General features: G+C 40.8%; 1 protein-coding gene and 2 long non-coding RNA genes across 4 annotated transcripts; 1 reads left to right on the top strand and 2 right to left on the bottom strand.

Annotated features, from left to right (window-relative positions):
* Positions 1-5,998: 5,998 nt before the first annotated feature.
* Positions 5,999-48,040, bottom strand: LOC309872508. Its single transcript, XR_014315919.1, has 2 exons — positions 47,885-48,040; positions 5,999-6,233 (listed from the first exon to the last, which is right to left on the bottom strand). It is a non-coding gene; the product is annotated as an uncharacterized lncRNA (long non-coding RNA).
* PAPOLG (poly(A) polymerase gamma) lies at positions 47,443-77,040 on the top strand. 2 transcript variants are annotated; one of them, XM_082746714.1, is made up of 23 exons: positions 47,443-47,707; positions 50,563-50,724; positions 52,617-52,683; positions 56,353-56,434; positions 56,660-56,769; positions 57,796-57,849; positions 59,615-59,726; positions 61,883-61,972; positions 64,119-64,257; positions 65,091-65,163; positions 65,923-66,043; positions 66,359-66,443; positions 66,827-66,880; positions 68,796-68,915; positions 69,348-69,457; positions 71,625-71,746; positions 71,995-72,170; positions 72,541-72,629; positions 72,710-72,924; positions 73,449-73,514; positions 73,692-73,748; positions 75,611-75,705; positions 75,874-77,040. In XM_082746714.1, exons 1-23 carry the CDS (start codon positions 47,691-47,693, stop codon positions 76,106-76,108), a joined length of 2,451 nt encoding a protein of 816 aa, XP_082602840.1. In that variant the 5' UTR covers positions 47,443-47,690; the 3' UTR covers positions 76,109-77,040. The 2 variants fall into 2 exon arrangements, with proteins under 2 accessions (XP_082602840.1, XP_082602841.1); XM_082746715.1 differs by lacking the exon at positions 75,874-77,040 and having other exon boundaries at positions 75,611-75,845.
* Positions 77,041-102,409: 25,369 nt separating this feature from the next.
* Positions 102,410-125,495, bottom strand: LOC309872491. Its single transcript, XR_014315902.1, has 4 exons — positions 125,419-125,495; positions 107,915-108,006; positions 107,440-107,663; positions 102,410-105,101 (listed from the first exon to the last, which is right to left on the bottom strand). It is a non-coding gene; the product is annotated as an uncharacterized lncRNA (long non-coding RNA).
* Between the last annotated feature and the right edge of the window lie 1,436 nt (positions 125,496-126,931).

Below are 126,931 nucleotides of genomic sequence, written 5' to 3'. Positions count from 1 at the left end.
AGGGTCCTGGGATAGAGCCCCACATTGGTGTCTCTGCTCGGCAGTGAGCCTGCTTCCTCCTCTCTCTTCCTGCCTCTCTGCCTGCTTGTGATCTCTCTCTCTGTGTGTCAAATAAATAAATAAAATCTTTAAAAAAAAAAAAGAAAAGAAAGAAAGAAAGAAAGAAAAGAGTTTCCCCAGACAAACAGAAACTGAAAAAGCTTGTGACCACTAAACCAGCCCTGGAAGAAACATTAAAGGGGACTCTTTGAGTAGAAAGGAAAGACCAAACGCAAAAAAGACAAGAAAGAAACAGCGAAAATCTCCAGAAATAACAACAAAACAAATAATAAAATGGCACCAAATACATATCTACCAATAATTACCCTAAATGCAAATAGGCTAACAATATAATCAAGACATGAGGGGTCAGGAGGATTATAAAAAACCAAGACACATCTATATACTGCCTACAGGAGATTCATTTTAGAACTAAAGACATTTGCAAATTAAAGGGAGAGGGTAGAGAAACATTTATCCTACAAATGAGCTTTAAAGGAAAGCCAGAGTAGCAATACTTACATCAGACAAACTAGATTTTATTTTATTTTATTTTAAATATTTATTTATTTGAGAGGCAGAGAGAGACAATGAAAGAAAGAGAGTATGAGAGAAGAGAAGTCAGTGGGAGAAACAGACTTCTGCTGAGCAGGGAGCCTGATGTGGGACTCGATCCCGGGACTCCAGGATCATGACCTGAGCCAAAGGCAGTCGCTTAACCGACTGAACCACCCAGGTGCCCCGACAAACTAGATTTTAAACCAAGGAAAGTAACAAGAGATGAAGAAGTACACTCTTTCATAACAAAGGGGACCAGCCAACAAGAAGATCTAACAACTGTAAATATTTATGCCCCAACATGGGAGCACCTAAATATATAAAACAATTAATAACAAACATAAAGGACAAACATAACACAATAATAGCAGGAGACTTGAACAACCCACTCATAGCAATGGACATATCATCTAAGCAGAAGATTAATAGGAAACAAGGCCTTTAAATGACACATAGAACCAAATGGACTTAGCAGATATGTTTAGAACATTCCATCCTAGGGCGCCTGGGTGGCTCAGTGGGTTAAGCCGCTGCCTTCGGCTCAGGTCATGATCTCAGAGTCCTGGGATCGAGTCCCGCATCGGGCTCTCTGCTCAGCAGAGAGCCTGCTTCCCTCTCTCTCTCTCTCTCTGGCTGCCTCTCCGTCTACTTGTGATTTCTCTCTGTCAAATAAATAAATAAATAAATCTTAAAAAAAAAAAAAAAGAACATTCCATTCTAAAGCAGCAGAATACACATTCTTCTCAAGTGTACATGGGACATTCTCCAGAATAGATCACATACCAGGTCACAAATCAGGCCTCAACAAGTACAAACAGATTGAGATCATACCATGCATATTTTCTGACCACAAAGCTGTGATAAGTGACGTCAACCACAAGAGAAAAAGAAGTGGAAAGAACACAAATACATGGAGGTTAAACAACATGTTACTAAAGAATGAATGGGTCAACCAGAAAATCAGAAGTGATATAGAAACAATGAAAATGAAAACATGACTGTTCAAAACTTCTGGGATGCAGCAAAAGCAGTCACAAGAGGAAAGTATGTAGCAATACAGGCCTACCTCAAGAAGCAAGAAAAATCTCAAATAAACAACTTAACCTTACAACAAATAAAGCCTAATGCCAGCAGAAGGGAAACAATAAAGATGAGAGCAGAAGTAAATGATATAGAACAAACAAACAAAAACAGTAGAAGAGATCATTGAAACCAGGATTTAGTTCCTTGACAAAATTAATGAAATTAAAAGCCCCCTAATCAGACTTATCAAACAGAAAAGAGAAAGGAGCAAAATAAATAATGTCACAAATGGAAGAGGAGACATAACCAACACCACAGAAATACAAACAATTAGAATATTAAAAAAAAAAAAACCCATATGCCAGCAAATTGGACAACCTGGAAGAAATGCATCAGTTCCTGGAAACATATAAACTAACAAAACAGAAACAGGAAGAAATTGAAAGCTTGAACAGACTCATAGCCAGCAACAAAATGGAATCAATAATCAAAAATCTCCCAAGAAACAAATGTTCAGGTCCAGATATCTTCAAAGTAGAATTCTACCAAACATTTAAAGAAGAGTTAATACCGATTCTTCTTAAACTATTCCAAAAAATAAAAATGGAAGGAGAACTTCCAAACCCATTCTATGGCCCAGCATTACCCTGATTCTAAAACCTCACACAAGTTTCCGCTAAGAAGAGAACTGCAGGCCAATATCCATGATGAACACGGATGCAAAATTTTCAAGAAAATACTAGCAGATCGACTCCAGTAGTACATTAAAAGATTCATGCACCACAGTCGAGTGGGATTGATTCCTGGGATGCAAGGCTACTTCAATATTTGCAAATCAACCAACGTGAAATACTATATTGATAAAAGAAAGAGTAAGAGCTATATGATCCTCTCCATAGATACAAAAATAACATTTGACAAAGTTTAACATTCATTCTTTCTTTTAAAAAGATTTTATTTATTTATTTGACAGAGAGAGAGCACAAACAGGGGGAATGGTGGGTAGAGAGAGAGAGGGAGAAAAAGGCTTCTGACAGAGCAGGGACCCCAATGCAGGGCTCAGTCCCAGGACCCTGAGATCATGACCAAGCTGAAGGCAGACACCCAGGCATCCCTAACAACCATTCTTGATAAAAACCCTCAATGAAATAGAGTTTAGAGGGAACATACCTCAACATCAGAAAGGCTGTATACAAAAAATCATGGCTAATATCATCTTCAATGGGGAAAAACAGAGAGCTTTTCTTCTATAGTAAGGAACAAGACAGGCATATCCATTCTCACCATTACTATGTAACATAGTACCGGAATTTCTAGCCTCAGCAATCAGACAACCAGAAGAAATAAAAGGCATTCAAATCAGCAAGGGGAAGTCAAGCTTTCACTCTTTGCAGATGACATGATACTCTACATAGGAAACACAAAGACTCCAACAAAAAAATTCTAGAACTGATACATGAGTTCTGTAAAGTCACAGGATACAAAATCAATATACAGAAATCTGTTGCATTTCTATACACCAGTAATGAAGCAGCAGAAAGAGAAATAAAAAATTGAGCCCATTGACAATTACAACAAAACAATAAGATACCTAGAGATAAACCTAACCAAAGAGGTAAGAGATCTATGCTCTGAAAACTATAAAGCACTGATGAAAGAAATTGAAGATGACACAAAGACATGGAAAAAATCCTCTGCTTGTGCATTGAAAGAACAAACATTGCTAAAATGTCTATACTACCGAAAAAAATTCTACACATTTAATGCAATCCTTATCCAAATACCACCAACATTTTTCACAGAGCTAGAATGAGCAGGCCTAAAATTTGTATGGACCCACAAAAGATCTCAAATAGCCAAAACAACCTTCAAAAGGACAAGCAAAGCCAGAGGCATCACAATTCTGGACTGCAAGTTATATTACAAAGCTGCAGTGATCAAGACAGTATGGTAGTACACAAAAAACAGACAAATCAATGGAACAGAAGAGAAAACACAAAATGGACCCATAAGTCTATGATCAAGTAATCTTCAATAAAGTGGGAAAGAATATCCAGTGGAAAAAAGACAGTCTCTCCAACAAATGGTATTGGGAAAACTGGACAGCTCCGTGCAGAAGAATGAAACCGGACCACTTTCTTACACCACACTCAAAAATATAAAAGACCTAAATGTGAGGCAAAAAAACAATCAAAATCCTGGAGGAGAACACAGGTAGCAAACTCTTTGTCATCAACCATAGCAACTTCTTACTAGATGTGTCCCCTGTGGCAAAGAAGCAAAAACAAAACTGCACAATTGGAACTTCGTCAAGATAAAAAGCTTCTGCACAGTGAAGGAAACAACAAAATTAAAAGGCAGCCTTCAGAATGGGAGAAGATATTTGCAACTGACATATCTGATAAAGGGCTAGTATCCAAAATCTTTAAAGAACTTAGAAAACTCAACAACCCACAAAACAAATAATCCAGTTTAAAAAATGGGCAGAACACATGAATAGACATTTTTCCAAACAAGACATACAGATGGCTAGCAGAGGCATGAAAAGATGCCCAGCATCACTCGTCATCAGGAAAATACAAATCAAAACTACAATGAGATATTATCTCATGCCTGTCAGAATGGGTAAAATTAACAGCACAGGAAACAAGTGTTGGTAAGGATGTGGAGAATGGGGAACCCTCTTACATTATCGGTGGGAATGCAGACTGGTACAGCAACTCTGAAAAACAGTATGGAGTTCCTCAAAAAGTTAAAAATGGAACTACCCTATGACCCAGCAATTGCACTAATAGGTATTTACCCAAAGGATACAAAAATACTGATTTGAAGGGATACATACACTCTGATGTTTACAGCAGAATTAGCTACAATGGTCAAGCTATAGAAAGAGCACAAATGTTCATCGACTGATGAATGGATAAAAAAGATGTGGTATAAATACAACAGAACATTACTCAGCCATAAAAAAGAATGAAATCTTGCCATTTGCAATGATGTGGATGGAGGTAGAGACTATTACGCTAAATGAAATAAGTCAGTCAGAGAAAGACAAATACCATATGATTTCACCCATATGTGGAATTTAAAAAAACAAACAGATAAATGTAGGGAGAAGAAAAGAGAGAGGCAAACCAGAAAACAGACCCTTAACTTAGAGAACCAACTGAAGGTTACTGGGGAGGACATGAGCAAGGGGAAGTGTTAAGTGGGTGATGGGTATTAAGGAGGACACTTATGATGAGCACTAGGTGTCGAATATAAGTAATCACTAAATTCAGTTGAAATTAATATTATACTCCATGTTAACCAATTGGAACTTAAATTAAAAATTAAAAATAGTAAGTAAAAAAAATTTTTAAATAAAAAGTCCTCTTGTCAATTTATCTGTCACTGTCTCTCCTTGGCCTCCTTCTTTCCTGAACCGTTAAGAAACTGACACTATCTTGGGCCCTGTTCCGGGCCTCATTGTCTAGAATATTATTCAGAACTTTGCAGACGGCCAATCCCAGCATGCCTCACACTTTCTCATCCTTGGTCAAAATGAAAAGTCCTGTGTTTTCTCTCCTTTGACCCACTGGCCCACTCTTCCCTCCCCCAGGCATTACACTTTGCTCTGTTCCACAGTAAATGCGCTCCCCACTACCCCCATGAAGCCCCTTCATCCCTTTGCCCTGAAAGCTTGCTCTCCTGAAAGTGTTTACCCTGTATTTGCCTCTAGTGCAGGGTCTCATTCTCCAAGTCCCCATACTGCATACAGAACTGGCATTCACTCTGCTGCCAGTACCGCTCTCAAAGCATCACCTATCCTGTTTTTGCAATCTTGCTTCTCCACTGTCACCTATATAGAGACTTTAGGTTCTCATTTCCATCCAGTACCATCCCTGGTACTGCTCTGTGTGGCTTTAGCAGCCATGTAGATGATCAGTCCATTACCCTAACCCCTTCCTTCTGCTCACATCTGGGACATCCCATCAGACCTCAGATTTACCCTACTAATTGTCTCACTAGCTCACTCAGTACCCCCTCTCACATGTTTGTTCTTCACTCTAATTAAGATGCCCAGGGCACCTTGCCCATACAGCTCAGGCTTGTCACCTCTCTTCTTATCCAGCCTACATGCTCCACTATTACTTTTCCACCTTGCTATCTTTATTCACTAATGTTTCTTCCCCCCAACATTTTCCCTGGCCAGAAGTTCAATTGAATAAATCCAACTGTTCTTTTCTGCTCCTACACTAATCACTGCTATTGAAGGTATCAACAGCAAATATTTAGTGATAACAACTGTATTAGGTAATACCATTATTATCCACATATTACAAATTGGAAAAATAAAGCCCAGAGGGAATAAGTAAATTATCCTAGATCACATAGCTAGTAAGACAGACAATCTGCTTTAATCAAGTACCTTTGAAATATACAAAGTAAACATTGATAGAACTACAGGAAGAAATTGACAAGTTAATCATCAAAGTGTGAAATTTCAGCTCTCCAGATCATTGGCGGGTCAGGCATTCAAAAACCTAGCAAAGAGGGGCCCCTGGCTGGATCAGTCAGTACACCATGCAACTCTTGATCTCAGGGTTATAAGTTCAAGCCTCATGTTGGACCTAGAGCAAAACAAAACAAAACAACCTTAGTAAAGAAATACATGATGAGAATTAGGAAGTTTGAATTAGTGGACATATATGGAACCCTCTCTCTAAAAATTAGGACACATAGCATATTTTCAAAAACTGACAATAAGCTAGACCAGTGATTAACACTTTTTATCTCAGAACCTCTTTATACTCTTTTTTTCTTTTTGCATTTGGTAATCTACATTAAAAGACTTAAAAATGGGGAGGGGTTAAGATGGAGGCATAGGAGGAGGACTCTAGGCTCATCTTATCTATCCAACACAACTAGATAACTATCAAATCATCCTAAATACCCCAGAAATCAACCCTAGGACTAACAAAACAAACTGAGCAACTCACGGAAGAGAAGAGGTCACATTGAGGAAGGCAGGAAATGCATAAATGTGGTTTGGGGAAGAAACGGATTACAGGTACTGTGGAGGGGAGGAAGCCCAGGTCATAGAGGAAGGCGAGAGAGGAGCACACAGGAATATGCATAAGAAGAACACTTTCCGGGGCACCTGAGTGGCTCAGGTGTTAAGCATCTGCCTTTGGCTCAGGTCATGATCCCAGGGTCCTTGGGATCAAGCCCCACATTGGGCTTCTGCTCAATGGGAAGCCTGCTTCTCCCTCTCTCACTCTCCCTACTTGTGTTCCCTCTCTCACTGTGTCTCTCTCTATCAAATAAATAAATAAAATCATCATTTCTAAAACTTGATACTTACCAGAACTTGACTCTTTAGATTCTTAAGAAGAAGAAGAAGAAGAAGAAGAAGAAGAAGAAGAAGAAGAAGAAGAAGAAGAAGAAGAAGAAGAACACTTCCCAAAATCATTGGGAAAACAAGAGGGGCTGGTTTTCATGAGTTTGTGGAACCACCAGGTTTTAAAGGTTGGCAGATATCCTTGGCTAGGATAGAGCCCTACTCCTGGAGAGAAGGCAAGTAAACAACCCTGGGGTCGGGGGCAGATGGTGTAGAAACAGCAATCTGAAGAACAGTTGGGGCACATAGAAGGGAGATTACCCACTCTTCTTGGAGTCCATTCCTGAGAGACAGAGTACAGGGAAAAGCCTATCCAGGGGTGAAGGAGAGGGTGGGTGCCATTTTCCTCCCTCTCCCCTCAACATAGATGCAGAGCCACCTGTGGGAAGTAGTGCAGCACCAACACTGGTGCCTAACTTGCTTACACCAAGTCCCACACCGCTGGGCTCTGGGACCACTGCTTGCATCTGTCCCAGCATGGCAGGACCCTACCCCAGAAGACCAGCACAGGTGCCCACCACAGCCTGTCCCTAAAGCCTGGAGTTTTCAAAGCCAGCAGGTTTTGGTGTGATAGAGCCCAGAGGACTACACTGATCCTGAAGAGAATGCAGACAAACAACCCCGAGGCAAAGAGTGTGGAAACAGCCATCTGAGAAACTCCTGGGATGCACAGGGGGATGACTATTCACTTTTCTTGGAGTTCTTCCCTGAGAGGCAGCAAACACAGAGATGCCTCTCAGGGACAAAACAGCTGGCTGGTGCCACTTCCCTCCCCCACCCTTCTGCAAAGACAGAGAGACACCTGTAGTAAACAGTAAGGGCTGACACTGGCTGCCAGCCCACTTACACCCGGTCCCACATCCCTAAATTCTGCCGCTACTACCCTTCCCGGTCAAGTTTGCCTCATTCCCAGTGGGTGGTCCTACTACAAGAAGACCAGCAGAAATTGCTGCCCACACCCTGTCTCACAACCAGAGAGTTCTGCAGGGCCTTGGTCTGAGAGAAAGAGTATCAGGTCTTATTTAACAAGCAGACAAGAGCACACAGTAAAAGCTCTCCACATTCTGTCCAAGAATCAAATGCTGTCCACTGGAGGCAAGGAGAGCCTCTGCAGGTGACAGCACTGAGGGATAGAGCAGCCAAAACACAACAGTAGACCACATGCAACATGCACCAGACACACTCCCTGAAGTGCCAGGACTGAACACTATGACCTCTTCTTCATAAAGCCGTTACTCTTAGGAGCAGGAAACATAACAGACTCTTCTAACACACAAAAGAGGATAATATCACAGTGAAAAATTAGATAAATTCATGGCCAGAGATCTAAGTGAAACAAATATAAGTAACATGCTTGATGGAGAATTTAAAGCAACAATCATAAGGATACTAGATGGGCTTAAGAAAAGAATGAAAGACTTCAGGGAGGTCCTTAACAAAAACATAAAAGTGTTAAAAATGAATCAGTTGAAAATGAAAAATACAATAACTGAGATTTGAAACCAACTAGATGTAATGACCACAAGGATAAAAGAAGCAGAGGAATGAAAAAGTGGTATAGAAAACAAAATAATGGAAAATAATGACACTGAACAAAAGAGACAATTGTGGAATATGAGAATAGACTTGGAAAACTCAGTATCTCCATCAAACCTAATGGCCTTGTATCATAGGAGTCTCAGAAGAAGAGAGATAAAGGGGAGCAGAGGGTTATTTAAGGAAATTGTAGATTTTATTCCCTAATCTGGGGAAGGAAACAGACATCCAGAGCCAAGCGGCATGACAAACACCATCAAAATCAATAAAAGCAAGCCAACACCAACACCTAGTGTAGTAAAATTTGCAAAATAGAGTGATGAAGAAATAATTCTAAAAACAGCAAAACAGAAGAAGTCACTGACTTACAAGGAAGACCCATAAGGCTAGTTGCAGATTTCTCAACAAAACTTGACAAGCCAGAAGACAGGGGCAGGATATATTCAACATGCAGAATGGGGAAAATCTGCAGCCAAGAATACTCTATCTAGCAAGGCTATCATTCAGAATGGAAGGACAGATAAAGAGTTTTCCCAGACAAACAAAAACTGAAGGCACTTGTGACCACTAAACCAGCCCTGGAAGAAACATTAAAAGGAACTCTTTGAGTAGAAAGGAAAGACCAAAAGCAAAAAAGACAAGAAAGGAACAGCAAAAATCTCCAGAAATAACAACAAAGCAAATAATAAAATGGCACTAAATACATATCTATCAATAATTACCCTAAATGCAAATAGACTAACAATATAATCAAGACATGAAGGGTCAGGAGGATTTAAAAAACCAAGACACATCTATATGCTGCCTACAGGAGACTCATTTTAGAACTAAAGACACTTGCAAATTGAAGGGAGAGGGTGGAAAAACATTTATCCTGCAAATGGACATTAAAGGAAAGCCAGAGTAGCAATACTTACATCAGACAAACTAGATTTTAAACCAAGGAAAGTAACAAGAGATGAAGAAGTACACTCTTTCATAACAAAGGGGACCAGCCAACAAGAAGATCTAACAACTGTAAATATTTATGCCCCAATGTGGGAGCACCTAAATATATAAAACAATTAATAACAAACATAAAGGAACTCATTGATGATAATGCAATAATAGCAGGAGACTTGAACACCCCACTCATAGCAATGGACATATCATCTAAGCAGAAGATCAATAGGAAACAAGGCCTTTAAATGACACATAGAACCAAATGGACTTAGCAGATATGTTTAGAACATTCCATCCTAAAGCAGCAGAATACACATTCTTCTCAAGTGTACATGGGACATTCTCCAGAATAGATCACATACCAGGTCACAAATCAGGCCTCAACAAGTACAAACAGATTGAGATCATACCATGCATATTTTCTGACCACAAAGCTGTGATAAGTGACGTCAACCACAAGAGAAAAAGAAGTGGAAAGAACACAAATACATGGAGGTTAAACAACATGTTACTAAAGAATGAATGGGTCAACCAGAAAATCAGAAGTGATATAGAAACAATGAAAATGAAAACATGACTGTTCAAAACTTCTGGGATGCAGCAAAAGCAGTCACAAGAGGAAAGTATGTAGCAATACAGGCCTACCTCAAGAAGCAAGAAAAATCTCAAATAAACAACTTAACCTTACACGTAAAGGAGCTAGAAAAAGAACAACAAATAAAGCCTAATGCCAGCAGAAGGGAAACAATAAAGATGAGAGCAGAAGTAAATGATATAGAACAAACAAACAAACAAAAACAGTAGAAGAGATCATTGAAACCAGGATTTAGTTCCTTGACAAAATTAATGAAATTAAAAGCCCCCTAATCAGAGTTATCAAACAGAAAAGAGAAAGGAGCAAAATAAATAATGTCACAAATGGAAGAGGAGACATAACCAACACCACAGAAATACAAACAATTAGAATATTTAAAAAAAAAACCCATATGCCAGCAAATTGGACAACCTGGAAGAAATTCATCAGTTCCTGGAAACATATAAACATATAAACTAACAAAACAGAAACAGGAAGAAATTGAAAGCTTGAACAGACTCATAGCCAGCAACGAAATGGAATCAATAATCAAAAATCTCCCAAGAAACAAATATTCAGGTCCAGATATCTTCAAAGTAGAATTCTACCAAACATTTAAAGAAGAGTTAATACCGATTCTTCTTAAACTATTCCAAAAAATAAAAATGGAAGGAGAACTTCCAAACCCATTCTATGGCCCAGCATTACCCTGATTCTAAAACCTCACACAAGTTTCCACTAAAAGAAGAGAACTGCAGGCCAATATCCATGATGAACACGGATGCAAAAATTTCAAGAAAACACTAGCAGATCGACTCCAGTAGTACATTAAAAGATTCATGCACCACAGTCGAGTGGGATTGATTCCTGGGATGCAAGGCTGCTTCAATATTTGCAAATCAACCAACGTGAAATACTGTATTGATAAAAGAAAGGCTAAGAGCCATATGATCCTCTCCATAGATGCAGAAATAACATTTGACAAAGTTTAACATCCATTCTTGATAAAAACCCTCAATGAAGTAGAGTTAAGGGAACATACCTCAACATCAGAAAGGCTGTATACAAAAAAAAAAAAAAAAAAAAAAAAAAATCATGGCTAATATCATCTTCAATGGGGAGAAACAGAGAGCTTTTCTTCTACAGTAAGAAACAAGACAGGGATGTCCATTCTCACCATTACTATCTAACATAGTACTGAAAGTCCTAGCCTCAGCAATCAGACAAAAAGAAGAAATAAAAGGCATCCAAATCAGCAAGGAAGAAGTCAAGCTTTCAACTCTTTGCAGATGACATGATACTCTACATAGGAAACACAAAGACTCCACCAAAAAGTTCTAGAACTGATACATGAGTTCTACAAAGTCACAGGATACAAAATCAACATACAGAAATCTGTTGCATTTCTGTACACCAGTAATGAAGCAGCAGAAAGAGAAATTAAGGAATTGAGTCCATTGACAATTACAACAAAACAATAAGATACCTAGTGATAAACCTAACCAAAGAGCTAAAAGATCTGTGCTCTGAAAACTATAAGGCACTGATGAAAGAAATTAAAGATGACACAAAGACATGGAAAAACAATGCTCATGGACTAGAAGAACAAACATCATTAGAATGTCTCTACTACCCAAAGCAATCTACACATTAAGTGCAACCCCTATCCAAATATCTCCAGCATTTTCACAGAGCTAGAATGAGCAGGCCTACAATTCGTATGGACCCACAAAAGATCCCAAATAGCCAAAGCGACCTTCAAAAGACAAACAAAGCCAGAGACATCTCAATTCCGGGCTTCAAGTTTTACTGGTTTTATAAGTTTTATTTATATATTACAAAGCTGTAGTGATGAAGACAGTATGGTAGTGCACAAAAACAGACACATAGATCAGTGTAACTGGACAGAAAACCCAGAAATGGACCCACAGCTCTATGGTCAAGTAATCTTCAACAAAGCAGGAAAGAATATCCAGGGGAAAAAAAGACAGTCTCTCCAACAATTGGTGTTGGGAAAACTGGACAGCTCCATGCAGAAGAATAAAACTGGACCACTTTCTTACACCAAACACACACTACAAATTCAAAATGGATGAAAGACCTAAATGTGAGATAGGAGTCCTTCAAAATCCTAGAGGAGAGCATAGGCAACAACCTCTCTGACGTCTGCCCCAGCAACTTCTTACTTAGATGTGTCCTCTGAGGCAAGAGAAACAAAAGCAAAACTGCGCAATTGGAACTTCATCAAGACAAAAAGCTTTTGCCCAGTGAAGGAAACAATTAACAAAATTAAAAGGCCACCTTCAGAATGGGAGAAGATATTTGCAAATGACATATCTGATAAAGGGCTAGTATCCAAAAATCTATGAAGAACTTACAAAACTCAACACCCACAAAACAAATAATCAGTTTCAAAGTGGGCAGAAGACATTTTTCCAAACAAGGCATACAGATGGCTAACAGACACGTAAAAAGATGCTCCACTGGAATTTAAATAAATTTTTTTAAAAAAGAAGGTATAAAGGTTTAGTCTGTACTCTCAAATTTAATTCAATTTTTTGATAATCTATTTTATATTTTTTAAGTTTTCATTTGACATACAGTTAGTTAACATATAGTGTAACTCGAGTTTCAGGAGAATGATATAGTGATTCACACTTGCCTATGACACCCGGTGCTCATCATGACAAGGGCCCTCCTTAATCCCCACCACCTATTTCACCCATCCCCCCACTCACCTCCCCTCTAGTAACCATTAGTTTGCTCTCTATAGTTAAAGAGTCAGTTTCGTGGTTCTCTCTCTCTTCCCCTTCGTTCATTTGCTTTGTTTCTTAAATTTCACATATGAGTGAAATCATACAGCATTTGTCTTTCTCCAACTGACTTATTCCGCTTAGCATTATACTCTCTGGCTCCATCCACATCATTGCAAATGGCAAGATTTCATTCTTTTTATGACCGAGTAATAGTCCACTGTGTATGTATGCCACATCTTTATCCATTCATCAGTAGATGGATACTTGGGCTGTTTCTATAATGTGGCTATTGTATATATGACTGTATATATTGTGTAGATGACTGTAGATATTGGGGTACAGGTACCTCTTTGAATTAGTATATTTTTTCTTTGAGGACCCCTTTATACTCTTAAAAATTACTGAGAATTTCAAAGTGCTTTTGTTTAGGGAGGCTTTATTTATTTAGTTAAAATAATGGTAATAATCACATTGTATGTCAACATAAGTCACATTTCTATGAAAAATCATTTTTTGTAATTAGTGAGAATGACACTGTGTTACATTTTGGTAAATCTCTTGAACGTCTGGCTTAATAGAACACAGCTGGATTCTCACAGCAGCTTCGGCATCCCGTCTGTTGTGATAGGTTTTGTCAGCTGGTGATAAAAGCCACAGTCCATCCTCTCACATGAGAAAGAGAAAAGCAGTCCGTGGAGACCCGCCAGGCCTCGGTGTTACTGGTGACTGGCCTGGCACTCACAACTGGCCTCACCGGGCTCCTCCTGAGCTTAAACAATGTCTCGGGACATCTGCAGCACACAGGACTGCTCTATGACCATCACGGGCCAACACTAAAAAATGACTGTGAACTTGTCCAAGCCCAAGATGTGACCATTCTGGCTCCTTTGCCAATTATAGCCCTAGCATCACTCTAGCCCATCCTTCCGTGTTGATTTCCTGTGGCTACTGAGACAAAGCATCACAGATGCAGTGGTAGAAGCAACAGAAATTTATTCCCTCACAGTTCTGGAGACAGAAGTGAGAAATCAAGCTATCGGCAGGGCCACACTCCCTCTGAAGGCTCGAGGGGAGAAGTCTTCTTTGTGTCTGCCAGCTCCTGGTGACTCCAAGAGTTTCTTGGCCTGTGGTTATGTCAGCCCAGTGTCTGCCTCTGTCTTTCCATGGCCTTCTCCTCTGTGTCTGTCTCAAATCTCCCTCTGCCTCTCTATAAGGATACTTGTTATGAAGTGGGGGCGAGTATCCAGTCTGACCTCATTTGGAGATCTAAGTTAATTACATCTGCAAAGACCTTATTTTATTTTTTTTTAATAAGCTAATGTTTGCAGGTTCTTGGGTAGGGATGTGGACATATCTTTTGAGGGGTCACCATTCAACTCCCTACACTGTACCTAAGATTTATTAAGAATTATTCCTTCTTCCAGGGGTGCCTTGGTGGCTCAGTCGGTTGAGCATCTGACTTTGATTTCAGCTCAGGTCATGATCTCAGGGTCATGAGATTGAGCCCTGCATGGGGCTCTGTGCTCAGTAGGGATTCTGCCTGAGATTATCCCTCTCCCTCTCCTTTTGACCCTGTGTGCTCCCCCTGCTCCCCTTGCACTCTGTCTCACTCTCTCTCTCTCTTCCTCTCTAAAATAAATAAATCTTTTTCTTACAATTTTATTTATTTATTTGACACACAGAGAGAAAGCACAAGCAAGGGGAGTGGCAGAAGGAAAGGGAGAAGCAGACTTTGCTGAGCAGAGAGCCCAATGCGGGGCTTGATAAAAGGACCCTGGGATCATGACCTGAGCCGAAGGCAGACACTTAACTGACTGAGTAGCCCCGCTGCCCTAAAATAAATAAATCTTAAAAAAGGGGAAAAAAAAAGACTTATTCCCACTTCCTGACAGCATCCCATCTAGAATAAAGCTCTGCTTGTTTACTGACTTTCTTTCTTTCTTAAATTCAATTTAGTTAATATATACTATATTATTAGTTTAGGGATCGAATTTAGTGATTCATCAGTTGCATACAATACCCAGTGCTCATTATATCAAGTGCCCTTCTTAATGCCAATCACCCTGTTACCCCATCTTCCCACCCACCTCCCTGCCAGCAACCCTCAGTTTGTTTCCTAGAGTTAAGAGTCTCTTATGATTTGCCTTATTCTCTGTTTTCATCTTCTTTTATTTTCCTCTGCTTTCTTAAACCCTCCCCCAGAATCACCCAAGGCAAACCCAAGTCCCATGTCTTTTCTAACACCATCTTATCAAAATGCCAGACAGCTCCATAGGTTGTATGTTGTTCTTCCCGGCAATGAATAATAAACCCAACCTGTTCAATTACAGCTCTGTTCTTGGTGGTGTTTGGCTGGAAGGCATTGACACACAGATATGCAGTTAGAAAAGGGAAGTGTGTTTTAATAGCCTTTTCAAATCATGGTGGGTGTTCTTTTCTGATACTATCCTAAAATGCAACAAGTGATAATTTCTTAGAGATTGGTCAAATGTGCAAATCTGAAACCATCTCAGTTAGTTTTGCATACTCCATTACATTAAAATCCATCTGTCTATTTTGTGCTTTGAGTCAGTCTTTGCTCGTGCATAATTTGGAACATCATTTATTAATCATTTGGAAAATAATGGTTTACTGAGTTATACAGCTCTTCCAAATGTTAATAGATTTTATTATAAAATATATCTAAGGGTTTTGAAGGGGCAGGGGATGGGAGGTTGGGGGAACCAGGCGGTGGGTATTAGAGAGGGCACGGATTGCATGGAGCACTGGGTGTGGTGCAAAAACAATGAATACTGTTATGCTGAAAAGAAATTTTAAAAATTATTTCAAAAATATTTTTTTAATTTAATTTAATTTTTTTAAGAGTTTATTCATCTGAGGGAGAGCACCAAAGAAAGCATGAGCAGGGGGATGGGAGGGGCAGAGGGAAAAGGAGAAGCAGGCTCCCCGCTGAGCAGGGAGTCCAACATGGGGCTTGATCCCAGGACCCTGAGATCCTGACCTGAGTGTAAGGCACAGGCTGAACAGACTGGGTCACCCAGTCATCCCTATTCTCTATATATATTTTAAATGACACTTAATATCACCACGATATCATTAGAAAATGTGGGGGGGGGTTTGTATCTATGTATTAGGAATCTGTCAAGCTTACAGTAGCAGATACAAGATTTCCTAAATTTTAATTTTCTCTTTAAAGTTCAAATGTTACCACTGACAATTACTATCAGTTGTTTTCCTCAAAAAAGCAGGCTTCCTACAACCATTTTCAAGAAAGCGTTTGCCAAATACCCAACACTGAATAGCCAAGGTTGTTCGTCAGTTTTTCTCTGGGGTGGGGGGTTGCCTGGGGGGGAAAATATCCCATGGGGGAATAAAAAAGCTGATTCTGCTCTCAACTCAATCACACAAATGCTTTTTTATAGGACAGCAATCACACTTTGGAATGCAGCAAAAATACTCTATGTGTACTTTCCATTTTGTCAAATAGAATAATAAAAAGAGGGGCGCCTGGGTGGCTCAGTGGGTTAAGCCTCCACCTTCGGCTCATGTCATGATCTCTTTCTGCTCTTTCTGCTCAGCAGGGAGCCCGCGTCCCCACCCTCTCTCTGCCTGCCTCTCTGCCTACTTGGGATCTCTCTCTCTCTATCAAATAAATAAATAAAATCTTTTTTAAAAAAGAATAATAAAAATATGTGTTCTCAAGGTTCAAGACTTATTAAAACTATAATTTTTTACTGCTTCATCAAGAACACTTTAAAGTACATTTTTTCCCCTGCAAGTTTGTGGTGGTCAAGAATACAATGACTGGTACAGGAATCCACTGCCTGTATTCCTGGGGACATCAGCACTTATACCTACCAGAAGGGCAAATAGCAACATGAAGAGAAAACAAATAACATCGCAGTATTGTTATGAAAATAGTTTTGACTTCATAGATTTCCTAAAAGGGTCTTGGGAATCTCCAGGGATCTGCAGACTATACTTTGAGAACTGCTGAACTAGGATATAAAACAAGTCTCAAAAATTGGAAACAATTAAGACCTGGGACAGTCTACTATGGTGACTCAGTCAGTTAAGCGTCTGCCTTTGGCTCAGGTCATGATCCCAGGGTCCTGGGATAGAGCCCTACGTTGGGCTCTCTGCCTAGAGGGAGCCCATTTCTCTGTCTCCCTGCCGCTCCCCATGCTTGTACTCCCTCTCTCTCTGTCACATAAATAAATAAAATCTTAAATAATAATTTTTTAAAGATTTTTATTTATTTATTTGACAGGCAGAGGTCACAAATAGGCAGAGAGGCAGGCAGAGAGAGGAGGAAGCAGGCTCCCCACAGAGCAGATCCCAGGACTCTGGGATCATGACCTGAGCCAAAGGCAGAGGCTTTAACCCACTGAGCCACCAGATGCCCCAATAAATAAAATCTTAAAAAAAAAAAAAAAGAAAGAAATGATTGGAAGGGTCAATAAACCCAAAAGTTGATTGTTTGAAAAGCTAAAAACTTGCAATAAACTACAGAATGGAGGGGCAGCAAAGAATCTGTAAACTGACCAAGTATTTCAATTTTTCTTTTCTTTTTTTTTTTTTTAAGATTTTATTTATTTATTTGACAGAGAGAGAGATCACAAGCAGGCAGAGAGGCAGGCAGAGAGAGAGGAGGAAGCAGGCTCCCTGCTGAGCAGAGAGCCCGATGCAGGGCTCGATCCCAGGACTCTGAGATCATGACCTGAGCCAAAGGCAGCGGCTTAACCACTGAGCCACCCAGGCGCCACTCAATTTTTCTTATTTTAATTCTTTTGGACAAATATATTTCTTTTTTTTTAATATTTTATTTATTTATTTGACAGAGAGAGATCACAAGTAGGCAGAGAGGCAGGTAGAGAGAGAGGGGAAAGCAGGCTCCCTGCTGAGCAGAGATCCTGATGCGGGGCTCAATCCCATGACCCTGGGACCACGACCTGAGCCGAAGGCAGAGACTTTAACCCACTGAGCCACCCAGGCGCCCGACAAATATATTTCTTGATATCAGGATCTTGAAGAACTCTCTGCACCCCCATGTTCATTGCAGCATTATTCACAATAGCCAAGATATGGCTACAACCCATATATCCATTTATAGATGAATAGATAAAGAAAATGTGGTGTACATATGGTGGAATATAATTCAGTCATAGAAAAGGAAGGAAATCTTGCCATGTGGAACAACATGGATGAACTGCAGAATATTATGTTCAGTGAAATAAGCCCATCACAGAATGTCTGACACTGAATTATTCTACTTATACAAAGCCTCTAAAATAGTCAAACTTAGGGGTGCCTGGGTGGCTTAGTTGATCTCAGGGTCATGAGTTCAAGCCCCACATTGGGTTCCATGATGGGCATGGAGACTACTTAAAAAATAAAAAATAAATAATAAATAATAAATAAAATAGTCAAATTTTAAGAAGCAAATCGTCAAAAGGTGATTGCCAGGGGCTGGGAGGAGGGAGAAGTGGGGACTTGATGTTCAAGGATATAAACTTTAAGTTATGCAAGATGAGTAAGTTCTACAGACCTGCTGTATAATAGGGAGCCTAAACTTAACAATACTATATTGTGTACTTAAAAAACTGTGAAATGGGTAGAAATCATACTGTTCATACCACAAAAGAGGAGAAACATAAAGAAACTTTGGAGGTGATGGATATGTTTATTATCTTGATTATGGTAATGGTTTCATGGGTATATGCATGTGTCCAAACTCATCAAATTGCAGGTGTTAAATTTGCACGGGTTTTTTGTGTATCAATTATACCTCAGCAAAGTTGTTAATTAAAAGAATAAAAGGAATGAAATGGGCTATCACTACAAACCCTGTAGACATCTAAAGGATTATAAGGGAATACTTTTTAAAAAGAGAAAAAAAATCCCACAAAACCTTACACACCTAAATATGACAACTTAGAGGAAATGAACAAATTCCCTGAAATACACAAATTATCACAACTCACCCAATATAAACTAGATTGTTTTAATAACCCTATAACTATTAAGGAAATTGAATTTATAATTTTAAAATTCCCAAAAATGAAATCTCCAGGCCCAGATGGTTTCACTGGAGAATTCTACCAAACAAAGAGTTAATTTTGACTCTAGACAAACTCTTCCAAAAAGTAGAACATTTCTTAATTCATTTTATGGAGTTTGTGTTAACCTGGTACCAAAACCAGATAAAAATAATGCAAAAAAGAAAAGTGGAGCCAATATCTTTCATGAATATACATGTAGAAATCCTCAAAAAAATATTAACGAATCCAACCTAGCAATGTATAAAAAAAATTATACACTATAACCAAGTGGTTATTGCAGGTATGCAAAGCTGGTTCAATGGTTTTAAAACAATCAATGTAAAAAAAATAAATAAATAAATAAATAAAACAATCAATGTAATCTGCCATATCCATAAGCTAAACAATAAAAATTATGCAATCAGATTGATTGATGTAGAAAAATTCATTTGACAACATTTGATAACCATTTATGCTAAAAATAAGAATAGAGGGAAATTTCCCCAACTTTATATGTGAAGAGCGTCTGTTAAAAAATCTATGGGTAACATTATTCTTTATGGTAAAAGAATGACTGCTTGCCCTCTAAGATCAGGAACAAGGGAAGATATTCTTTGTCACCACTTTTATTAAGCATGGTACTACAGGTTTACAAATAATGGTTTGTCTTATGTTGACGTATCTTGGAAGTGATTAAATACTTAGTGTTGATGTCAAACGTTCATAGCTTGTCTGATACAGGGGAGCTGCAGGTAGTGGGTTAAGGTAGCCAAGGGTGAAGAACTTCCCACAAAGCCTATCTTCTCCCACAATTCAGCTGTTCCAAAAGAATGTGCCTGACGTGCAGCCTGCACATGTAGCACTTGAAAACCCACAGGACCCAAGAGGCCCAGGGAAGTGTCCAAACAAGTTAAAAGAGAGGGCAGCTATGACTTCCTGCCCCAGGCTAATGCAGCCATGAATGTTGCCGAATATCCAGTACTTCAAGGCAAATATTGTTTTCCAGATTTACTATTTTCTTAATGATATAATTTATAATATATGTCAAAGTTGAAATATTCTTGATACCTTAAATCATTTTTTAAAAGATTATTTATTTGAGAGAAAGTGCACGAGAAAGAGCATGAACAGGAGTGGGGGGCAGAAAGAGAGGGAGAAGCAGACTCCCCAGGGAGCAGAGAGTTTGATGACGGACTGGATCCAAGGACTCTGGGATCAAAATCTGAGTCAAAGGCAGATGCTTAACGACTGCGCCACCCAGGTGCCCCTAGATACCTCAAATCATTTTTTACACTAAGTTAAATTCAAATCAGATTCAGAAATTAATAAATAAGCCCCTTTGCTCTTTCAAGCTAGATAGTTCTTCCCAGAACATACTGCTGAAGAGATATAACAGGTCACCTGGTCCCTCCTTAACATCTCTGTGCCTCGGTTTCCCCACCTGTAAGGAGTGATCATAATGACTCCTATATTATAGGGACCTGGAAGGGATGAAAGCAATTCATTCAGGTGAAGCACTTAGAACACTGTTAGCACATAGTAGGCCTCCAAAAGTGCTTCCAGCCTCCTGCCCACACTTATTAGGGGGATTGGTCTTTCTGAAGGGTTTAGGAGAGACTGCTTTCTACCAATCCCATCCTCCAGCCAGAAATGATGAGCCAACACTGGTTGTTCATCACTGTTAACTAAAGGCTGATGAAAGGAGGGATCATAAGGCGAGGGAACCAGAGATCACCCACTGCCTGCCTGCAGCTGCACCCATCTGTGTTTGATTTGGTCTGATTTCCATCACCTGTCTGGTCTCCTAAAGCACTGGCATTTGTGATGTCTGACATTTTGCTAATTTTCTACATTATAGAATTCCCCATCATTTCACCCAAACAGCCACAGTTGAATGGCTGAGGGACAGCAGTCCTCTCAGAGGAAAAGGAATAAAAGAAAAATGTTAGCATTTGCCATCACTCTATGCCGAGTCACTTCTTTAAAGGTTTCATATGTGAAACCTCAAGACTAAGTGGAGGAGGAGTTGGGGGCAGTTCTTGGGATTTTCAAAGGAGCTTTGGGTTATCTGCTGTGCCAGTTTTTCTGTTTGCCCTCCTGGTCTGCGCTCCCCCCTCCTCACCATGCTCTGTGCCCAGGACTGCATCACCCTCTGGCTTCCAATTGGGTTCAACTAAACATGGGGTTCTGGGGGAGAAGATGGAAGAGCAGGAGAGCAAAGTCAGAGTGTTTATTTCCCAGCATGGTCACTTCAGAGGCCACTGCTCCTGCCAGGTAACCTTGTCCATACAGCTTTTTCTGTCTCTGGGTACCTGTAACTACTCCCTCCCAGGGCCTGGGAGTTGAAACAGAACCTGCCGGTACAAGGTCTCGTACTGGACAGTCCCTCGAGGCTTACCTGCACACAGTCAACACCCTGGAAAGTAGTTCCTGTGAAATAGTCAGGAATGTGTATGTTCGTCTCTGTCCCGTGTTCCTGATATATGGCTCCTAAAACCCTTGTAAGTGGGAGTGCTTGGAAAATCTTTTGTTGTAATACTTAGTTTTGGCCTGGGTTCCTGACCCAGAGCTCCTAAGACCTTTGTAATTTCCAGAAGGATAAGAGCGTCTAACACAGAGCTCCTATAGCTCCTGGAATTTCAGGGTGGTAGGAATGTCTTTGACTTGAGAGAGGCATTTTTGGATGGGTCTTATCACCAGAAAGACCCAGCCATGATTAGAAGCTTGGACCTTTCAGACCTTGTCTCCTCCATTCTCAGGAGAGGGGAAAGGGCCTGAATGTGGAGTCAATAACCAATCACGGCTACGTGATGAAGCCTCCATAAAAATCCCCAAAGTGTGGGATTCAGAGAACTTCTGGGTTGGTGAACATATCCATCGCCCAAGAGGGTAGCAAAGGACGACTCCCTGGGCACAGAAGATCCTGCGCTCAATTTCTTAATCTGGCTGCTCATTTGCTTCCTTTGAAATAGTCTTTCTGGTTAATCAGCAATAGTAAGTAAACTGTTTTCCTGGGTTCTTCGAGCTGCTCTAGCAAATTATTGAGCCTTAGGAGGGGGTTGTGGGAACCTCATTTGCAGCCAAGTTGGAGAGAAGCTGTGGGTAACCTGGGGACCTATTACTTTTGAATGGCATCTAAAGAGGGGGCACTCTTGGGGGACTGATCCCTTAAACTGAGAGGCCTGTGTTAATTCTGGTTAATGTCAGACTTAAATTGAGTTAAGGATACCCAGCTGGTGTCAGAGACTGACCAATGTGGGGAAAATCCACACACCTGGTGTCAAATGTTTGCGAGAGTAAAGAAAATACAGCGAATGAAAGACATTCCCTTATTAAATTTTTCTCAAATATCTTCCTTTGATAGTGCCATCTGTTTTTAGGCACTATACCTAGTGATACATATATATATATATATATATCTTCACCTTATTCATCTTTGACCTTACCCATGCATAAAGTATGATTCCTTGTGCCAAGGGTCAGGGTCAGTAAGGATGGTAGGTTCAAACCTCAGCCTGGAAACCTATCAAGTGTACAGAAAATATAACTTTTTCTACTTTTCTGTAACTCAACATAATTTCTATTTCAGCCCCAATCCTCCAAGGTTGCAAAAAACACAAGCTAAATCAGTTCAGGTTTCCCCCAGACCATAAAAGTACAATTAATAAGGGTAAGAATAGAACTACAAGCTAGGAATTTGGGAACCAAGAGGAGGGATGCCTAACACAACCTCAAAGGAGGAACAAAGGAGTGCCAGGGAACTTTCTTGAGAGTGCAATGTCTGCAATGAGACAAAATGATGAACAGATTTAGCCAGGCAAAGAAAGAAAATGGCATGCTAGGCATAGGACAAAGGCATAGGGGCAGGGAACTACAAGAAATTCAGTGTTGCTGGAGGATAAGGTCAACAGGGAGAGGTGACAGATTCAACAGTGACCAGATCTCAAGGGCTTTGTTACATCAGGTTAAGGAGCTTGAACTTTATTATGGGTCAGTAGTCCCGCAAGGTGGGGTGTGAACACCCCGGGGTTTGTACAAGATCATTCACTGGAATACAGGAAGAAATATGGAAACTTCAATATTTGCAAATCAACCAATGTGATATACATACTTATACATTCCCAAAATATAGGAACCATATGTTCCTCTCCATAGATGCAGAAATAACATTTGACAAAGTTTAACATCCATTCTTGATAAAAGCCCTCAATGGAGTAGAGTTAGAGGGAACATACCCCAACATCAGAAAGACCATATATGAAAAACCCACATCTAATATCATCCTCAATAGATAAAAACTGAGAGGTTTTCCTTTACACTCAGGAACAAGACAGGGATGTCCATTCTCACCATTACTATGTAACATACTACCGAAAGTCCTAGCCTCAGCAATCTGACAACCAAAAGAAATAAAAGGCATTCAAATCAGCAAGGAGAAGTCAAGCTTTCACTCCTTGCAGATGACATGATACTCTACATAGGAAACACAAAGCCTCCACCACAAAATTCTAGAACTGATACATGGTCTGTAAAGTCACAGGATACAAAATCAACATACAGAAATCTGTTGCATTTCTATACACCAGTAATGAAGCAGCAGAAGGAGAAATCAAAAAATTGAGCCCCTTGACAGTTGCAACAAAACAATAAGATACCTAGAGATAAACCTAACCAAAGAGGTAAGAGATCTGTGCTCTGAAAACTATAAAGCACTGATGAAAGAAATTGAAGATGACACAAAGACATGGAAAAAGCCCTCTGCTTGTAGATTGAAAGAACAAACACTGCTAAAATGTCTATACTACTGAAAAAAATCTACACATTTAATGCAATCCTTACCCAAATACCACCAACATTTTTCACAGAGCTAGAATGAGCAGGCCTAAAATTTGTATGGACCCACAAAAGATCCCAAATAGCCAAAACAACCTTCAAAAGGACAAGCAAAGCCAGAGGCATCACAATTCTGGACTGCAAGTTATATTACAAAGCTGTAGTGATCAAGACAGTATGGTAGTGCACAAAAAACAAATCAATGGAACATAAGAGAAAACCCAAAATGGACGCACAAGTCTATGGTCAAGTAGTCTTCAACAAAGTGGGAAAGAATATCCAGTGGAAAAAAGACAGTCTCTCCAACAAATGGTGTTGGGAAAACCGGACAGCTCCATGCAGAAGAATGAAACTGGACCACTTTTTAACACCACACATACACACAAATTCAAAATGGATGAAAGACCTAAATGTGAGACAGGAGACCTTCAAAATCCTAGAGGAGAGCACAGGCAACAACCTCTTTGACGTCTGCTGTAGCAACTTCTTACTAGATGTGTCCCCTGAGACAAGAGGAACAAAAGCAAAACTGTGCAATTGGGACTTCATCAAGACAAAAAGCTTTTGCACAGTGAGGAAAAAAATTAACAACATTAAAAGGCCACTTTCAGAATGGGAGAAGATATTTGCAATTGACATATCAATAAAGGGCTAGTATCCAAAAATCTATGAAGAGCTTACAAAACTAAACACCCACAAAACAAATAATCCAGTTTCAGGGGTGTCTGGGTGGCTCAGTGGGTTAAGCCTCTGCCTTCAGCTCAGGTCATGATCTCTGGGTCCTGGGATCGAGCCCCGTGCCAGGCTCTCTGCTCGGCAGGAAGCCTGCTTCCCCCTCTCTCTGCCTGCCTCTCTGCCTACTTGTGATCTCTGTCAAATAAATAAATAAATAAATCTTTAAAAACAAAACAACAACAACAAAAAACCCAAATAATCCAATTTCAAAGTGGGCAGAAGGCACGAATAGATATTTTTCCAAACAAAACATACAGATGACTAGCAGAGGCATGAAAAGATGCTCAACATCACTCATGATCAGGGAAATGCAAATCAAAACCACAATGAGATACCGCCTCACACCTGTCAGAATGGCTAAAATTAACAATACAAGAAATAACAAGTGTTGGCAAGGATGTGAAGACAGGTGAAACATCTTGCACTATTGGTAGGAATGCAAACTGGTGCAGCCACTTTGAAAAACAGTATGAAGTTTCCTCAGTAAGTTACAAAATAGAGCTACCCTATGACCCAACAATTGTACTGCTAGGTATTTATCTAAAGGATACACAAATACTGATTTGAAGGGATACATGCACCCCAATGTTTATAGCAGTACTATCAACAATAGCCAAATTATGGAAAGAGCGCAAATGTCCATTGACCAATGAATGGATAAAGATGGAAATATTATGCATCAAAAAGAATAAAATCTTGCTATTTCCAACAACATGGATGGAACTAGAGTGTTTTATGCTAAGTGAAATAAGTCAGTCAGAAAATACCATATACCAAATAGCATATGGTTTCACTCATAGGTGGCATTTAAGAAACAAAAGAGATGAACATATAGGAAGGGGAAAAAAGAGAGAGAGGAAACAAACCACAGGAGAGTCTTAATGATAGAATACAGTGAAGGTTGATGGAGGGAGGTGGGCAAGGAATGGGCTAAATGAGTGATGGGGATTAAGGAGGGCACTTGGGATGAGCACTGGGTGTTCTATGTAAGTGAGGAATCACTGAATTCTATTACTGAAAACATTACACTCTATATTAACTAATTAGAACTTAAATAAAAAATTTGAAGACAAGAATATATATATATACATATATATATGTAAAATAAAAAGCAAAACTTCTAGAGAAAAATGAAGTAGCCAAAAATATTGTGGACTCACTAAACAGACTTCCACCATTCTCCCTAGGTGAAGTAAAAAAATCTTTTGAGGTTTCCCAACCTGTACGTCCTAGGTATAAAATTTCTTCAAAAGCACAATGTACTGGAAAATCTTTTCCAGAATTTAATTTGCTGAGAACAGAAAGGGTAGTGCTTTTACTTTGGTGTTGTTTATGTAGGCATTTGGACATGTGGAAAAACATGGCATCTTTAAGTTTGACAGATCTGTGGAATAATAATGACTAAATTGGGGTGTCTGGTTGGCTCAGTCATTAAGTGTCTGCCTCTGGCTCAGGTCATGATCCCGGGGTCCTGGGACTGCTCAGCGGGAGGCCTGCTTCTCCTTCTCCCATTCCCCCTACTTGTGTTCCCTCTCTCGCTGTGTCTCCCCAAATAAATAAACAAAATATTTTTTTAAAACTGACTCTATCAACTCTCCTCCTTTCCTTGGTGGTTGAGATGATTACGGATCTCCTGAAAACTAATAGAACAGTTGGTCTGATTGATGAAACGCTAATAGTGTTTAGGTGTTGTGCAATTGTCACTGCATGGAACACACAAGATAAAGAATGATTAAGGAATCACAAACATTCAATGTTTCATTCCCATCCTTTAGCTATATATTCAATAAGGTAATTACAGTAAAGCATAATATAACAGGATAACTAGCGGAGGGTTAAACAATGGTGGGCCACCTCATCATTTTTCAGCTAAGAACAAGCTACTGAACACATAAGAGATTTAGATACTCTCTTTGACTTTGTATTAAAGATGCTCAGGTAAGATGGAATAGTAGCTGCTACCTGTTTTTAAGGCATTTGTACAAAAGAAAGCCTCGATGCCCTCCACAGAAAACAACAGCAACAAAGCAGAGCTTAGCAGCAGAGCAGATTGATAGCTGCTTCCAGAAAAAGTGCTTCATTTGCTGGGACCTGATGAAGAAATAACCAAACTGATGCACCTTATGAGTTCAGCTACAGCCTTTCTTCTTCAATACCTACTGCAGAGATCCTCATATCACTCTTCCAGGTAAGATACTGAAACTGGCATATGCACAATGACAACTGAAACACAGGTGGATATTCAACCACTATTTGGTTACTGCAAAAGCCAGTTCCATTCTTCCCTTGCTCCAGGGTTCAAGAAATTCTTTTTCCATGTCACTGTGTGAAACAGTGAGTGAATGCTAAAACATGAGAAGCAAAAAATATAAGGAAGGATAGGAATGTTGAGCCTTTTTCAACATTCTGAATATTCTGAAAATATTCAGAAAACATCCTCTTGGGGCACCTGGGTTGCTCAGTGGGTTAAAACTTCTGCCTTCGGCTCAGGTCATGATCCCAGGACCCTGGGATGGAGCCCCACATTGGGCTCTCTGCTCGGTGGAGAGCCTGCTTCTCCTCTCTCTCTGCCTGCCTCTCTGTCTACTTGTGATCTCTATCTGTCAAGTAAATAAATAAAATCTTTAAAAAAAAAAATAAAGAAAAGAAAACATCCTCTTTAAGACTGCTCAAATTTTCCGATCATGGGATTGCTCCAGTAAAATGCCATCATCGCAAGTGCTCAAATCTCCAATCCAGGAGTAGAAAGAGAACTCATGTTTACAGTAATCAGCCCCTATTGGATGTGAAGAAAGAAAGGATTAATAATATCAATACCTGTAGACTTTGATAAGTTTTGAACGTATATTAGAATACCTAGAGCAACCATTAAGAAAACTACAAAGCCATATGCCTGAAAACACTATAAGTAAACCAAGAAGAAACCCTTAAAAGTGTTCAAATAAAAGAGAAACGGAGGAGGGACACCTGGATGGGGCAGTCATTTAAGCATCTGCCTTCCGCTCAGGTCCTGATCCTGGAGTCTGGAATGGAGCCCCACATCAGACTCTGCACAGCAGGGAGTCCACTTCTCCCTCTGCCCCTCCCCAACCCTGTTTATGCTCTCTCTTTCACATAAACAAATAAAATCTTTAAAAAAAAAAAGATTTTATTTGTTTATGTGAGAGAGAGATCACAAGTAGGCAGAGGCAGGCAGAGAAAGAGGGGGAAGCAGACTTCCCGTGAACAGAGAGCCTGATGCAGGGCTGGATCCCAAGACCCTGAGATCATGACCTGAGCCAAAGGCAGAGGCTTAACCCACTAAGCCATCCAGGCGCCCAAACAAAATCTTTAAAAAGAGAGAGAAAGAGAAACATAGGAATGAGAAATAGAGAAAACAACAGAGAATTTATAAAAAGTCAAACATATCAATAGTTACCTTAAATATAAATAGTTTAAGCTTACCAATTTAGCTGAAAGAAACCCATTTAAAATACAGTGACATAGATGAGTTGAAAGAAAAAAGGATGGAAAAAGTTGTATCATGCAAACATTAATCAAAAAATCTGGGGCACCTGGGCGGCTCAGTTGGTCTCAGGGTTGTGAGTTCAAGCCCTGCACTGGGCTCCACACTGGATGTGGAGCCTATTTACACAAGAAAATTTGAGTGGCTCTATCAAATAAAGTAGACATTAGAGCAACGAAAGTCACTAGAGACAAAAAGGGACATTACGTAATGATAAAAGGTGAAAGGATAAGTATTAGTCCACCAGGAAGATGTTACAATCTTAAATGTGATTTCACCAAGCAAATGAAGCTCATAGTATATACATAAGCCACAAAACATATGAAGCAGACACGGATAAAGCTGAAAGGAGAAATAGACAAACACACAATTATAGTTGGGGAACGCAACACTCCATTCTCAACAACTGATAGAACTATTTATGCAGAAAATCAGCAAGGATATAGAAGGACTCAACAACACAATCAACCAGCAGATTCTAATATACAACATTCAACAACAAAAGAGTACACGTTTTTGTCAAATACCTATAGAACATTCGCCAAGATAAAAGAGATCTCTAGCCATAAAAAAAATCTCAACAAACTTGGGAGTTAAAATCAAACAGAGCATGTTCTCTGACCATATGAAGTCAAACTAGAAATCAATACCAAGAAAATCTCCAAACATTTAGAAATTAACACACTTCTAAGTAATGCATGGGTAAAAATAGAAAATCTCAAGCCAAAAACACATAATTGAATGAAAATGAAAATATAACAAATCCAAATTTGTGTAATTTAGCTAAAGCAGTGCTGAAATCAGGATATTTCATAACACTAAATGTTGTGTAGGAAAAAAGAAAAGACTTCTTATCAAATCAATAATCTAAGTTCCTACAGCAAGAAACTAGAAAGAGAAGAAGAAACAAAAACCCAAAAACATTCAGAAGAAAGAAAATAAGAGCAGAAATCAACAAATTTGAAACAGAAGAAGAAAAGAGAAAATTAATGAACAAAAAAAGTTGGAACTTTGAAAGAATCAATAAAGTTGATAAATCTTTAGGAAGACTAACAAGGAAAAGGGAAGAAAAAAATGAATTACCAATATTAAGACTGGAACAGGGAATACCGCTACAGATTCTGCAACTACTAAAAGGGAGATAAAGAAATACTGTACTTTTATAAGATTGACAACTCAGAAGAAAGGGAATAAATTGTTTAAACACCACAAATAACCAAAACTGTCCCAATCTGCAGATGGCATGACTGTCTAGGTAGAAAAGCCCAAAGAATCTACAAAACACAAACAAAACAACACGCACACACAAAACCTCCCAGAACTAAGTACAGTAAGATCACAGAATACAAGATCAACACATGAAGACTGATTGCATTTCTATATGCTAACAACAAGCATGTGGAAACTGAAACTTAAAACCTAACACTATTTATAATCACTCCAAAGAAAATGAAATACTAAGATATAAATTTACAGGGGCGCCTGGGTGGCTCAGTTGTTAAGCATCTGCCTTGACTCAAGTCCTGATCCCAGCGTCCTGGGATCAAGCCCGGAATCAGGCTCCCTGCTCAGCAAGAAGCCTTCTTCTCCCTTTCCCCCTGCATGTGTTCCCTCTCACTGTGTCTTGCTCGCTGTCAAATAAATAAGTAAATAAAATCTTAAAAAAAAAAAGCTATACATTTACAAAACATGTACAGGATCTGTATGCTGTAAATTACAAAATGATGATGAAACAAAAAACCTAAATAGAAGGGGAGACATACCATGTTCATGCACTGGAAACTTAATACAGCAAGCACTGTAAACACTCCGTAATTTACCCATGCAATTTCTATAAGAATCCTAGCAAAGCTTTTTGTAGAAATAGACAAGCTTATTCTAAAATTTATATGGAAATATACAGGCCCTCGAACAGTTCAAACAATCTTGAAAAATAAGAATCAACATAGAGGAATCACTGTATCCAATATTAAGGTTTACTATTTAGATGGCAATTTATAGAATGAGATGCTGGTGGAAGGATATTCACATAGAACAATGAAACAGAATTGAGAACCCAAAAATAGACCCACACAAGTATGACCAATTGATTTTGATAAAGGTATAACAGCAGTTCAGTGGGGGAGGGATAGCCTTTTCGACAAATAATGCTGGAGCAATTGGACATCCAACGCAAAAAAAAAAAAAAAAAAAATTAACTTACCTAAACCTCACATCTTCTACCAAATTTAACACAAAATGGATCCTGGACTTAAATGTGAAATATAAAAACATAAAACTTTTAGAAAAAAAAAATGAAAGTTTTTGGGAGCTCAGGCTAAGGAAAGAGTTCTTAGACTTGACACCAAAAGTGTGATCTATAAAAAGGAAAAATTGATAAATTGCACCTCATCAAAATAAAAAATGTGGTTTTTTTTTTTTGCTCTACAAAAGACTCTCTTAGGAGGATGAAGAAACAAACTACAGACTGGAGGAAAATGTTTCCAAGCTTTGAATCTGGAATGTGTAAAGCATACTCAAGACTCAACAGTAAAAATACAAACAATCCGATTAACACGTGAGACAGGGGGCACCTGGTGGCTCAGTCGGTTAAGCATCTGCACTCAGCTCAGGTCATGATTCTGGGGTTCTAGGATCGAGTCCTGTGTTGAGCTCCTTGCTCGGTGGGAAGCATGCTTTTTCCTCTGTCCCTCCCACAGCTGGTGCTCACTCTTTCAAATAAATTTCTATAATTTTTTTTAAAAAGAGAGAGAGAGAGAATATGAGGCAGGAGCAACACATGAGAGAGGCCGGAATCTAAAATGATTCCTTAGCTTAGGTGAATAGGGGTTACCATCTGAGGCTGAGAATTTAAGGTTTCATATCTTAAAGTATATGTTAAATGTGATTTCATAAATATAATGTGAAAGGGGATTGCATAGATCAGAATGGGGCATAAGATATGAACAAACATTTCATCAAAGAGAATATTCAGAAGGCGAATAAAAGTACATGAAGAGAGGGTCAACAGCATCAGCCATTAAAGGAATGGAATGTCACCACACCTCTCAGAATAACCAAAATACAATATAGTGACAGAACCAAATGTTGGCAGACATGCAGAGAAACCGGATCACTCACACATTGCCAGTGGGAATATAAAATGATGACAGCCACTCTGGAAGACAGTTTGGCAGTTTCTTACAAAATTAAACACGCAACGACCATTCAACCCAGCAACTTCCCTCCTGGATTTTTAACCCAGAGGAAGGAAAACTAATGTTCACACAAAAACCTGTATCCAAATGTTATAGCAGCTTTATTTACCATAGCCAAAACCTATTGTGTCTTTCAACAGGCAAACAAATTATGGCACTGTCGAAGTCTACTCAGGAAAAAAATGAAATTAACTACGGACACACGCAACTCGAATGCATCTCCAGGGGTGTTGTCGGCATTAGAACACTATCTCAGCAATTTGCACTCAAATGGTTCAAGGAAAAACTATCTTTGCCCTATTCTTGCAAACCTGAAATTATTTCAAAAGGAAAAAAAGTAAGTGATGGAAAGATCCCAGATTTCTAGTTTAAGCCACAGGGATGAGACTGAAATGTAAGGCTTCATAGCTTAGTGACAGTATATATTAAATAGCATTTCATAAATTGAAAGTAAAGGAGGATTGAAGAGATTGGAGATTCTCTTTTACTACTGCATATTCATTTATTAAGTTTATCTTGACAGATTTCCATATCCTCAGCTAACTTCTAGGAGTTGCCTGTGGTCAGATGGTTTGGTGCCAGAAAAAGATCCAGAAATCCTAAGTCTCATTCCTGGCTTTAATTCTATACAGAGCACTTAATTTCTTCGATGTTTGCTTTTTCATTTATGAAGTGGGACTAATAATTCTAGTCTGCAAAGTACTTTCCTCAGGAGGGTCATAATTTGAGTGCAATTAACTGCTTCTAATTTTTCAAAAAATAAAATTCTACCTAATAGTGGAGACACAATATCCCAAACTAATTGTTTCTACAAGCAATATTTTTTTTTAAAGCCATCAATTCATTTTGTACTGATTTTATGAAATGGAGATAAAATTGGAACTAACTCATATAAAAATAATATCCTTTAATATTAGCCATAACAACAGCTTGATATTAATGAGAAAGTTGTGCAACATGAGGAGGAAGGGGAGAAGAGATAAAAACAACAGAAAGTCTGTTCCTACATAAACCTCCAATTTTAATAATCTTCGGTATCCACTCCTTCTGTAAATCTTCTCAGAAAGCAGCAGACAAGAATTACAGGTAGTCCCAGCATGAAGCTAATGAGCTCAACACAAACAATACACTAGATGTGATAAGGGATTCTGCCTTGGGGTGTTATTGTCAGACTTTCATACTGAAAACCAAACTTGGGGCCACACCTTAATCTAAAGGGACTGGGCCTGAAGAAGATGCTTTCCTTTGCTCAACATTAAGCCCCTTCCCCCCACCTCTTCAGAGTGTCTCCAGGTTGTTCTTTGGAAGAAAAGACCAGGAAAGCTGAGAAAGAAAAAACAGTTCATACATTCATCTCTCCTCACAGAGAAGCAATGATTTTTATAGCACTGTACAGCAGTTTCTAAATGGTCCCCTTTTCGATGTTAATGTGGGTCTTTAGTTTAAACAGGCAGATTCATAAAATGAAAATAGTCATAAAAATCATGAAATATGCCTATAGTAGCAGAAATAGAAGAAACTAGTGCTTAGAACATGTCTAAATAAAATCCTAGTCACTATTCAGGGTCTGAGGGACCACATGTCACAGAATCATTAAATTTTTTAAAATTCTTAACAAGTATAACATATATACAGTGAAGACATAAATTCTAAGTATACAGATTGATGAATAATAAAAAGTGACCACACCTATGTAATCAACAATCAGTTTAAGGTAGTAGTAATACATGAAAAACTAGTTCTTTTTTTTTTTTTTTTTTTTTTTAAAGATTTTATTTATTTATTTGTCAGAGAGAGAGTGAGCAAGAGCGAGCATAGGCAGACAGAGTGGCAGGCAGAGTCAGAGGGAGAAGCAGGCTCCCCGCAGAGCAAGGAGCCAGATGTGGGACTCGATCCCAGGATGTGGGACTCGATCCCAGGACGCTGGGATCATGACCTGAGCCGAAGGCAGCTGCTTAACCAACTGAGCCACCCAGGCGTCCCGAAAAACTAGTTCTTGGTACAAATAGTTCAGAATAGTGGTTAATGGTGGAAGTTGTTATCTGGGTGAAGGATATGCCTCCTGGGGCCTTGAAAGCATTGTATATCTCTATCTAGGTGACAGTTATCACCATGTAAAATTTATCCTGTACATTTAAGATTCATGCATTTTTCTCTAAGTTATAATTCAATAAAAAGTAAAAAATGTTAAAGGATTAGTTTTGCCTATTTTTGAACAGTATGTAAATAAAAATCATACTGCATGGTTCTTTTGTATCTTGCTCAAAATTATGTTTGTATGAAAACTCATCCAGGTGGTTGAATATAGTTACCATTCATTCGTTTTTGTCAATAGTGTTCAATTGTACAAATATGCCACAATTCATCCATTCTACTTTTCAGATGTATCCAGTTAGAGGCTAAGATGAATACTATTTCTGTACATGTCTTTTGGTTTGTTTTTGAACACATTCCTGCAGGGCATATATTTAGGAATAACATTGCTGGATCTCAGGGTGCATGTATATTCAATTGGATATGCTGTGGAAGAGTTTTCTGGCATAGTCATTCAACTTACATCCCCACCCCCTCAATGTATGAGAGTTCCCACTAGCCCCACACCCTTGCCAGTGGTTGATATTGTCAGTGTCTGTAATGTTAGTCATTCTGGTAGAAATGTACAGTGCATTTTATTGTTTTCATTTGAATTTTATTGATTGCTAGTGAGTTTCAGTACTTTTTCATGTATTAGTAGTCATTTTGTGAAACCTGTCCAAACATTTATCCCTTTTAAAGTAGCTGGTCTATATTTTGTCTTACTGATCTGAATGATTTTTTTTAACATTTTAGGTGAAGTCTACACCCAGCTTGGGGCTCAAACTCATGGCCTGAGATCAAGAATCATATGTTTTGTTGACTGAGCCAGCCAGGTGTCTCTGAAACAGTTCTCTATATATTCTGGATATAAATCCTTTGGCTTGCCTTTTCATCTTCTTAATGGTATCTTTAGTGAATAGATGTTATTAGTATGAATTTTATCCATCTTATCAATCTTTTCTTTCATGGTTAGTGCACTTTTTGTGTCCTATTTAAGAAATATTTTTCAGGAGAGAGTCCGAGATGGTGGAGGAGCTTAAGTCCTCAGTTTTGTCTGGTCCCAGGAATTCAGCTATCAAATTATGTTGAACACCTGTGTGCTCAACAGAGATCTAAGAGAAGAGTTGCTGCAGTTCTACAAATAGAAATGTGACCACTTTCTGCAAGGCAGGAGATGTGGAGAAGTGAATCCAAGGCAATATATGGGAAGAAAAACCATGGGGGAGGGGAGGGAGCCTCTGTAAGCCAGCTACTAGAAAGTGATACAGCAGCAGAGTGCAAGATCAGAACTTTTAGAAGTCTGCTCCTGGGGGGCGCCTGGGTGGCTCAGTGGGTTAAAGCCTCTGCCTTCGGCTCAGGTCATGATCCCAGGGTCCTGGGATCCCAGGGTCCTGCATTCATCATCCATCTGGCTCTCTGCTCAGCAGGAAGCCTGCTTCCTCCTCTCTCTCTGCCTGCCTCTCAGCCTACTTCTGATTTCTGTCCATCAAATGAATTAAAAAAAAAGAAGAAGAAGTCTGCTCCAGTAAAGGATGTCCCTGTCTGAAAGGCACTCAGGGTGAAGCAGGATGGAACCCTCATTGGGACAGTGTGGTCTCAGAATCCTCAGAGTCACAGAAAGAATGGGGCAGGGGTGGGGTGCCTGGGTGTGGCAGAGTTCCAAGGCATGGGAAACCGGCTGCAAACAGCCCAGGAGAGGGCTCTTAGCTCAGTGTTCTCATAAATTGCAAATCAAAGCACAGTCAGGCAACCTATCTTTGAGCAAATGCCCAACAAGCAGCAGAGCTGCCTCCAGACCCCCCCTTTCCTCCCCACAAGGAATGGCACAAATGCACACCACAGAAGTCTGCAAGGTTTGGAGACCAAAGCAGTGTTGAGCGCTTGAAATAGAAACGCTCAGTCACAGGCTAGGTGAGCACGGAGCTCAGCCAGAGACCAGGACAGAGGAGTGATGGACTGCTTTTCCCTGAGGAGTGATGGACTGCATTGAGGAGTGCAGTCCCAAGTTCTCAGCTCCTCCAGGGTGAGAGACTGGGAGGCCACCATTTTCATTCTAGTCCTTTAAAGCTGTGCAGAAGCACCTTCAGGGAACAAAAGCAACAGAAAGCAAACTCAGCAGACTACTTAGCCTGGCCCCTGGCAAGGGTGGTGCAATTCCACCTGGGGCAAATACATTTGAGAATCAATGCAACAAGTCCCTCCCCCAGGAGATCAGTAAGAACATCCAGCCAAGACCAAGTTTACTGATCAATGAGAACTGCAAAACTCCAGCGTTAGGAGAAAAGATTATATAGAATTCATAGGGTTTTTTTCTAATGATTCTTTAGGCTTTCATTTTAATCTTTTTCTCTTTCCTTTTCAACAAATTTCCTATTTTATCAACTCTTTTTAAAAATATTTTTTAATTTTCGTTTTTACAGGTATATTCTGTCCTTTCAATGTATCTAATTTTATTTTTGTATTTATGTGTTTTTCTTTCTTTACAATTCTGAAGTGTAGTCTCTTCTTATAAACAGACCAAAATACACCCAGGCTCCAGTGTATTGCTCTGTTCTGCTCACCTGTCTGATTATATTCTTTTTATTTTATTTTATTTTATTTATTTGGTTTCAGGTCTCTTCTGATTTGTCTGAGGTATATTTCTCTGTGGTCACTGTTGCCATTTTAGTATTTTGTTTTCTCCTTCATCTGTTCTTCTCTGGACAGAATGACAAGATGGGAAAATGCACCTCAAAAAAGAGAACAAAAGACAGTACTAACTGCCAGGGACCTAATCAGTATGAATATAAGTAAGATGTCAGAGCTAGAATTCAGAATAATGATTATAAAGCTAATAGCTGGGCTTGAAAAAAGCAGAGAATACACTAGAGAATCCCTTTCTGGAGAAATAAAAGAACTAAAATCTAATCAGGTTGAAATGCAAAAGGGTATTACTGAAGATGCAATCAATACTGGAGGCTTAACTGCTACGAAAAATGAGGCAGAAGAGAGAATCAGTGATATAGACTCTATTATCTCAATATAAAATTATGGAGAATAGAGACACTGAAGAAAAGAGAGATAAACAACTACTGGATCACAAGGGGAGGATTCGAGAGATCACAAATACCATAAAGTGAAACAATATTAAAATAAAGAGATAAAAAATAAAAAATTAAAAAAATAAAATAAAATAAAATAAAATAAAGAGATAAAGAGAAAAGAGGGAGATGGTATATTTGTACAGATTATAACTGGGAACTTCCCTAATCTGGGGAAGGAAACAGACATTCAAGTCCAGGAGGCACAGAGAATCCCTCTCAAATATCAATAAAAATAAGTCAACAACTAGATATATAATAGCAAAGCTTTCAAATTTCAGCGTCAACAAGAAAATCCTGAAAACAACTCAGGATAAGAAGTCCTTAACCTACAGAGGTGGAAACATAAGGCTGGCAGCAGACCTATTCACAGAGGACTGGCAGAGCAGAAAGGACTGGCATGACATATTCAGGGTGTTAAATGAGAAAAATATGCAGCCAAGTATACCAGAATAAAAGAGATTAAGAATTTACAGAACAAACAGAAACTAAAAGAATCTGTGATCACTAAACCAAGCTTGCAAGAAATATTAAAGGGGATCCTTTAAGTGAAAAGAGGGACCAAAAGTAACATAAACCATAAAGGAACAGAGACAACATACAAAAGCAGTGACTTTACAGGTAATATAATGGTACTAAATTCATTATCTTTGAGTAGTTACCCTGAATGTAAATGGGCTAATTCCTCCAATCAAAAGACACAGGGTATCAGATTGGATTAAAAAAAAAAAAAGGCAAGACCCATTGATATGCTGCCTAAAAGAGATTCATTTTAGACCTAAAGACACCTCCAGATTCAAAGTGAGGGAATGGAGAACTATTTATCATGCTAATGGACACCAGAAGAAAGCTGGGGTAGCCATTCTTACATTAGAAAAATTCAATTTTAAGCCAAAGACTGTTATAAGAGATGTATAGGGATACTACATCATACTTAAAGTGTCTATCCAAAAAGAAGATATAAAAATTATAAATATTTATGCCCCTAACATGGAAGCAGCTAATTATATAAACCAATTAATAACAAAATTAAAGAAACACATTGATAATAATACAATAATATAGGGGACTTTAATACCCCAGTCATAGCAATAGACCGATTATCAAAGCAGAAGATGAACGAGGAAACAAGGATTTTGAATGACATACTGGACCAGATGGACTTTACAGATATATTCAGAGCATTCTGTTCTAAAGCAGCAGGATACACATTTATCTTGAGTGTATATGGAACATTCTCCAGAATAGATCACATACTGGGTCACAAATCAGGTCTCGACTAATACCAAAAGACTGGAATTATTCCCTGCATATCTTCATACTACAATGCTTTAAAACTTGAACTGAGTCACAAGAGAAAATTTGGCAAGAATACAAATGCATGGAGGTTAAAAAAAAAATCCTACTAAAGAATAAATGGGTCAACCAGGAAATGGAAGGAGATTTTTTTTTTAAAGATTTTATTTATTTGTTTGACAGAGAGAAATCACAAGTAGACTGAGAGGCAGGCAGAGAGAGAGAGGGAAGCAGGCTCCCCGCTGAGCAGAGAGCCCAATGCGGGACTTGATCCCAGGACCCTGAGATCATGACCTGAGCCGAAGGCAGTGGCTTAACCCACTGAGCCACCCAGGTGCCCCTGGAAGGAGATTTTTTAAAAATCATGGAAACAAATGAAAATGAAAACACAACTGTTCAAAACCTTTGGGATGCAGCAAAAGCAGTCCTAAAAGGGAAGCATATAGCAAGTAATACAAGCCTTTCCCAAAAAACAAGAAAGTTCTCAAATACACAGCCTAACCCTACACCTAAAGGAGCTGGAGAAAGAACACAAATAAATCCTAAACCAAGTAGGAGAAGAGAATTAATAAAGATTAAAGCAGAAATCAATGATATAGAAATCAAAAAACAATGAGGGGAACAGATCAAGGAAACTAGGAACGAACTCTTTGAAAGAATAAGACTGATAAGCCCCTGACCAGATTTATCAAAAAGAAAAGAGAAAGGACCTAAATTAATAAAATCATGAACGATAGAGGGGAGATCATAACCAACACCAAAGAAATACAATTATAAGAACATATTATGTATAACAATATGCCAACAAATAAGGCAATCTGGAAGATGGATGCATTCCTAGAAATGTCTAAACTACCAAAACTGAAATAGGAAGCAATAGAAAACCTGAATAGACCCACACCCAGCAAGGAAACTGAAGCAGTAATCAAAAATCTCCCTACAAACAAGAGTCCAGGGCCAGACAGCTTCCCAGGGGAATTCTGCCAAACATTTAAAGAATAATTAATATCTATTCTTCTGAAGCTGTTTCAAAAAATAGAAATGGGAGGAAAACTTCCAAACTCACTCTATGAGGTCAGCATTACCTTGATCCCCAAAACTGGCAAAGATTCCACCAAAAAGGAGAATTACAGAACAATATTCCTAGGGAACATGGATGAAAATATTCTCACCAAGATACTAGTCAATAGGATCCAACCGTACATTAAAAGGATTTCACGACGACCAGGTAGGTTTAGTCCTGAGCTGCAAGGATGGTTCATCATCTGCAAATCAATCAATGTGATACCCCACATTAATGAAAGAAAGGATAAGACCCATATGATCCTCTCAATAAATACAGGAAAGCATGTGACAAAATACAGTACAATTTCTTGGTTAAAATTCTCCACAGTGTAAGGATAGAGGGAGCATACCTCAATATTATAAAAGCCATATATGAAAAGCCCACAGCAAATATCATCCTCAATGGGAAAGTCTGAGAGCTCTTTCCCTAAGCTCAGGAACATGACAAGGATGTCCACTCTCACCACTGTTGTTCAACATAGTACTAGAAGTCCTAGCCTCAGCAGTCAGACAACAAAAAGAAATAAAAGGCACCCGAATAGGCAAAGAAGTTAAACTTTCATTCTTTGCAGAAGACATGATACTCTGTGTGAAAAATCCCAAAAACTCTACCCCCAAATTGCTAGAATTCATACAGGAATTCAGCAAAGTGGTAGGATATAAATCAATGCATAGAAATCAGTTGCATTTCTACACACTAACAACAAGACAGAAGAAAGAAATTAACGAATCGATCCTATTTATAATTGCACCAAAACCCAGAAGATGCCGAGGAATAAACCTAACCAAAGAGATAAACGATGTATATTCAGAAAACTATAAAACACTTGTGAAAGAAACTGAAGGGTGCCTGGTTCAGTGGGTTAAAGCCTCTGCCTTTGGCTCAGGTCATGATCCCAGGGTCCTGGGATTGAGTTCCGCATCAGGCTCTCTGCTTGGTGGGGAGCATGCTTCCACTTCTCTCTCTCTCTGCCTGCTTCTCTGCCTACTTATGATCTCTGTCTGTCAAATAAATAAATAAAATCTTTAAAAAAAAAAAAAGAAATTGAAGAAGACATAAAGAAATGGCAAAACCTTTCATATTCATGGATTGGAAGAACAAATATTGTTAAAACGTCTATGCTGCCGAGATGGGGCACCTGGGTGGCTCAGTGGGTTAAAGCCTCTGCCTTCACCTCAGGTCATGATCGCAGGGTCGTGGGATCAAGCCCTGCATCGGGCTCTCTGCTCAGCGGGGAGCCTGCTTCCCTTCCTCTCTCTGCCTGCCTCTCAGCCTACTTGTGATCTCTGTCAAATAAATAAATAAAATCTTTAAAAAAAAAAAGTCTATGCTGCCTAGAGCAATCTATACATTCAAAGCAATTGCTATCAAAATACCATCAACTTTTTTTCACAGAGCTGGAACAAATAATCCTAAAATTTGTATGGAACCAGAAAAGACCTCAAATAGCCAGAGGAATGATGAAAAAAGAAAACCAAAGGTGGAGGCACAACAATTTCAGATTTCAAATTCTATTACAAAGCTGTAATCATCAAGACAGTATGGTACTGGCCCAAAAACAGACACATAGATCAGTGGAACAGAAAAGAGAACCTAGGAATGGACCCTCAACTTTATGGTCAACTAATCTTTGACAAAGCAGGAAGGAATATCCAATGGAAAAAAGACAGTATCTTCAACAAATGGTGTTGGGGAAATTGGACAGCCACATGCAGGAGAATGAAACCAGACCATTTCTTCACACCACACACAAAAATAGACTCAAAATGGATGAAAGACCTCAGTGTGAGACAGGAATCCATCAAAATCCTGGAGGAGAACATAGGCTGCAACTTCTTGCTAGACACATCTCTAAAGGCAAGGGAAACAAAGGCAAAAATGAACTGTGGAGACTTCAAGATAAAAAGCTTTTGCACAGCAGTGGAAATAGTCGTCAAAACCAAAAGACAGCTGACAGAATGGGAGAAGATATTTGCAAATGTCATATCAGATAAAGGGCTAGTATTCAAAATCTATAAAGAACTTATCGAATTCAGCATCCAAAGAACAAATAATCAAATCAAGAAATGGGTAGAAGCCATGAACAGACATTTCTCCAAAGAAGACATGCAAATGGCAAAGAGATACATGAGAAAATGCTCAGCATCACTCAGTATCAGGAAAATAAACTCAGAACCACAAGGAGATACCACCTCACCCAATCAAAATGGCTAAAATTAACAAATCAGGAAATGACAGATGTTGGCAAGGATGCAGAGAAATAACAGTCAGGAAACGACAGATGCTGGCAAGGATGCATCTCTTACACTGTTGGTGGAATGCAAGCTGTTGCAGTCACTCTGGAAAACAGTATAGAGGTTCCTCAGAAAGTTGAAAATAGAGCCACCCTATGACTCAGCAATTGCACACTGGATATTTACCCCCCAAGTTACAAATGTAGTGATTCAATTTATAGCAGCAATATCCACAATAGCCAAACTACGGAAAAAGCCCAGATGTCTGTTGACAGATGAATGGATAAAGAAGATGTGGCAATGGAATACTATTCAGCCATTGAAAAATTGAAATCTTGCCATTTGCAACAACGTGGATGGAACTAGATGGTATTATGCTAAGCAAAATAAGTCAACCAGAAAAAGACAATCATCATACACTTTCACTCATGTGTGGAAATTAAGAAACAAAACAGAGGATCACCGGGGAAGGGAAGGAAAAATAAAACGTGATGAGATCAGAGAGGGAGACAAACCATCTCCCTTAATCATAGGAAACAAGCTGAGGGTTGCTGGAGGGGAGAAGAGCAGGGTCTGGGGTAACTGGGTGATGGACATTAAGGAGGTCATGGGATACGATGAGCAGTGGGTGTTATATAAGACTGACAGATCACTGAACTCTACCTCTGAAACTAATAATACACTATACATTAATTAATTTAAATAAAAATAAAATAAAATCTTTTTTAAAAAAAAGGCAAGCAAGAAATATCATCACTATGTTAAAGCAAAGCTATCATGTCTCTTACTGCCAGGAATGAGGCATAGCGTTATTCGTATACATAACGCTATGTATACGAAACTGCATTGCAAAATATTAGACCTGAAGGGGATTTCTTTGATATGAAGCCTCTTTGAGAGAGAATCATCAAGGTCCAGCATATTTGTGTACATGACAGAAGCTCACATTGAAGAAAAGCTGCAGTGGAATGGAGTCTGTGTTCCTCAGTTCAGAAGACAGAATTAGGAGCTCGGAGTAGCAACTACCTCATCTAAAGAATTTACTCCAAAATCTGAATTAATTTTCACCATTCCATCAGATAAAGGCTATTTTGATTCCGTAGCTACGAAGAATGAGCATAGCAGCATCCTTTGTAAAAAAATAAAATAAAATACTTTGGAAGCATTCCTAATTTATTTAAAATGCGAGGGATGCATTCAGCAACAAAATGCTATGACAAATCATGACAAAGAACCTAAAGAATTGTCACCAGAGACTTTCGTGAAATCCAGAGCAGCAGCTATTCTTGGTAGGACTGTCTTTTCCTGCATTGTACCTGACACTGGACAAGGAAACTATATACCTGATCGATTCAGGAAATCAAAGTAGTAAAACTGCCAGCAACAATGCGGCCAAGTGATTAAAAGAAGGCTGGTTGAAAATTTAAACACCCTCTTTACTCATTAATCTCCAACTGCTAAAGACAAACAAAAAGCAAAATTAACATGATTGTAAACTAAGCACTTGTGTCCTGTGGCTACCGTGTTAGCCTGCTGAGAGGGAATGGGCTGATCAAAGCCGGGGAGTCGGCAGAGAACTGTGGATAAGAGCTGCTTCAGGGAGCGCACAGCCAGGATCCATTACCGACCTGGTTCAGGAACAGGTGAGGACCGTAATTAATCCTGCCTTCAATTTGGAGAGAAGCAGGAAACCTACATGCTCTGTCCACCGAGTTTATATGTTAATCCCCCGAGCTCTAGGAAGAAGTTTTTAAATTGGCGTAAAGACTTTTCCTGCCTTTCCGAACATGTAGGAGAGAAACAGCTGGGAGGGGTTGCTGAGGTCCCTAACTTCAGGCAGTTAAGCCGCATCCCAGGAAAGCCATAGATTGCTACCTGGTTTGGTTTGCCACTCCTAAACGCATAGAGTTTAGGTTCTTCCAATGAAGCTAACAGGTTTTATAATGCAAGAAAAACTTGGAAACACAGGGGACCTCACCCCACAAACATAAACCATGAAAATCCAGATACTTGGAATTGCTCTCCAGAGCAAACTCATCTAATCAATGGACTCTTGAATTGCTTAAAGCATATCCAGGACTTTACATATTATTCTAGATACAGAGAAACGAACATGTACCTGCCTTGTCTTGTCTTTGGATCAAATTCATATTAAAAAAAATAAATTATACAAACAAGAGGTGCCAGGGTGGCTCAGTTGGTTAAGCGTCTGCCTTCCGCTCAGGTCATGATCCCAGGGTCCTGGGATTGAGCCCCACATCAGGTTCCCTGCTCTGTGGGGAGCCTGCTTCTCCCTCACCCTCTGCCTGTTGCTCTCCCTGTTTGTGGTCTCTCTCCCTCTGTCAAATAAATGAATAAAATCTCCTTTAAAAATTGTACAAACAAAATATCTGCACTGGCAATAGATATTTCACATTAAAAACACTGAGGACTTAAACTACTAGCAAAATAAAGTGGAACCACAGAAAGCAATCTTTCTTCTACAAGCAGGCAACAAATTATGGTTGTAAGCAGAAGATGCTAAAAGATGCCCTCTGACACCCCTAACGTGCAGTAGTAGATGTCACTCTGTGACAGAAGGCTGAAAGCAAAGAAGTTTGAGAGGTCTGTTAGAAAGGGCAATGCTTGGGTGCCTGTCCCTCTGAGACATCCTCGGTGATGGGCTGAGGCCCCAACAGGGCATCAATTAGCTATCCAAGCACAAGACCTTAAAGAGTAAGGTCCTTTTCCCAAAGAAACTGCACACAGTGGTAGAGATGAAGCTTCACTAGGACTACATTCCCCATTCTTCTCTGCCACCCCCCGCACAATTCTATAACAAAATGATTCTACATTTTTGAGATATCATTACTGCCAGCTTCTTTCCTCTTTATCAGGATCTGATGTCCTACTATTAATAATTTGGTTGGGATCTGTCTTAATTAGTTTGGTCTGCTGTAACAAGACCATACACTGGGAGGCTTAAAACACAGATATTTGTATCTCACAATTCCGGAAGCTGGGAAGTACAAGATTAAGGTAGTGGCAGATTCAGTGTCTGATAAGAGCCCTCTTCCTGGTTTTACAGATGGCTGTCTTCTCACTGTAACCTTGTATTGCAGGGACCAAAGACAGAAGCAAGCACTCTCCCCTCTCGTTTTAAGCGCATAATCTCATCATGAAGGCTCTACTCTTGTGATCTAATTACCTCCTGAAGGCTCCATCTCTGGAATTGGAGGTCAGGGTGGGGAGTGGAATCAAAAAGGCACTTTGTAACATGACCCATGTCAATTTCTGAAAACTTCCAACTCCTATTTGTTCAAAATCAACTGAGCAGGACTCGACATGAATTCATTGACAGCAAATTCAACCACCTACTTTATTTTTGTTGTTCAACGTGGGTAGGAGTCTCTGCGTGGTCACTACCTACCACAAGACAGGGCTTAGGGTGAATTCCACATGGTCATTCAGCTTAAGTTAAGGAACAGGCGTTAATGGGGGAAATTATAAGCCAAGAGTCAGAAAGAGAAGATAGCATAGTCTAGGGTTTTCCAAACATCCCAGAGAGAGGGATGCTATGGCTAGGCGTTCTGTGTGTTCCGATGGAAGAACATGTCCCCAAGGTGGTATCTTCTTAGAGTAAACTTGTGAGAAAGCAGCCTCGTTAGAATTCAGAGCCAGGGTAACTGAGCTTAGAGGCTAGCTGCCCAACACCTGGGGATCTCAGGAGCCCTTAAGAAGTTGTAGCCCCTTTTGCAAGGGGTAAAAGCCCTCCTGGGAAGCTGAGTGTGGGCACAGCCGCTCCTGCTGGTAGAAGGGTAAACCCTAGTTATTTCTGGCACAATATGTGGGCCTCCCCAGCCTCAGTCCCCAAGGTCATTTCTGGATGATCCTACCTGAAGTACCATACTCTTTAAGTTATATTTTAATAGGTATTAGTCATAACCTGCTGATGACCAGTGTGAACAATACTCTGCTACAACCATCTGCCAGGTAAAGGAAATGCTTTGAGTTAATAAAGGTGGTTCAGAGATGAAAGCTTTCCAATGGAATACTTACATAACATTCAGAATATTAACTTAGAGACAAAAGGAAAAGTGGAGATTGTCTACCAATTGGGACAAAAAGATGAAGAGATGATGAGATGAATAAAGACATAAGGGAAAATAATACTGGAAATCAATTCCCTCAACAAATCTTTATTAAACACTTAAGTTCTGAGGATGAGCTGGTGAGGAAGACCAATATGCCCTACTTGTTCTACAGGCAGCCCAATTGATGTTTAAAAAGCTAAAATAATAATTTTTAAAGATTTTTACCCTGAATTACTTGCATGAACATGTTAACATTTTCCCAAGTTGCAATTCTGTTTACCTGAACAAACAAACAAAAGAGCTGACTGATGGATGGAACAGAAGCAATTTTTAAAGTAAAAAAAAAGAAAAAAGGACTTAATATGATCTTTTAAAAAGTACTCAGAAAAAAAATTTGATGTTTATTATGTTCGAAACACATTTTAGGGAAAAGACAATCATACAAAGGCCTATCTGAACAGAATTTTTAAACTTCAAAAATAAGAATTTTACAAGTGTTTAAGACTCACCAGGTAACAATAAAGCACCATCTACTAAGCTTTGAAGGACATGTTTTCAAATATGCCAAAACTAGGAAAATGCACCTCTTTTCTGAATAAGCTATTTTAAGCTCATTCTAGAGCAAGAGATGATCAGAAGGAAAAACTCAAGCAAAGGGAGGTTGCAGCTGAAAGAGACAAGCAATAAGTCATGAGAATATTTCATTTGTAGGGGCGAATCTGGATTACTGGTGTAAAGACAGTTATGCTACAAGGGAAATGGACAAAACATTTGAATTCCCTGAGTAAGAAATATAAATGGCCAGTGATATACCACTGATCAGGGATGTGTGAAACCACAAAGAAATACCACTTTCCAAGCTATCATACTGATTTAAAAATAATTTTTTTTTTTAATACTAGCCAAGGAACCAGCTTGACAGAGGAACCCAAAGAGCAAAGTTGGGCCAATTTTAGCATCAAAAGAACCATGACTGTAATTGAAATATGCCAACATATTAAAAAAAGGAATAAAATAAGCTAGCAAATAAATAAGAACTTCTTTGAAGGTGGCCATTAAATAACAACAACAAAAAAGGAATAAAATAAGCAAGCAAACAAGTAAGAACTTCTTTGGAGGTGGCCATTATACCAAGTTCAAGTTCTTAACTCTGGAAGGGAAAGGACTGTTTTTCCTTTGCAGTAGGAATCATATTGCAGAATAACCTAATAGTCCTAGTCAATGAGGAAAAGCTCTTCTCTCCAGAAAAATGCCCCCTATAAATGTAGACAGAGTTGGAAACTCACAATTTGCAACCCCTAAGGAAATAATTAAGGTAATATTATCAACAGGTGATGAAACCATTAGGTGAATGGTGGCTGGACATCAGGATATTCACCTAGTGTCAAAGTTATCACCCCACAGATTACTATGTAGTTCCAAGATGACTATCAGCACATAAACCCTGTGGTCAATCTTACTATCATCAATGATGAGATTACCAGAGGTTCATAATGTGACTCTTGGTGTGATGCAGTGTTTAGCCTGAGTCTAATCAAGTCTTCAGATTCAGCTTCCAATAGGTGGTCCTCTTTAAGCTTCCCCAAATCTCTTGGCCCCAGCTATATTTCAATGATCTCTGTGTATGTTTGTCCTCCTCCACTAGACTGTGAACTGTGAAGGGCAGGAATTAAGTATCCCTAGTGCCTGACACACAGTAGGTATTTTTAGTTCTACAACAGAAGAATATCATTTATATTTGATTGTTTCCTCACTAAATTCCAAACTTCGTAAGGTTAAAGATTACATCTGGTTTTAGGCTCCATAAAGCACTGGTGCCTAATAACGTTTGGTTTTCAATAAATATTTTTGAATGAATGAATGAATGAATAATTTTATAAGTAATCGCCTCTATGGCTCTGAGTCACATTCCGAGAAAAGGCAGCTTCTTGACATCCTTTTCTTTGTAATGATTTAGTATATTAAATTATTTCTTGGATTAATCCTCCTATCGCAAACTGCTAGCGATTGTCCTTTCAACCCCCACCTCAACTGCCAGAATGTCATAAATCAGGGGGAGGTAGAGATGAAATGAACAGATTAGCCTCCCATTTACAAGCTTGGTTTTCCCTGGGATGATTGTAAAGTCACACGTTCCTTGGTGTGACCCTATCACGACAAAATCTCCACGAGTTGATTGATTACGTATGATTATGACTAATTAAAGGTGAAAGATAACGGAAGAGTTAAACTAGTATTTGCTAGGCAAGGTTGTGATCTTTTAAAAAACATAGTCTTTCATTAGTGAAACAAGGAAAATATGTTCCTAATCACATTCCAAGCGGTTTGCTTGGATTGACAGTCCCACGGACAAAGGAGGGGACGAAACGCTCCCTTTCGACCGGCGTTTGCAGCCAGAGCTCGCGCCCCCTGTGGGCGGGGCCACCGAAGCCTCCCGGGACCCAAAGGAGGAGGGGGCGGGGTCGAGGGCGGGTCCAGGCCTCCAGGGGCGGGGCCGCAGCGGGCGAGGGGCAGGCTGGGAAGCGGCGCCATATTGGCGTCGGCCGCGCTGTATTGTCATAAATAGAGCCGGTTTTGTGGTGTTTTCACTACTCGGTTGGATGCCTCGGCCGTAGTAAGTGAGAAAGTGAGCGAGCAAGCGAGCTACAAGCGACCGGGGGAAAGTCGACAAGAGGAGAAGGGAAGAGCAAGAACTTGACTCCAGAGAGAAAGATACTCGCCGGTGTGGGAGACGCAGGAAGCGATGAAAGAGATGTCTGCGTAAGTGGTGGGGGACGGCGGTTGGGGGCGAAGCAGAGAGGGGTGGGTTGGGGTGGTCGGCCCGGGACCCGGTGTCCGTTCCCTCCCCTCGCGCCTTGCCCGGAGCTCGCCCGAGTGGTCTCCTTCCCCGCTTCTGGCCGGTCGGCAAGGGCACCTCCCCTACACCCGGCGGCTCACCTGGCCACCCCTGCACAGACTCGGGGACTCCTGGAGTCCCCATCTGCCTTCTCCTGTCCCACCTTGGATGACGCCCCCAGACGGGGGAGCGGCGGGAGAGACGCGGGTGTCCGCGGGGAGAAATTGTCGGTCACTCTCCTGCCCCCAGCACTGTCTGAGCCCGTCTCTGCTCCTGTCTGCATTGGCGCAAATACCATCCCCCTACCTCCCCCTCCTCCCTCCGGACCGGCTGTCTCCTGGTCTTCAGGAGTGAATGACCTATCCCAGCCCATGCGTTTCGTTTTAATAAAAAGCTAGGATCTTTTCGCCCTCCCAAGCTTCCCCCACCGACCCACCGTATATCTACTAGCGGTCTATACCTCCTGCTCACACTTTGATAAGTCAGAAACGGTTTCCGTGTTTGGCAGGATTTTGTTGTCGCTCCTAATATTTTGGTTTATTAGGAAATTATTTAATTTAACCAGAAAAATGCAGAGAATAACATAATCATCATTTGTGTAGCCACCATTCATTCTATTCCCAAAGCATAGAATTCTTTATGTGTGTGGGGGTGTGTGTGTACATACATATCTTTATTTAAAAGAACTCAAGCATTACAGATACCGTTTTAAGCATTCTCTTACCTCCTCCTATTCCATTCACCTCTCTTCCCAGAGTTCCACACAGTCTTGAACTTGATGTTTATTACTGCTTTTTAAAAAATGCTATTACAACATATTTAAGTGTCCATAATAATGGCATTGTTTTACTTGTTTTTAAGCTTTTTATAGCTGGTTTCATACTTGTCATTTTGCAACTTCTGTAGTGCAACATAGTATCTTTGAACTTTGTCCGTGTTAATATTTTCAACTCTCATTAATTCATCTTAACGACTGTATTGTATTCCATTGTAGGGATACACTTTAGCTTAGTCCCTTTTCTGTTAGTGACTGTTGGAGGTTGTTTCTGAGTGTTTACTGTTACAGTATGGCAGTGAACAATCTTGTACATGTTTCCTTGTATACTTGTACTAGAATTTCTCTAGGGTGTTTACTTATAAGTGAAATTGATGAGTTGAAGGGAATGTGGGATTCTTTTGGTCGGCTTTCCCTCCTATTCCCCTCCAGATGAGGGAGGTTCAGAACCATAGATTTGGAATTTATGCGCTATCTAGTACCGGTAGGGTAGGAAGCTTGATAACCAATTTTTTCATCACATAGATAAGAAAGGGGGACCCAAGATCATAGTAGCAGAACAGATGTATTTGTTGAAGGGAGAATGGAGTGGTAGAAAGATCTTCGGTCTTGGAGTTCAGATTTTGGCTCTTCCTATCTCTTGGATCTTGGGTGCTTACCTGTAAAATGGCACTTATAATCAGTCTGTCCCATCCATTTACCATACATATTTAAACACACACAGACAATACTAAAATAGCTCTCTTAGAGGCAAAAAGCTAAATCTTTAAAAAGAAGTTACTTGAAATAGCTAATTGAAATTTTGTTTGTTCCACAGGAAGATTAATACCAGAAAGAAATTAAAGTCACTGGTATTGGTGTTTCCCTTTTGTTTCTTTGAATCCTTTCAGAGGATATATAGGTTATTTTATCTTCCATTTGATTCTCCCTCCTTACCTAATGAAATCTTTAGCTAAAGAGCATGCCTAAGAACTTCGTAGCAATAAGATTTTTGACCAGTTAAAAATTAAAAAATAATCACTACTGTATTTTTGTGTGTTATTTATTATTATTATTATTATTATTAATTATTTTTGTGCTAATTTATTCATTTAAAAGACTTCTTTTATATTTTGAGATTACATTCTTACCGTTGTTAATGGTCCTCAGCATCTAATGGTGAAGATAGATGGTAGGTTTAGTTGGTTATTGCGTATGTTTATTTTTGCTTTACTTTCTTAGCAAAATAAAAAGTTTTACTAACCCATGTTGGTCCCAAAATTTATTTGGAAATTATTGAAAGAGATTGTACTTTATTCAAGACTATAATTTCCTGATAGCTAGAATGTTTTGGAGGTTGGCTTGTATTGTACCGATAAAAGTATAAAGAATGTCGTAGTTATTTAGTGTGAAAATGGTCTGAGTACCAATCTAAATGAAGAGGACAATTAGAGTTACAAAATGTTAGGACTATAAATTTTGATTTGAGCAAAGGATGTTAATATAAGTTTCTAAAGGACAAATAGAGTCGCGATTTCTTTTTAAAAGCCAGGATATTTCACAAGGACCTTCTAATGGGATGTTTTTGTTTCTTTCCTGAGGGGGAAAGAACATTGTTATTACTCAGAGCTTTCTTTCAAGTGGCTGACTGCTTTTCAAAGATTGAATATAGATGGTACTTGACTTAAGTCCACAGGGTGTAGTGGAGGTGGCCCTGGCCCAGCTCCCATTCAGGCTTTTTGCATTTGAGCTAAGTGGTGCTGGCACAGTTGTCCTGATGCCAACACATGCTGCTTTTGGCTTGAAAAGACATCCTAACCATGAAAGCTGGAGGCAGTATGAATAGCCCTTCATCAAAATAAACACAAAATACCCTTTTTTCCCCTTAAAAAAAAAACGCCTGCTGCAACTGTTAATACTAAGTAAACTTTTAAGGTAGCTAAATTAATGAGTGTATTGAGAGATTAACTATATCAGTATGATATGATACTTTAAATTTTTTTCTGTTTCATTTTTCTTGAACAGAAACACCATGCTGGACAGCCAGCGTCAACAAAAGCATTATGGAATCACTTCTCCAATTAGTTTGGCATGTCCCAAAGAAATTGATCATATTTACACACAGAAATTAATTGATGCTATGAAACCATTTGGAGTGTTTGAAGATGAGGAAGAATTGAACCACAGGTATGTCATTTAAAAATGCAAAATATTTCATAGTACGTTATTTAATCATTAATTCTGCAAATGTAAAGTACTTCCCATGCCCCTGCCAAGGGATGCAAAAAAATGACAAAATGAAGAGAAATTTTGGCCCACTTAGAGCTTATTTTTTAGGTGGAGGTTATAGGAAAAGACTGACAATAAGCCAGATAAATAAAATAAACAGAATGTTACAGATGACATATGCTGCTGAGAAAAATGAAGCTGGAAGTGGAGGTTATTTGAAAGGCCTTATTGACATTTAAGGAAAAATTTCAAAGTGAGAGAGGGAACCATATAGATACCTGAGGGAAGAGCACTCTAGCAGAAGATGAGAGGCAGGAGTGTACCTGCTATATGTAAGGAATTACCTAGTAAGGTAACCTGGGTATCCAGAGAAAAGTAAGTAAACGGGTGAATGTGGGCTCAAAGAACTTGAGGTGGGAAGTTGCTTGGAGGGAGAGCTAGGTCACTTAGGACCTTGTAAGTCACTGTATAAGTTTTGGCTTTTAGTCTGAGTGAAATCAGAAGCCATTAGGTTTTTGAGCAGAAGATTAACATGATTTACTCATGTTTTAACGCAGTCACTCTGGCTGCTATATTGAGAATAGCCTGAGAGGGATTGAGGGCACAAGTCAGGAGACTGGTTAGGAGGCTATGATAAAAACTCAGGGAGGAAAGGATGGAGGGTTATATTAAGGGGGATATTAGTGGAGATGATAAGAAATAGAATTCTGGATATATTTTAAAGGTAAGGTTTAATGACTGGAATATATGTGAGAGACAGAGGTTAAGGATGATGCCAAGGTTTTGGATCTTAGCACCTCAAGGGATAGAGTTCCATTACCCGGAGAAAGCTGAGGGAAAAGCAAGTTTGGACATCTCAGGAATTCCATTTTTCATATGTTTTCCTTGAGATGTCTAAACTCTACTTTTCTTCTTTCTTCTTTTTTTTAATGTGGATTTAGATATGCTATTGGTTGAAAGTTTGGTTTAATATCAAACTGCTGTTTTTAAGTAATGTTTTTTTCTTTTTTTTAAAAGATTTTATTTATTCATTCGATAGAGAGAGAGATCACAAGTAGACAGAGAGGCAAGCAGAAAGTGGGGGGGAAGCAGGCTCCCTGCTGAGGTAGAGAGGCCCAATGCAAGGCTCTATCCCAGGACCCTGACATCATGATCTGAGCCGAAGGCAGAGGCTTAACCCATTGAGCCACCCAGGCACCCAAGTAATATTATTTCTTAAAAATTAGTCAATATTTGAAGCCGGGGTGGCTCAGTCCGTTAAGCGTCTGCCTTCGGCTCAGGTCATGATCCCAGGGTCCTGGGATCCAGTCCTGCATCAGGCTCTCTGCTCAGCAGGGAGGCTGCTTCGCCCTCTCCTTCTACCCCTCCCTCTATTCATGCTCTTTTTCTCTCTTAAATAAACAAATAAAATCTTTTTTAAAAAATTAGCCAATATTTAATTTACCTGTTTTCATTATCCAAAGATCTCTGACTATAGATGGGAGAATGCTAACCTCTATCACCACATTGAGTTTATTTTATTCCATAGTAAGGGCAAGAAAGTTGACAATTCAGTTGGCCTCTGCAGACTTATTGAAGGCAATTTTGATTTTTTATTAAACTTCTTGAATTTTCAGGGTAGCTCAAAGACCCACATAGTATCACAATCGTCATTTCTTTGGAACTCTTGGGGACCCAAAGCATCAAAGAGATGTGCCATGTATTGACAGATGTGACAGCATTAGCCTATTTATAATGTGCTTTTACTCTGGCGCCAACATAAAGATTCTGCCTACAGTTTAACTACTTTTTTAAATACTGTTTTTGGGTTTTCTTAGTTTTGATCTAAAGCATGTTATTTTTTGTTATAGGCTTGTTGTTCTTGGTAAATTGAATAATTTAGTAAAAGAATGGATTTCTGATGTCAGTGAGAGTAAGGTAAGACTCTAAACTCGTTGGATTCAGTTTCATTATGTCCTGATCATTAGTCCTAGTAATAAGATGCAGGAGTTGAGAATAATCTGAAATAGACTTTTTGGTATACTTGGTAATGAATTGTTCTAGACAGTTAAGTCTCTAAATAATGATAATGAGATAAATAAATGAGAATTTACCCCAGTGTCTAGCTACAATCCTACATAGATTTCCTGCTTGAATTACATGTGGTGTACCAAAATTTAAATATCAAGGGATTTTACTTTAAAAGCCAGATTTCAGACATCTTGTGAAATACCAGATCTGGTAACATTGGGCCTGCCTTGTGCAAGGCAGGAATAGGCTTGAATGGTTTTGGGCTCCTGCCCTCCAGTCCCTTGTGGCCCCACCAGTCCTGCTCTCTCTGACATAGCACCTGTCATATATCAGTCAGTTTCTGGGTTTCTTATGTGTACCCTCCATTTGCATACTTGCCTGACCCCTGAGATATAGGAGTTTGCAGATCCTAATTTATAATTATGCAACCTTTTTTCCCTCTAGTAGCTTATTTTTCTTCTAAAACAAGTTACATATTTCCTACTTTCTTAGAGATTTTGGATGTAATTGAATTTTCATATGTTTGGGAATCATCACTGAATATTATTTTAGTGGCTGTACTTAATCAAAGTAGGGTGTATGCAACTGGGTGATACCATTTGCCCCTTCACTGAGTGACCCAAACTGTTGTATTTTAAGTTTTGTTTGCTTTTTATCATTTTTATAGTTTTCCCATCTTTTTCCCTTAACAGTTAGCTGGAAGTTAATATATCACAGCAGTCAGTGTGTCTCTCTGTAAACTCTCTGCTCCTTAATCTACCTGGATTTAGAAATTAAATAAACACCTGTTAGAATTCTTTCTTTTTCAAATTTTAGTATTTCTTTCTGTGCCTATGGCACATGTTTAAAATTGGTTCTTTTCGACAGAATAAGGTCATGAGGGACTCTGCTAAGTCTGCAGTCATCAGGTTTAAATAAATGGTCTTTATGTTGTTTACTTTTGCTGCCAAACAGCTCTCTGACTCATTTCTGAACTCTCAGCAGGGTTATCAGTAGTTGAGATTTTCAGATAAGTTGAATTCTGAGCAGGTGAAATGCTAGTCATGAGAAACAAAAAAAAAATTCATGTTTGTTTTTCTGCTACTAGGTAATCAGCTCCATAAGAAAAAAAACCTGTCTTGGTCACCTACATAATCTCAGGACAGAGCTCAGGCATTAAATAAATGTTAAAGAAATCTGTTGTCCCTCTCTGATCAGCCCGTAAATACTATGGGTGTGCAAACAAATACTCAAATTGCTAGAATTATTTTAAAATCATAAGCTTTATGACTTTGTGTGGTCTTTATGTCAACTATTTTGGTTCTAGCAAGGTCTTTGCTTCCATCCCTATTCTAGAATGCATTTGAAATAAATGAAGTAGTATTATTCACAAAAGAGACTATATTAATTTGTTGAGAGATGTACCTAACTAATTTTATTCAGGGTTTCTTCACACTTAACAGAAAATTCTGGTAATATTCTGTGTCAAGGTCAAAAGGTGGTTTTTTTGGTTTGTTTTTTGTTTTTATTAAATTGCTTTTTCTCCCATGTTACTCATATTAATACTTTAATCTGCAGAAAGCAATCGCTGGCTTACATTTAGTTTCTAGGCATAAAAATTTAAGACTTTGCCATAATTTGGATTTTCTTTTTAAGCAAAGTGAATAAAATATCATTAAAAAATATTTTTTTAATTGTTTTTTAATCTTCCACTGTGGATAAAGTGATTTTTTTTTTCATTTTCTGTATCAACTATTCCTTTGATTTGTGCATATTTTAGTCCAGAAAATATCAGAAGGGTTTGAGTTAGAGCAAAGATCATTTGACTGTTCCATGTACAACTGGGATATTTAAGCTATAAGCCATCTACAACTCAAACAGATCATTTTAGTTAAATACTGTGGTTTGTGGTAAAAATATTTTACTTTGATCGGTGTACCACTTTCTCATTAATTATGCAAGAATCTTGCTTTTCAAAGTAGGAAAGTAAACTAAGATAGAAATTAGGAAGGTAAACCAAAAGGTCCTATCTTCTCTATCCTTTTGATTCATATTAATACATTTACTGACTTCTTTCTAGTTCTAAAATCATGTGTGGTAGTCATAAACATTAATATCCATTCAACAGAAGAAGTAACAAATATAATATCCTGTTACATAGTTTTATTAAGTTAATTAAGGGATATTATTCTTTGAAGCTCGCACTGGGCATTATAAAAAACAAGTGAGATAGTAGATACAGTTCTTATTTTCAAGGAGTTTAAATATAGTTGAGGGGATGGAACATGTATTCAGGGGGATAAGGTCAGTAATAAATGTAGTATAAAAAAGTTAAAGATAATAGTGCAGGAACACAGAAGGAAAAGAGCTTCTTACGGAAGGGGTGGATCATCAGAAGGCTTCATGAAAAAGGTGGAACTTGAACTTTGAACAAACAGATGGTATTGAGATACCCAGAGAAGATGGGCAAGCATTTGAGGTGGGGAGAATGGCAAGTGCGGTGGAAAGGATACTGGATTATGTAACATGTCGGCAGTTGGAGATTCAAAAGGGAGTATCAGGAGACAAGGCAACAAAGATCCCGTAAGACTACATTGTGGAGATTCTCAGGATCCAAGGATCAGTTAGTCAGAGAAGTAGTCAGAGAAGAATGTGTTAGCAATGTTTGAGCAGAAGTCAGAGAAGAATGCATTAGCAATGTTTGAGCAGAAGAGTTATATAATAGAGTAAGAACATCAAGTGAATTTTCTAAAAAATGGAATAGGAGAAAATAAATGAGGTCAAGAAGGTAGCTTAAGATTCTATTAAAGCCTAGAATTAAGGGCACAGTAGTTGAATAAAAAGGAGGTGACATGTAGGGATATAAGCTAAGAATTGGTAAGCCAAGAAGAATAATGACTAGGTACAGGTATTAAGGAAAATGAGGAACAGAAAGAGAAATCAGAAGAGATACTTGGTTTATCATAGGAAGAATATTTTGTTTTAAGCAGGATATTGAAGTGGACCAGGATGTATGAGTAGAAAATACCTGATGGGAAGTTAGAATTGGCTCCAGAGAAAAATGAGTTATAGTTCTGGTACAGTCCAAAAGCTTTCATTAAAGATGTTAAATTACCTCGTACAAGGAGGTCTTTTCAAGATGACCACTTTCTTGCAGAAAGGTTGCATAAGTTCAATCAAGAAATTAAGTGTATTTTTCCCAGAAACTAATGGGGAAGTGGAATGAGTTAAGTGTATGATACTATAGAGAACTGAAAGTGCATTCGTTTGGTAGTTAAGAGCTCCTTGGTGACAGAAGGATGGAGTCAAAGACAGGCAATTGGAAGGGAACAAGTAGGGTCAAGTGATAAAAAATGGTTTTCTTAAGAGAGATGTGTGCATGTATAGTAGGTATGAATTTGTTTTGTCTTCCCTCTAGGAATACTCTCATTACTTCAAGCTGCAGCCCAAAGAGCTCTGAAGTACTTTCAGAAATCTCAGTTTCCCAAAGTTGACAAATATATTATATATTGGTAGTATTTAGGCAATTTTTATGCTAAATAATTTCAACAATCAAATGCCATTTGTTTAATTTAATTTAATTTAATTTAATTTTAGAATCTCCCACCTTCTGTTGTGGCTACTGTTGGTGGTAAAATTTTCACGTTTGGCTCCTATAGGCTTGGAGTACACACCAAAGGTAACTGCTTTTCTGTGTTCTGATAAAAACTTTCAGTAACAAATTCTTGTTATTCATAATTAGAAGTACAGAAGAAAAACCCATTATCTCACTACTCAGAGCTAATCATTGTTAATATTTTCCTGTATTAATCTTACATATTCTGAACATAATGTTTTTATGTGTTTTAACAAAAATATAATGCATACTTAATATAGTCTTAATTAGAAATACTTTGATTTACAGGAGCTGACATTGATGCACTTTGTGTAGCTCCAAGACATGTGGAGAGATCTGATTTTTTTCAATCTTTTTTTGAAAAACTGAAACATCAAGATGGCATTAGAAACTTAAGAGTAAGTATCCTCTGGTATTTAATATTTTGAACTTGTTAATAAAAACTTGGGCTTATGATTTTTGATATACTTAAGAAGTTGCTATATCTTTTTAAAATAACAGATGGTTAAGAACATGGACTTTATAGTTAATACAGACCTGGGTTTGAATCTAGAATCTACGACATATTAGCTCTTAGATTTTAAGTTACCTGTGTTCTTTGAGCCTGGTTTCCTCAAAGCTGTAAGATGGAGATGTAGTGATAAATTTTTTAAGGTTTTTCTGAGGGTCAATGAGATAATTGACATTAACATTGACTAATATTTGATAAGTGGTTGATGCATATCAAATGATAGCTGTTAGTATGTGTAAGATTCAGTTACTCACTCTCTGTGTGCATATCTAGCCATTCATTTAGTAAATGAAATTTCAACACCAGTGATTTGTCAGATACTGTCCTTAGTCCCACAAATACAGTAATGAACAAGACATAGTTTATGGGAGGGAGAGATTAGGGAAACTAAACAAACATAGCTTTAACGCAGTCTAAGCTAGGGTAAGTTGAAAGGATCTGCATTATTTGGGCATTTGGGAATGGAGAAGGAGGTTAAGAATTTGTTAGGTTGGGGGATTAAGAAAGCTCAGAAAGAGGACATTTCTACTGATTCTAAATTACATTGTATTAATAGATTAATCATGAGCTCTGATTATATTTTAATTTCCAACACTAGTTTTTTTTGTAAATATTTGGTGTTCAGGTTTAATCTCAACAAATAGTGAGTACCCAAATGATAGCAGTTCTGTCTGCCAGTTTCTGATGAGTATCTTTAGGAGGATAAATAAATTAGTTAATTACTGACATGACATTTTCTCTATCTGAAGTAACACAGTCACAGGGTAAAAGCACTTATTTACTTGGAATGTGATACCAAGAACATTTTCTTTTTAGCAAAGGTATTCACATCATTGGCAGTTAGGAAGGATAGAGAAAGGATTACACCTTTAGAGGATTATTTACCTGTTTTAATTGTTGTCCTCTTTTGTAGGCTGTAGAAGATGCCTTTGTACCTGTTATAAAATTTGAATTTGATGGAATTGAAGTAAGTGTTTAATATTTTTTCTGACTTTGCAACTGAATTAATACATAAGGCTTTTTTCAGTTTTGTTTTGTTTTTTTTCTTAATCAGACCAACAAAGACACATATTTTAAGGAATCAAATTGTTTTTAAATAGTTTCTTACCTTTTTTTCTCCTGTATCTATTGACTTCTCACTATAGAAAATGAACCAGCTTCCATCCCTACACATGATTTTTATAGACACCCTTCTGGTTCCTATAATCTAAAATAATTGTGTTATAATTTTGATTGGATCAATATTCAGTGTTTACATTATTATCTTATAAATAATGTTTGAAACTGAGCACAAAGTATACTAGATTATTGTTCTTTGTGGCATTTTGTTTCTTGGGAGTTAATAATTGTTTTGCCTTTTGTTTGCTTGGTTTTTATATGTAACACTAATTAAAAGTCAGTCTCTGCTAGCTGTCTGAATCTTCTTTAAATAGATTTAGATTTTTCAGGTGTTCCATCATTATCATCTTAAAAAAATATGTGAGTCTTCTCACATGTTGGATTCCACACCAGTTGTTCTCGATGAAGGAGAAACAGCTGGCATCCTGGATCTTTCTTTACTATCATCCTGGGATTTCTTTTTGCCTTTGTCTAGAGTTCTCTTCTTTTTTGACTTACTGTCATTTTAATGTCATTCATCCACTAGCTTCCTGTGAAAGGCACATATTTTTGAGATCCTGTGTGTTTAAGTAAAATGTCTTCATTTTGTTCTTACACCAAAATAATAGTTTGGCTGAGTATAGAGTTCTAGGTATCAGAATTTTGAAAGCCTTGCTTCATTGTCTTCTACCTTTCATGCTGTGTGGGAAAGTGTGATGCCATATTGATTTCTCATCTTTTGTGACCTGTTTGTCTCTTTGGACACTTAATATGATCTTTTTATTCCTGGGCTTCATAGTTGTAAAATTCATGGTAATGTACGTTGGTATATGTCTTTTCAGCCAAATATGCTAGGCACTCAGTAGTCCTCTTCCACTTTGGAAATTCCTGTCCTTTCAATTATGGAAATTGTATTGAATTCTATTGGATTTCCTGCCTTTCTTTTCTCTCTTTTTTCTATATATTGAACAGCCACATCTCTATATTTCTGCTTTGGGGGGTTTTCTCATCTTCCAAGCTTTCTAATGTTTTCCATTTCTGCTGTCATGTTTTTAATTTCTAAGAATAACTTTTTTATTTTTCTAAATGTTCCTTTCTATTTATGTATGTATTTATAGCTACCTATCCTTTCCTGGATATAATATTTTTTTATCTCTGCTTTCTTAAATCTGCTAAGTCTGTTACCACTTATCCATCTTCTTCCATAGTTTTTGCTGTCATCTCCTTTTATTCCCTTCATCCTAGTGGGTTATGCCTTTAGAAAACAAAATTAAATTAAAAAAAAAAATTTACTGGTGTTTTAGTGGGGTTTCAAGAGGGAGTGAATGTAAATGTGTGTTGGATCTGCCATCTTTATCTAGAAATTCATTCATAAGATTTTGATGTTCTTTTTAATGCTTGGCATATATGCTAAAATTAAAATGCTTTCCCTTAATTTGTGACTTTAATTACTGTCACACAACTTTGTAGTGATTTTCCCATGTGAGATTGCCTACATAATCTTTTTGAAGTTTTGTTAGAACTTCCCAAACTAATAATTAGAACTTTATACTTTTGAGGTTGGGTGGGTGGGGGGAGAATGGACTAGAAGGAGAAAAAGTAATATTTTTCTCTTTTTTTGCATCTTTCCAAAGATTGATCTAGTCTTTGCAAGACTGGCAATTCAAACCATATCAGATAATTTAGATCTAAGAGACGACTCTCGACTGAGAAGCCTTGATATAAGGTGTATTCGCAGCCTAAATGGTAAGCTTCTAAAAAGAAATCTCAGATATCTGCTTGAAAACAATTAGATCTATTTTGCAGAACTATTAATGGACTTTTTAAGGGATTGGATTAACTCAGTTAAAAATGATGTGATTTTCTTTATATAGATAATCTGAGCACATTTAGGCATTTTAAAAGACACACATTTATTTGAAATGTTTATGTTTATAGTGATGGTGCGCAAACTAAATGGTCTCAGGATGCCTTTGCGCTCTAAAAAGTTTATTGAGAAACCCCAAAGATCTTCCATTTATGTAGGTTATATCTGTCAATATATACCATATTAGAAATGAAAACAAAATTTTAAAGCATTTATTTCAAAATAACCCATTCTAAGTGAATATAAGTATGTTTTTGTGTGAGACTGGCTTTTTTTTTTTTCTTTTTTTTTTTTTTGGCATGTTTGCAAAACTCTTTGGCTTAATGGAAGATAGCTAGATCCCTGTATCTGTCTTTTCAGTCAATTCATTTCTTGTAATGTTTTGATTGAAGCACAGGTAGAATCTGACCGCTTAAAGATACATAATTGGAAAAGGGAGGAGAATTTTAATAGCCTTTTCAGAAAATTGTGGATATTCTTTGATAATACAGCAAAACTTGACCAGTGACAGTATCCTTTTTCTTTTCATCAGCTTTATTGAGGTATAATTACATGTCATAAAATTTGTTCTTTTTAGTACAATTCTGTAGTCTTAACCATATTCCCAGAGTCGTATGCTACAATGCAATTTTAGAACATTTTATCTTCAAAAGATCCCTCTTACACATTTACAGTCATTCTCCTTTCCAACCCCAAGTCCTAGGCAACCACTATTCTACTTTGTGTCTATAGATTTGCCTTTTCTGGACATTTCATGTAAATGGGATCATGCAATATGTGGTATTTTGTGTCTGGCTTCTTTCACTTTACATAGTGTTTGTGAGGTCTGTCCATGTTTGTAGCATATATCAGAAGTTTGTTCCTTTTAATTGGTTAGTAAAAGTGTTTTTTTAAAGGTTAATTTGAATATTGACTCTAAAGCCACATCAATTAACTTTTTATACTCTTACGTTAAAATCTATTGGTCTCTCTTGTTCTTTGAATAGATCTTTTACCCATGCGTGATTTTGTACTGTCATGGCTTGGTCATTAGGAAATTACTGGTTTACAAAGTTATTTGGATCTTCAAAATGTTAACACACATTTCATTATAAAATATCCAGGAAAATCACATTCATTAATATCACCCAGTCTCATCAGAAAAGTCTTTAAATATTGGAAAGATGTCAGTCTCACAGTAGCAGATACTAGTTGTCCAGAATTCTAATTTTACTTGAAAGCTCAAATTTTATTGGTAACAAGTTTTGTCATTTGTTTTCCTTGAAGTGAGGGGCTCACTTTGTTCATTTTTTAGGATTCTTCTAAGTAAAACTGGTATTCCTTGAAAAAAACAGGTAGTTCAGCTTTCTTTAACTTGCTCAAACATTGGATGGGTTCCTTTCCTGTTTTCTAACTTAAAATGTGTGGTGGTGAAAATAATTATTTACTAGTACAGTTTGTTGCTAAAGCTTTGGTACCAGTAAGTTTTAGCTACCACTGCTTTTGCACCACTAGCGCAAATGTTAACACAGAAAAGAGGCAAAGCTTTATTGTTATTATAAAAATAGGTTTGACAAACTTAAAAAAAAAAAAAATAGGTTAACCTAGCATTCCCAAGGGTCCAAGACTTCTCTCTGAGAACAAAACACTGGCTTATAGTGTCTTTTATCACTGCATTTTTATTGTACTTTCAGAGTACAACAGTAAATCACAGTGTTTGTGAAATAAGGTGGATGTTAAAGCAATTGTTATTGCTTTATTGTTTTGTTTTATAAGTTGGGGACATTTGATTAGCAGTAAAGACAAATGGTGAAAAAAGTGAAACTTAGATCCATCTCTTATTTTAATATTGAATTACATTAGCCATGTACTTTTTAATTCTTTAAAAGCAAAGTAATTTCTCATATATGTGCTAAATTTCAAATACATAGAGAAAATAAGCCCACATTTTATCATCTTTGGTAGTTTTAGCATTTGAGAATCTGGAAATTAGAAGTATGTCTGAATTAACTAGATTTTGTTGCATAATGATAAATGAATGCTTTATCTTTTTCAGGATGTAGAGTTACTGATGAAATTTTGCATTTAGTGCCAAATAAAGAAACTTTTAGACTCACCCTAAGAGCAGTCAAATTATGGGCAAAACGTAAGTATCCCACATCTTTTTTAAGTTTGCACTATAAAATTACAATTTTCAGTTACTAATGATAGAAGCACATATGGAAACTCCTGAGTCTTTTTATACTGTTGGGAATTGAGGTCCAGTAGATTTTGGAGAATCCTGTTTTTCACGTACAGTGGTTATGGTGCTCTGAGGGGTGACTACCCTCCTATTCCTTGGTTGAAAACTAAAACCTCCTGACTTTTCATCTCCAGTTTTAGCCAGGCAATCAGAAGGAGTTAGAACTAGAAGAGTGAAAACCTTACTATTCTTCAAGTCCTCTGTGGGCAGGACCATCTTATTCATTTTTGTCTTCCCATTACCAGCAGCATGTAGTTTGTACTAGGTATGCTGTAAATATATTAAATGAAGAACCTACAGTGATAGCTTCAACTTTTTTTTTAATGTTAAGACTTTTTTCTAATAAAGCCTGGAACTAATTTATATATACACATAGGATATGGTTCATAAAAGGCCCAATCCTGAGCTGGCATAGCACATTTTCTATTATTTGTAACTACATTTAAGTAGTGCTATACTTCTGGCACCAGGTTTTACCTAGTCTAAAACCACACTCTCTAATAAAACTTTTTGTGATGATGGAAATATTTCATATCTATGCTATCCAAAAGTAATCATGTAGCTATTGAGCACTTGAAATGTGCAACCAAGGAACTGAATTTTAAAATGGGTGGCTTAGTTTTGTTAAGCGTCTGACTTCTTGATTTTGACCCAGGTCATGATCTCGAGGTCTTGGAATCAAGCCCTGCTTTGGGCTCCATGATCTGGAGAGTCTGCTTCTCTCCCTCTGCCTGTGCCCCACCCCCACTCTCTCACACACACACACACACACACACACACTCTCTCTCTCTCTCTCTCTCTCAAATAAATCTTTAAAAAAAATTATGCACAGATATTTTTAGCATTCTCATAATTCAGAAAGAGACAACCTTATGTTTATAAACTGATGAATAGATAAACAAAAGATGATATATCCATTATATGGAATGTTGGAATATTACTTAGCAATAAAAGGGACTGAGATAAATTCCATTTATGTGAAATGTCCAGAATAGGCAAATCTATAAAGATAGAAGAATAGTCCTTGCTCTCAATCCTTGGGAGGATTGAGAGCAAACAGGAGAGGAGTGACTGTTAACGGTTTCTCTTTGGGGTGATGAAAGTGTTCCAGAATTGATTATGGTGGTGGGTACACAACTCTGTGAATATACTAAAAGCCATTAGTTTTTAACATTTTACGTTGATGAAACCTATGCTATATGAATGATATCTCCATAAAGCTGTTAACCAAAAAAATGCTACATGTGATTTGTGGCTACCATATTGGAAGTACATATCTAAAAAGACCTTTAAGCAAGTAGGATTTGTCCTTGGGCTCAGTTAACCTTATATAGTCAGGATAAAGTAATTTGCAAGAAAGGGATATCACAATTTTTCTTCCCTTACAGATTAGATTAAATACCATGTCTTGTCAATTCTTAGATGCATATTTTACATACTTTAACATATCTGAAATTGACATTTTTCTATCTTTCTTTCTTGATTAGTGGGACATAAAATAATGCTGTATTATGTAATTGAGGACCCAATAGGTTTGATGAAATATGGTAATACTTTTTTATAGATTGCTCTAAGAAACAATTTAAGAGAAATGACTAATACCAATGGTATATTGTACTTTATGGAGAGAGATTGAAATTGTGCAAAATACTGAAGTTAGTCCAGCTTTACGCTTGATTTTAAAATGCCCATGAATATGATTACTAATGAAATGTTTATTCCTTGTACTTGTAAACCCTCTAGATATCTTTCCTCCTTTCTTTCATTTCTTTCTCAACCATAGCTATTGAAAAGAGGGAAATTCCAGTGTTATATCAATAGAGCCTGGTTCGGCAGTCAGAACTGAGGTGTCTGTTTTGGAGAAGTAGGGGGACGAGATGCAGCTTATAGTTTACTAATAAAAGGTCTGCTTATTGATTGTATAATGTTATTTCCAGAGGGGAAAGGATAACAAAGAACAGTTGTAGGAACTAAGTTATCCCATTACTTGTGGTTGAATGTCATGGATGGTAGATCCTAACAATAATTAACAAATATATTAATTTTCTAGGACGTGGTATTTATTCCAACATGCTGGGATTCCTTGGCGGTGTCTCCTGGGCAATGCTAGTTGCAAGAACTTGTCAATTATACCCAAATGCAGCAGCTTCTACTTTAGTTCATAAGTTCTTTTTAGTTTTTTCCAAGTGGTAAGTATTCATATGCATACTTTATTTACTAGTTTCTGCCTTTACATAAATTTGTTCAGCAATTTAAGAGAGATGCATAGACTTTTTCTCTTGTCTTCCGTTCTTCTTAAATTAAAAGTTTAAAGACATCAAATTTGAGACAATGATGAGACACCGCATGGTGCTTTCTCCTGGGGTTGGGAGAGGTCTGTAAATGTAGGCTTTTAGCTTGAGAGTGGTCGTAATTTTTTGCCTCTGATGACTAGCTACATATAGATTAATGTCTTATATGTAAAATGGAAGTGATAATCATAGCTACTATGTGGATTTATTAGTATTTTCAGTAAAGTTAGCCCTGTTGCTATTAAGTTATCAGAGTTAAATCCATGTAAGCAAATAGAAGGAAGGGGAAAACTCAGATTTTTTTTTTTTAATTTATCTATTTATTTTAGAGTGGGGAGTGGGCAGAGGGAGAGAAGGAATCTTAAGCAGTGTCCATGCCCAGCGCAGAGCCTCATGGGCTCAATTTCATGACCCTGAGATCATGACCTGACCTGAGCCAAAATCAAGAGTCAGACACTTAACTGACTGAGGCACCGAGGTGCCCCTGGAAATTTCAGATTTAAATTAATTACAGCTTAATGAGCTAAACAGTATTTGCCCTTTCAGAAGACACATTTAAAATATAACCACTTTGTATACTTGCTTCCCTTGCATGCTTGTTTTTTTCAATACCAAATACCCATCCACAATGTTTGCTCTATGAAAGTTAAGAGAGATTCTGATGATTTTTATGTTTCATAGAGTTCCTGAAGTGAGATCCTTTGTGACTTAATTTGCCTTATTTATGTTAGGGAGTGGCCAAATCCTGTCCTGCTAAAGCAACCAGAAGAAAGCAATTTGAATTTGCCTGTTTGGGATCCTCGGGTATGTGACTTATTACTGAAACTGAACCTTCTAGGCAAAGGATGATTCTCTAAATTGCAATCTAAAAATAATTCTTCTTATTCCTGCTCATCTTCCTTCTGTATAGCTATAGTTCTTTCTGTCTGCTGTGTTTTTTGGTGCAAGTGATTGGTATTTCAAATTCTGATCCAAATGTTATGTCATTAAAAATCACCCATATGAAAGTAGATGAGTGGGTGTATCAACCAAAATGTCATAATCCATTGTTAAAAACTCTTATAAGTAATTAGAACTAATAAAGTGCTGAAGTATATAAAAGATTTACTTTGCCCTGCAATTTAAAGCAGACTCGTGGTTCTAAGCTAGCATAACTCTCACCTTGCATTTTCATTTGCTTTTAGAGTGCTCCTTCCTCTGAGTTACCTATAGGGAGTTGCACATTGAGTGGGTGCAGAAAGAAGATTAAGAATCATTGGATTAATAATGCTTTTTGCAGCTATGATACTGTATTTTCTTGGTTCTAAAAGACCATTATATATAAGATACACCATCAGTTTAACAGCTTTTCAGAGGAAAAATGCACTTTTACAGAGGTGCCTTTGAATATCAGACATACCTGACTTCAGAAATAAATGTAGTTGGGGAGGGAAAATGTACTTCTTAGAATTGAGGAAATGTAGTATTAAATTTATATTTCATATTCTTCAGACTTTTGGGGAAATGAAGTGAGGACAACTGAAATAGGAGAATAGATCAATTATTCTGCTTCTAATTTCACAGGTAAATCCATCAGATAGGTATCATCTCATGCCCATAATCACCCCTGCCTACCCACAGCAGAATTCTACGTATAATGTGTCCACCTCAACTCGAACAGTAATGGTAGAAGAATTTAAACAAGGTAAACCTGTTGGCCCTTTCCCACAAGTTTTTGATTTATAACAGTTTTATTCTAAAGTGCAGTTATGCCTGTTATTTCTAAAAATTCTTTCAAATATGTATTTATTCTTACAGTAATGGTTTTCCAAAATATAGTAAGTCCAAAATGGAGCCAGCCCAATCTGTTTGAAATTGATTTTTGTGTTCTGAGAAATATATATATATATATTTTTCCCTTAAGAGTTTGGTAGAGTTTGATTTTGGGATAGAGTGATACAGAAGCTGGTAATAAAATAGCCCGTTTTCAAAATCAGTCTCTCTCTTGTTTTTAATTTAGGTCTTGCAGTCACAGATGAAATCCTTCAAGGGAAATCAGACTGGTCCAAACTACTTGAGCCACCAAATTTTTTTCAAAAGTATAGGTATTTGAAATTTTGTATTTTTTGTTTGTGTGTTTAAAGAAGAATGTCAAACTTACAAAGTTAATATGTGGTGGGTGACTTGGTCACATATATTTCAAGTGAGGTAGAGAATAGGTTAGCAGAAATCCTAAATGTTGAGTTTGTGTTCTCTAGTAGTATCTAACCCAGTATTGGGTGTTTGTTTTAGTGAATCGTTTTTAATTGTAGGGTCTAGAATTAATTTTTTGAAAATTGAAGCATGTTCTAATTTTCATAAGCTGTGTGCCTGCATTAGTTCTTTTGTTCAGTGGGAGGAAGAAAGAACAAGTAATGATGGAAGAGCAGACCCTAACTATGTTTCTGGCTTTTTTTCCCCTCTAATTATGGCTAAAAATTCTTCATAGACATTATATAGTATTGACTGCCAGTGCATCAACAGAAGAAAACCATCTAGAGTGGTAAGACTGATATTCAAGTTGTGTACTTACTTTGTAGTGATAACATTTTTATGATGTTTTACCATTTACAAAGCATTTATCCTTAAAATTATTAAATCATATTGTTTACATGACTGTGTAGCATCAGCGTTTAAGAAATGCTGTCAAATCATGTTTCAGACTTAGAAGTAACATAAAATAACGGTATGTGTATAGTCTTTGCCTTTTGCCACTTCTCAGTCAGATTTAAGCAAAATTGTGAGGCACTTCGAATGATTCTGTTACCTCTTACTGACTTCCATCCTTGCCATCATGTTTCCCCATCGAAACTAGAAGGAAAATACATTTTTTATATTCTTTTAATTTAGGAGATTAGTGGCATGAAAGCTTCTGTCAGCAGATAAGGGAAGCATTTTTGGTCAAGCAGCAGTGCATTATTTCTAGTGAATCCAAATTCATTCCCTCTGCCTCCAGTGTACTGACATCCCTAACTCTTTATCAGGCAGCTTTTAGGCAAGCCACCAGAAATGGTTTTGCTTTCCTCAGGTGTGACCTCTGGGAAGGGAAACATGATACTGTTTTATTTTTGATTCCAAAGTTTAGTGCTTATTTTATTGGTAATTAAAGAGACACTGAAAAGAATCCTATCTCCAAAATGGAGTATTTCATTTGTAGGGGTGCCTGGGTGGCTTAGTTCTTTAAGCTTCTGATTCTTGGTTTTGGCTCTGGTCATGATCTCAGAGTCATGGGATCAAGCCCCTGGTTGGGCTGCATGCTCAGTGTGGAGTCTGCTTATCCCTCTCTCTCACCCCCACTTGAATACAGCGCTCTCACTCTCTCACTCTCAATAAATAAATAAAATCTTAAAAAAAAAATTTCATTTGTCTATATTGGAAATTGGGAAACTATGGTCTGGGCCAAATCTAGTTTGCCACGTGTTTTTAAAATAAAGTTTTATTGAGAGGGTGCCTGAGAGGGCTCAGTCGAATGAGCATGTGACTCTTGATTTTGGGCTTGTGAGTTTGAGCCCCATGTTAGGTATAGAGATCCCTAAATAAAAAATAAATGAACTTTAAAAATTTTAAATAAAGTTTTCTTGAAATAGAGCCATGCTTACTCATTTATATATTGTCTGGCCCCTTTCCTGCTATATGGCAGAGTTGAATAGTTGCAACAGAAACTGGCCCACAAAGCCTAAAATATTTACTATCTGCCCCTTGTTAGAAAGTTTGCCAACCTCTCATTTAGATAACACTGAACAGTAACCCAACATCCCATATATGTGCTGTTGAAGCACACACAGTTAAAATGTATAGGCTTTTTCAAGCGTTTGAATAATGTAAAAATGTCCTTGTAGTTATTCTAATTAATGAAATTATTGTAAGTTAATATAACCGACACTAGTCCACTTAGAAAACAAAGTTGCAGAAACCTGATGAAACTTTCCATGTTTTAGTAGTATCTGATCTGATTTTACTGAAACTTTTATAAGTGTAATATCTGGTACCAATGTTATGAAAATATGAGCACATTTATCATGAATTAGGTGCTAGTTATTAGCGCTTTTCCCCCCCATGTTATTTAAACATATCTTAGTTTTAGCATATAGACATAATATTTGAAAGTGAAAAAGTATTTAGAACCAGATTAACCAACAGTTTTTCTTCATGCTCCAATCATGACTATTTTATGGTCTTAACAGTTTAGATCGGGAATTCACTGAATAGAGCAGTTCTTTTAAAAGGGGAAGGGGGAAACACAGAAATTGACTATGTAATTTATAATTTACTTAAAAGGTATTTTAAACAGTCTGTAATATATTGGACTAAATTTTTTTAATGAACATGTAAAGCATCATAGCTAATATGCTTTTTGGGTTACTTAGATGTAGTTTCCAAATTTAAAAAGAAAAATTTTGTTCACTGTTCTATTTCAGGGTTGGATTAGTGGAATCTAAAATTCGTGTGCTTGTTGGAAACTTGGAACGAAATGAATTTATTACTCTTGCCCATGTAAATCCCCAGTCATTCCCAGGAAATAAGGAACATCATAAAGAGTAAGTTAATTATTAATTATTGTTTAGTACTGTATTTCTTAGATAATGTTATTTAACAAAATATGCACGGTTTCAGATCAGTTGTAAGATTGACATTTAACTAGCACTGATGGGGGAGGATGATACATTATTTGAGCATGAGTGGTGATGCATTAAAACTAGTAGATGCTGTGTTGGTAGCCCATAGACCCCAGCAGAAAATCCATCGTAAAATTTGGAGCATTTTTAAGTAGAATTTTAGTATGTAGTTTACAAAGCCATTTAATCCTCTTTATAACAACACAGGATAACTGATTGGTACTGCTGTGGTCAGTTTTAAGAATTTAGCCAAACCATTACAATTTGTATTTATGGTGCCAAGTTTGAATTACCAAATAACATCTGTAAAACTGTGAAAAAAATTAATACAAATTTAAAATTTTTATTTTATAGCAACAATTACATATCAATGTGGTTCCTTGGAATAATTTTTCGGAGAGTAGAAAATGCAGAAAGTGTTAACATAGACTTGACCTATGATATACAGTCATTTACTGATACAGGTAAGACTTTGTCATCATGGAGCTGTGGTTCTCAACCTTGGCTGTATCTGCCATGTATCTGCCAACCTCTAGGTATCTGCTATGGACCTGGCTAGCTCTGTTTTTCATTGGTTAAATGAATATGGTACATCCCTATTATGAAAACCTGTGCTGCTATTTAAAAAAGTAAAGGCATGGGGACGCCTGGGTGGCTCAGTGGGTTAAGCAGCTGCCTTCGGCTCAGGTCATGATCCCGGCGTCCTGGGATCGAGTCCCACATCGGGCTCCTTGCTCCGCAGGGAGCCTGCTTCTCCCTCTGACTCTGCCTTCCACTCTGTCTGCCTGTGCTCGCTCTCGCTCGCTCTCTCTCTGATAAATGGATGGAATCTTTAAAAAAAAAAAAAAAAAAAAAGTAAAGGCATGGTGAAACTATCTCTAAGATATTAAGTGGGGGGAATGTTGCCAAACAGTCTGTATGGTGCACTACCATTTCTATAAATAAGTAAAAAAAATAAATAAATAACATATTTGTGAGCATGTTTGCTTATAAATAGATAGAATACTTCTGGAAGGATATATAGTTTTTAAAAGAGAAGCTGACAGAACTGGTTGCTTTAGATCAAGGGGCCAGGTATGTCTAGGGGATAGGGCAAGGAGACTTCACTCAGTGCCCTGAACTGTTTGAGTTTTGTACCAAATGATGGTATTATCTATTTAGAAACAAACAACAAAAAAAAACCCATACAGGTGATTTTTATTCTCATTCTGCACAGATAGAAGCACAATCATAAAGATGATTTTTATATTTATTACATGTACTAACAGTTGTACAGCTTGCTGATTATGTTTCAGAATCAGTGAAAGAGTGTCTTTCACGTGTAGCTCCCTAATGACACCTTTCTGGAATATCTTAATGTATCTTATAAATTTGGAGTTGTCTTAATCTGGAATAGTGTACATTTATACTATTAATAATTTTGGCTTGGCTCATCTGAGTTTTCTAAATTCTTCTAAACTAGCTTTCACATTTATCATGAAAATGCAGATTCCTGTACATCACATCAGCTCTACTGTGTCCCCCACTCTGGGAGTAGAGCCAGAGAATCTTCAAGTTGAACAAGCACTCCTGGTGATGCTTTTATACGCAATCTGGAATGCAAACATAAATTTTTCCATTCTAATTTGGGCTCACTTTTCCAAAAGCAGGAGGTTGGGAAGCTCTGTTTATTATAGATTTATAGAATGTTCTTCTTTAGAAAACTAAAGATAACTGAGACCCCCAAGAGATTAGATAATTTACCACATGTCACAGTAGTTACTGTGCAAAAGAAGCCTCTTATATGTGTCTTCAGTAAGCTTATAATCTAATTTGGTATTCATGGTTGAACATACATTACACATTATGCATACATACATAATTTGTGTGTTAGTAAACTGACATTCTTACAAGATCTGAAAAGCACTAGAAATGGCACTCTAGGTCAGTGTGTGTTTCAGTCTCAGTAAGTTGTTCAGGGCTGTTGAGCCTCATTTCCCTGCTTGTATAATAAGGATGTATTTCTAGGTAGTTCTTGACAGTCTGACATCCTGATTAGTGTAGTAAAAGAAGCTTCATAGAGGAGAAGAGCTCAAATTGCATCTAGGATATTTAGTGTAAGGATTAGCTTAGACTTGGGCAAGTAATTATGAGAGATTGTCTTTTGGGAAAAAAACAGAAAACAGGATTTGGAAGAAATTCATGGGTTTATTTTGTTAATGAGATTGAATTATTGGAAAATTTTAGAAGTTGGACATGAGAAAACTAGTTGGTTCTTATATTTTTCTAAGACTTTATTTCTTTAGAGAGAGAGCGCGCACTTATATGCACATGTGCACTAGCAGGGAGCAGGGAGGGAGAGAGAATCTTAAGCAGGCTCCACACCTGACACAAGCTCAATCTTAGGACCCTCAGATCATGACCCAAGCTGAAAGAGTTGGATGCTTAACCAACTGAGCCACCCAGGTGCCCCTAATTGGTACTTAAATAGGATTGGGATATGGTAAAAATGTTTGAGAAATAGTTGTTTGAGCAGGGTGGGTATGTGTGTTTGTGAGATAATGGGGAGATACCAAATGCATTTTAGAGAAAGAAAACAAACCTTTCCGTTCAGGAAGAACTTGCCCATTTAACATATTAACATTGTTACAGTGTACAGACAGGCAAATAATATAAACATGCTAAAGGAAGGAATGAAAATTGAAGCAACTCATGTTAAAAAAAAGCAGCTTCATCACTACCTTCCAGCAGAGATTCTTCAAAAGAAGAAAAAGGTGAGTTTGTAATCTTAACTTTCCAGTGTATGGTTCCACTCAGACACATGATCCTAGGACTAGATTTGCATTTATAATAGCCTCCCAAACCTATTGAGAAAAAAGGAAAGAAAGGTACTATTCAATCAAGAACTAAAATCCCTCCTTTATTAGTCACAAAAGCTAATTCATTTTATGTACTTCTGAATTGAAACCACTAATTATTTTCATTTGCTTTTTGAAATCCTAACTGCTTTCCCCTCTTCCAGCAAAGTCTTTCTGATGTTAGTCGAAGTTCAAGTGGACCACAATCCAAAAGATCATCTCTAGATAGCAATTGTTTGGATAGCTCCAGGGACACTGATAATGGAACACCTTTTAATTCCCCAGTGTCTACAAACAAACCTTCCAAGCCTGACGTTCCTCCTTCAGGAGAAACAGAAAGGTCTGTCTTTCAGAATTTTCAGTCTTCAGTTTGGGGATGATGTAAACTTTTCTGTACCTTTAGCTAAATATCTTGTTAATATATTTTATTTTACCAAATGCTAGTCACTTTCTGGCTAGAAATACTTGGCAATTTGTTGTAATCCTTGGGACATGGGGTAGGCTTATGAAGATATAGGATTAGATCAGTACACAGAAATGCACAGGTTTTTCTCTTTTCTCACTTTTTACTTGGTCCTCTGCCTTTCTTCCCCTTTTCTCATCCTCCAATGAAATGTTAAAGTGGAAGTACTTGAAGAAATAATCCTGAATGTTAAGTGTTTTCAATAAGTAACACAGATTATTCAATGGTAATTCAAAACTTTTAATAGGAGTAATGCTGAGCCTGCTGCTGTCATTGTGGAAAAGCCACTGAGTGTCCCGCCAGCACAAGGACTATCTATCCCAGTCATTGGTGCAAGTAGGTATCTGTACTTGTGTTAGTAATTATTTTACTACTACATATACATTTAAGGACTAGAATTTTTCTTTCCTTTTCAGAAGTTGATTCTGCAGTAAAAGCTGTATCACCCCCAGCTGTGTGCACCATTCCTACTGTAGTGGGACGAAATGTCATTCCTAGAATCCCGACACCCCACAACCCTGCCCAGGGACAGCCACATCTTAATGGAATGTCAGCTAAGAATGTTACACACAAGAGATCCCGTTCGCCATCTATAGATGGGTCTTCTAAGAGGTTGAAAGACATAGAAAAGGTAAAGCTACAACCTTACTGGTAATTCTGTAGTTCTTTTATTGTTTGTTTGAAGTTAAACTAGCACTAGAGAAATTAACAATTCTCCATAGCTTAGTGCTCCTTAGGACTGTCTAAAAAGAATATTTGCCCAAACCTTAAAGGAATAATACTGATTGTTTGTCCTAAATTGAAATTAGTAATAGGTCTAATAGATCTTGACTGATTGGTCTGAGTTTCTCCTTGACTTACCCAGAGGTCACTGTTGGTAACTAATGATATTTATTAGGTTAAAATGTTGAGGTCTTCTGCCTCCAGTAGGTGGTGGTAAGACTACTTTGTTACCATCTGCTTTGAGTTAACCAAAAAGATCACTCCAGAAGTTAATGGCAGCAGCTGAATTTAGTCTAATTTAAATTCTTTTCCCTCACCAGCCCTTGTTTGCAATATTTTTGACGAAAGCCTTGTCACTAGTTTCTCAGCTTATATAGATTATATGCTTTTTGTAGGTAATAGTCGCAATTCATCTTAACGTTTATATTTTAGTTTATTCGGCTTGAATCAACGTTTAAGGAATCACGTGCTCCTGAAGATCGAAAAAGAAAAGCAATGGTAAGTGTATTAATAATGTGCCTCAAAATATTATTTTCAGAGAGCTATGTATCAGGAAAAGTACTGCATTTGAAAGAGGATCAGACAGGTCTGTGAAGTTTGGGTTGTGTTTTTTGTGGGTAGAAATAAGCGTACAAAGGAAAGAAAGTTTTCATTTGAATATAATTTTGTTTTTAGGATGCCATTGGAGGAGAATGCATGCCTATTCCAACAATTGATACATCACGCAAAAAGGTAACAAAGTCTTATTCATAGGTAATCTTTCTACAGTTACAAAAAGCTTATGATCCTTGTACTGAGTGAGACAACAGGATAAGATTTTGTCCCTGTCCTCAAAGATCAGCAGTATAGTTGGGAGTTGGGGTGGAATTACAAACAGTGTCTGGTCATTAAATATATGTATCTCAGAAGGGAGGAAAAGAGGAGGTAGTTTAAGACTTCATTACTTATTTAGCCTTTATTTTTAAAGAAGTTTAGTGCTCAGCATAGTAATTGCTTACCAACACTTGATGGTATATTTTTGTTGTACATCACTGCTTACTATTAAAACTTAGGCTTGGTACTTATTAATATTTTGGAAGAGCCAAATGTATCAGTATTCATAGTAAGTATCTTTAAAACATGAGCTAAAGAGTCCCTAAATCTCAATTTAAAAATTTATTTTTCAAAGAATTACCACTGAAACTAATAACATGCTGTTATTAAGCATGGTAAGTTAATAAGCAGGTGCTCAAAAATCAGCTGTGTGTGTGTGTTCATGTGTTCAGAGACAGCTCTTCTCTGAGAGTTCACAGTGAAAAAAAATGGCTTGTTTTCACCCCGTTAAAGAGTAATGTACTTGTCAACAGTCAACTTTCACCCTGCCAGGTACCTCATGATGTATTGGCCATTTTATTTATTTTATTCATTTTTTTTTAAAGATTTTATTTGACAGAGATTACAAGTAGACAGAGAGGCAGGCAGAGAGAGGAAGGGAAGCAGGCTCCCTGCTGAGCAGAGAGCCCGACGCGGGGCTCGAACCCAGAACCCTGGGATCATGACCTGAGCGGAAGGCAGAGGCTGTAACCCACTGAGCCACCCAGGCACCCCATGTATTGGGCATTTTAAAACAAACAAAGTATCATACTTCCTAATAGTTGTAGAAGTCATAAAATTTCTTTTAACATAAAGAGTAGATTACCAAAAAAATGGATGTGTAATTATATATAATGGAAGAAAAAAGTTTGATGTGGGTATTAAGTATAAAAGCATGAAATAACATGCCTGGGTCTGGATTTAAAATATTTCCAGTATAAAGGGCAAGGGTATAGACCTAACAAATGTAGCAAAATTTTAATGTCTGAGTCTTGGTTGTGGTATTGAAGTCTTCATTGTCCTCTTTTATGTATGTCAGACATTTTTCATGTTTTTTGAATGGATGTGGGTAGGATGTAGGTTTAGCTAATGTAACATAGGAGGGGAATTAACTCACATACTGCTGCCATCACACAGCTCTCTGTATTTAGAGGTCTCTGTCTCAGTTGCTCAGCATTGGCCTTCATTGTGTAATCATTTTAGTATCCTGGACCCCCTCATCTAGACGCCTCTGAATCTCACCATCCCAGAAAAAACCTGGTCTGGCTACAAAGTCCTGAAAACTTAAGTATCTCACAAGTAGGGTTTACAGTGTTTTTCTCCATGAATGTATTACAGAAATTAACTGGATATCCAGTTTTCCTCTGTAATACCCATTTTTCACTTAGCACCCCAAGAGTTTCCTGCTTAGTGACCCTGCTCTTTGAGGAGGATCATGTTCTTTTGCATTTCTCAATCCAGAAGGGGCAAGTAATTTAACAAAGTCCTTTTTCCTATACATACACTCCTCCCACTTGCACCTTTTCTCCGTACCTCTGCTCTTCACCTCCAACTCTATTTAAAAAAAAGTCCCCCAAACAAGGAAGTGTCTGTGAATGTTGGAAGAAAATATCCAACACATAAGTGAGTGTTTAAGAGCCTAAGGGATATGGAGGAAAACTCAGTTTTGTGACTGATTTACTAGTTGGGACTTGATAATATATATTTGCTTTTTCTTCTTTGTTTCTGTCCTTTTCTAATAGAGACTACCCAGTAAAGAACTACCAGATTCATCATCTCCGGTTCCAGCAAATAACATCCGAGTCATCAAAAATTCCATTCGACTGACCCTTAATCGGTAAAAGCAGTGCCTCCTTACTTAAGTGAATATGCAATCATTTAGTGGCATAGATGCAGCCACTCTTTAAAATAGATGTGGCTGTCATACATAAAATAAGGTGAAAGTTTCAGTCATCGGACTAACGACCTTGAAGTGGTTTTTGAACTCTCACACTTTGACCTGCAGATGCCGTAGCATTCTCTCATTGATTGCTACATGCACTTCTGTGAGGATCACCTGCTATCAAATTGTCATCTACAATATTACGGCTTTGCGTTGGAGGTTTTACTGCCTTAACTTTCGATGCTTGTTTCTCTGTTGTGGGAACCAGTTCTTGGCTCTTTGGACACGGATAAAACAAGTCCTGAACTTTTTCTTTCTTTCTTTCTTTCTTTTTTTTTTTTTAAGTCTTATGTTATAATCATTGTATAGTACTGAAAAAGTTGAAAACAAAACAAAAAAAATTGTCTTGTAATTTTCCAAATGTTAACACATTTACTTTAGCATTGAAGCCACTTTGTGAAACCTGAGATAAATGAATGTGAGGTATCTTTTCTGCTTTTTTCATTTGTGTAGATGTACTTATTGTCTATTCTGTTGATTTAAATTATTTTTTTTCCAGAATGGCACATGGAATATTTAAATTACTATTTTTTTTGTGTGCCTTTCTGTCCAAGTGTTGCATAGTTACCAGGGAGGATTAGTCCAGTGATTACATAAGAGTTGGGCACCATAAATTCTCTGTATTTTGCCTCCCATGGAGGCCTTTGAAATGCATCTTTATAAAGAATCAGAATATAACCAAGATACTGAAAGTCAGTATATGAATGGTAAAATTGTTACATATCCTAGCTCATGCCATTCTTGTTAGTTGACTGGTATTTTTTACTGAGGAGCAACTCATTCCAGCACCAACAATAAGATACCTTGAAGTATGGCAAAATTGTATTTTTAAGGTGTAAAAATAACTTGGCATGGTAATTCTTGACCATTACTTACCCCACAACTTCAAACAGTTTCTTCATGGACTAGGCATGCAGAAATAAGCAGTGGATTTTACTGAAACCTAAAGGCATTTTTGAATGACATTGTTACCAACCATTAATTGGCTCAGGACCTTTGTAATTTTTATTTAACTGTATGAGTTGTCTTTTTTTACACTGCTTTTTTCAATGCATTTCTTAATATTTTTTAAGTTTCATGAACGCATGCTCAGTTTATTAAAATCCATAACCATGTAATTCTTGTAATATGTTGATTCAGTGTTTTGTAAATGAAGTCGTATGTATTTTCAGAGTATTTTTGTATGTACTGTAAGATACCATCTTTTCAAAGAGAAAACTTTAAAACCTTTATTGTCTCTCTTTAGTCTAATTTTTTAAATATGGATTATGCTTGAATTATTCTTAAATGTATAGATTGCACAGCCAGGAATGCTAGTATTTATTACCTTCTTCAACTGTCACTCGGCAATTTAGTAGGTTCTGGTAGGAAAGACACAAAATGGTACATTTGAATAGTGCAGGGAAAATACTCGGTTATATATTTTATAGGACTTGTGGGACTCACTTAGCCCAAGGAGTAATAGTCTGTAATCTCTTGCAGGCCCCTTACCACTGAGTTGAAATGCTTGGAATTCTGATAGATCAGTATCCTTCACCCTTACCTGTTCCCTGATCCCTAGGTTGCTGAAATGGAAATTCTAGCTTTTAACTCTTAAAAGGAAAACTTAGAAGAGCAAGGAAGAAGTAATGATTGTTCCATTATTCACTTTTTACATAGCAAAAGACAAGAATGAAATCCTATAAGTCAAGGTGTAGCTCACTAGGAAAGTTCTTTTAGCTGACTATTTTCCTCTCTTCAGATATTCTAATATTTATTCCATAAATACTCCTTAAGCAAAAGTAAATGGTTATGAAAGGACTAATAACTGTCACCTGACTTCAGACTTTGAAAAATTCTTAAGATTGGAGTAAATTTTATATATGTGATATGTTTGCATTTCTCTGTTTAATATCTACATATTTTCCCCTTTGATTATCAGTCTTCAGGGTCTCTAAGAAATTCTGTTTACCCTCCTTTTTTTTTTTTTAAACAAATTCTTTAGAGTGTTTAATAAGAAAGCTACAAGCCTAACCAAGAACCTCAGTATCACCTTTTCTCTTGTTTTAAAGGTCCATTCAGCATGGGGTTGAAACCTAGCCAAATGGTTCTGTGTTAAACACCTCAAAGATCTCATTCTTCAACTGTTTGGTAACTGGGGAGTTGATGAGATGCTTTTTGAGATGGTGGGTTTGGTCAGAAATGAAGTGTTTCCTATCCTAAACAGGAGGTAGGACTTTCAGTACATTTTTGACCGTAGTAGGAGAGCTCCGCTGTATTGGTTCCAAGTAGATAAAGGGGCTCTGGGATTGTATATTATGTTCAGAGGCACTAAGTAAATGTGACTACGAGTTTGAAACTATACCTAGAAATATATTTTATAAAGTCAAAATAATTTCCAGTATGTAGACATGTTCATTTTCATGAGGGTATTAAATTTTAATCTTAGAGTTCAGGACTGGCTCTGAAGAATAGTATTTATCAGAGGAAAATAATTGTCTGCTAGCTTAAATCTGAGGGACTTAACTCATTTGAGGAGGGGGTACCTGGCTTAAAACCTTGTAAAACTGGGACAGCAGAATGAATTTTAAAAGACTATTGGTGCTTACAATGAGTGTCTTAAGGCAACAATCTAGTAACATTATTAAAATGCTTACTTGACTACAGTAGCAATAAAGTGAAGATGGACAGTGGCCACTTGGGCTAACCTTATTCTTGAAGTAGGAATTCCTAACTTGGGGATCATGGGCCTTTGGGAGGAATCCTTTTTAAATGTATATTAGAAATTTTAGTTTATATGCATTTTTGTGGGGAGGGAGATTCATAAATTTTATCAGCTTTTCAAAGTGGTTCATGACCCCTTAAAAAAAGGGGCGGGGGTGATGGGGCATTGTTAGATTCCATAGCTTTGCAAGATTGAATAATCCCAGACTCTGAGGTTTTTTTCCATAAGATTTTTCTGTGGTACATTTCTAAAAATATACTATGGCTCTAACTAGTAAAGTGGGCTGTTGGAGGATTCTGGAACACCAAATTTCTCTCTTGAGTTTCTTTATATATTACAGATGAACCTTAATCAGTATTTTAAAAAATACTATTGAATTTATAAATGTCCTCATGTTTACTTAGATTAACAGGGTCAAACTTCAACAAATTTCAGCCTAAGATTGATCAGACTAGAATAGTTTAGAATGATAATTAGAATCATTAAGGATCTTTATCCTTTTATTTCAGTAGCATTAAAGTTCTCTCTTGTTCCTTCATGTTTATGGTTAGAGCAAAACAGATTGAACAGACCAATAAATAGAACTTTAGTTTTAAAAAATGGTGTGTGTATGTGTGTGTGTGTAAATAACTACCTATTAAATCTCCCAGAACTTAGAATTTAGGTCATGATGATAGTGGTAAGTAGTGCAAGTGATGAAAGAAAACAGGTCTTAATAAATTCCTTTGAATTTTTTAAAAAGAATTGTACAAGATCAGATCCTTCCCAAATTCCCAGGTTTTTCTGGATTTTTCTGATAAGATTTTATATTTGAGGTTAGTTGAACAGAATATTATCATCAGACTTACTACAGTTTTTAAGCTACTGCTGCATTTTCGCAAAGACTTATGAAATTACCTTATAAAGTACTTAGGAGATCTTTGAGGTACATGGTGCTACATCATTCCACAGTATTATGTAAAATGAATGCTGCAGCCGCTGTTCCTTTCTAGATAGTTCTTTGTGTAGTTCATATTAATATTTCCTGCCTTTTATTTGGATTGTCTTAGTTGTACACACAAGCCTCGCTTATCTGGAATAAGTAATCAAATAAACTTGCTTTGCTAAATAGGTGTTGATTGGTATTATTGGGGAGTAACTCAAGATAACCTTAGTTATTTCTCAAAAAACTGATAGCCAATTTGGTCATTTATCACCCAGACTCTTTTTAGCAGATAATGGTATCCAGTATCTGCTTAATATGAAAGCAAAGCTCATACTCAATTTGTATCGCAAACATTAAACATTAGCAAGCAGTATCACATGGTGTCATCTTCCTTGAGTACAGGGGCAAAATCTGTCACTTACCCACAAAAGGCAACCAGAATTCTCTATTAATGTCTGGACAGAGGTGCATTTAGCAAGCAGGCCTTGGGTACTGTCCACAAAAGTACAAGTTACAGAGTACTACATTCCTGTTAATTTAACAGTGATTTGTTTTTAGCCAATCCACGTATCTTGAATACTAGTACTGAATTCGCAAATAACCTGTGTCTACATCATTTAGATTATTAGCTAGCCATTCATGGCTCCGATAGAAACACATTTGACATTAAGCTAATTAGCAAAGCCTCCTGTATATATTGAGCTATGGATAACAGAGGGGCTTCTAGAACTTTAACAGAATTATCACACTATGCCGAAATAGTTTTGTTTTTTTGTTTCATGCTGAAATGTTTTAAAGTAAATTAGGTGCTTTATGGATCCCAATGCACGAAGTTATTAAGGCAAAATAAAATTTACTGCTTTTAAAGCACATGTTCTAAAAATTACCTTTCCAACTATATGGTCCCCAAAATAGCATACTTCTAAACCCTTACTTACTGTCTCCCCACTGCTGACTTTTGGGGCCTAATGGCTGCACAAAGCCTTCTGATAACCTGGCCAGAGTAAATCATTCTACCATCCTAACATGTTACTTTCACCTTTCAATATTTCAGTTATTCTTTCATATTCAGTTGTTTCCCCTGAAGAGGTTGTAGGTTTGAGAGTAGTAACATTTACCCAAGAATCTTTATGTAGTGTTGCTCAGATGTTCAAGAAGAGAACAAGGTCCTGTTTGGTTGGCTTTGTTTTGTTTTTTAATTTGATTAAGATTATCTAGGAGACCTGATGATCTAAGTTTTAGAGGCAAACAAAATTCAGTGAAAATCATTAACACACATTTTACAAACCATTTCAACTGTAACACTTAGTAAGAAATAACATTTTATATTGCAAGCCAGCACATGTATACATATATACATCAATGTGTATATATATGTATATATAATTTTGATATGTGTGTATGCACATTTTATAATTAAATTTCACACACAAAAATGCTTTCCTTACCAAGTATAGCACGGTTATTTTGAAGTGCTAATGGTGATTTTACTAAAGATTCATGACCTCTCCTGAGTCAAGATCTACGGTTTGAAATATATTGCATAAGGTGTTCTCTATCCAAACAGTCATTTCTTTTTTTTTTTTTTTTTTAAGATTTTATTTATTTATTTGACAGAGACATAGCGAGAGAGGGAACAAAGGGGGCGGGCGTTGGTGAGAGGGGGAGAAGCAGGATTCCCGCTGCACAAAGAGCCTAACACTGGGGCTTGATCCCAGGACCCTGGGATCATGACCTGAGCTGAAGGCAGACGCTTAACAACTGAACCACCCAGGCACCCCCAGAAGTTTATTTCAAACTTGTATCAACTTTCTTTATTCAGTCTATCCGTACTAGGATGCAAACTGTTCTAGCAAAATAGTACTGAAAGGACGGCATAAGTCATGGGAGAAGTAGGTGAAGTACAGATACTCATTTCTCCCAAGGAAAAACTCTTACCCTCCCCCAAAAATCTTTATATCAAATTGATAATAAAGAAAAATATATAGAAGTTAAAACTCAGAGTAAGAATTGAGACATCTGGTTGGTATTTACTTTAGTATTGGTCAGTTGACCTCACCTGGCCAAGGACTGCCTTCAGTCCCTGGAGGGTGGACTGGGGTAAAATGAAGGACAAACATACCTTATAAACCAAGAGTCACTCAAGTAAGGTGTATAAGCTACCAGTTTAAAAAGTTCTGTTATATGATGCTAGGAAAACTGGACAGCTACATGCCAAAAAAATTGAATCTGAACCACTTTCTTACACCATACACAAAAATAAACTCAAAATGGATTAAAAGTCTAAATGTGAGGGGCGCCTGGGTGGCTCAGTGGGTTAGAGCCTCTGCCTTTGGCTCCGGTCGTGATCCCAGGGTTCTGGGATCAAGCCCTGCATCAGGCTCTCTGCTCAGCGGGGAGCCTGCTTCCCTCTCTCTCTGCCTGCCTCTCTGCAGGCTTGTGATCTGTCAAATAAGTAAAATCTTTAAAAAAAAAAAAAAAGTCTAAATATTAGACCTGAAGCCATAAATCCAGAAAAAAACAGACAGTCAGCAGTCAAATCTCTTGGACGTCAGCCTTAGCAACATTTTTCAGATATGTCTCCTTGGGCAAGAAAAATAAAAAAGCAAAAATAAAGTAAGGGGACCACACCAAACTAAAGTCTTTACACAGGAAACCATCAACAAAACAAAAAGGCAGCCTATGAAATGTGAGAAGTTATTTGCAAATGATACACCCGATAAGGGGTTAATATCCAAAATATATAAAAAACTTATACAACTTAATACCAAAGTGGGGGGGGGGTACAAATTCAGGGCTCCTGAGTGGCTCAGTCATTAGGCGTCTGCCTTGGGCTCAGGTCATGGGCCCAGGGTCCTAGGATCAAGCCCCACGTGGGCTCCCTTGCTCAGTGGGGAGCCTGCTTCTCCTTCTTCCTCTGCTTCTCCCTCTGGCTGTGTTCTCTCTCTCTCTCTGTCAAAGTATTAAAAAAAAAAAAAAAAAAAAAAAACTAAACTGATTCAATTTAAAAATGGGCAGAGCACCCAAAGAGGCATTTTCCAAAGAAGACATACAGACTTCACAGATACTTGAAAAGATGCTCAGCATCACTCATCATCAGAGAATTGCAAATCAAAACTACCATGAGATGTCACTTCATACCTATCAGAATGGCTAAACCAAAAAAACACAAAAAACAAATGTTGGCAAGGATGTGGGCAGAGAAAGGAACACTTGTGTACTCTTGGTGGGAATGCAAACTGGTGCAGCCACTGAAGAGAACAGTTGGAGATTCCTCAAAAACATAAAATGGAACTACCATATATATTGTAATATATATATACCATATACCAAGAGAACTACCTAGTAATTGCACTACTGGACATTTATCCAAAGAAAATGAAAACACTAGTTCAGTATATGCACCCCTATGTTTACTGTAGCATTATTTACAATAAACCACTCTGGAAACAACCCAAGTGTCCACTGATAGATGGAAGAAGAAGATGTGAAATTACACATACACACACAGATATAGATAATGGAATATTACTCAGCCATAAAAATTAATGAAATCTTGCCATTCATAACAACATGGACGGAATCTAGAGGGTATTATGTTAAACAAAATAACTCAGGCAGAGAGAGGCAAATACCGCATGATTTCACTTATACGTGGAATCTTAGAAAAAAAAAACAGAAAAGAAGAAAGAAACCATAACTACAGAGAACTGGTAGTTGTGAGAGGGGAAGGGGTGGGAGTGGGCAAAAGTGGGTGAAGGGGAGTGGGAGGTCCAGGCTTCCGGTTATGAAATGAGTAAGTCACAGAGATCAAAAGTATAACATAAGGAGTATAGTTAATGTAAGGGAGTGATGAGTGGTGACAGATGGTAGCTGTACGTGTTGTGTAGCGTAACATACAGACTTGTCCGATTACTATCTTGTACACCCGAAACTAATGTAACATCGTGTGTCAAACTATACTTCAGTAAAAATAAATACCCCTTCGGCAGGAAAAAAAAAAAAAAACAAAAAAACAAAAAAACATTCTATTGTACACAGCTGTCATATAATATCCCAACACAGACCAGGAAATCAAGGATATAAGAGACTGGGGATTAAATAGTAAAAGCATTACTATCTCCTGAGAAATTCCAAACCATTATTATGAGAGTGTTGTACATTTTGTAAGTATTTAGGATATGCCTTTTAAAATATTAATGGAGTTTGGGGCGCCTGGGTGGCTCAGCAGGTTAAAGTCTCTGCCTTCCCCTCAGGTTATGGAGATTGAGCCCTACATCAGGCTCTCTGCTCAGCAGGGAGCCTGCTTCCCTTCTCTCTCTGCCTGCCTTTCTGCCTACTTGTGATCTTTGTCTGTCAAATAAATAAATAAATAAAATCTTTTAAAAAAAATTAATGGAGTTTAATCTTTGCGGTGATCCTATGAGGTAGCACTGTTCGATATTTTACAAATGAGGACATTGAGGCTTTGAGAGATTACGCAGCTAGCTCCAAATTGCATAACTCTTAATTGGCAGACTCAGGAAGCATGACTCAGAGACTAGTGTTCAACTTTATCTCCCGCTTACGGAAGAAGTTAGGTGGAGGTATGGATCAACTCTCCGCCTCCTTGCAGAGCAGAGAGCCTGAGTTGGGGCTCGATCATCCCCAGACACTGAGATCACGACCTGAGCTGAAACCAAGAGTTGGACACTTACCCGACTGAGCCCCCCCAGGAACCCCAAGTCTGGAACTTTTGAGGTTTGCCTGGCCAGCAGCAACAATGGTCATCTGTGCCAGGCTGCAGGGAGCCCACAGCCAAGGCAGGAAAGCCCAGTTCTAGCCCCGCTCAGCCACTTCCATCGGTATAAGTGACACTCAACCCTGCTCTGTTTGTATTCACCCATCTGAGACACTTGCCCTTCAAACCTCACAGGAAGCTGCAACATGAATGTATTCCAGCAGACTGGCAAGGCTCTACAATGGGAGAGATGGACACGTTCTCCCAGAATAACATCCGTGTAGCCTTCCTAAGCCATCAGTCTAGGTTGGAGCAGAAAGAAAAGGGATCCAGGAGAACTATCAGTAAGAAAAGAAAAAAATGAAAATGAAGGTTTATCTGATAGGCTCATCCATAGAGGAGGCGAACATTGCTCTGAGAGGTGGAGAACAATCAAGTAAACTTTTTAAAATGACACATTAGTTTCAGGGAAATGAAAAAGCTAAATGAAAATGAAATGTGACTGGACTATATCACAGGGCTCTGTTGTGAATATTCATAGTCCTAAGAGTATCAACAGAGAACACTGAACTAGCCCCCAGTTCTATCGACACTGAGAAGCGGGGTGAGGTAGGGGGGAGTGGGTAGAAGATGGTGACATCCTCACCTTTGGCGGTAGTAAGTAGGTAATTCCTAAAACTGAAAAGTCTAGAATACCATAGGCATAGGATTTAGAAATAACAGGAGAAAAGTCTTAAAAAGTTGCAAACAGCTCCCTCTGGGGAGCAGAAATCAGGAATGGGGAAGAAGGAGAAGGAGGACTTTCTTCTTTTCTTAAAAGGAAGACGGACAGAATTTGGTGACCTTCTAACCTGCATGCAGTAAGAGAACGTTGTGGGCTTTGGAACAGACTTCTGCTCTGCCTCCGACTGCGTGTGGGACCTTGGGCAAGTTGCTAAAACTCTTTGGGTTCCAGGTTACTCATGGGTGAGGTGGGAATATCAGTACCTACTTCCCAGGAGATGAAGTAGAGGGAAGCAGTTAGGAGACTCTGTGGTCAGACGGCTCGGCTCAGAATCCAGCTCTCACTGACGTAAGTGTGAGAAGCTGTGAAAATCACTTCATTTCTCTGGGCCTATTCTCTCTTTTGAAAAAATGAGGATTATAATAGAACTTACCTCAAAGAGTTCCTAAATGGACTGAGAGAGACAAACCAGATGCTCCTGGCACATAGAGGAGTTGAGGAACACAAACAAAACCCTGTGAAGCATGAGGAGGGTTACGCAGAATAACGCAACAAGCCACTGTGCACGGTGTCTGGTCCCCCAGTGGGCACCCTCTTCTCCTAAAAACACATCAGAAGAATCCAGGAAGAAACCCACTGCTGGTCTCCCCAGCCAACGAAAGTACTAGATCTCTCCCTCCCATGCAATGATGTGGGGGTAAGTGGTCCCTGCTGGGCCACCAAGCCCATCTCCAAAAATATTTCTCACAACAGCCGTTTTATTTGGAGAAAGTGTGTAAGACGCATTTAATTCTGATGGAGTTTTACACGCGTGACCTTTAGTCTGCTTCCGGGTGGGCACAGGTCAGGCTGAGAGGAGAGCCCATTAAGGCCGACCCTGCCAGCCCAGGGCCCAGAGTGCCCAGCAGAGAGGGGGCACTTGCCCTGCGTCCAGCCCTGTTGAGGAAGGCCTCAACAACCTTCCTCTGACTTCAGATCGGACTGCAGCTGTAAAGCCGGCCACAGCAGGGCTCTAAAGTCACACACAACCCCAGATGCCCCTAACCCTCCTTATTACTCCCACCTCCCTAGGGGAGAGAGTGAGGCCAGCCCGTCTAAGCCGGATCCCAAGTCACTTCCTGCCCGGGCTTCTCAGCAATTCAAAGAACTTCTAAGTGCAGGTTCTTTCCAAATAGATTGGTTTCTTGAAACTCACAAGAAGCCAAACACCAGAAAAGAGGGGATTTCTGAAAGCCACCCACTAGGATGGCAACTGGTACTTGGTAGTTTCAAACATGAAGACAAGAAGAAACAATCGTCGTTGATTAGGCTGTATCTCATCTCCTTGAGCACAGGAAGTGAAGGCGAGTGAGTCTGATTTGCAGGAGGCCCTGAGGTTGCACCAAGCTGCAGCTCCTCCAGCGAGGCCCACTCACTGTCTGCAGAGACAAGACACCCGCTGGGCCTGCCTCCCGCTAAGCACACCAGAGGGAAAGCACCACTAAATTCCCTGTGAGCTATGAGCCCATTAGCAGCAACAAGGTCACCAGGTGAAGGGGATGGGGAACGGGGGAAGGAGGGAAGACAGGAGGACATTGGTTTGACAAGGCTCAACTGATGGGGCCAGTGGGAGACAGCAGCCAGGGGTCCGCTCACTTCTCAATATTTACAGAGACCCTGATATTCACTAGGCATCGAACTAGGCATCTAGGACACACACAGAATTAAACTTGTCCCTATGCGGAAGGACACTGCAGACTAGCAGGGAAGCTGGCTGAGGTCTTGGTTACACTGTGCTGTGGGAGCACAGGTGGGGTCAGAAAGAAGGACCTTGGGGATGAATGTTGCAGGGCAGTTAGGAGTTGTCCAGGCAGGCAGCAAGCTGGGGGCGGTGGGAGGGCAGCAGGAGAAAACCTCAAGTGCAAAGGACGAAGGTTCTGGAGATCAGCTGTTGCTGTAAGGGTGTGTGAAGGGAGTACTGGGAGCATTTTCAGGAAAAGGTAGAAGAAGCTGGAGATGGGGGCAGAACACAGCCCCCCCCAACCTGGGGATGGGAGAGGCAGAGGCAGGGAGATGGGTCCTGGGAGGGTACAGTGGACCAGAAGAGTGGACGGTGAGAAATACTGGCCTGGAGTCCAGGAGGGAGGCCTTGTCTGGGTGTCCAGATTTCACGGTGTGGCAGGGTTGTGTTCAGAAATATTTGTTAGTGGGCAGCTGGCCTCGTGAGAGGGCTTCTCCAACTACAGATACAAGGAGGGGGAGGCTCATGTGCTCAGTCAACACGGGGAAGGAACAGAGCACTGCCTGGCTCCCCAGGGCTCAAGCCCTCTTGATCGGTCTGGCCGGTCTGGCCGTGCTCACTGAGGGGCTTCCCTGGGCCTGCAGTGGCTTGGTCTGGAGAGAGAGCGCCTTGGAGCAAACCCAAACCCACGGCCTCTGATCACCTTTATTTGGAATAAAGTGAGTGTTTTGATCTCCATCCGTCTTCTACAGACTCACAGGGGAGAGAGTGTTACTTGTTGAAACCACTTCCAAGCTTTCAGCGATATTAATGTAGGTGTGGTTTGCTGTGCTTTTCCATTGCCTGGATTCCAAGCAGGCGGTCGGGTCTCTAGGGCTCCCTTTCCTGACACATTTTTGCAGGCTGGTTGTCTGTGCTTGGTGTCCTGGGGTGAAGGCGATGCCAGCATCCTGAGAAGGGATCAGAAAATGGACCCTGGGGCTGGGCCTGAGAAGAGGGGAAATATCAGGTCCCCGAAGGCTGGGGTCTGGATGCTACTCTGTGTCAAGTCTCCAGAGAGGGCGATCGATCAGTGCCGTTAGGAAGGCTGAACCCCGGGTCCAGGAGCACCTCCTTGGCCAAAGATCCCTCTGTTCCAAGCTGCAAGGGCACTGGACCTGAAAGGACCATGTGGCAGGACCAGGGAACATCTCAGCACTGATCTGCCAGAACCAAAGTGCAAGTTTCTGCCTAGAGGGACCTCCTAGGAGACCAGGGGTGGAAGGGCGGGCATTCCACAACTACTGAGTTTACTTTCTTGCCAGCTCAGTAGAAGGGGGGCTCCGTGCAGGCTGAAGCTGAGTCACACATCGCCCAGAAGTGTGCTTCCTTCACCTCGGGGTCGGTCGACCAGGATTCATGGCTCCAACAGTCGGCTTCGGAATATGGAGGTGCTGGGAGGGCTCAGCATGGGAATTCCGGAGTGAAGTCAAGGGGTGTGGATAAAGCCCGGGCAATCTCAGACTTGGCGGTCCGTGAAGAAAGAATGAGCAGTTGGCAAGGCCAGAGCCCCTGAAGAGGAGAGTGACCAGCATGAAATACTGTGGAGGTCAGCGAAGAAAAGGATGGAGACGTAGGCCTGTGATGTGGCATTTAGGATGACCTTAGCAGAGAGGGCTGTGGAGGTGGAAGTCAACGCAGGGAAGAAAGGTCACGTTCTCAAGAAGAGCAGCAGAAGGAGGAGAGATTAGGGGTCACAGATGAAGGTGGAGGAAAGGCTTATTTTTAACTCGGGAGCTTTCTGAACCTGCTCTCTTGTTAAGGGGAAGGAGCCGACGGAACCACGGCAGAGCCGGATGGAGAGGACGGGAGTGTTTGCACACATGGAGAACCAGCTCAGGCAGGAGGGAGGAACGTGGGAAGGAGCGGGGGACGTCGTGGTAGGCAGTTTTGGAAGCTGTTTCTTGGTGACCTCGGCCTCCTGGTACGCGTGCCCTCGTGTCACCCCCTCCCCTGTAATAGGGGCTGGACTGGTTGACTCACTTCTAACACACAGAATGCCATGGAGGGGACGGATTGCCACTTATGATATCAGGTTACAAAAAGACTGTGGCCTCTGTCTTGTGCCCTCTCATCTCGCTCTCCCTCGGATCATGTCCCACATACCCCCCCCCCCCGCCCAGGGGGTGATCAGCTGCCAACCTGTCAGGCAGTCCTCTGGAGACGCCCACGGTGGTGACCTCAGAAGATGCTTCTTCCGCCCGGGCAAGCTTCAAGGCGACTAGAGCCCCAGCCAATCACTTGATTGCAGTCTTACGAGAAACCCTGAAGGAGAGGCAGCCAACTAAACCACAGCCAGAGTCCACAAACCGTAAGATAGTAAATGTTGCTTTGAGCCACTGTGTGTTGAGTGCAGCAGAAGATAATGAAGAAGAAGGAGATCATCTGGTGTGTAGGGACGACAAACGTCTGAGGGAGCATGAACCCGAAAACCTTTCCGTGTTCTGTGCTGAGAACAAGCTGACAGAGGAACAAAGGTTTGGTGTGGCCGCCATGGAAGATGGGAAAACTTAGCTGGCTAGTGACGCGTGCGAGAATGGACCACTACGCTTAAAAACCCATCTGGGACTGGGGACCGCAGAGTTGAAGCTACTGCGATAGGCAGTTAAGGAACTGCTGTCCAGCTACCTCCGCGCTCTGAAAGAGCAGAGAGAGAGGTTGTTGAAGAGGCCAGGATGGGGAGTTTATGAGAAGACGGAGCAGAAAGCCAAAGAGGCAAATGAGTTGCAGATGCCAGCAAGAGCTGGACTGCAGTGAGGGAACCACAGGAGCCGGGGGTGGGCGGGAGACAAGACTTGGTCGGAAGGTCATGGTTAGACGGGCAGAAGATGGTGGTCTCAAGGAAGCTGATGAGCTGACTGACAGAGTAAAGAGTGAGAAAACCAAAAGGCCCCAGGCTTGGGTTCAGAGGGGAGCGGTTCTAGGTAACTGGATGACTCAGGATGTACCCAGGAGTGCAGGGAATGCCCTCTGCCAGCTACCCCCACCCAATTCAAGCCAGCCTAAGCTCCTGCCACCCTGTCCCCCTGAATGCCATGCTTCCCCCACTAAGCACACCTAGGGTTCTGCTCTTCCATGTCTGCCTGGATCGCTCTCCATTCCTCCCGGTTTATCCCCCAACATAGCCCTTTTATTTCTCCCCAGTGCATTGCTTTTCAGCTCTCAAGCTCCAGCTCACGTTCTGCTTCCTTAGTGAGGTCCTCACAAATATCTCCAGTCCGAATCAACCCCTCGCTACCCCCAGCCCACGCTGCACCTGGTACAGCCCTATGGTTCAGCAGACATTAACCTTATGTTGATGGGGTTTTCAGTTTTCTCCACTGGAAAGTCCGTCCTTGGAGGGTAGAAAGCAAGAGCTAGGATCTTGAAGTCACTGATGTTCTTAGCAGAGCTGCTGATTCACAGTCCGCGCTCAGCTCTGAACTGAAAGCAGTTAAATTATAAGGCTGAAGACCCTGAGCAGACAGTGAGTCTGCCGGAGGAACTGTGAGGTCAAAGAGGCAGTAGGAGGCTGCCACTCTCTACTCAGCACGGTAGCAACCATGGACCAGGGTAGACCTTCCGCAGTTTGGGAAACTAAGGCTCAAAAGTTCAGACACTTGTCCATGACTTGTGCCTTCACTCCTCCCTAGACTCCCAACCAGTCTCAAGTCTAGGTTCCATGGTTGTGCTGACGACCCTGAGATTTCCTCTCCAGCCCAGACGGTGCCTACACTGAGCTCTAGAAACAATTCCCAGACTGCCTAGGCAGCATCTCTACTGGACTTCTTAATTGTCAACATGGTCACAAACAAACTCCTGATTCCTCCCAAAAATGTGTTGCCCCCCACTCCCAGTTGTCTTCATCCTGGTGAACAGTGAGTGACTTCCCTCTGTCAGGACTAAAAAGCGGACTCCTCTTTCACACACCCACACTCCAGCCCGTCAGCACCTATGGGTCCCAACACCGCAGGGTGTCTGTGACCACCCCCTCCCTCCTGCAGCCCCACCCACCTGGATTAGTAAAGCCCCTGCCTGTCTCCCTGCTTCCACACCTGTGCCCTTCAGCCTCTTCTCAACACAGTGCAGGGGGATCCTTCCAAATGTAAATCCAACCCCTTCACCCTTCTGCTTAAAACCTCCCAGTAGTGCTCCCCATCTGAGGAAAAGCAGCCATGGGCCCTGCACGATCTCACCTCCTGTCAGTTGCTGTTCTGATCATTATAATAGCTTTTTCAGATTTAATAACACATATATACAATTTATGTAATATGTACAGTTGAGTGGCTTGCAGCCTGTCCACAGAGCTGTGCAGCCATCCTCTCAGTGAATTTTGAAGCACTCGCGTCCTTTCGAAGAAAACTCTTTATTCTAGCACCCATACTCCTCAGTCTCTCCTTTCCCTATTTTCTGTCATAAATGCGCCTACTGTGATATTTCCTATAAACGTGTCTGATTTTTATCTCCTACTCCTGCCCCCCTTCCTCAGACATCTCCTCCCTACTTCTCCCCCACACCGCCCCACCTGAACACTCCCAGCACCCTATTTATCTCCGGGCCTTTGCACAGCAGCTCCTGTGCCTAAAAGCCACGCTCCCCTGATCTCTGCGCAGCCACACCTTCCCCTCTAAAGGTCTCTGCTCGAGGGCCACCTACCTCCTCAAGGAAGCCTTCCCCTGACCTCCACATAGAGCAGCCCTCCTACCATTCCCATACCTCCCACACTAAATTTTTTCCATATCCCTAATAATTATGCATAATATATATCACAGTATATATCATAACTATAAATATCACACATTTGATACATATACTTTTAAGTTATGTCTCCCTGACACCCAGAGAATAGAAATTCCAGAAGCAGGGATGTTATCACTTTTGTACCCTTAGTACCTTGAGCAGCATGGGAAATACACTCTAAAAATATTGTCCAACGAATGGCAGAAATAGGATTTGAATAGGAGTCGGCCAGGCTTCAAAATCTATAGCCTTAAATAATATACTCTGCAGATCTTGGAGAAAGGCAAGGATCTGAGCAGGTGGACAAGGCAGAAGGTCTACGGTGCACGTCAGTGCGGTGGATGCTGAGGTAGGTCGCCTGGCTTTCCTGTCAGGATGCGGCATGCCTTACCACAGCTGCTGGGAATGCTGGCAACCAGCAGCCCACAGCTGCACCCTTGGGGCTCGCCGTGACCTAAAGAGACCGCCTCACCCAAGACTACTTCCCCTTTCCAGCTCAGCCTGTACCCAGTGGTCAGTGTAGGGGTTACAGGCTGCCTTGAGTGCCATTTTTAAAGGGCCATTCCAGGGGCACCTGAGTGGCTCAGTGGGTTAAGCTTCTGCCTTTGGCTCAGGTCATGATCTCAGGGTCCTGGGATCAAGCCCCACATTGGGATCTCTGCTTGGCAGGGAGTCTGCATCTCTGCCTACTTGTGATCTCTCTCTGTCAAATAAATAAATAAAATTTAAAAAAAAAGCGGGGGGCTGTCCCATATGATCCAGTAATTCCACTACTGGGTATTTATCTAAAGTCAACTAAAACTAAAAAGAAATATATACACCCATATGTTTATTGCAGCATGATTTATAATAGCCAAGATATGGGGAGCAACCCAAGTGCCTGTTGGTAGAAGATGTGATTGATATATATATACATATATATATATATATATATATATAGAGAGAGAGAGAGAGAGAGAGAGAGAGAGAGAGAGAGAGAGAGAGACAATAGAATAGAATATTATTCAGACATTAAAAAAAAGTGAAATCTTGCCATTTGGGACAACATGGGTGGACCTAGAGAGTATTATGCTAAGTGAAATAAGTAAAAAACAAATACCATATGATTTTACTCATATGTGGAATCTAAGAAACAAAAGGAAAAAGGAGACAAAAACCAGAGACGTGGTGGTTGCCAAGGTAGGTGGGTGGGGGGAATGGGTGAAATAAGCGGATTTAAGAGTACCCTTATCAGGTGCCTAGGTGGCTCAGTTGGTTAAGCCTCTAACTCGTGATTTTGGCTCAGTTCTGATCTCAGGGTTGTGAGATCAAGCCCCTCATAGGGCTCAGCGCTGGGTGTGGAGCCTGCTTAAGATTCTCTCTCTCTGCCCCTACTCTCCCCCACCAAAAAAAGAGTATACTTATCATGATGAGCACTGTGCACTGTTCAGAATTGTTGAACCATTATATTGTACATCTGAAATTAATACTGTATGTTAAGAACTTTTTAAAATGTGGGCTATACATACACAATGGAATGTTATTCAGCCTTAAAAAGGAATGGAAGTTTGATACACACCACAACATGGACGAACCTTGAAAACCTTTTGTTAAGTGAAATAAACCAGACGCAAAAGGAAAAATAATAATAATAAAAAAGAAAGGCCATCCCAGCTTCAGAGCTCTTGCAGTATTAGGTGAAGCCTTTGTGACAGCATCCAAGTTCAACTTTCCCCATGTCCATGCTGCTTCCTTCCCTCCCCGCGGGTGCTGATCTTGAGAGCGCTCCCCAGTAAGATTTGGGCATATCAGTCTCACAAAGCCTGCTTCCTGGGGAGCTCAACCTGTGATCCTCAGAACAAATCATCCAATAGCTTTTTTTTTTTTTAAGATTTTATTTATTTGACAGAGAGAGAGAGAGAGAGAGAGAGAGATCGAGATCACAAGTAGGCAGAGAGGCAGGCAGAGAGGGGGGGGAAGCAGGCTCCCTGCTGAGCAGAGAGAAGGCAGAGGCTTAACCCACTGAGCCACCCAGGCACCCCATCCAATGGCTTTTTTGCAAGGCAAAAGGATCTTTGGGAAATTGGGTGCAGAAAAAATAAGCTGGGCCTCTGAAAGTCACAGCACAACCAGATGAACCAATCCTACCCGTATCCACCAGAACCCAGCTGTCATATCCCTTTTACCACAATAATATGGGAAGGAAGAGAATGTGGTACACACAGCCCTGGTTTCCCTCCACAGGCCTGGAGCATCCCTCACGTGAAAAACAACCCCATCTTGGTCAAGTAGACCTGAGCTTCGGCTGTGTGTGCCATGACCTCACCCTGCTGAGCCGAGCGTACAGTGACTCATAAATCATCAGGCTCAATCAAAATTTCCTCTGGGCTACATACCCCGCCCCCACCCCAAGGCCAGTGGTTATCTCCACCTTCCCCTTCTGGAGAGCGGCTGCTGAGTGGGAGAGAAGTGGGAAGGGGGAAACAAGTCAATCAAGAAGTGACAACCCCAAGGGGGCAGTAATATCCCTGCCTGAAGTCTAGAGAACTTTTAAAATCACACTTGCCTGTCAGCAGGGAGCCTGCTTCCTCCTCTGCCTGCCTCTCTGCATACTTGTGATCTCTCTCTCTCTCTCTCTCTGCCAAATAAATAAATAAAATCTTTTAAAAAAGAAAAAAAGAAAAAGGAAGAGGAAGGAAGGAAGGAGGAAGGAAGGAATAAATTAGGGGACTGCCTGGCTGGCTCAGTTGATGGATCCTGCAACTCTTGACCTCAGAGTTGTGAGTTTGAGCCTCACACTGGGTGTAAAGATCACTTAAAAAATTTTTTTAAATAAAAATCTAAAAAAAAAAAAATTAGGGGTGTCTGGCTGGCTGTCCATAGAGCCTGCAACTCTTGATCTCCAGGTTGTGGGCTTGAGTCCCACCTGGGTGACCAAAAAGCCTCTGCCTTCGGCTCAGGTCATGATTCCAGAGTCTTGGGATCAAGCCCCACATCGGGCTCTCTGCTCAGCGGGGAGCCTGCTTCCTCCTCTCTCTCTGCCTACTTGTGATCTCTGTCTGTCAAATAAATAAATAAAATCTTAAAAAAAAAAATATATATATATATATATAAAGAAACATACTGCAATGTGATATAGTTCTATGTGTATTGATTCTTCTAATAAATAATTTCAGCTTGTAAAAAAAATAAAATGGATGAATGCAAGAAAGGGAAGGAAGAGAAGAGAAGAAAAGAAAAAGGAAAGGAAAGAAAAGAGGGTGAGACCCTCCCTAGTGTGAGAGCAGCTTGAGGACAGGTATAAGTTGCCCTGAGTAACAGTGAAGGTCAGAGCTCACTTCGGAGACGGAGGGCCAACCTCTGGCTCGGAGCACTTTATGCACACTCACTAGTGTCCCCACATAACCCGCACTATGAGGTAGGTACATAACCACCCCCATTCTGCACCTGAGGAGACCCAGGCGCAGAAAGCTTGAGAAAGGGTAGGAAGCTGGCTACAGCCACACAGCTCAGTGGGTAGAGCCCACGCCCGGCCTGGGGGTGTGAGTGATTCAGGGCTGCAGGCCACCCCAGGGGCTTGGCGGATTGCACTTGAGTCCCGCTGACCACACACCCCTCAGGAGTGAGCAACCCTGGTGACAGAGACCACAAGTGAAGAAGGGCAGAGGCTTCTCTGCAAGCCTCCCTCCTTCCTAATTGCCAGGGCCCCTGGCATCTCCGCCTGGCTCAATTCATGGTGTCTGCTTTCTCTTCGATGCATTCATTCTTTCCAGATTTTTTACTTTCTTTCCATTTGCTCACAAGGGAAGGCCTGCTGGGGCGTAAACATCACGCAAGAGTTCCAGGAGCACAATGGGTGCTGGGCTGAGGAAGTTGTGAGCGTGGTGGCTATATTGTGGTTCCTTAGCTTCCTCCAGGCAAGATCTGATCTTACATTACGCCCAGCAGGGTGATGGAGACATTCATCACTTCCGCCTTCAACAAAAGGTGCTAATAAAAGAAACTTTTCCTCTCAAGCATGGGCCAGTTGGCCCCTGTATTGATCACAGCAAGAGCTCTACGGACTCTGGTTACTGACTTGTCCTTTCAAGTCTAATTGTGTCCTTACAACCAAGCCCCGGCCCCTCCCAACACACACACAGACCCTCAGTTGTTCTCCTCTGGGCGTCTCCAAGCAGCTTTGCTTATTCCTGACTTACCCTCCTTGACCAAAAAGCAAGGAGACCCCCTGAGGTTCCAGATTTTGGAGACAGGAGACCATCTAGGTTTAGACTAATGTTGCACAAGCTGTTTTCATGATCACTCCCTAAGGAGCCTTGTCAGATGTTTTTTTTTTTTTCCCCTAATCACCTTTCTCCCCCCCCCCCCCCGATGTTATTATATATTGGTATATCTCAACTATTACAACACTGTACCATCCAGTGAGAGCTTATGTGCCAGGCAACAGATCAGATACTGTGAGAAACTTGAGAATGACTAAGATAGTCCATGCTCTCAGGAGGCTCATCCTCTGAATCAAGCCCTCCCAAACCACTCAGGTGGTACAAAGCATGGGATGAGAATTACACGTAATTTCTATTTGTCCTATGTTACTAACCAACAGCTAGTCCTGAGAAGGTAGTGAAGACGTCGTGGGTGCCTTTACGATTTGCTCCAGTGTTCTGGGGACAGTCTCTGACGATGGAGGGAGTCAGCCAGCCGAGCTAACCAGCCACTTCCAACCACCTCCATCACCCTCAGATTAGAGCATTTAGGAGCTCCTGCTCTTCTGAAAGCCAACTTCCAGGAAACATTCATGAACAATCAAAATCGCACCCCGTCTCAGGTGGGTTAGCAGCATCTTTTTCCAACTATCTCAGGATCCAAAGCCACCATATCACTTGGTCATAAGCCCAACCTTTTTGAGAAAACTTGGAGGGCTTTTTGAAATTAGGTAACTTTTGGAGGGCTGTGAGAGGTCATTCATGCTCTATGGCATGCTGGTAAATGTTCAAAATCAGCTCTCCAGGAGAAAAAATTAAAGCCTTGATGTGTTTCCCAATTTTTCTAGAGTAAATACTTCGACCGTGACCAATTTCAAAGTACCAACGTGAGGCCACTGAACACAGAGCTGGGGGAGGCATGTATCATCAGCTGGCCAACCAGAGAGCAGCTGGCCCTGGCACACCACTGCATCACACTCTACCTTGACCCTGAGACAATTTACCAGAATATCTGCAAATGTTACCCCAGTGGTGAACAATAGGATATTTTTTTAACTTTTTAATAAGCTCTACCTGAAATGTGGGGCTCAAACCCCGACTGAACCAGCCAGGCACCCCAGTAACAGCATCATCTTACAAGCTCAAAAGCATTGTATGGGCACTACAGTGACCTGTACTCAGGGCTGGGCCCAGGTCCTCAGGCCCCGTCCTTTCTCTGCCAGGCCAGCTCCTACTCAGCCTTCCATTGTCGGCTTGAGTCACTTCAAGGAAGTCTTTCCAACACCCCACCCGAACCTAGGTCAGATCCTCTAACCCTGAGCTCTCAAAGCTCCCCCCGCTTCCTGGATTCATCACAGTTTGATGGTAAATCTTTTTGATGTGACTTTTTGATTTGTATCTCCTTCCCTCTAGACTAACTTCCCTCTAACAGATAGAGGCTGGTCACCACTAAGCCCTCCCTAACACATGACAAAAACTCAACAACATACTCTTATGAGACAATGAAGATGTGATGTGAAGAAGTGGCTAATCCAAAGAGCACATACACTGGGCAGAGTCAGAACTACCTTTCAGGGTTATACCATGGCATTCACTCTCCTTCACTTTCAATCAGTTTGAAGGTTTGGGGCTCAGGGTGGGGGGGTCAATTCAGCCACAGGGTCATCACGTACTACAGATAATTTTCCATGGGTCATTGCTAGCCAGCCTTACATGGCTGCATTCAAAGTAAACCAAGATCTCCCCTCTAGCCAGATACAACCCCCAAGGACTCTTGGATTTGCTACAAAATGCTCTTTGGTGATGAAAACGGCACCTCTTCTCAGACCACACAGCTTGGTTGGCAGCACTGGGACTGAATTTTGAACATAGTCTGGCATCTCAGGTAGACTGTTTGGTGTTCATAGAAGCCCTGCTGGTTCAGCCTCCCTGGGAGCCAGCCTTGCCACGATCTAGGACCACAGAATTCCAGACAGAATGGCAGTGCAAAGTCCCTGAAGCAGAACTGAGCTCAGGCATTGAGAAAAAGGAGGCCAGAGTGGCTGGAACTCAATGAAGGCAGGAGGGGCCATGGGAAGGGGTTGTTCAGAGAGAGAGAGAAAGGAGTCAGAGAGGGCAGCAGGGCCCGGGAGGAGAAGGGCTTTAAGTGAGGAGCTTCTATTTTAAGTGTTTGTTGACTTGAATGGAAGTCGTAAGACTGGATAAAACAAAGTTTTTCATTCTTATTGTCATTTTCCATTGAAAGCAAGTGGAGAATAGGCCCTGAGGGAATGTACCAAGGTCATCCCCTCATTACATACAAGAGTTTGGGGACCAAACCCTCTCCCAGAACATGCAAGACCTGAGCCAAATTATACTGTGAACCTTCCTTCCTCCACCTTCTCCTCCAGATAAAATTGGGCTACCGTAAGCATCAATGATGGCCTCAAAGGGGTAAGCATTTATTGTTACATGTATCTATCTCCTCCCCTTTCTTTGAGGATTGTTCCTTTCCCTACTTCAAGCATGTAATTTGAACAGAGGCTGCCTTGTTCCCCCAAACCCTGCTCTCAGCCAGAGTCCTGAGAAACTTGGCCCAAGCTAAGCCATCAGAATTCTTCTCTGGGATTTTTAAAATATGGCCAGGGGGATGGGGGCTGTTGCTGAGGAAATCCTTTCTGGTGCCTTCACTTAGTTGTTTTTCTTTGGGGGGTGAGCACTTATACAACTGTGCTTGGGTATTAGGGATATGTTCGTAATAAAAGCAAAGAACACGGTCCCTGGCTCCCTACAGCTTGTAACCTGGTGGGAGGGACAGAGGAGAATCCAGCCTGCTAGACTGTAAACTTACAGTGGGGACAGTTACCACAAAGGAGAGGCTGGTGATGCTTTGAGAACGAACAGGGGAATTGGCGTGGTGAAGCAGGTCAAGGGTAAATCCCTGGAGGAAAAAATGTTAAGGCATTGGGAATGGCAAGCTAGAAGTCTAAGTGGCAGGAGAGAGCATGGCAAATATACAGAAAGGGGACAGTGGGGGGGGGCACCTGGGTGGCTCAGTGGGTTAAGCTGCTGCCGTCGGCTCGGGTCATGATCTCAGGGTCCTGGGATAGAGTCCCGTATCGGGCTCTCTGCTCAGCAGGGAGCCTGCTTCCTCCTCTCTGTCTCTGCCTGACTCTCTGCCTACTTGTGATCTCTCTCTCTCTCTCTCTCTCTCTGTCAAATAAATAAATAAATAAATAAAATCTTAAAAAAAAAAAAAAAGAAAGAAAAGAAAGGGGACAGTGGGGAAAGGGAAAGGGGAGAGGGTGAAATGGGGTCTGGTGCCCAAGAAGTATGGAGATATAAGGAGGAATGCATTCTATCTGCTAGGAATGGGGTTTGGTTCAACTTGGGCCTGAAATAGGAGGGGCTTCAATAAGAGAAATGTATCATTTCCCCCCAGAAAGTGGTCTATAGACAATAGGCATCTTTATCCCAGGCTGCTTTCACCATTTTCTCTGCCATTTGTAGTGTTAGTTTCCAACTTCACATTTTCCGCATACTCTCAAGATGACCACTGTAGCACCAGCAATCCTATCCTCATTCCAAGCAGCAGGAGGAAGAAGGCGTAAGGGCAAAACTTCCAGCAGAGTCAGCCTTTTGTAAAGGACTTTCCCAAGAATCTCAACTTCATGATTTCTGCATACATCTCATTGTCCATCCTACGCTGCAGGATGGAAAATAGTCTTTTCAGCTGGGTACATGCCACTTTCAACAACATGGAAATTCTGTTACCAAGAAAGAAGGGGAAAGTTTCAGATGCCTTTGGGTTACCCAAGGGTAGACGCCAGGTGGGTATTTGGATACACTGGAGAGCTTGGAGAAAGGTGTGTTATGGAAAATAAAGTAATGAACCCTCTAAGTAGAGATGGTGGTCAAAGCTGTGGGCATGAATGAGATCTCTGAGAGAGGGAGTAAGAGCACCGTGGATACAACCTTGAACTCCACCACTGGCTGAGCCTGGCAGGGAGACAGAGAAAGAGAAGGTTGGAAGCTATGAAGTACAAGGCTGTGGCACCACCATCATGGGGGGGACCCCTGTCTGCAGAGAGAAAGAAGAAAGCCTCCTTTGCAAAGACTTCGCTGGAGAAGGAAGATTGTAGGATGGGGAAGAGGAATAAGGGAGACATGGATTCCCTGGTTCCCTCATAATTGATGCCCTGCCCTTCCTGCCACCGAGCTGTTCAACTTCCTGTTATCCGACCCTTCTAATAAATCCCATCTTTTGTCTAAGTCACTGGGAGTCTGTTCCTTTATAGTTCACTACTATAGGCAAGTTGGGCCTGAGAAATATGGAAAATAACACCACCTGCTCTGTCATGTGAAAAGAGAAAGCAGCCGCTGACTGTCGATGAGCCTCAGGCCTTTTCAGCACCTTTCCTGGGCCCAATTTGGGAGGAGTCTGAAATGTGAATGCTCAAGGTCAGACCTTATTTCTTCCTAATATACGGCTCATTAAAGTCTCCATTTGTTTGAATGAATAATTTTTTATGGGATGAGAATCACCATGCATGATCATTGTTCCAGTGTTCTTGAAACCATCAGCTGGGTCAGGGTTGGTCTCCTATAGTCATCCACTTCCCCTCTCCTCCACTCAATCACTCTTTCAATGACCCCAAGGCAGAAGCACCACATCATACTTCTTCCAGCTACAGTGACAAGTAGACCCAATCGCAACAGGGAAACAAACAAGGGTAAAGGTTTGTTGCTAATGGTTGTATTTCTGATTACAGTATAAATCTAAAAGGCAGGGAGGGACAGCCTATGTCCCTATGGGGGGGAAAAGTGTTAATCATATAAATGACATTCCTGAAATTTTTTAAAAGATCTTATTTATTTTTTGGAGAGAGAGAAAGAGAGAGAGAGAGAAGTAGAGGGAAAGGGACAAGCAGATTCTGCGCTGAGCCCAGCACTTGGGCTCGATCCCACAACCTTGAGATTATGACGTGAGCCAAAATCAAGAGCTGGATGCTTAACTGACTGAGCCACACAGGTGCCCCAAGATGGGCATTTTAACTCAAGCCAGTCTTGGCAACTAGAATATTACCTATCTCTGTCTACGCTCTTGAGAAGGAAATAGGCAACTGGGATGAAACTGGAAAAGTAAGCATTTGATTCAGGAAGTGGTATAGAGTCCCTTCCAAACTGAAATCTTTTTATTCTGGGAAGAATATGTCATAAACAAATGCTGGGTTTCTCATTGGCTCAAGATTTAATCTAACTAGTAGGTAATTGTCCATGAGAAACTATCTGGTCTTAAGAAGTCTTACCACGATACACCATGCTTGGGTGAACTGTTCATACACTTCACCACTTTGAAGAATTTGCTTGGAAAGTTTATGGCATTAAACCCCTTTGGCTCGTGCCTTAGAGAGATATGAAGCTGTTGTTTGTTCTAGTTTAGTCACTGAATTAGACAAAACTGAGCTACCTCTGAACAAGCCAACTCACTTCTTGAGTCAATTTGAGAAATTTTCACTTATGTCATTAGTATTTGGGGGTGGGTTGGGGAGGGACATTCTAATGTGAAGCTTTCAAAAGCTTAAGTCATTCCCTAATAAAAAAAAAAAATTAAGAGTTTAGTGGTCCATACCAACCCCTGTTGGGTTGCCTCTGATATCATGAGAGGCCATCCCTTATATAGTTGTTCCCTTAGGGGGTACAGACTAGGATCCTACCCCAAAAAATTTCCCTTTGTCCCACCCTACGAGATAGGGTACTCAAAACTTGTTGTCTACCCTCCTACCCTCCCCACCCCCATTTAAATGAAAACTCTCCCCCGAAGAGCAGTACCATTACCTTAATCTGATTTGCAGAGAGTAGAACATGAGGGAGGGCAGGCTTTCTTCGGTTAAGATTTCCACACAGACTCCCCACTAAATATCACTGCCTCAACCCACTCTTTTCTTTTGGGACCTCCAAACCATTGCTGTGAAGGAGTTTGGAAAATGATCTCAAAGGCAGGATGGGAGGCAGAAATGTGTCAGTTAAGGACACACACACTGGGTTGCATTGGGATCTGCTACAGACTGGCGGATGACCTGGGCACGTTACTTTAAACTTCCAGGGTTTCAGGTCCCACGTCTGTAAAATGGGGATGGCAACAGCACCCACTTCATGTACCTCAAGTATTAGCTATGATGATGATGAAGGTCTCTCTCCAGTCTCCTCTTCTGATCCAATAAGAATAAACTTCTTTCTGTTCCCTAAACCTCTCTCCTTTCTGTCGCTAGGTCTCTTTCTCTCTTGATATGAGTCTTCCAGAATGCTTTCTCTTTTATTGGGACAACCCCTCCCCTAACTTTACCCCTCCAGCTCCACCTAATGCCATTAGGTTTTACCTTAAATATTACTTTATCCTGGAAATGTTCTCTGACCAGCCACCCCCAAGACTGGGGGGGAGGGTGTCTCTGTAAATATTCTTAACACATTGAACATTTATCTTGTCCTGCACCCATCATACTCCTGGGTAAGTGCCAGATTAGACTATACTTCCTAAGGTCAGACACTATCTATCCTGTCCAAGGACTAAGCAGAGTTTTGATAAGTATTTGTTGAATGAAGGAATGAACCAATACAGATGAAGGTTAGACAGAAGCTTACAAATACCAGCTTACAGAAGTTCCTATAGACATTTCAGTGGAGAGAGCAAAAAAAATGGAATTACAGAGAAGGGATCTTTGCCATCAAATACAGATTTCATGCCCAGATGTTCTTTACTTGCTTTTTGAAAACTGATGGACATTTGATGCCAACAGCTCAAAAATTATTTATTGTTTAACTCAGCTCCATGTATGTAGTAGTAATATACTATCAGGATAACAATAGCGAGAAGTTTCTCTTAGGTATTTCTTTTTTTATTTTAGCAGAGGACAAACAGGAAGAAAAAACAGGAATTGAATCCCCTAGCTTGTAGTCATGTGTTTCTGTTAATCAGAGCTTTGGTTGCAGTGAAGATTCGAATGACATTTAGATATGAAGCTAGTGACTTCAGATCTCAGTCTCTGGTGAAGTAGGGTATTTCCATTTGGTAATCACTGCTCTAAAAATGGCAATAGTGTGTCGTCATTATACTGAACAGAACTCCAGCCCAAAGGAATTTCCCTGGGAGCCCTACTTCAGCCATCTCTCTGGCCCCTGGGAGGGTTTGTCTTGTTTTGGTCCAGTTCTCAGTGTGAGGTCATGACCATCACTATTTGTGTTTCAGGATGCGGTCCCCAACACCAAGAAACTACAGGGTAAGGGGTGGACATAGTGCCCATCCAGGAAGGAAAGGGGACCCAAGGGAACACAGAGCCAGGGAAGGGGACTAGAGAATAGGTGACTAGAGGGGTCAAACTGAGACATTCTTCCTTTTAACAAGTTGACAGTGAAGCAAAGAAGATGAGACAGGATTGTGTAGGGAAAGCAGGGCTGTGGGAGATGGAGTGATGTGCAGTGGGAAACCAGGAGAAATCCAGGATCAAGACTGAGGAGGAAACTTTGGGTTGAAAGAACTTTTCTTCTTCCAAGACCTAGGGATCAAGACAGAGATAGGACACCTGAGACAGGCTGTCGGTCAAGCCGCTGCCTTCGGCTCGGGTCATGGTCCCAGGGTCCTGGGATCAAGTCTCACATCGGGCTCCTTGCTCATCAGGAAGCCTGCTTCTCTCTCTGCCTCTGCCTGCCACTCTGCCTGCTTGTGCCTTCTCTCTCTCTCTGACAAATAAATAAAATCTTTTAAAAGGAAAAAAAAAGAGACAGATTTGCAAAAGAGAGAAGTATAGGAAGTTCATACTGGAGATGGACAGGCCTGGGACCAAATGCTCATACTGTGACTTGGAAGAGTGAGAGGCCTCCACTCTGGTTTCATCATCTGCAAAGCGGGGTAAGCAACATGCCCCTTGCAGATGGAACACCTCTTCTTCGCCAGCCTGGTGCTTGCAGCTGTGGAATAAATAGTAGCAGCTGCAATTATTGTGTTACTCATCTCAGAAAAGCAAGAGGCACGGCCATCTGCAGAAGGGAAATAGGGAGAGAATGGTTTGGGGCCTTGGAAGGGAGCCGTCATAGGAATAAGGCAGAGACACAATCAGAAGGTGACCTGAAGGAAGGCCAAGAGGCAGTGGAGGACCAGCTGAGGTCAGAAGGCAGGGATTTGGAGCAGTCCATTGGGAATTCTGGGATTTGAACTAGTAGGGTTAAGCAGCCTGGAGAGGGTATGGACATTTCCATCAACTTGCATTAACATTCACGGTGTTGGGGCGCCTGGTTGGCTCAGTGGGTTAAGCCGCTGCCTTCAGCTCGGGTCATGATATCAGGGTCCTGGGATCGAGTCCCGCATCGGGCTCTCTTCTCAGCAGGGAGCCTGCTTCCCTCTCTCTCTCTCTGCCTGCCTCTCCATCTACTTGTGATTTCTCTCTGTCAAATAAATAAATAAAATCTTAAAAAAAAAAAATTCACGGTGTTGAAGTAAATGGCTGATGCTTTTAGACTGCAAAGCCCCACTCCAGTGCCTGGGATTTTCCCATAACCCTGAGGCCATATACAGCCCAGTCCCTTGGTGAGAGGAGGGCCTCTCTCTCCCATATGGCTGCTGGAATCAGGTTTTCACCAGGGCGTTCATTAAAGCCACCAACCTCACAGCCTTTGCATATGTGTATGTGGGGGGCAGAGGGTGGGTAGGAGTGAAAGTCACTAAAGAAGAGCCAGATACCTGCCACACAGTAGCTGACAGGGACGACGAAACTGCAAAACCTCTCCAAGAAGTTACCTTATACTGTTTGCTCGTTGTTCATTTTGACAACCTGAGTTGTCAGTGACCTGCAGAAAAAGGAGCACTCTGGAACAGGATTTCTTAACATCAGAACTATGGAGCTCTGGCACCAGATCCTGGTCTGTGGTCCTGCAGGGTGTTTAGCAACATCACTGGGCTCCACCCACTAGATGCCAGTAGCATCTCCACAGCCTAACCATTTGGAGACAACAAAGCCTGTCTACAGGTACTGCCTAATGGCGTCTGGGGGGAATTACCTTCGACTGAGAATCACCACCCTAGAAGGACAAGACAGGAAACCCTTGAAGAAAGCCATCCTAGTCTCTACAATGCATCACTTTGAACCCCGCTGTGGTGGTCTCTCCCCTCCCAGCCATTCTCCAAGGCCCTCCTTCCCCGTGAGCACATCCCGTCCTTGTTGCACCCCCTGTCTGGGGAGGCGGAACGAGATGATTACAAACGTTCTAGAAAGCCAAGAGCTACAGAGAGAGGCATTTCCTCAGGAGCAGACCTGGAGGGGCTGATGCTTATACAGTTTGAGAAGTCCATTTATGAGCACAAACGTACCATCGCAGACACAAAATTGCCAGCGGCCATCTTGGGGCTTTGGAAGAGTCCGGTATTTCAGGGTGGAGCGGTGAATCTCAGGCTTTGCTAGTTTCACCGTGCACCCACTTCTACACATCATGCAAATCCGAGTCCTTCCTCAGTTTTCTTCTCTGGCCTGAACTTTTTCCAGAGTACTAGGTCAGGTGACCCCCACATATGACATCCAGTGTGTTTTTTCTGTAGTCAACAGATATGTAAGACATTATCCCTTTTGTTTTTTTCCCCCACAAGTTATTTAAGATGAAACCGTACTGCTTTCTATAAAAGAGGTACAAATTTGACCAGAGCTTGTGTAAAAGAAACCATCTAGATCTTAATTTCCTAGGCTGCATGGAAAATGAAATTGTTCTACTTATTAAAATAGCCTTTCTTCAAATTCTTATGACTTACTAAAAATGACCATTAACATTTTCAGTTGGTTCCATTTTGGTTTTGGTCAGAGTTTCTTCTGAATTGAGTTTCACTGACACTTTGGTGACATCTATCCTTCACTTCCTTTTTTTTTTCTGATGCCTTCTGGGACGGGGGCGAAGGGATGTGCTCCCCTTGTTGGCACAACAGCTTCTCTCTCGCTAGGATTGACTGAGACCTAATGCTCCAACTGTGGCAATAAATCATACTTTTCTTTCCAAAGCTCTTATTTACTCTCCTTAAAGTTATGTGTAAGAACCTCTTGTGAGGACAGCATAAACCAGGCTTCCTTGGACTCCATCAGTAGATAAAGCCCTCTCCTCACTTGAGATCTAACAGGAATGACATGTAAGTATATATAAACAACAACAACAACACTAATAGTAGTACAGTTGACCTCTGAATAATGTTGGAGGTAGGGGCACAATCGAAAATCTGCAGGTAACTTGACTCCCTAAAACCATAACTACTGATAACTTACTGTTGACCAGAAGCCTCACCAATAACAGAAACACTTCACACATATTTTGTATGTTATATGCATTATATACTGTATTTACTGTGTGTGTCAAAAAACACATATAAGGAGACCCGCACTGTTCCACCCTGCGTCTTCCAAGGGTCAACTGTAATCTGAGTATGTTCTATGTTCCTATACTCTTCAAGCACTTTACAAACATTAACTCACAAAATACTGGGAAATACTTGGTATCTGTGACGATGACAGAAAACAAATACTGTTATCAGAGGTCGTGTTAATTACAGCTGGTGGAGAGCTACCAGGAAAGCTTCATGGAGAAAGAGGGTTTTGAACTGAGCTCTTGACATCATTAGGCTTTATAAAGGCTGAGAGGCTTCCAGGCATCAATCACATACTTTTATCAACCCCTTATCTTCTCACAAAGTATTTGAGGCCACTTATAATAAAAAAATGCAGCCATAACAGAATTGTTACCCCAAGACTTAAAATGCAAAGGTCCCTTACAGGAGAAGGGAGAGCTGTAGGAGAGAACTCAGACTAGTTCTCTGAACTGAGGTAACAAAGCATCCTGCCATCTTACAGAGGACTTTCCTGACTTCAGCTCCTATGTAAAACCAAACCAAAACAAAAAAACCAGACACTGCGATTGCTCTAAAGAAAATTGGCAGGACGAATCTTTACCCGAGGGGGTGGGAAGTGGCAGCATAAATGGTCTTCCACAAATACAGAATGATAGTAACTTAAGTGTGAGAAACACAGGTATGAACTATCTTATGACGGCCTTTCTGGGGGGTGCTAAGAAGCTGCAATCTAAGAAGGCACACTGATGTTCTGGTGTTCTACCACTGATCAAGGGGGAAAGCTTCGAGCTGGGCTTTTCAAACTCCAGCGTGATCCAGGAACCTGGGATTCTAATTCCACTGGCCTGGGTTGGGGCCCGAGGTTGGGCATTTCTCACAATCCTGTGAGGCACCGGTATGGAGCGGCAGTGGTCAGACGTGAGGACGCCATCACTACAACACACTACACCGCACACTGTCTTCTGAGTTTCCGACACAGAAGTTCTGGGGTGGGGCCCAAGAGTTTGCATTTTTTTAAAAAACAAACAAACAAACAAACAAAAACAAAAAAATCCTACTTTATGGACGTATGACTGACATACAAAAAGCTATAGATATTAACATATACAACTTGATGCGTTCGGAGAGAAACAGACGTTCATGGACCTGTATCACCACACTCTGTGCCAGAAACCTCTTCATCACCTCCAAAAGCCTCCTCTTGCCCTCTCTCTTGTTATTACACCTTGTGGTGACAGGAGTTTGCATTTCTTATATGTTCCCAAGTGATACTCATGCTGCTGACACATATCCCCCCAGCCACCACATTTTAAGGACCACTGGCTTAGAACACGCCTCATGAGTATGTTGAGTGTCCCTCCTGGCTTCGCAGGAAAGTTGGGGGGGACGGGTAGACATTTCAAGATAAAACCACCACGATGGGCCTTCCAAGTAGGTATTTTGTGAGCTGGAAATGAAAAGGGGACCTCAGGGTTTAGGTAACGAAGATAAGGATAGCTGGCACATGTCGACATTTTCTCTGTGCACCAAATAAAGTGTTTACCTCACATTATCTCACTCAGCATCCGGCCTGGGCAGCAGAGCTGGGGTCGGAGGGGGAGCGGAGGAGCCCGCGGCCCGGGTGCGTGCCAGGAGGGAGCGTCGCGCCTCCGGTGTGTCGCTGTGGTCTGCGGAGATACCTGCGAGGCAGGGCCGCCTCGGCCCTCAGGAAACACCTTTAGGTCCGGACAAGCAGACGCTGGAGGCCTGAGTTCTGCTTCACAGGGCCTGCAGGAAATAAGCCAAAGAATTGGGGGGCAGGTGTTAACAATCATCTGTCTCAACCACAAAAGTACCTGAATATAGAACAGAGTTCATCAACCCTGGCGCACATGAGAAGCACCTGGATGCCCAGGACCCATCTGGGGAGACACGATTTTAAAAAACTTCCCAGCCAGGGGCTGAGAACTACTGGTCTAGGTTTGACTGGGGGCCCAATGAGTGGGCAGAGCTGGGGAGCAAAAACCGGACTGACTTACCAAACAAACCACCTATTCCCAGAGTGGATCACTTCAGGGCTTCCCAAATTAGGCACCGTGGTTTCTCACGCTCTTCTTTAGATCAGAGTCACCTGAAGGGTTTGTGAAAGCAGATTGGTGGGCCTGCGCCCAGCGTTTTTAGTTCAGCAAGTCTGGAGTGGGCACGAGAATTCGGTATCTGACAGGTGATACTGATTCTACAGGTTCCATAAGTTTAGCTGCTTTGCTATTAAGACCTTAACTCCTACATAGAGAGCGATGCCTGTTTTTCAGATATTTTTCAATTTTTTTTCTCAGCTTTTTTTTTTTTACTGAAGCAAAAAAAAAAAAAAAATGCAGATAGACAAAAATGAAAACATTGAAATCAACCATATCCAATGATAAACCACAAGAAGCAACAACTTTTTCCCTACACTATAAATTTAAGTACAGATTTTCTGAGAAATAATAATGATCATATGAAGAACATTATTGCTTTTAAAAGATATTTATATATTCAATTCCCCTTATATTAACATCTATACAATAAAATTTGCTTTGGGGCGCCTGACTGGCTCAGGTAGTGGGACATGTGACTCCATCTCGGGGTTGTGAGTTTGAGCCCCACTTTGGGTGTAGAGATTATTTAAAAATAAAATCTTTAGGAGCACCTGGGTGACTCTGGCATTAAGCGTCTGCCTTCCAATCAGATCATGATCCCAGGGTCCTGGGATCAAGTCCCATATCAGGCTCCCTGCTTGGCAAGGGGCCTACTTCTCTCCCTCTCCCACTTCCCCTGCTTGTGTTCTCTCTCTCACTGTCTCTCTCTCTGTGTCAAAAAATAAATAAAATCTTTCAAAAAAAATAAATAAAATCTTTAGTAAGATAAGCTAAAATTTTAAGTTTAGAGCTATAACAGTTTATTTTTCTTGATAATACATTGAATATTTGATAATTAAAAATAGTCTTAGAAAAGCTATCTCCAGCTATTTTAAATAAATGTAAAGAGGCCATAGCCCTGTTAAAATGCTTTTTAGGGGTGAATTGTAGAGGTATTATTTTGGGAAAGTCTCAAAAAATGCTTAAAGTATGGGATCTCTATCAATGTCAGAGTTTGGCCCATAAATGTTTCCTTTTATAAACTCAGAGTAATGATCAAGAGACAATAAAGGTTTCCATTGTTTATAACCCTTTTCTCTATTGAGTAAAGCAGAGAACAGCAAAGATTAAGAGTGGAGTGCACTTAGAATCTGCTTGTCCAGGACACCCGGGTGGCTCAGTCAGTTAAGCAGCTGCCTTCGGCTCAGGTCATGATCCCAGGGTCCTGGAATCTAGTCCTTGCTCAGCGGGGAGCCTGCTTCTCCCTCTGCCTGCCATTCCCCCTGCTTGTGCTCTTGCAGTCTCTCTCTCTCTCTCTCTCTGGCAAAAAAAAAAAAAAAGAATCTGCTTGTCTGTCACATGTGAGACAAGCATTAGAATAGTAGTCCAGACCTCCTGGCATGTGATGGTACAGCCTTTGGATATGACTGTAGCTCTTGTGAACGAATAGTTTATAAATGCAAAGGAAGACAGAAAAGATTTTAAACAGGTCACTACAGTAAAAGACAAAAGTATAAATGAAGAGTCCAAATCTCCATGGAAGGCCAGACAAATAAAAATAATTAAAATCTGCAGCAACTGTTCTGAACAGTGAGCTTGAAATAAATTCAGGAGTCTGGCGGTCCCTGAAGGTAGTCATCAGGCACTGCCCCAGGTGAGGAGCCTCATCCTCACCCTCAGGGGTGTGTCCCCAGTCTCTCGTTGGAGACTCGCTGTTCTCGCTGTTGGCCATCTGCATACAGGTGCATACTAGCTTTCTCTCCTCCCCACCACTCTGAGGCACACCCAGTCAGCGCCCGGATGCATAGCTCTAAGTCTTCACTCCTGGAGGCGAGGGCAATGGCGGAGAGCCCTTTGCTCAGGCCTGGATATACCCCTAGAAGTGCCCATGCCAGGCTTCATTCCCAGGGATTTTTTTTTTAAAGAGAGAGAGAAAGACTATGAGTGTGTCTGAGTGTGTGCATGTGAGCCGGGGGAAGAGGGGCAGAGGGAGAAGAAGAGAGACAACCTTAAGCAGGCTCCACATCCAGCACAGAGCTCCAGGCAGGGCTCCATCTCACAACCCTGAGATCACGACCAGAGCCGAAATCAGGAGTCCGATGAGAGGTGTCACCCAGGCGCCTCTCACCCCCAAGGATTTTTAATTGATCTGAGATGGGAACCAGGCAGTTTTTTTTAATGGAAGTAGAATACAAAGACAAAAAAGTACACAAATCATAAATGTGCAACTCAATGAATTATCCAATATGTGTTTTTCCATTTTTATAACCATTGTTGAGATACACACACACATACACACACACACTCGGATATTAGAGAAGACATTTTGTCTTCTCTAAAGGTCCTGGCTTCTAACACCACAGAGATTCATGATTTTTCTGATTTTCACTATTTTATGATTATCTCATTTTTTAAAATTTATTTTTTATTTATTTTCAGCATAACAGTATTCATTATTTTTGCACCACACCCAGTGCTCCATGCAATTCATGCCCTCTATAATACCCACCACCTGGTACCTTGACCTCCCACCCCCCACGCCTTCAAAACCCTCAGATTGGGGCGCCTGGGTGGCTCAGTTGGTTAAGCAACTGCCTTCGGCTCAGGTCATGGTCCCAGAGTCATGGGATTGAGTCCCACATCAGGCTCCCAGCTCCATGGGGAGTCTGCTTCTCCCTCTGACCTTCTCGCCTCTCATGCTCTCTCTCACTGTCTCTCTCTCAAATAAATAAATAAATAAAATCTTTAAAAAAAAAAAAAAACCCTCAGATTGTTTTTCAGAGTCCATAGTCTCTCATGGTTCACCTCCCCTTCCAATTTCCCCCAACCCCCTTCTCCTCTCTAACTCCCCATGTCCTCCATGCTATTTGTTATGCTCCACAAATAAGTGAAACCATATGATAATTGACTCTCTCTGCTTGACTTATTTCACTCAGCATAATCTCTTCCAGTCCCGTCCATGTTGCTACAAAAGTTGGGTATTCATCCTTTCTGATGGAGGCATAATACTCCATAGTGTATATGGACCACATCTTCCTTATCCATTTGTCCGTTGAAGGGCATCTTGGTTCTTTCCACAGTTTGGCGACCGTGGCCATTGCTGCTATAAACATTGGGGTACAGATGACCCTTCTTTTCACTACATCTGTATCTTTGGGATAAATACCCAGGAGTGCAATTGCAGGGTCATAGGGAAGTTCTATTTTTAATTTCTTGAGGAATCTCCACACTGTTCTCCAAAGAGGCTGCACCAATTTGCATTCCCACCAACAGTGTAAGAGGGTTCCCCTTTCTCCACATCCCCTCCAACACATGTTGTTTCCTGTCTTGCTAATTTTGGACATTCTAACTGGTGTAAGGTAATATCTCAATGTGGTTTTAATTTGAATCTCCCTGAGGGCTAGTGATGATGAACATTTTTTCATATGTCTGATAACCATTTGTATGTCTTCATTGGAGAAGTGTCTGTTCATATCTTCTGCCCATTTTTTGATATGGTTGTCTGTTTTGTGTGTGTTGAGTTTGAGGAGTTCTTTATAGATCCTGGATATCAACCTTTTGTCTGTACTGTCGTTTGCAAATATCTTCTCCCATTCCGTGGGTTGCCTCTTTGTTATCTCTTTTTTTTTTTTAAGATTTTATTTATTTGACACAGAGAGAGAGATTACAAGCAGGCAGAGAGGCAGGCAGAGAGAGAGGGGAAGCAGGCTCCCTGCTGAGCAGAGAGCCCAATGCGGGGCTTGATCCCAGGACACTGAGACCATGACCTGAGCTGAAGGCAGAGGCTTAACCTACTGAGCCACGCAGGTGCCTTTGATTATCTCAGGTTTTGAGCGAAGTCTTTTATGTCAGTTTCCTCTCACTGAATGCTGTATCTATAAGATTCATCGGTGTGCTTGGAGCCATAGTGTGAAAACTTCTAATACTGTTCAGTATACCATTGTATAGATATACCACAACTTGTTAATCTGTTCTGCTATTGACAGGCATTTAAGTTGTCTATGGCTTGACAACATATAGTTGTCTATATGCTTGAGCAATCACCAATCATACCGCTGCAAACATTTCTGTAAGGTCCCTCCGTGTGCGTGTGCCTAAATGTGCCTATAGTTCTCTTAGGTATAAACCTAGGATTAGAATTACTGGATCACATGGAGATGTTGGTTCCACTTTAATAGTGACTACCAAACTGCTTTCCAAGGTGGCTGTACAATTTATGCTCCCATTAACATGTTTGTGAGTTTTAGTTGTTCTACATCCTCGCAGGAGAGCAGTATTTGTAAAAACTCCCTGGGGGTTCTGCTCTGCTTCAGCTGGAGAACCACTGGTGCCACCATATGTCAAATACTTTGGAAATGGCATAAAGTCTCACATATGTTGGAGCCATGAGCCGCAGAGGAGCAGGGGATTTAGGGTGATGTTTTCACAACCACCCAAGAAGCAGACAGGACAGATTTTTTTATTCCTATTTTGCTAATGAGGACACTAAGTCTCAAAGTTCATTGACTTGCCAGAAGGAATATAGCTGTACGGGGACAGTTGGACTAAAACCCAGGACTCCTGATTTCTATCCCTCTGTCTGTTCCAATATACAACATGACATTATTCATAGATATCCAACATATCAAGGTTTGGGTCAACTTCTCTGTTGTCTCCTGTTCCAGACTTTAAGAAAGAAAAGAAGGTAGAAGTCTCTAGGCATGACTTTGTAAGCACACATACTCTTCCTTCAGGCAGGGATGTGAAACCGTAAATAAACATGTGCCTTTGGTGCCTGGGACCGTTAGAGGGGTCGGCCCCCTCAGGAGCAATATGGCTTGAGCTTCCCTCTGACTCAGCTCTTCTCTAGCCTTGCTGGGTGACATTGGACAAGGGACTCAACCTCTGAGTCTCAATTTACCCATTGAAAAAATGAAAATATATGTATATCTTATGTTTTAAGGAATGAATACCATATATAAAAATCTAGTACATATAAACATTCAATACAATGTAGATATTTCTTAATGTTACCAGACTGAGCCCATGAACCCTCCATCTTCACTTATTCCCTCCTTATTGGATCCTTCCTACCAATGTACAAATGCAGTTATTTCTGTTTTTAAAAATCTCTCTCAACCCTACTTCTTCCTCCGGCTTGAACCCCATTTCTCTCTTCCCAACTAATGGCCTTCAAAGCATTATACTCACTAACTGCATTTCTTCCTCTTCATGTGTTCTTGAACCTTTCCAACAAGCCTTTCACCCCCACCACTCCAACACTGACACTACTCTTTACAAAGTTGCCAATGACTTTGACTTTGGAGAATTCCTAGTCTTCATTTTACTCTCTGTCAGCAGCCACGGTGGCACAGCGGCTTCCTCCCTCCTCCTGGACACATCCTCATCTGGCTTCCAGAACTTCCCAGCACCATACTCTTCCCCTTCTCCTCCTCATTGGCTGGTCCTTCTGTCTTTTCCACCTGTTTTTTCCCTTTTGCTCACTCATAAACACTAGATTGCGACAGGGCTCGTGCCTTGGACTTCTCTTTTCCATCTGCTGTCATTTCCTCAAAAATCTCATCATCTCTTAGCTTTATATACTATTATTCATTAATGACTACCCAAAATTTATTTCTGGGCCCAACCATTCTCCTGAGTTCTGAACTCATAAATCCGACTGCCTACTTGGGCTCTCCATTTGGAGGTTGAAAGGGATCTAGACTGTAAATCCCCACCACTGAATTTCTGATCTTTCCTGCACCCCCTTAGTCTTTCCTCTTGATTCACGGCAACTCCCTTTTTCTAGTTGCTCAAGTAAAAGACCTCAATGCTCTGTTTAACTCCTTTCTTTTCCTCACTCCCCACAACCAATCCATTAGCAAATCTTTGGTTCTATTTTCTCCAGAATCTCACCACTCCTCCATTTCTGTTACTACTTTGGTCTTCCATGGATTACTTTCTTGGATTACTGCAAAGGCTTCCTAACTGGCTTCACCCTGTCCTTCACAGGTTACTCTCAGACAGCAGCTCAAGGGATCCTATTAAAATGCAAATCAAAAAAATAATAATAAAATAAAATAAAATGCAAATCAGATCATGTCACTCCTTGGTTTAAACTATATAGTTGCTTCCCACCTTGTTCAGCATAAATTATCACACTAACAAGAGCTCTCCATAATCCTCACCCCCCCTCACCCCCTCACCCCCCACACCCCCCAACCCCCCCAACCCCCCAACCCCCCCCCCCCCCCGCACACATCATCTTTCTGACCTCATCTTCTACTCTTTCTTGTGCCCATACCGTCACAGCTGGCCTGTTTGTTGATCCTTAAACTCGCCAGCCACGCTCCTGACTCTGGGCTTTCTCATTTGAATCTTTCCAACAAGGTTCTGCCAGGGTCAAGAGTGCTTCTAACCCCGTTATTTTCTCCTCACCACCTCCTTTCTTTAAATGTCACCTTCTCAGGAAGGCCTTCCCTAAACTCCTTACCTTACGCTGTACCCTTCTTTATTCTCTCCCGAGCACTTCTCACCACCACAAGCAAGACACACGCATTGCTGTTGTTGTTGCTGTTATTTATTCTGTTTCCCAACTGTGTTCCCTACGGGAACGTACGGGGCACCAAGGCAGGGCTTTTGCCATTTTGGTTCACTCCGATTTCTCCGGCAGCTGCGGTGGTGCTTGCTTATCATACAAGCTCAGCAAATATTGGTTTAATGAATGAATCAGTCCCTACTCTCAAACGAAAAAGCAAACAAACATCCTCAGTGGAAAAGATCCTGGGGGAAATCCTCAAGAGTTCTCTGGCCTCTTAGACATACAACTTATTCGAAGGGGGAAATTGTTTTGGTTTTCCCCTTTACTTCTGAAAGTTCTGTTTAACAAAAACTACTCATGCCTGCCGCCAGGAACACCTTGCCAATCTTTAATATGCCTTAACATGCACAGAAAAGGATGGAGAGTAGGAGCCCAGGAAAGGGGCGAGGAAAGGGGCAGGAGAGCAGAGGAAGATGCATGAAGGGACCAGAGCTGCCAGGAACACCCAAGCACAGAAACTGGACTTGCCCTGGGTCTTTCTGCCTCAACTAGGTCCTCAAGCAGCCTTCTTGTCTGCAGCTCTGCTCCCTGGTCACCCCCGCCCCCAACTCAGGTTCATCACCCCTCCCAACAAAGAATCCTTCTGGCTGCTTGCGTCACTATTGGATGCAGCCTTCCTATTTAAAATTTGCTTCATATAATAGTGTGTATTCAGAAAGAACAAAAAACCACTTACAGCCAGTGTAAACACCATTTCTCTAAGGGGGAGAGAGGGTGGAAGTGCCTCAGCACTTGATAAAGACGGGGCACTTGGCCTTCCTGACTCGCACACCTCCATGATGAAGGAATGGCTGGGGGTTCCTGGGGGGTGCAGCTGGTTAGGTGTCACACTCTTGGTTTCAGTTCAGATGGTGATCAGGTTGTGAGATTGAGCCCCATGTCAGGCTCTGTGCCTAGCAGAGAGTCTGCTTGGGTTTTTCTCTCCCTCTGCCCCTACCCCCCTCAAAACACACACCCCCTTCAATCAATCAATCAATCAATCAGCCAATCAATCTTAAAAAAAAAAAAAAGGCCAACCCCAGTTCTCCAGCAGGACCAGCTAGCAAAGGCAGAGGAGCCAGCCTCTCCCACGTGGTATGATGTGAGAGGCACCAAAGCCTGCTGCTCTGGTCACCTGCCAGAGGGTCTGCCCTGCTCTGATTAGGACTGCTTTTCTTTTTTGCTGGGTCTCCAGGAGTTGCCTATCAAAGCCCCAGATGCCCCGCGGAAGGCAGAGAGTCTCATGCAAGAGAGTCACTCACACTTACCGCATGGGCACATCCCGGTCTGCACCTCCAAGTCCTGTTCACCTCCCCAAACAGCTACCCCACAGCCATCTTTGGCTTTGGGGTACAGTACACAGACTAAGGTCATAGTCTTCCTTCAAGAGGACCCATATCTGGAAGAGGCCTGTAGGAGACCTGGGGCTCTTTGGGGCTTCCAGGGCCAGAATGTGCTCTAGAAGAAGAGCAGAGGCTCTGGGATAGGGAGAGGGCATGTCCTTTGAAGCACAGTCCTTTAAAGCACAGGGCTCAGCATGGGGCCCCTCTCGCCTGGATCGAAGGGCTATGTCTCCCATGTTTCTGGGGAGGGAAGGAGAGGACAGAGAAGTAAGAGGGAGGGAGAAGGGAGGATTGTGTGCCCAGAATGAGATGCTGCCTGCAGAGGGGCACACAGGGAGGAGACCCTGGGCAGTCAGGGGGCTAGACTGAAAGTGGAGGAAAGGAAAGTCGGGAGAGGAAAAGTGGGAAAGCAGGTGAGTGGGAAGTAAAAGGGCCCTGAAAATGAACCTACTTTATAAGTAACCTTGGGTATAGTTCATTTATGTAAGTATAATGTGTTTTTTTTTTTTTTTTTTTTTTTTTTACTGAACTATTCCTCATACTCCCCAGTTCATGGCACGTTATCATCATCATTACTATATCATTGGGTGGTAAAGAACAATCTCATTTTATGTATGTGTCTCCTGCATTTGCTCTCCATTCCCCACTCCCCACCTCCCATCCCCCACTGGCAACCATTCTGATGTATTAAAGAGTATTTTGTAAGGTTCCTCTTTCTTCATCTCTGGGTGCAGTGGCCATGTGTCTCGGCCACGCCCGAACCAGGAGACCATCCCTCTGCAGAGACCTGTTATGTCTCTTTGAAGTGATCATGTCCAGTAGGAGACTTAGACAGCTCCTTCCCAGACCTCAGAAGAACAGAACCACGTTAAAACTGCCACAAGACCCTGACAACCCCAGGGTGGACTGGCAAAGGTCACTCCACCTGGGATCCCAAAGGAGAAGTCAAAATCTCATTAGAAGTATTTTCATCTATAAATGAGTCGCTGCAGGTTTATTGCTCTCATGTTGTTTTGCCGCCTATTACATCCAATGTAACATATTTTTATTTTTTGTGATTTATTTTTTAAAGATGTATTTATTTATTTGAGAAAGAGAGTGTGTGTGCACAGTTGGGGGGCAGGGTGGAGGGGCAGAGGAAGACAGAATCCCAAGCAGTCTCCCCACTGAGTGTAGAACCCGACACAGGGCTTGATCTCACAACCCCAAGATCATGACCTGAACCGAAATCAAGAGTGGGACGCTTAACCGATGGGGCCACCCAGGCACCTCCATCCAATGTAGTTAATCTTTTAACTGCTAAAGAAGAGTTTGGCATATTTTATATAGTAGATACAGCAATGTTTCTGTACTTACTTATTCTCGGGAAACATCTCTTAAGTTTCTGGCTGCTCCAGGCACAGTCATTTTGATCATTTTTCTCTCACATATTCCAGCCATGTCTTCCATCGAAACATTTCCTAATCTTTCTATTGTCATTCTACTTAACTTTGAACACCAAAAATACGGGTAGATTTTCATTGACTTAAAATTGTTGACTAATTGGGGTGCCTGGGTGGCTCAGTGGGTTAAAGCCTCTGCCTTCAGCTCAGGTCATGATCCCAGGATCCTGGGATAGAGCCCCACATCAGGCTCTCTGCTCAACGGGGATCCTGCTTCCTCCTGCCTGCCTCTCTGCCTGCCAACTTGTGATCTCTGTCAAATAAATGAATAAAATCTTAAAAAAAAAAAAAAGTGTTGACTAATTGACTCCCAATTATAGTATCCGAAGTTAGACTTTTAAAATCTGTTTGATAGGATTGCTGTGTGTGTGTGTGACAGAGAGAGAGAGACAGACAGATCAACTGAGGGAGAGAGAGAGAAAAATCTTACATATGTAAATCATCCAGAGGCCAATTTAAAATAAACTTTAAGCATTGATCTTAATTTTTTCTCTTCAATAAGATATTTAAATCTTAATGTAAACTAAATATACCTTTGTAGTAATGTGTTGTTATTTATGGAATTTGACTTACACTATAGGAAAACAAATACATTAAGAAGGGAAACAAATACTAAGGTCTGTTAGATCCTTAGCAAAACTGCCACTCTCTCCCAAGTGTACTTTTGTTTTCCAGGTATGTGGGCATATGCTAACTGGTTTAGGAAACTACAAGAGTGTGAAACAAGTAGGGGGAAGCTTATCATTAAGAAGTCTCTGATAGGGACGCCTGGGTGGCTCAGTTGGTTAAGCAGCTGCCTTCGGCTCAGGTCATGATCCCAGCGTTGTGGGATCGAGTCCCACATCGGGATCCTTGCTCCGCAGGGAGCCTGCTTCTCCCTCTGACTCTGCCTGCCACTGTCTGCCTGTGCTCACTCTTGCTCGCTCTCTCTCTCTGACAAATAAATAAATAAAATCTAAAAAAAAAAAAAAGAAGTCTCTGATGGGGGTGCCGGGGTGGCTCAGTGGGTTAAAAGCCTCTGCCTTCAGCTCGGGTCGTGATCCCAGGGTTCTGGAATCGAGCGCCAAGTTGGGCTCTCTGCTCAGCAGGGAGCCTGCTTCCTCCTCTCTCTCTCTCTGCCTGCCTCTCTGCCTACTTGTGATGTCTGTCAAATAAATAAATAAAATCTTAAAAAAATAAAGTCTCTGATGGTAATATTTCTGTTAGGTCAAAGTTAAAAATATCGAGTAAGTAAGAAACTATAAAAAGTTAAGTCCATGATTATCAGAACTGTATCTGAAGACCAACTCTTCAAGAATGTGGGCTCTGAGACAAGGGACAGAAGGTAGGGAGAAACCACAAACTGGTCCAAGGAACACTCTCCCGTCCTGAGAAGCAGAGGCTGGTCTGTTACCTTTGTAGGTCCCCTCGCCATCAATCTAAAGTGTGGATCTCTACGGGAACCAAATGGTTGTCACTCTGGGAGGGTTAGGACCACTGGATCCTGGCCATTCTTGCCAGATCAAGATTTCAATACATGGTCAGCTGGTGCTACAATAATTAGGGATTGCCAAAAATACAGGCAAGCTCTTGAAGTGAAGAAGAGCCTTCCTTGTGTCTGCCCCCAGGATGTTTGGAGCTATCTGGGAACTTGGAGCTAGAAGCCTTCAACTTCTAGCCCTGGCTTTGCAGGTGACTATGTGACCTACTATCATTTATAATATGTCTTATGTTTCAGCATCCACTCCCCCAAGGCTGCAATTTCGTGCAAATTAGGAAAAGGTGCCCTAGGCAGGCAGACAGACAGAGCCCCTCACTGAAGGCGTCTGGCTTGGAGGATGGAGTACCAGCTATTTGACCGCCCCCCCCACACCCCGCACCACATCATCCACAAGCCAGAAGACTGTCATTCCCCATCAGTTTTCAAACAAGCATTGTCCCTCTTGAAAAACCCTCCCTGTGGACACCCTCCAAAGACTACCCCAAAACTCAGTTCCCCCTTCTCACCCTTCAATAAGGTCACCATATGGCTAAACCTAAGGGACAGTTTTTTTTTCTTATTTTATAAGCTCTCAGGAAAGTTTGACCCTGCTGATCACTCTCTCCTTAAAATTATATTCCCTTGGCCCCTATGGCACCACACACTCCTGGTTCTCCTCCTCTCTCTCTGGCTTTTTGATTGCTCTGGCTGGGGCTTCCTCTTTGAAACCATGTTTAGGGACACCTGGGTGGCTCAGGTGGTTAAGCGGCTGTCTTCAGCTCAGGTCATGATCCCAGGGTCCTGAGATTGAGTCCCACGCATTGGGCTGCTTGCTCAGTGGGGAGCCTGCTTCTCTCTCTGCTTTTCTCTGACTCTGCCTGCCACTCTGTCTACTTGTGTGTTCTCTCTCTTTCTGACAAATAAATAAATAAAATCTTAAAAAAAAAAAAACCTTAAAAAAAACAAACATGTTTAAATGTGAGCCTTCCTCAAGCCTCAATCCTGACCTTCCTATCTTCCCATTCTAGACTCTTTCATTGGGGCCAAGGCTCTCAAATACTATTTCCATAGCCAGGGCAACTCTTATTCCTGCATCCTCCCATTCGCCCCAGGAAGGAGCTGTCTGGAGCACCTCTCCTGGCTGTCTCTCCATTACTTACCACTCTCCTCCAAAGACCACGTAATTGAGCTGATGGGAAAGATTGGAGAAAGAATGCACTAGCTCTGGTGACAACATGGCCGGGACTGGCAACCTCCTCAACAGACCAGAAGGCTGGCAGTGGGGGTGGAGAAGTTCAATTTGAGGTAAAGGTATGACAAAGTCCAATGATGGCTGTAGATTTCCAGCTGCATTTCAACTTGAGCAGCAATAAAATTGGTCTACTAATTCCTAGTGGCAGTCTGATCTTAACTCTCAGTTCATTCTGAACTTGGACGAAAGGGGTTGGATTTGTTTCCTCTTCACCACCAAAACCCACTCCATGGTCTAAAAACCAGGAAAACTTAATAAATGGGCACCACAGGGCATCTGGGTGGCTCAGTAGGTTAAACCTTTGCCTTCCACTCAGGTCATGATCTCAGGGTCCTGAGATCGAGCCCCACATCAGGCTCTCTGCTCAACAGGGAGCCTGCTTCCCCCCAGTCCCCTGCCTGCCCTTCTGCTAACTTGTGATTTTTCTCTATCAAATAAATAAACAAAATCTTAAAAAAAATAAATAGGCACCAAGATAGGATAAATAAGATATACCCAGAAAGAAGGATGCTTCAGGTGTGGCTGGGCTAGAAGGTTGTCAGTACTTGTAAGCAGAGGGCTTCCAGGTCTCTGACTGCTTTAAGACACAGCAGTTTAATGAGACTGGTGTCAAGGGGCTTGGGCAAACCCAGGCCCTTGCAACCTCAGTGCATACAGGCTGTGAAGGATTTTGCAATTTACAGATCTAAGCGGGTGCACCCAACATGGGGATTAGAGGAGTCTCTCTATCACTTAAAGCATACAGAGTTCCAGTGAAAAAAATTCTTTAGGCACTAGTGGTCAGGAAAATTTCTTGCTGATCCTACCATATTTCTTTGCCAGGAACCGCCTAAGGGAAGCCATTTCACCTCAAATGTCCTGTAAAGGGAGCTAGGTACCACTGGGGTGAGAGCTGTGGTTCTTGAACTCTTAACATTCTTTTTTTTTTTTTAATTTTATTTATTTATTTGACAGAGAGAGATCACAAGTAGACGGAGAGGCAGGCAGAGAGAGAGAGAGGGAAGCAGGCTCCCTGCCAAGCAGAGAGCCTGATGCGGGACTCGATCCCAGGACCCTGAGATCATGACCTGAGCCGAAGGCAGCCGCTTAACCCACTGAGCCACCCAGGCGCCCCATGAACTCTTAACATTCTTAAGACTCACCTACTGAGTTGTTTACTTTCCTGGGCTCCCTCCCTCGATTCAGTAGCTCTGGGGTGAGCATTTCTAACAAGCTCCCAGGTGGAGCCGTACTGTGGACTACTGAGAACACCGGGTTAGAACGAACCAGTTGTGCGGTTCTAGCATTAGATGCATTAAATCAACTACCTCAAATGCTCTTCCTCTCTGTTATGTTGAACTGAACCCATTTGCTTTAGTGCCAAGGAGTGAACTGAAATGGAATTAACCTCCTGGATCCTTAAGACTTACCTACAGACTCCTAGAATCACCCTGAAGCCTCACCATGTGGATCAAAAATACTCTAGATTTGTTACCTAAGCCCAGCCATGGCTTTGATCAGAGATTCAAATAAGGGCCTTTTGTGATGGTTGGCAGGCCATCTTCTTGGGCATTAATGAAAATATTAGTAAATCAAAGGCTCAGAAAGAACAGCAAAAGGCAGGGCGCCTGGGTGTCTCAGTCAGTTAAGCATCTGCCTTCTGCTCAGGTCATGATCCCAGAGTCCTGGGGTCTCCCTGCTCAGGGGAGAGCCTGCTTCTCCCTCTCCCTCTGGCGCTCCCCCTGCTTGCGCTCACACTCTCGCTCTCTCTCTCTCTCTCTCTCTTTTTTTTTTTTTTTTTAGAAAATGAGGTCTCCTTGCTACAAAAAAACACAATAGTTCTGAACCGTTAACACTGTAAAAAGGTATAAAAATACAGGGACTCTGAACTCTGAGGAATTTCCTGACAAACACTTGGAACTAAGGCAGAGAGAGCTCGGGAAAGCTGGGGGAGCCCAGGCTCCCCTCCTCTTGCCCATGAGCCCATGCCCCAGGGCCAGCCAAAGGCCAGGGGGGTCTCCTTTACCCTGGGCTTCGGCTCAGCCACACAGAGAGGCTCTCCCAGGACCTGGAGGCTCATCCCGGGGGGGGACCAAACTGAGGTGGGACCCACGGGTGAGGCCATAAAGGCCTGTGCCTTTTACATACTGTAACATACTGTCCCCAGGAATCAAGGAGGAACTGGATTGGTTTAGAAACCAATCTCTAGTAAGGCTCTTCTGAACTCTTTTCTCAACTGGCCCCTGACCCCTGGGCTTCCATGTTTATCTCTACATTGTCCAGTGTTAGTAAGAATCCTGTTAAGTCAGTTTAACCAGAATCCCACCTCCCCTTGATATCTAATCAGGTTCCTCGTCCTCCAGCACCCCCAGGCGATGTCCAATCTCCCTGGCCTGCATTCAGCAAGAGTCCTGTGAGGTGGGCTTAGCCAGAAACCACCCCCCAACTCCTGATGCTTCTTCTGAGTGATTTTTCCATCCACACACACACCCCTCCTCACTCTTTGGCTGTACATTCCCACTTGCCTATGCTGTATTCTGAGTTGAGCCCAATCTCTCTCCGCTAATGCAAAACCCCATTGTAGTGGTTCCTACCCCAGAGTCTGCCTTACCGTTCATTCTCTAACAAGATCTCTGAATACTTGTTTCTTTAACAAAACTTTGATCTTGAAGTCAGAATGAGAGCAGCTGGAGAGGGAAAAAGAAATAAAAGAGTGTAAGAATGATAACAGAGGGGGTGTCAGCAGGGGGAGCCTGGGGTCCGACCAGAGACATACCTTGGTTGTTCGCAGCCAGTGTCTATTCTGATCATCCAGCATGGGGCCTTACCACCACGGCCATGTAGAGAGAAGGATTTCCTTAAAAGACAGGTTTTGATCATGGAGGTCTGGCTAGTCCAATATGAAAGGTGAAATGAGATATGTATGCTTGGACCTAACCACTCTTAAAGAAGGTGTAAACAACTTTTTGTTTGTTTTGGTTATTACTAGACCAGAAAGATTGACTAAAGGGGGGTGAACTCTCATAGAGGGAGGTGAAATTTCAGAGAAGAGGCTGGAATATTCTAGACCCTGCCACCCCAACCAGAGAAGTACAGTTCCAGGAAGCTCTTGAGAAGTACCTTCGTAAAAGGTCAGATAAGGAGTCAACAATAAGTTTAATTGGGGAATCACCCTTTAAAGATTGCGACAGTTATAACAGGTAGTCACATAACCATGGCCAGACTGGAGGGGGGAGGTCTGGGAAGATGAGCACAGAATGCTTCTAGCATTACCAGTGGGCTTTAAGGGGGCTTAGTCATGACAGGAGACAATGCAGGCCTGGCATGTGCCCTGAGGGAACCTACCCAGGAAACTTCTGCAAGAGGACATTCAGAAAAGGCCCAGGAAGATGAAATGCGCTGCTTGCAAACCAGGCAGGACATTGGTAGATGGAGTCCAGGCCTAGGTTATATACCGGTCCAGGATGCTAGCTCCATCCACGACAAACACCCAGCCCAAGAGGAGAGATAAAAGAGGGCAAGCCCCATGTCGACAGCTGTATTTCTGGCAGACTCAGAACTTCATTACTTCACGTTGTTTGCTGGGGTGGACCCCACAAGACACAGTCTCAGGAGTGCACCAGGAAAGCAAACGTCTTGACTCAAAAGCAAAGGGAAAGGAAGAGTAAAACGCTAATCGATGCAGCAAAAACATCGCTGGCTTGCCTGATAAAGAAGGAAATGATCAACTTAAGAAGAACATTAAAGGGACACCAGGGAGGCTCAGTCATTTATACCTCTGCCTTCGGCTCAGGTCGTGATCCCAGGATCCCGAGATAGAGGGGCATCAGGCCCCTCAGTCAGTGGGGAACCTGCTTCTCTCTTTGCCTGTCATTCCCCCTGCTTGTGCACGCTCTCTCTTTTTCTGACATATAAATAAATTGGGGGGGGGGGGAAAGGCACATTAAAATGTTAAAAATGGGGCTGAATCTTCCTAAAAAGAGAAGTGGAACGACAGAGGCAAATGGATATCAGAGACACATCCCACTTCACAGAAAAAAACCAGACAGTCCCTGCGGCCTTTGGGACAATTTGAATACCCAAGAGAAAGGCATTGCTCTGTGGCCTAGCACATGGGCGACAGGTTGTGCCCCCCAAAACCCAAAGAAGAGGCTCAAAACCATCACCACAAACAAATATGTACAGGGTACTGTTCTAGGTTCTGGGACTCCATCATGGAACATATAGCCAACAGCAGATTTGGTTGAGAAATCCTCTAGGAATGGTTCTCCAGATTAAAAAAGTAAGAAAACTGCTTTAGGAGGTCGGTATTACAGGCCTAAGACATTCTGGACAAGAGGCAATAGTTCCTAGGGGCTTGGAAAGGCTGATAAATATTCAGAGGTTTTGCCAGGCACAACTTTGGTAGCTTGAAAGCTTCCACGGGGGGAGTACTTACACCAAGGAAACTGGCAAATGCTAGAAATCAGGGTATCTCTCTCTCTGTCTCCTCAAGGGAGCCAACTGATCTGCACCCCACTGCAAGGGCAGCTCGTAAGAACTGGTTTTTACAGAGACATGGGGGAAAGAGAAATTAGGGGGTTTTAAATATACAGAATGGGGAAGAAAGGAGGCTCTGGCGAATCCTGGACCATCATTAAAAATTTCTAGGGACGCCTTGGTGGCTCAGTGGGTTACACCTCTGCCTTCAGCTCCGGTCATGATCTCCGGTTTCTGGGATCCAGTCCCGCATGGGGCTCTCTGCTCAGTGGGGAGCCTGCTTCCCATCTCTGTCTGCCTGCCTGTCTACTTATGATCTCTCTCTCTCACACACAAATAAATAAAATATTTTTAAAAATTTTTTCTAAAATTTTCAAGAGGGTGGGAAGGTTTCAGTTTCCAGATAGGATATGGTACACCTAGGCCATAATTAACCTCTGGATGAAAGAGGTCTCCCAACCCCAAAAGGCTCACGGGTCAAGCACTGTAGCAAACTGCCATGGAGACTCAGAGGCATTCAGACAAGGCTGATAGCGACAAGATTTTCTCTTTCCTGTTTTCTCAGTCTTCCTTCCTTCTCTCAGCTACTGGTAGGCCTCTGCCAGGGTTTGCACCTGGCACCAGTACTATGTGTGTGTTCTGAGATTCCAAGAACCTTATTTATTTTTTTTTTTTTTTAGATTTTATTTTTATTTATTTGTCAGAGAGAGAGAGGGGCAGAGAGCAAGCACAGGCAGACAGAATGGCAGGCAGAGGCAGAGGGAGAAGCAGGCTCCCCGCCGAGCAAGGAGCCCGATGTGGGACTAGATCCCAGGACGCTGGGATCATGACCTGAGCCGAAGGCAGCTGCTTAACCAACTGAGCCACCCAGGCGTCCCCCAAGAACCTTATTTTGATTGAAGTCGATACTCACCATGATTTGGGCTGCCCATCACCCGCCACCTCTTCCCCCTCCTTAAGAGTCTTGGTGGGAGGCCGAGTCTCTCTCCTATTATAGAACGAGAAATGCCATTTACTCACTTTCCCAGCTTCCCTTGCAGCCATATGACACGGGTGCGGCCACATGACCAAGGCCCAGTCAGTGAGACACACTCACCCAGAGCTTTGAATCCGGAGTCGGTGATATACAGACACGGGGGCCTGGCAGAGAATTCTCCACGGAGCGGGCGGTGCACAGCTCAGGAGTGGACAACTGGGTCTTCATGGGCCCGTTGACAGGTCACACCACTCAAAGCCAGGTTTTCCAGTCCCCCCCCTGCAACTCCCCCAACTCTTCAAAGAACTAACCATAAATTTCTTCTCTGCTTAAATCAGGTAGAACCCCCTTGTAGAGCTCACAGCTGATAATCATGGCTGATACAACAGGTCTAAATGCCACACGGACCAGCAGATGGGCTCATGTTATTCTAAGTTTCTCAGGTGTGGGGCTGGTGCTGGGGTAACCGGCTATGTCCTGTTAACCCTTTGGACTCCAACAGTGGAACATAGAAGAGACACTGGCTGCAACCATAGAGGGAACCCCCCGTCTCTTCCCAGGCACTGAGTTCAGTGAGCTTGAACATAAGAAGTTTGTGTGCAGGATCCTGGGTGGCTCAGTCAGTTAAGCATTTGCCTTTGGCTCAGGTCATGATCCCAGGGTCCTGAGATCAAGTCCCACACCGGGCTCCCCACTTAGCGGGGAACCTGCTTCTCCCTCTCCCTCTGCCTGCAGCTCCGTTTGCTTGTGTTCACTCTCTCTCTCAAATAAATAAATAAATCTTAAAAAAAAAAAAAAAAAGGACAAGTTTGTGAAAGAGATAGCTGTGCGCTTCCATGTCTGTGGGCTTCATCTTACAAGCACGTGGAGATCCGATCTGGTAGCTTTCACTGCTCCTTGGGAATGTAAGACTGTATTTCAGAACATCTAAATAACACCACGGAAGGGGGAGAAACTGCCAAATAAACTTTAACACAACACTTGTCACTTAAAATGTTGATCTTATACTTACTTAACAAGCTCTTTTAGACTTACTTAGACATAGATTTTACCATATGTTGTTCTTGTGCATACATAAAAAGGAAAAACATGAGCAAAATAACCAAGTATTCTTAGAAGCGCTTTATATTCAGAACCCAAATATTCTGAATCATGTTTGTTTTCAGAGTTGGAAAAGAGCTTTTAGTGAATATCATTTTACTTTTTTCCTAAGCCTTCACACAAGTCTAGAACATACTCTGCATACAGATCTTTTTACATTAAGAACTCTGTTTTACAGTGTTTCCCCTTCTCACATTTCCTTCAAGCTTTTTTTCTTTTTCTTTTCTTTTTTTATTTATTTATTTATTTGATAGACAGAGAGAGATCACAAGTAGGTAGAGAGGCAGGCAGAGAGAGAGGGGGAAGCAGGCTCCCTGCCGAGCAGAGAGCCCGATGCAGGGCTCGATCC

The sequence above is a fragment of the Mustela nivalis genome (genome assembly GCF_964662115.1).
Source record: "Mustela nivalis genome assembly, chromosome: 8".
NCBI classification, from domain to species: domain Eukaryota; kingdom Metazoa; phylum Chordata; class Mammalia; order Carnivora; family Mustelidae; genus Mustela; species Mustela nivalis.
This window is presented reverse-complemented; position numbering and strand designations above follow the sequence as displayed.

Coding starts and splice junctions, on each gene's coding strand:
- PAPOLG (XM_082746714.1), top strand. Junction 57,850..59,614: donor TTGAATTTGATGGAATTGAA/GTAAGTGTTTAA, acceptor ATCTTTCCAAAG/ATTGATCTAGTCTTTGCAAG. Junction 66,044..66,358: donor GGTAGAAGAATTTAAACAAG/GTAAACCTGTTG, acceptor TTTTTAATTTAG/GTCTTGCAGTCACAGATGAA.